This window comes from Eucyclogobius newberryi, unplaced genomic scaffold, assembly GCF_026437365.1.
Source record: "Eucyclogobius newberryi isolate DKJ021-1_F unplaced genomic scaffold, fEucNew1.0.hap1 SCAF_18, whole genome shotgun sequence".
NCBI classification, from domain to species: domain Eukaryota; kingdom Metazoa; phylum Chordata; class Actinopteri; order Gobiiformes; family Gobiidae; genus Eucyclogobius; species Eucyclogobius newberryi.
This window is the reverse complement of record NW_027315812.1, coordinates 23311104-23449705: the sequence shown is the minus strand read 5'-3', so window position 1 is coordinate 23449705 and position 138602 is coordinate 23311104. Positions and strand designations below refer to the sequence as shown.

At 44.2% G+C, this 138602-nt stretch overlaps 3 protein-coding genes across 3 annotated transcripts; all 3 read right to left on the bottom strand.

Moving 5' to 3' along the window:
* Positions 1-20970: 20970 nt before the first annotated feature.
* LOC140364342 (uncharacterized) lies at positions 20971-36191 on the bottom strand. Its single transcript, XM_072450439.1, has 11 exons — positions 36057-36191; positions 34926-34973; positions 31743-31793; positions 31124-31253; positions 30756-30907; positions 29793-29897; positions 28356-28406; positions 25302-25505; positions 23784-23837; positions 22037-22100; positions 20971-21047 (listed from the first exon to the last, which is right to left on the bottom strand). Exons 1-11 carry the CDS (start codon positions 36189-36191, stop codon positions 20971-20973), a joined length of 1071 nt encoding a protein of 356 aa, XP_072306540.1.
* Positions 36192-58434: 22243 nt separating this feature from the next.
* Positions 58435-68129, bottom strand: LOC140364341 (uncharacterized). The gene is made up of 9 exons (XM_072450438.1): positions 68061-68129; positions 66921-67071; positions 65358-65551; positions 63845-64061; positions 61463-61558; positions 60830-61366; positions 60326-60535; positions 59640-60166; positions 58435-58596 (listed from the first exon to the last, which is right to left on the bottom strand). Exons 1-9 carry the CDS (start codon positions 68127-68129, stop codon positions 58435-58437), a joined length of 2163 nt encoding a protein of 720 aa, XP_072306539.1.
* Positions 68130-75141: 7012 nt separating this feature from the next.
* Positions 75142-100572, bottom strand: LOC140364340 (uncharacterized). Its single transcript, XM_072450437.1, has 15 exons — positions 100548-100572; positions 95749-96613; positions 95673-95704; positions 94898-95080; positions 91956-92206; positions 87087-87243; positions 86510-86611; positions 79791-79900; positions 79443-79490; positions 79347-79363; positions 77813-77871; positions 76671-76795; positions 76171-76234; positions 75726-75997; positions 75142-75297 (listed from the first exon to the last, which is right to left on the bottom strand). Exons 1-15 carry the CDS (start codon positions 100570-100572, stop codon positions 75142-75144), a joined length of 2466 nt encoding a protein of 821 aa, XP_072306538.1.
* Between the last annotated feature and the right edge of the window lie 38030 nt (positions 100573-138602).

The following is a 138602-nucleotide window of genomic DNA, read 5'->3' as shown; positions in this document are numbered from 1 at the left end:
TAGTGAGGTGAGGAGCGTCCAGGGTGATGAGCAGCGTCCAGTGAGGTGAGGAGCGTCCAGTGAGGAGCGTCCAGTGAGGTGAGGAGCGTCCAGTGAGGTGAGGAGCGTCTAGTGAGGTGAGGAGCGTCCAGGGTGATGAGCAGCGTCCAGTGAGGTGAGGAGCGTCCAATGAGGAGCGTCTAGTGAGGTGAGGAGCGTCCAGGGTGATAAGCAGCGTCCAGTGAGGTGAGGCGCGTCCAGTGAGGTGAGGAGCGTCCAGTGAGGTGAGGAGCGTCTAGTGAGGTGAGGAGCGTCCAGTGAGGTGAGGAGGGTCCAGTGAGGAGCGTCTAGTGAGGTGAGGAGCGTCCAGTGAGGTGAGGAGCGTCCAGTGAGGTGAGGAGCGTCTAGTGAGGTGAGGAGCGTCCAGTGAGGTGAGGAGCGTCCAGTGAGGTGAGGAGCGTCTAGTGAGGGGTGGAGCGTCCAGGGTGATGAGCAGCGTCCAGTGAGGTGAGGAGCGTCCAGTGAGGTGAGGAGCGTCCAGTGAGGTGAGGAGCGTCCAGTGAGGTGAGGAGCGTCTAGTGAGGTGAGGAGCGTCCAGGGTGATGAGCAGCGTCCAGTGAGGTGAGGAGCGTCCAGTGAGGAGCGTCCAGTGAGGTGAGGAGCGTCCAGTGAGGTGAGGAGCGTCTAGTGAGGTGAGGAGCGTCCAGGGTGATGAGCAGCGTCCAGTGAGGTGAGGAGCGTCCAATGAGGAGCGTCTAGTGAGGTGAGGAGCGTCCAGGGTGATAAGCAGCGTCCAGTGAGGTGAGGCGCGTCCAGTGAGGTGAGGAGCGTCCAGGGTGATGAGCAGCGTCCAGTGAGGTGAGGAGCGTCCAGTGAGGTGAGGAGCGTCCAGTGAGGTGAGGAGCGTCTAGTGAGGTGAGGAGCGTCCAGTGAGGTGAGGAGGGTCCAGTGAGGAGCGTCTAGTGAGGTGAGGAGCGTCCAGTGAGGTGAGGAGCGTCTAGTGAGGGGTGGAGCGTCCAGGGTGATGAGCAGCGTCCAGTGAGGTGAGGAGCGTCCAGTGAGGTGAGGAGCGTCCAGTGAGGTGAGGAGCGTCTAGTGAGGTTAGGAGCGTCCAGGGTGATGAGGAGCGTCCAGGGTGATGAGCAGCGTCCAGTGAGGTGAGGAGCGTCCAGTGAGGAGCGTCCAGTGAGGTGAGGAGCGTCCAGTGAGGTGAGGAGCGTCTAGTGAGGTGAGGAGCGTCCAGGGTGATGAGCAGCGTCCAGTGAGGTGAGGAGCGTCCAGTGAGGAGCGTCTAGTCAGGTGAGGAGCGTCCAGGGTGATAAGCAGCGTCCAGTGAGGTGAGGCGCGTCCAGTGAGGTGAGGAGCGTCCAGGGTGATGAGCAGCGTCCAGTGAGGTGAGGAGCGTCTAGTGAGGAGAAGAGCGTCCAGGCAGATAAGGAGCATCCAAAAAACCTGATGGCTGGCTGTTTGATCCCAGCTTTTACCAGTGTATACCATCACTGTGTCCGTGAAGACTTCCACTAAGTCTATCCATCTATATTATTTATTTTATAGTAATAATATCATTTAAATGTTTCCGGGGGGAAAAAAAAACATCACATAAAATACAGCACAAGGACAACATGAAAAGTGTAGAAGCAGTAGTACCTCTAATTAAAAACATTAAGTGTTTCAACTCCCGTTCTGCGTTCAAGATGTCCACAGCAAAGGGGGAAACCTATATTCTTTTCAAACAGACATTGTTGCCTTGGGACTCTATTGCACCGGAGTGCAGAAGCTTAAACTGACTGTCAAAATGTTCAGAGTAAGCATGTAACTGCTCTAAAGAACTGAAGTGCAATACTTTTTATGCCTGCACATTCAGCATTTACAACACACCCACAGAAATGTAAGGAATCACTGTCCAGATCTTTTGTAAAGCCAGCAGCAGCCATTAAACCCACAGCTCCCAGCAGAGACCTTAACTTGAGAAAAGGACCAATGTGCAGTGCTCCTATAGAGAGAATATCCCCTATTCCACATTCACAACACAGATTCAAGCTCCTCCTTTATTAGTAACATACTGAGCCGCTTTTATCTTTTCATGTATTTGTACTATCTTTATTTTGCCCGTGGGACCATTTGAAAAATCACTTCTATTTGTGCTCGGCGGGAACGCTGGGGGAAAGCAGAAGATCTGCAGATCACACAAGATTATCTGTGGGGTAAACATAGAAGTAGGTAAGATATTTTGCATGGTATACAATTGGAGAAGCGCTCAGGAGGGATCAGAATATGCCCATGCTGTGTTCAGTGGCTTTCAAATAAAGCCCATTTGAAAGTCTAATTCAGTTTATTTTAAAAACACAAAGTAGCTGAACAAAACAAAAAAAATCTAAATATATTCGATTTTACATGTCATTGAAGGTAAATCATCTCTCTTCAACAGACTTCATGTCCTCTGTCACCCCACATTCAGAAATATCTCTCTAAACTGCTGTTTTTTTTTTTTATTTACTCCAAAGGAAAAACATATGAACAATCAAAGCAAAAACATGTTTCGGTAAATGTTATATTTCATTTTTGAACCATAGGGCAATAATATAAAATTATCGTTAGTTTGTTTGAGTGACCATGTAATTCTGCTGTTTGAATGTTTATGATTGTTACAGTCCAGTGGATTAAATTCATTTAAATTAAGACCTATTCTATAGACCAAGGTTCTCCAAACTTTAGCCCAGGTGTCAAATGTGGCCCTGAGAGCATTTGTCGTTCACTGTAACAAATTGATGTAAATTTACACCTACATTTCAGCATTAATAAACTGTTATTTTGAAATACGGTTATAAATAGTTTTTTTTTACTATGTGTTTTGTTTAAAATACAAGCTTTGGTTTGTTTTTTACCAGCACTGTAATGTAATTCAAACAAACTATTTCATACTGTTAATTCATTGTCAGAATTTGCCCTAAACGGGGTAATACTGTATTTTTGGAATTCTGGGAAATTTGGCTGCTATCTAGCATGCGAAGACACCAACTCCATGTGCCAGATCGCCAGCGTTCATCTGAGTAATTGGTAAGTAAAATTTCAATATGAAACATTATGTGAGTTTTTGTAGCACAAAGCACTACGTCGTTATGTTTTAAACTACTAGAAGCCAGATGCAAAAGGATTTATTCCTTTCTATAATCTGGCTGCATTTGGCTCGGCCGTGGGAAGGTAAGGAGAGAAACTTTCTCCCACAGAATTTGCTTATTTTCTCGTTTTCAATCGTGAATCGCCCATGGATCCATTGGTTTAACCGGGGTTACGTTCACTGTGGCGCGCGCACACACGAGCAAGACCTAATGCACCCGTCTCCGTCTGCAGCGCGCAGTACTGTCCCAGTTGCTTTGCTCCGCAGCCATTTGTTCATTATATGTGACTGACCGTGGCCAATCCAGTTACATGTCGACCCGGAGACATTTTGAGTTATTCACAGATTCTGAAAGTGTGAATTCAAAGCTTTCCAATGATGTCTCACTCATGTAGATCTGATAATATTTGAGTAAGTTGTGGTCATTTGAATGTATACAACTCTCAAACCCATTCACTGAGAAAACGGCTTCCAAAGTTTCTCACCCGAGTGAGCCCAGAGTCACAGGGGGCGGGGCTCATTTGCATCTCATTGAGATAAGCCCTCCCCCCTGTCACACTGACACCACCTCCCCCTACAGCTGTCACTGAAGACTCAAGGAGTGTTGTTATTGATGGTAACTGGACTTGAATCCGAATTAGAAGTTGCTACATTAAAATGGAAATACTTGGATTACAAAAGGCCCTGAATAGAATCAATCAGAATGAGAATAGGGTTCATTGCATTTGTCGATAAACATAATTCACAGGTGATTCAGTGCACCAACAATGGTGCACTGAATGATTCAACACAAACAACAAAAGATAAGATAAGATAGCCTTTAATGTTACAACGCAGTAGATACAGGGGGAAAGGACAGTAACTTATAGGAAGTTTAAAAAACACTCTTAATAGAAGAACTCTTATAAACAGATGCCAGGGCCAGGTATACGAACTGCAACGGGTCCATGGCTTTGAATATATGAGATATGAGATAATAGATATGATATGTACACCACCAGAGTCCAATTACATCAGAGATCACATCCTCATCCTCTTCTTCGTCTGTGCACTCTTCTGTGCTGTGACTCTCGGCTCTTGGCATCAAAGCTGTAAACAAATAACAGGACATTTAAGAAATGGCTAACTATTTCACATAAAACACTCATTAACTATTTATTTTTTTAACACAATGTGAGAGTTTCAATATAAATACCTGAAGTGCTGATAACTCTTAATCTTTAGAAGCCGTCTGAAGAAGGGACTCAGATGCTTCTGCCAGTTGAAGTTCTTGACAAACACTTTGCTATCCGCCGTTCCAACAAGCTGTGGGATATTGAGGTGAGACTCAGGAGAGCTGTTTTCCACTACCTGATGACAAGGGCGACACTGTAAAAAAATGAGAACAGAAGAAACATATCTTAAGCAGAGAGCAGCACTGAAGTTTTGCCAGGCTAATGTTTACACATTACAGTAGTCAAATAATATAAACTAACCTCAGCGATGTCTTCCAAAGTGGCAACCCTGGTCTTCATGTATGCTCGCTTGATAATCTGATGATCTGTGCGTGGCCTGCAGCTTCTGATGTGTGGGAGAAGCTGTTTCCACAGTGATCTGAAGCTTGATTTACAAACTGCAGGCTCACCTGAAAAACAGATGTTGCTTATGGTTAATTATACTCTAATCATTAAAACACGAAAATCACCAAAATAATGTTTTACACTTACCACGCCCCTTAGCAGACTTCACGTAGACAGGTCATGTCAGTCAGGGTGTCTTTGCCAATTCTGAAAAGGGGGATAAAAGGATTAGGGTTAACAGTAATATGGGAATAACACGCTTCACAGATAACAGTTCACATTGTGACGTTAACGGTGTATTTAAGATGCAAAACGCGGAGATATTGGGACATCTGCCATCGGCTAGCGATGCTAGCTAGCTCACTTGAGATAACACGGCTCGTAAAAGCAAAACACTTGCAGAACAGCACACCAAAACATAAACATACACTCGAGTTTAAAACCGGCGCACATTAAAGTGATTAAAAGCGGGTGTTTTAGTCGCAAAGCTTCCCTGGTTCAGCCGTCCTGTTGTCTCTTCCAACACCGTGCACAGAGAGACACACAGGAAGCTGATAATGGCCAGGCAAGCGCGTGATTGGTTAGAGTGACGCAGTGCGTGCGTGACGTGCGACGTACGTAAGCCACGTGACCAGAAGTGGTATCGGGAGTTCTAGTTTTTTTCTCTTCCCTCGCCGAAAAATAACCCGATAACATAGCAAAGTTTAGCTTACAACTTAGCTCCGAATAGCTGCTTTTAGCTCCAGGCTGTGGCGCTAACAGCCGGTTTAGCACCATAAAACACACACAAAGCACGACCCACACAACCCACGGGCCAACCCACGCCGAAAAATAACCCGATAACATAGCAAAGTTTAGCTTACAACTTAGCTCCGAATAGCTGCGTTTAGCTCCGGGCTGTGGGGCTAACAGCCGGTTTAGCACCATAAAACAGACACAAAGCACGACCCACGGGTCAAGAAATACTACATAAGTATATAATTTGTACAGACAAAACGCCGAAAAATAACCCGATAACATAGCAAAGTTTAGCTTACAACTTAGCTCCGAATAGATAAGATAAGATAAGATAGTCTTTTATTGTCCCACATGGGGAAATTTCATTGGTGCAACGCAGGTAGATACAGAGGTAATAGCTGCGTTTAGCTCCGGGCTGTGGGGGTAACAGCCGGTTTAGCACCATAAAATAGACACAAAGCACGACCCACACAACCCACGGGCCAACCCAGGCCGAAAAATAACCCGATAACATGGTGATAACAGCAAGTAGTCACATTAAGCCCGTATTGCAGAGTGCACTGAAGCAACATGTTAGCTTAGCATTAGCTCCACCGGAGCAGACAAGTAAGATTCTAAAGTGCTCACGAGACTGCCTTAAAACACAGCGTTAAAGCAATAATTTAGTAGTAAAGTAAAAGTGTACCTGAGTAAACAGTTCCGTTGCAATGTAGTCCAGGAAATGTAAGCTCTGAAGACTGTGCTCTGCAGACGGTCTGGAGTAATGAGAGGAAAACACGGAGCACGCAGACTACGCAGCTGGCCATGCGGATCACAGCTGATTGGTGGAAAATGTAAACAATACGTTGGCTAGAAAAAGGTGACGCCCCCCAGGAGAGCAGGAAAAAGACCCGAAAACTCCACATTTTTAACAGCTTAATGTATACGTTTAAGACAACCAATAGTGTTATCTGAAGCACACAGGGGCTTATTCATAACTTCAACTAGCACATTCTGCAAAAAAATGAAAATCACAAATTTTGGGAAAAAAAAGTAAAATGCTGTTTTTCTCAGTTTCACCGAGGCCGACATGGTCCGACAATTGCCGTGGCGAGTCACATATAGTCTACTGTATAAGCTACAGTGGCAAGAAAATGTTTGCCATTAACACCCCAACAGCGTCAATTACTCCGGAACGCGTGTGCGCCGCCTCACGTACCGGGGGGCCCCTGCTCAGCAGCCCACGCTCGTGCCCGCGCCAACAGTGCTACTTGTTGAATTTGGACCATGGATCTATTATAATATCTGGATAGGGTATGGCTAGCCGCAGCATGTCGCAGACTACACCAGTGGCCACTCCATTGGTACTGCATCGTGTGTCCAGAAAGCTTTTTTTCCTTAGAGCGCAATTTAACTAAAAACTGCTCGTGTTCGGCTGACAGGGCACGTAGAGCTTTAAAAAAAAGTCGAATATGGCGGCAATTCTTACTTATTTATGGGTCATTGACTTTTTCCAGTTTTAAGATTCTTCAGTTGTCTTTAAAACGCATTTTAAGCTGTTAGCTTTGGCTACGCTCTAGCGCGCCGCTCTAGCGCGGCTCGTGACCGTCTAGACCAATCAGAGCGCGAGTAGGTGAAGTGAACGGGCTGAGATGCCGTGGAAGAGCCCAAATGCCACGACTGAGCTACAGGCGTAAAACTATGAATCTATGAGTTTAATAACTGAACAAATCATGGAACTAATGACCACCACGGATCTGAGGGCCCCTGAGGGCCGTGGATCTACTACTCAGAAGTGATATCTTGAAATGTTTCTGCCCGAAAAACTAAATCACGTAATAAATGCTATGGAAATGTATGAATATTTTGCCAGGTATAAACTAATTGATGTTACGTTTCGTGTCCATCAGTGTTGTTATCTGTATTAAGATAAGATAAGATAAGATATTCCTTTATTGTCCCACATGGGGAAATTTCATTGGTGCAACGCAGGTAGATACAGAGGTAGATACAGAAGAACAGATCACTTATAGGAAGTCTGAAAAACACTTTCAGTAGAAGATCTCCTATAAACAAAAACTCCCATAGACAAATAAATAAATAAATACATAAATACCATTGCATGTGATCACGACAGTAATTGCACATGAATGTGTCACGACAGCACATAGATTGCACATGAATTTCACAGCAATTGCACATGAATCCCAACAGTAATTGCACATTACACAGACAAGAAACCTAAATACGGACTTAATCATGACTTAAGCACGTTTTGCATGTAGATAAACATGTCATCTGAATACATTTGACATCTTGTAGAATGATAAGATTAAAAATCCGTAATTTAAGAAATCAATTTTAGATCATACATTCCATGTACTTAATAAGGACCAGAATTATTTGCATTGACAATGAAAAAGTTTACTAACTAGACATTTTTTATGGTTTTATATTTTTTTTGCGATAAACCACAAAACACTGAATAATAACTCTAAACTATTGAGCCATGACAATAAACAGATTTACTTTTTTCCGGTTCAAAATCCTTCAGTTTTCCTAAAACCAGTTGTTTAATATTTCGCTTTATCTCACACTGTGCTCTGCGCTGCTCTAGTAACTCTCTCTGATTGGTCAGTACCGGACGCAGACCTACGTCACTTCTGGGCTGTAGTGTCCAAAGAGTTAGCTAAAGGCTAACTGGCAACATGCGCTACTGAGCAGCTCCCATTGACTTGAACGGGCGGCCATCTTGGCTGCTGGGGGCTTGATTTGGACCCATGCGTTGTGGCTGAAATCACATGAGGCTTTTTGGACTTCTCCGGTAGCAACAGATGCGCCACTTTTAACTTTGAAGTGAGGATGAGATGCGGGAGACCGAGGAACCAACGCCTCTTTTTTCAATGTGCCCGGGAAACTCACGATAAACATGTCTGCTCGAACTACTGCGTTACCTCTCCTCACACAACCTCGCACTACTTGCTTTTATCTATAATGGGCAGGCAAAACTAGTTTTAAGTTCGGTTTAAAACGCCAAAAATGTATGTTTCATGTATGTTTCATGCGGTTCAATGTGTTCAGCGTTGGCTTTCAAATTGACAAGCACAAGTCGTTTTTCAATTTAGTATTTTTTTAGATACATTGATATACTGTTCATTTATCCACTGTTTGTTAAGGTCGAATTAATTGTTTTCTTCCTTCACTTTACAGACCCAGATCCTGTTTTGCAAAAAATAGTAAGTGTACTATTATTTGATTCACCTGTGAAAGACCACCAACAATAATGGTATCTCCATGCAATATTTGTGGCTTAGTCCTGCTAGCACAAGTAAGTAGCCTACAGCACAGCCATGGGGTTGCAGGGTAAAGTAGGACATCAGTCATTAAATTTTTGGAGCCCAGGTCTGAGTCCAGGTCTGAGCCCAGGTCCGAGCCCAGGTCTGAGCCCAGGTCACTGCATTTCCCAGTTTGCCTTTAAAACACATAGAATACAAATGTAAGATGAACAATATAACCAAATAAGTTACGTTTGTTGTTTTTGTGTGAAAGGAACACATGACGTCTGCTGACATAGAGGGAACCCTTTCCCTTCCTGTACTCTGTGGTATGTCACCTGAAGTTTTATTCACTTTATCATAGTTCTCTATCTTCTTGAACTGTATTTTGAAGGATTTATATATTGTCATTTGACAGCAGAATAAATACTGACTATATTATATTTACACTTTATATATATTTTACTCTAAAACCATTGTAGTTTCAGGTGACACTGGTGGCAACTGCATCAGGCACTGGAAAGTGAGCCTTGAGGGCAGCATCGTCTCTGATGGGATCCAGCCAACCTTCGGGACAGGACTTGCAGCTGTATTTTCCACCTATTATAATTTTAACCTGGAGTACCCGGACAAGGCAGCCTGCACTTTGGAGTTCATTCAAAGGTTAGAACAGTAATTATCATAGAAATGAATAGAAGTTATGTTCTCTAAGTAATAGATTTCCTGACTTTATGCCTCTTCTATTTTCCAGGCGTTGCATAGGGATATCCATAGGGGTCCAAACATTCAGCCAAAGCCTACAAGATATTTTCGCAGAGCCAGCCCGGCCCTGCAAGGGTTCAGGGTGCCGCTGCATCATCAACGACAAGATGGAGCCCCTGGTGGGGTAGGCAGCCTAACTATCGAGAAGCTCCAACAATGGACAGAATAAATGTATATCTTTGGCGCATACTCCGAGCGGCAGCGAAAAAGTCCTTTACAAAAAAAATTATGACACAATCCGTACCTACAATGAAGGACTGGACTGACATGGATAATGGATGATTGGGGAAAAAAATCACATTTGGACTTAATTGTCAGAGAGAGAGAGAGAGAGAGAGAGAGAGAGAGAGAGAGAGAGAGAGAGAGAGAGAGAGAGAGAGAGAGAGAGAGAGAGAGAGAGAGAGAGAGAGAGAGAGAGAGAGAGAGAGAGAGAGAGAGAGAGAGAGAGAGAGAGCTTTTGATACCACCCATCAACTTTATTAGATTTAACATAAATGTATATTCTTTTTATAGAGATAATTTTGTTCTTGAACAAATAAATAGCTTCACATCAATTACATTTGTACATTGCATATATTCTGAAATAGATAAACATTTGTATCTATTTCATCCAATAATGAAATGATTAAACAGACAGTACAAATTATAAAGAGCATAAACATAACTTACTTAGAAGCTGTGCAAGATTTTCATTTTTATAAATGTACTTTCTCAATAGCCATTGTCTTGAATATGTTGAAGTTATAAAGGAAAAGTTTTCTCATAAACCGATGAATTATGTCAGACTCAGCAAACAATTCATATAATCTGTGTTTAACTTTTATTGTTGACCCAAAAGGACCCAAGACGACATCATCAGGAAAGCTGCAGTAACCATACTGATCTTCTTAGGTGCCTCACTTGATGCTGTAATTTAAAATAAATACACACATAAATGCAGACATTTCAAAATACTGGAGCGGAATGTTTGAATGGATTATGCAGAGTGACAGATGTACTTACAGGTTGTTGCAGCTGTGGTTGCAGTAGTTGGTAGGGAGGGTGTTTTTGTTGTTGTTGTTGTCGTCGTCGTCGTTATTGTTGTAGCTGTGGTTGCGTTGGTTGGTAGAGAGGTTGTTGTCGTTGTTGTGGCAGCTGTGGTCGCAGTGGTTGGTAGGGAGGTGGTTGTTGTTGTCGTTATTGTTGTTGCTGCAGCTGTAGTCGCAGTGGTTGGTAGGGAGGTTGTTGTCGTTATTGTTGTTGTTGCAGCTGTGGTCGTTGTTGTTGTCTTCGTTGTCGTCGTCATCGTTGAAGAAGTGGTTGTTGTGACTGGAGCTGGAGCTGGAGTGGTGACTAAAGTTGGGTGTGGGCTTTCTGTGGAGAGTAAAAAAAATGCACTGTACATTCGCATTTGTATCTTTGTAATTTTCAATTTACACAGAAGTATAAACATTGAACATCCACAGCATACATACAATTGTTACAAATTCAGATAATGGGTGTCCACGTACCCACAACTATAGCTGAGCTTAAAGCCACACTGGTTGCTGTGCTGTTGGAAGCATCTGTAAAAGCCTTGGAAATAAACTCATCTGGAGGTAGTTTTGATGCTGGAATATTTGGTTTGGCCTCAACCACTATTCCAGCTTCAACTTTATTGTCTCTCTTTATTGGCTTCTTTATCCTGTAAAAGGACAAAGTAGAAAAAGAAAGAAATACAACCCAACTACACAACTAGAATAAAGGTTTGACAGAACTATGATTCCATTTGTAAGACTCACTTGAATTGTTTAACCCGACAACCGCCATACCAAAAATATTTTCTGAAAATAAAACGACACTAAAGAAAGAAATGTTTATGTTACTTTAATAAATTAAACTGAATGTACTTATAAACACACAAAAAACAAAGACACTTACAGTTTGTATACATCTGCGCTCAAGATCTTTGTATTTCTCACTGTTATTGTCCATAAGTTCAGGCACAAAAGGTTCATCTATTCCAACATCAACAGTGTATGCAAGGCCAGATGCTGTTGTTGATGCAGCAGTTGTAGTTGAAGTGGGAGCAACTTTGGTTGTAGTTAAGGCATCTGTGCCTGTAGTTATGGGGATTTGTGTTATTGTGGTTGGTGCTGATGTAGTGGTAGTTTGTGTGAGAGTTGAAGTAGTTGGGGCAGATGTAGAAGTAGCAATTTGTGCTTCTGTCGTTGTGGCTACAGTTGCTGTAGTTGTAGTAAGTGCAGCTGTGCTTTTAGTTGAGGGGTTTTCTGTTGTGGTTTGCCCAGCTGTAGTCAGAGAAGTTGTTGTCATTGGAGTTGTTGTTGGTGAATCTATAGTTGTACCTGATAGAGTTGTAGTTGGGGTGAGTGTAGTTGGGGCAGGTGTAGTTAAAGTTGGGGCCGCTGAGATTTTAGATGGAGCAGCCGCTGTTGTAGTTGGAGCAGCTGCAGTTGTAGTTGGTGTTGCTGTTGTAGTTTGTGCAAGTGTAATTGTAGTAGATGCAGCAGGTTTGGTCATTGGTACTATTGTAGTTTGAGCTGCTGTTATTGTATTTTGGCTGATTGTAGATATTGTTGTCTCTGTTGTAGCAGGTAAAGTTGTAGTTGAGGAAGCTGTACCTTTAGTGGTTTGTATTTCAGTTGCTGTGGTTGATGCTGATGTAGTTGTACTAGGTACAGTTGTTGTTGGTGCAGCTATAGTTGTAGCAGGCACAGTAGTTTGTGCCATAGTAGATGTAGTTGTGGTATAAGTAGTACTTGGTGCTTCTGTTGTATTGGATAGAGTTGCTGGAGTTGTGATTGGTGCTGCTGTAGTTGTAGTGGGTACAGTCGTCGTTGGTGCAGCTGAAGTTGTGTCAGGCAGAGTTGTAGTTTGTGCCAGAGAAGATGTAGTTGGTGCTTCTGTTGTAGTGGCTAGAGTCGCTGTAGTTGTGATTGGTGAAACTGTAATTGTAGTAGGTGCGGCTGTGCTTGTCGTTTGGGAAAATTCCGTTGTGGTTTTTGCAGCTGTTGTTGACGTGGCGGCAGCAGTATTTGGGGCACTTGTTGTAGGGCCACCAGTAGTTGTAATAGATAGAGCAGTTGTTGTAATTGGAGCTGTTGTTGTTGGTAAAGCTATAGTTGTACCTGATAGAGTTGTAGTTGGGTAGAGTGTAGCTGGGGCAGATGTAGTTGAACTTGGGGCTGCTAAGGTTGTATTACGAGCAGCTACAGTTGTATTTGGTGTTACTGTTTTTATACTTTGTGCGAATGTAGATGTAGTAGATGCAGCAGTTTTGGTCGTTGGTGCTGTTGTAGTTTGAGCTGCTGTTATTGTATTTTGGCTGATTATAGATATTGTTGTCCCTGTTGTTGTGGCAGGGGAAGTTGTAGTTGAAGCAGCTGTACCTGTAGTTCTGGGTATTTCAGTTGCTGTGGTTGGTGCCGATGTAGTTGTACTAGGTACAGTTGTTGTTGGTGCAGCTGTAGTTTTAGCAGGCACAGTAGTTTGTGCCAGAGTAGATGTACTTGGTGCTTCTGTTGTAGTGGATAGAGTTACTGTAGTTTTGATTGGTGCAGTTGTAGTTGTAGTGGGTGTGTCTGTGCTTTTAATTGGGGAAAATTCAGTTGTGGTTTGTGCAGTTGTAGTTGGGCCACCAGTAGTTGTAATAGGCAACGAAGTCTTTGTCGTTGGTGCTGTAATAGTAAGTGAAGCTGTAGCTGTACCTGGCACAGTTGTAGTTTGGGCTAGTGTAGCTGGAGCAGATGTAGTTGAAGTTTGGGCAGCTGAGGTTTTAGTTGAAGCAGGTGAACCTGTAGTTGGTCCTTGTTTGGTTGTAGTTAGTGCAAGTGTATTTGTAGTTAAAACAGTGGTTGTTGGGAATGTAGTTTGTGCTGCTGTTATTGTATTTCTACTGATTGGAGATATTGTTGTCACTGATGTTTTAGATAGATGATTTTCAGTTGTTGTAGTTGGTGCTGATGTAGTTGTAGTGGGTACTGTTGCTGTTGGTAAAGCTGTAGTTGTAGCAGGAACAGTAGTAGTTTGTGCCAGAGTAGATGTAGTTGGTGCTTCTGTAGTAGTGGCTAGAGTTGCTGTAGTTGTGAATGGCGCAATTGTAGTTGAATTGGGTGCGGCTGTGCTTGTTGTTTGGGAAAATTCAGCTGTGGGTTGTGCAGCTGTAGTCGAAGTGGGGGCAGTTGCAGTTGGGGCACTAGTTATAGTTGGGGTTGCTGTTGTAGTAGTTTGTGCGAGTGTTGTTGTTGTAGATGCTGCAGTTTTGGTCGTTGGTGCTGTTGTAGTTTGAGCTGTTATTGTATTTTGGCTGATTGTAGATATTGTTGTCCCTGTTGTTGTAGAGGGGGGAGTTGTAGTTGAAGCAGCTGTACTTTCAGTTGTGGGTATTTCAGTTTCTGTTGCCGGAGCCAATGTAGTTCTAGTGGGTACTATTGCTGTTGGTGCTGTCGTTGTTGGTGCAGCTGTAGTTGTAGCAGGCACAATAGTAGTTTGTGCCTGAGTGAACGTAGTTGGTGCATCTGTTGTAGTGGCTAGAGTTTCTGTAGTTGTGATTGGTGCAGTTGTAGTTGTAGAGGGTGTGGTTGTGCTTGTCGTTTGGGAGAATTCAGTTGTGGGTTGTGCAGCTGTAGTTGTCATGGAGGCATTTGCAGTTGGGGCACTGATTGTAGTTCGGCCACTAGTAGTAGATATTATTGTAGATATTGTTGTCCCTGTTGTTGTAGAGGGGGAAGTTGTAGTTGAAGCAGCTGTACTTTTAGTTGTGGGTATTTCAGTTTCTGTGGTTGGTGCTGATGTAGTTGTAATGGATACTGTTGCTGTTGGTGGAGCTGTAGTTGTAGCAGGAACAGTGGTAGTTTTTGCCACAGTAGATGTAGTTGGTGCTTCTGTCGTGGTGGCTAGAGTTGCTGTAGTTGTGATTGGTGCAGTTTTAGTTGTAGTGGGTGTGGCTGTGCTTGTCATTTGAGAGAATTCAGCTGTGGGTTGTGCAGCTGTAGTTGCCATGGAGGCAGTTGCAGTTGGGGCACTGGTTGCAGTTGGGGTTGCTGTTGTAGTAGTTTGTGCGAGTGTTGTTGTAGATGCTGCAGTTTTGGTCGTTGGTGCTGTTGTAGTTTGAGCTGTTATTGTATTTTGGCTGATTGTAGATATTGTTGTCCCTGTTGTTGTCGAGGGGGGAGTTGTAGTTGAAGCAGCTGTACTTTCAGTTGTGGGTATTTCAGTTTCTGTTGTCGGAGCTGATGTAGTTCTAGTGGGTACAGTTGTTGTTGGTGCAGCTGTAGTCGTAGCAGGCACAATAGTAGTTTGTGCCAGAGTAAATGTAGTTGGTGCATCTCTTGTAGTGGCTAGAGTTGCTGTAGTTGTGATTTGTGCTGATGATGTTGTAGTGGGTATAGTTGTTTTTGTTGTTGTTGTTGGTGGTGGTGGTGCTGTCATTGTTTGTGCAAGTGTAGTTGTAGCAGGAACAGAAGCAGTTTGTGCCAGAGTAGATGTAGTTGGTGCTTCTGTAGTAGTGGCTAGAGTTGCTGTAGTTGTGAATGGCGCAATTGTAGTTGAATTGGGTGCGGCTGTGCTTGTTGTTTGGGAAAATTCAGCTGTGGGTTGTGCAGCTGTAGTCAAAGTGGGGTTAGTTGCAGTTGGGGCACTGGTTGTAGTCTGGGTTGCTGTTGTAATAGTTTGTGCGAGTGTTGTTGTAGATGCTGCAGTTTTGGTCGTTGGTGCTGTTGTAGTTTGAGCTGTTATTGTATTTTGGCTGATTGTAGATATTGTTGTCCCTGTTCTTGTAGAGGGGGGAGTTGTAGTTGAAGCAGCTGTACTTTCAGTTGTGGGTATTTCAGTTTCTGTTGTCGGAGCTGATGTAGTTCTAGTGGGTACAGTTGTTGTTGGTGCTGTCGTTGTTGGTGCAGCTGTAGTTGTAGCAGGCACAATAGTAGTTTGTGCCAGAGTAGACGTAGTTGGTGCATCTGTTGTAGTGGCTAGAGTTGCTGTAGTTGTGATTGGTGCAGTTGTAGTTGTAGAGGGTGTGGTTGTGCTTGTCGTTTGGGAAAATTCAGTTGTGGGTTGTGCAGCTGTAGTTGCCGTTGGGGCACTGATTGTAGTTCGGCCACTAGTAGTAGATATTATTGTAGATATTGTCTCTGATGTTGTGGGGATTTCAGTTATTGTAGTTGGTCCTGATGTAGTTGTAGTGGGTACAGTTGTTGTTGACGCTGTCATTGTTGGTGCAAGTGTAGTTGTAGCAGGAACAGTAGTAGTTTGTGTCAGAGTAGATGTAGTTGGTGCTTCTGTCGTGGTGGCTAGAGTTGCTGTAGTTGTGAATGGCGCAATTGTAGTTGAATTGGGTGCGGCTGTGCTTGTCGTTTGGGAGAATTCAGTTGTGGGTTGTGCAGCTGTAGTTGCCGTGGAGGCAGTTGCAGTTGGGGCACTGATTGTAGTTGGGCCACCAGTAGTAGATATTGTTGTCTCTGATATTGTAGGCATTTCAGTTGTTGCAGTTGGTGCTGATGTAGTTTTAGTGGGTACTGTTGCTGTTGATGCAGTTGTAGTTGTAGCAGGACCAGTAGTAGTTTGTGCCACAGTAGATGTAGTTGGTGCTCCTGTCGTGTTGGCTAGAGTTGCTTTAGTTGTGATTGGAACAGTATTGGGTGTGGCTGTGCTTGTCGTTTGGGAGGATTCAGTTGTGGGTTGTGCAGCTGTAGTTGACGTGGAGGCAGTTGCAGTTGGGGGACTGATTGTAGTTGCGCCACCAGTAGTAGATATTGTTGTAGATATTGTTGTCTCTGATGTTGTGGGGTTTTCACTTGTTGTAGATGATGCTGATGTAGTTGTAGTGGGTACAGTTGTTGTTGTTGTTGGTGCTATCATTGTTTGTGCAAGTGTAGTTGTAGCAGGAACAGTAGCAGTTTGTGCCAGAGTAGATGTAGTTGGTGCTTCTGTAGTAGTGGCTAGAGTTGCTGTAGTTGTGAATGGCGCAATTGTAGTTGAATTGGGTGCGGCTGTGCTTGTTGTTTGGGAAAATTCAGCTGTGGGTTGTGCAGCTGTAGTCGAAGTGGGGGCAGTTGCAGTTGGGGCACTAGTTATAGTTGGGGTTGCTGTTGTAGTAGTTTGTGCGAGTGTTGTTGTTGTAGATGCTGCAGTTTTGGTCGTTGGTGCTGTTGTAGTTTGAGCTGTTATTGTATTTTGGCTGATTGTAGATATTGTTGTCCCTGTTGTTGTAGAGGGGGGAGTTGTAGTTGAAGCAGCTGTACTTTCAGTTGTGGGTATTTCAGTTTCTGTTGCCTGAGCCAATGTAGTTTTAGTGGGTACTGTTGCTGTTGGTGCTGTCGTTGTTGGTGCAGCTGTAGTTATAGCAGGCACAATAGTAGTTTGTGCCTGAGTAAACGTAGTTGGTGCATCTGTTGTAGTGGCTAGAGTTGCTGTAGTTGTGAATGGCGCAATTGTAGTTGAATTGGGTGCGGCTGTGCTTGTTGTTTGGGAAAATTCAGCTGTGGGTTGTGCAGCTGTAGTCGAAGTGGGGGCAGTTGCAGTTGGGGCACTGGTTGAAGTTGGGGTTGCTGTTGTAGTAGTTTGTGCGAGTTTTGTTGTAGATGCTGCAGTTTTGGTCGTTGGTGCTGTTGTAGTTTGAGCTGTTATTGTATTTTGGCTGATTGTAGATATTGTTGTCCCTGTTGTTGTAGAGGGGGGAGTTGTAGTTGAAGCAGCTGTACTTTCAGTTGTGGTTATTTCAGTTTCTGTTGTCGGAGCTGATGTAGTTCTAGTGGGTACAGTTGTTGTTGGTGCTGTCGTTGTTGGTGCAGCTGTAGTTGTAGCAGGCACAATAGTAGTTTGTGCCAGAGTAGACGTAGTTGGTGCATCTGTTGTAGTGGCTAGAGTTGCTGTAGTTGTGATTGGTGCAGTTGTAGTTGAAGAGGGTGTGGTTGTGCTTGTCGTTTGGGAGAATTCAGTTGTGGGTTGTGCAGCTGTAGTTGCCGTGGAGGCAGTTGCAGTTGGGGCACTGATTGTAGTTGGGCCACCTGTAGTAGATATTGTTGTCTCTGATATTGTAGGGATTTCAGTTGTTGCAGTTGGTGCTGATGTAGTTTTAGTGGGTACTGTTGCTGTTGATGCAGTTGTAGCAGGACCAGTAGTAGTTTGTGCCACAGTAGATGTAGTTGGTGCTCCTGTCGTGTTGGCTAGAGTTGCTTTAGTTGTGATTGGAACAGTATTGGGTGTGGCTGTGCTTGTCGTTTGGGAGGATTCAGTTGTGGGTTGTGCAGCTGTAGTTGACGTGGAGGCAGTTGCAGTTGGGGCACTGATTGTAGTTGCGCCACCAGTAGTAGATATTGTTGTAGATATTGTTGTCTCTGATGTTGTGGGGTTTTCACTTGTTGTAGTTGGTGCTGATGTAGTTGTAGTGGGTACAGTTGTTGTTGTTGTTGTTGGTGCTGTCATTGTTTGTGCAAATGTAGTTGTAGCAGGAACAGTAGCAGTTTGTGCCAGAGTAGATGTAGTTGGTGCTTCTGTAGTAGTGGCTAGAGTTGCTGTAGTTGTGAATGGCGCAATTGTAGTTGAATTAGGTGCGGCTGTGCTTGTTGTTTGGGGAAATTCAGCTGTGGGTTGTGCAGCTGTAGTCGAAGTGGGGGCAGTTGCAGTTGGGGCACTAGTTATAGTTGGGGTTGCTGTTGTAGTAGTTTGTGCGAGTGTTGTTGTTGTAGATGCTGCAGTTTTGGTCGTTGGTGCTGTTGTAGTTTGAGCTGTTATTGTATTTTGGCTGATTGTAGATATTGTTGTCCCAGTTGTTGTAGAGGGGGGAGTTGTAGTTGAAGCAGCTGTACTTTCAGTTGTGGGTATTTCAGTTTCTGTTGCCGGAGCCAATGTAGTTCTAGTGGGTACTGTTGCTGTTGGTGCTGTCGTTGTTGGTGCAGCTGTAGTTGTAGCAGGCACAATAGTAGTTTGTGCCTGAGTAAACGTAGTTGGTGCATCTGTTGTAGTGGCTAGAGTTGCTGTAGTTGTGATTGGTGTAGTTGTAGAGGGTGTGGTTGTGCTTGTCGTTTTGGAGAATTCAGTTGTGGGTTGTGCAGCTGTAGTTGTCATGGAGGCAGTTGCAGTTGGGGCACTGATTGTAGTTCGGCCACTAGTAGTAGATATTATTTTAGATATTGTTGTCCCTGTTGTTGTAGAGGGGGAAGTTGTAGTTGAAGCAGCTGTACTTTTAGTTGTGGGTATTTCAGTTTCTGTGGTTGGTGCTGATGTAGTTGTAATGGATACTGTTGCTGTTGGTGGAGCTGTAGTTGTAGCAGGAACAGTAGTAGTTTGTGCCACAGTAGATGTAGTTGGTGCTTCTGTCGTGGTGGCTAGAGTTGCTGTAGTTGTGATTGGTGCAGTTTTAGTTGTAGTGGCTGTGGCTGTGCTTGTCGTTTGGGAGAATTCAGTTGTGGGTTGTGCAGCTGTAGTTGCCATGGAGGCAGTTGCAGTTGGGGCACTGGTTGTAGTCTGGGTTGCTGTTGTAATAGTTTGTGCAAGTGTTGTTGTAGATGCTGCAGTTTTGGTCGTTGGTGCTGTTGTAGTTTGAGCTGTTATTGTATTTTGGCTGATTGTAGATATTGTTGTCCCTGTTGTTGTAGAGGGGGGAGTTGTAGTTGAAGCTGCTGTACTTTCAGTTGTGGGTATTTCAGTTTCTGTTGCCGGAGCCAATGTAGTTCTAGTGGGTACTGTTGCTGTTGGTGCTGTCGTTGTTGGTGCAGCTGTAGTTGTAGCAGGCACAATAGTAGTTTGTGCCTGAGTAAACGTAGTTGGTGCATCTGTTGTAGTGGCTAGAGTTGCTGTAGTTGTGATTGGTGTAGTTGTAGAGGGTGTGGTTGTGCTTGTCGTTTTGGAGAATTCAGTTGTGGGTTGTGCAGCTGTAGTTGACGTGGGGGCAGTTGCAGTTGGGGCACTGGTTGTCGTTGGGGTTGCTGTTGTAGTAGTTTGTGCGAGTTTTGTTGTAGTAGTTTGTGCGAGTTTTGTTGTAGATGCTGCAGTTTTGGTCGTTGGTGCTTTTGTAGTTTGAGCTGTTATTGTATTTTGGCTGATTGTAGATATTGTTGTCCCTGTTGTTGTAGAGGGGGGAGTTGTAGTTGAAGCAGCTGTACTTTCAGTTGTGGGTATTTCAGTTTCTGTTGTCGGAGCTGATGTAGTTCTAGTGGGTACAGTTGTTGTTGGTGCTGTCGTTGTTGGTGCAGCTGTAGTTGTAGCAGGCACAATAGTAGTTTGTGCCAGAGTAGACGTAGTTGGTGCATCTGTTGTAGTGGCTAGAGTTGCTGTAGTTGTGATTGGTGCAGTTGTAGTTGTAGAGGGTGTGGTTGTGCTTGTCGTTTGGGAAAATTCAGTTGTGGGTTGTGCAGCTGTAGTTGCCGTTGGGGCACTGATTGTAGTTCGCCCACTAGTAGTAGATATTATTGTAGATATTGTCTCTGATGTTGTGGGGATTTCAGTTATTGTAGTTGGTCCTGATGTAGTTGTAGTGGGTACAGTTGTTGTTGACGCTGTCATTGTTGGTGCAAGTGTAGTTGTAGCAGGAACAGTAGTAGTTTGTGTCAGAGTAGATGTAGTTGGTGCTTCTGTCGTGGTGGCTAGAGTTGCTGTAGTTGTGAATGGCGCAATTGTAGTTGAATTGGGTGCGGCTGTGCTTGTCGTTTGGGAGAATTCAGTTGTGGGTTGTGCAGCTGTAGTTGCCGTGGAGGCAGTTGCAGTTGGGGCACTGATTGTAGTTGGGCCACCAGTAGTAGATATTGTTGTCTCTGATATTGTAGGGATTTCAGTTGTTGCAGTTGGTGCTGATGTAGTTTTAGTGGGTACTGTTGCTGTTGATGCAGTTGTAGTTGTAGCAGGACCAGTAGTAGTTTGTGCCACAGTAGATGTAGTTGGTGCTCCTGTCGTGTTGGCTAGAGTTGCTTTAGTTGTGATTGGAACAGTATTGGGTGTGGCTGTGCTTGTCGTTTGGGAGGATTCAGTTGTGGGTTGTGCAGCTGTAGTTGACGTGGAGGCAGTTGCAGTTGGGGCACTGATTGTAGTTGCGCCACCAGTAGTAGATATTGTTGTAGATATTGTTGTCTCTGATGTTGTGGGGTTTTCACTTGTTGTAGATGGTGCTGATGTAGTTGTAGTGGGTACAGTTGTTGTTGTTGTTGGTGCTATCATTGTTTGTGCAAGTGTAGTTGTAGCAGGAACAGTAGCAGTTTGTGCCAGAGTAGATGTAGTTGGTGCTTCTGTAGTAGTGGCTAGAGTTGCTGTAGTTGTGAATGGCGCAATTGTAGTTGAATTGGGTGCGGCTGTGCTTGTTGTTTGGGAAAATTCAGCTGTGGGTTGTGCAGCTGTAGTCGAAGTGGGGGCAGTTGCAGTTGGGGCACTAGTTATAGTTGGGGTTGCTGTTGTAGTAGTTTGTGCGAGTGTTGTTGTTGTAGATGCTGCAGTTTTGGTCGTTGGTGCTGTTGTAGTTTGAGCTGTTATTGTATTTTGGCTGATTGTAGATATTGTTGTCCCTGTTGTTGTAGAGGGGGGAGTTGTAGTTGAAGCAGCTGTACTTTCAGTTGTGGGTATTTCAGTTTCTGTTGCCTGAGCCAATGTAGTTTTAGTGGGTACTGTTGCTGTTGGTGCTGTCGTTGTTGGTGCAGCTGTAGTTATAGCAGGCACAATAGTAGTTTGTGCCTGAGTAAACGTAGTTGGTGCATCTGTTGTAGTGGCTAGAGTTGCTGTAGTTGTGAATGGCGCAATTGTAGTTGAATTGGGTGCGGCTGTGCTTGTTGTTTGGGAAAATTCAGCTGTGGGTTGTGCAGCTGTAGTCGAAGTGGGGGCAGTTGCAGTTGGGGCACTGGTTGAAGTTGGGGTTGCTGTTGTAGTAGTTTGTGCGAGTTTTGTTGTAGATGCTGCAGTTTTGGTCGTTGGTGCTGTTGTAGTTTGAGCTGTTATTGTATTTTGGCTGATTGTAGATATTGTTGTCCCTGTTGTTGTAGAGGGGGGAGTTGTAGTTGAAGCAGCTGTACTTTCAGTTGTGGGTATTTCAGTTTCTGTTGTCGGAGCTGATGTAGTTCTAGTGGGTACAGTTGTTGTTGGTGCTGTCGTTGTTGGTGCAGCTGTAGTTGTAGCAGGCACAATAGTAGTTTGTGCCAGAGTAGACGTAGTTGGTGCATCTGTTGTAGTGGCTAGAGTTGCTGTAGTTGTGATTGGTGCAGTTGTAGTTGTAGAGGGTGTGGTTGTGCTTGTCGTTTGGGAGAATTCAGTTTTGGGTTGTGCAGCTGTAGTTGCCGTGGAGGCAGTTGCAGTTGGGGCACTGATTGTAGTTGGGCCACCTGTAGTAGATATTGTTGTCTCTGATATTGTAGGGATTTCAGTTGTTGCAGTTGGTGCTGATGTAGTTTTAGTGGGTACTGTTGCTGTTGATGCAGTTGTAGCAGGACCAGTAGTAGTTTGTGCCACAGTAGATGTAGTTGATGCTCCTGTCGTGTTGGCTAGAGTTGCTTTAGTTGTGATTGGAACAGTATTGGGTGTGGCTGTGCTTGTCGTTTGGGAGGATTCAGTTGTGGGTTGTGCAGCTGTAGTTGACGTGGAGGCAGTTGCAGTTGGGGCACTGATTGTAGTTCGGCCACTAGTAGTAGATATTATTGTAGATATTGTCTCTGATGTTGTTGGGTTTTCACTTGTTGTAGTTGGTGCTGATGTAGTTGTAGTGGGTACAGTTGTTGTTGTTGTTGTTGGTGCTGTCATTGTTTGTGCAAGTGTAGTTGTAGCAGGAACAGTAGCAGTTTGTGCCAGAGTAGATGATGTTGGTGCTTCTGTAGTAGTGGCTAGAGTTGCTGTAGTTGTGAATGGCGCAATTGTAGTTGAATTGGGTGCGGCTGTGCTTGTTGTTTGGGAAAATTCAGCTGTGGGTTGTGCAGCTGTAGTCGAAGTGGGGGCAGTTGCAGTTGGGGCACTAGTTATAGTTGGGGTTGCTGTTGTAGTAGTTTGTGCGAGTGTTGTTGTAGATGCTGCAGTTTTGGTCGTTGGTGCTGTTGTAGTTTGAGCTGTTATTGCATTTTGGCTGATTGTAGATATTGTTGTCCCAGTTGTTGTAGAGGGGGGAGTTGTAGTTGAAGCAGCTGTACTTTCAGTTGTGGGTATTTCAGTTTCTGTTGCCGGAGCCAATGTAGTTCTAGTGGGTACTGTTGCTGTTGGTGCTGTCGTTGTTGGTGCAGCTGTAGTTGTAGCAGGCACAATAGTAGTTTGTGCCTGAGTAAACGTAGTTGGTGCATCTGTTGTAGTGGCTAGAGTTGCTGTAGTTGTGATTGGTGTAGTTGTAGAGGGTGTGGTTGTGCTTGTCGTTTTGGAGAATTCAGTTGTGGGTTGTGCAGCTGTAGTTGTCATGGAGGCAGTTGCAGTTGGGGCACTGATTGTAGTTCGGCCACTAGTAGTAGATATTATTGTAGATATTGTTGTCCCTGTTGTTGTAGAGGGGGAAGTTGTAGTTGAAGCAGCTGTACTTTTAGTTGTGGGTATTTCAGTTTCTGTGGTTGGTGCTGATGTAGTTGTAATGGATACTGTTGCTGTTGGTGGAGCTGTAGTTGTAGCAGGAACAGTAGTAGTTTGCGCCACAGTAGATGTAGTTGGTGCTTCTGTCGTGGTGGCTAGAGTTGCTGTAGTTGTGATTGGTGCAGTTTTAGTTGTAGTGGGTGTGGCTATGCTTGTCGTTTGGGAGAATTCAGTTGTGGGTTGTGCAGCTGTAGTTGCCATGGAGGCAGTTGCAGTTGGGGCACTGGTTGTAGTCTGGGTTGCTGTTGTAATAGTTTGTGCAAGTGTTGTTGTTGATGCTGCAGTTTTGGTCGTTGGTGCTGTTGTAGTTAGAGCTGTTATTGTATTTTGGCTGATTGTAGATATTGTTGTCCCTGTTGTTGTAGAGGGGGGAGTTGTAGTTGAAGCAGCTGTACTTTCAGTTGTGGGTATTTCAATTTCTGTTGTCTGAGCTGAAGTAGTTCTAGTGGGTACAGTTGTTGTTGCTGCTGTCGTTTTAGGTGCAGCTGTAGTTGTAGCAGGAACAGTAGTAGTTTGTGCCACAGTAGATGTAGTTGGTGCTTCTGTTGTAGTGGTTAGAGTTGCTGTAGTTGTGATTGGTGCAGTTGTAGTTGTATTGGGTGCGGCTGTGCTTGTCGTTTGGGAGGATTCAGTTGTGGGTTGTGCAGCAGTAGTTGACTTCGAGGCAGTTGCAGTTGGGGCACTGATTGTAGTTTGGCCACCAGTCGTAGATATTGTTGTAGATATTGTTGTCTCTGATGTTGTGGGGATTTCAGTTGTTGGTGCTGATGTAGTTGTAGTGGGTACAGTTGTTGTTGGTGCTGTCGTTGTTGGTGCAAGTGTAGCAGGCACAATAGTAGTTTGTGCCAGAGTAGATGTAGTTGGTGCATCTGTTGTAGTGGCTAGAGTTGCTGTAGTTGGGATTGGTGCAGTTTTAGTTGTAGTGGGTGTGGCTGTGCTTGTCGTTTGGGAGAATTCAGTTGTGGGTTGTACAGCTGTAGTTGCCGTGGAGGCAGTTGCAGTTGGGGCACTGATTGTAGTTGGGCCACCAGTAGTAGATATTGTTGTCTCTGATGTTGTAGGGATTTCAGTTGTTGCAGTTGGTGCTGATGTAGTTTTAGTGGGTACTGTTGCTGTTGATGCAGCTGTAGTTGTAGCAGGAACAGTAGTAGTTTGTGCCACAGTAGATGTAGTTGGTGCTTCTGTCATGTTGGCTAGAGTTGCTTTAGTTGTGATTGGAACAGTTGTAGTTATATTGGGTGTGGCTGTGCTTGTCGTTTGGGAGAATTCAGTTGTGGGTTGTGCAGCTGTAGTTGACGTGGAGGCAGTTGCAGTTGGGGCACTGGTTGTAGTTGGGGTTGCTGTTGTAGTAGTTTGTGTGAGTTTTGTTGTAGTAGTTTGTGCGAGTTTTGTTGTAGATGCTGCAGTTTTGGTCGTTGGTGCTGTTGTAGTTTGAGCTGTTATTGTATTTTGGCTGATTGTAGATATTGTTGTCCCTGTTGTTGTAGAGGGGGGAGTTGTAGTTGAAGCAGCTGTACTTTCAGTTGTGGTTATTTCAGTTTCTGTTGTCGGAGCTGATGTAGTTCTAGTGGGTACAGTTGTTGTTGGTGCTGTCGTTGTTGGTGCAGCTGTAGTTGTAGCAGGCACAATAGTAGTTTGTGCCAGAGTAGACGTAGTTGGTGCATCTGTTGTAGTGGCTAGAGTTGCTGTAGTTGTGATTGGTGCAGTTGTAGTTGTAGAGGGTGTGGTTGTGCTTGTCGTTTGGGAGAATTCAGTTGTGGGTTGTGCAGCTGTAGTTGTCATGGAGGCAGTTGCAGTTGGGGCACTGATTGTAGTTCGGCCACTAGTAGTAGATATTGTTGTAGATATTGTTGTCCCTGTTGTTGTAGAGGGGGAAGTTGTAGTTGAAGCAGCTGTACTTTTAGTTGTGGGTATTTCAGTTTCTGTGGTTGGTGCTGATGTAGTTGTAATGGATACTGTTGCTGTTGGTGGAGCTGTAGTTGTAGCAGGAACAGTAGTAGTTTGTGCCACAGTAGATGTAGTTGGTGCTTCTGTCGTGGTGGCTAGAGTTGCTGTAGTTGTGATTGGTGCAGTTTTAGTTGTAGTGGGTGTGGCTGTGCTTGTCGTTTGGGGGAATGCAGTTGTGGGTTGTGCAGCTGTAGTTGCCATGGAGGCAGTTGCGGCACTGGTTGTAGTCTGGGTTGCTGTTGTAATAGTTTGTGCAAGTGTTGTTGTAGATGCTGCAGTTTTGGTCGTTAGTGCTGTTTTAGTTTGAGCTGTTATTGTATTTTGGCTGATTGTAGATATTGTTGTCCCTGTTGTTGTAGAGGGGGGAGTTGTAGTTGAAGCAGCTGTACTTTCAGTTGTGGGTATTTCAGTTTCTGTTGTCTGAGCTGATGTAGTTCTAGTGGGTACAGTTGTTGTTGCTGCTGTCGTTTTAGGTGCAGCTGTAGTTGTAGCAGGAACAGAAGTAGTTTGTGCCACAGTAGATGTAGTTGGTGCTTCTGTTGTAGTGGTTAGAGTTGCTGTAGTTGTGATTGGTGCAGTTGTAGTTGTATTGGGTGCGGCTGTGCTTATCGTTTGGGAGGATTCAGTTGTGGGTTGTGCAGCAGTAGTTGACTTCGAGGCAGTTGCAGTTGGGGCACTGATTGTAGTTTGGCCACCAGTCGTAGATATTGTTGTAGATATTGTTGTCTCTGATGTTGTGGGGATTTCAGTTGTTGGTGCTGATGTAGTTGTAGTGGGTACAGTTGTTGTTGGTGCTGTCGTTGTTGGTGCAAGTGTAGCAGGCACAATAGTAGTTTGTGCCAGAGTGGATGTAGTTGGTGCATCTGTTGTAGTGGCTAGAGTTGCTGTAGTTGGGATTGGTGCAGTTTTAGTTGTAGTGGTTGTGGCTGTGCTTGTCGTTTGGGAGAATTCAGTTGTGGGTTGTACAGCTGTAGTTGCCGTGGAGGCAGTTGCAGTTGGGGCACTGATTGTAGTTGGGCCACCAGTAGTAGATATTGTTGTCTCTGATGTTGTAGGGATTTCAGTTGTTGCAGTTGGTGCTGATGTAGTTTTAGTGGGTACTGTTGCTGTTGATGCAGCTGTAGTTGTAGCAGGAACAGTAGTAGTTTGTGCCACAGTAGATGTAGTTGGTGCTTCTGTCATGTTGGCTAGAGTTGCTTTAGTTGTGGTTGGAACAGTTGTAGTTGTATTGGGTGTGGCTGTGCTTGTCGTTTGGGAGAATTCAGTTGTGGGTTGTGCAGCTGTAGTTGACGTGGGGGCAGTTGCAGTTGGGGCACTGGTTGTCGTTGGGGTTGCTGTTGTAGTAGTTTGTGCGAGTTTTGTTGTAGTAGTTTGTGCGAGTTTTGTTGTAGATGCTGCAGTTTTGGTCGTTGGTGCTTTTGTAGTTTGAGCTGTTATTGTATTTTGGCTGATTGTAGATATTGTTGTCCCTGTTGTTGTAGAGGGGGGAGTTGTAGTTGAAGCAACTGTACTTTCAGTTGTGGGTATTTCAGTTTCTGTTGTCGGAGCTGATGTAGTTCTAGTGGGTACAGTTGTTGTTGGTGCTGTCGTTGTTGGTGCAGCTGTAGTTGTAGCAGGCACAATAGTAGTTTGTGCCAGAGTAGACGTAGTTGGTGCATCTGTTGTAGTGGCTAGAGTTGCTGTAGTTGTGATTGGTGCAGTTGTAGTTGTAGAGGGTGTGGTTGTGCTTGTCGTTTGGGAAAATTCAGTTGTGGGTTGTGCAGCTGTAGTTGCCGTTGGGGCACTGATTGTAGTTCGGCCACTAGTAGTAGATATTATTCTAGATATTGTCTCTGATGTTGTGGGGATTTCAGTTATTGTAGTTTGTCCTGATGTAGTTGTAGTGGGTACAGTTGTTGTTGACGCTGTCATTGTTGGTGCAAGTGTAGTTGTAGCAGGAACAGTAGTAGTTTGTGTCAGAGTAGATGTAGTTGGTGCTTCTGTCGTGGTGGCTAGAGTTGCTGTAGTTGTGAATGGCGCAATTGTAGTTGAATTGGGTGCGGCTGTGCTTGTCGTTTGGGAGAATTCAGTTGTGGGTTGTGCAGCTGTAGTTGCCGTGGAGGCAGTTGCAGTTGGGGCACTGATTGTAGTTGGGCCACCAGTAGTAGATATTGTTGTCTCTGATATTGTAGGGATTTCAGTTGTTGCAGTTGGTGCTGATGTAGTTTTAGTGGGTACTGTTGCTGTTGATGCAGTTGTAGTTGTAGCAGGACCAGTAGTAGTTTGTGCCACAGTAGATGTAGTTGGTGCTCCTGTCGTGTTGGCTAGAGTTGCTTTAGTTGTGATTGGAACAGTATTGGGTGTGGCTGTGCTTGTCGTTTGGGAGGATTCAGTTGTGGGTTGTGCAGCTGTAGTTGACGTGGAGGCAGTTGCAGTTGGGGCACTGATTGTAGTTGCGCCACCAGTAGTAGATATTGTTGTAGATATTGTTGTCTCTGATGTTGTGGGGTTTTCACTTGTTGTAGATGGTGCTGATGTAGTTGTAGTGGGTACAGTTGTTGTTGTTGTTGGTGCTATCATTGTTTGTGCAAGTGTAGTTGTAGCAGGAACAGTAGCAGTTTGTGCCAGAGTAGATGTAGTTGGTGCTTCTGTAGTAGTGGCTAGAGTTGCTGTAGTTGTGAATGGCGCAATTGTAGTTGAATTGGGTGCGGCTGTGCTTGTTGTTTGGGAAAATTCAGCTGTGGGTTGTGCAGCTGTAGTCGAAGTGGGGGCAGTTGCAGTTGGGGCACTAGTTATAGTTGGGGTTGCTGTTGTAGTAGTTTGTGCGAGTGTTGTTGTTGTAGATGCTGCAGTTTTGGTCGTTGGTGCTGTTGTAGTTTGAGCTGTTATTGTATTTTGGCTGATTGTAGATATTGTTGTCCCTGTTGTTGTAGAGGGGGGAGTTGTAGTTGAAGCAGCTGTACTTTCAGTTGTGGGTATTTCAGTTTCTGTTGCCTGAGCCAATGTAGTTTTAGTGGGTACTGTTGCTGTTGGTGCTGTCGTTGTTGGTGCAGCTGTAGTTATAGCAGGCACAATAGTAGTTTGTGCCTGAGTAAACGTAGTTGGTGCATCTGTTGTAGTGGCTAGAGTTGCTGTAGTTGTGAATGGCGCAATTGTAGTTGAATTGGGTGCGGCTGTGCTTGTTGTTTGGGAAAATTCAGCTGTGGGTTGTGCAGCTGTAGTCGAAGTGGGGGCAGTTGCAGTTGGGGCACTGGTTGAAGTTGGGGTTGCTGTTGTAGTAGTTTGTGCGAGTTTTGTTGTAGATGCTGCAGTTTTGGTCGTTGGTGCTGTTGTAGTTTGAGCTGTTATTGTATTTTGGCTGATTGTAGATATTGTTGTCCCTGTTGTTGTAGAGGGGGGAGTTGTAGTTGAAGCAGCTGTACTTTCAGTTGTGGGTATTTCAGTTTCTGTTGTCGGAGCTGATGTAGTTCTAGTGGGTACAGTTGTTGTTGGTGCTGTCGTTGTTGGTGCAGCTGTAGTTGTAGCAGGCACAATAGTAGTTTGTGCCAGAGTAGACGTAGTTGGTGCATCTGTTGTAGTGGCTAGAGTTGCTGTAGTTGTGATTGGTGCAGTTGTAGTTGTAGAGGGTGTGGTTGTGCTTGTCGTTTGGGAGAATTCAGTTGTGGGTTGTGCAGCTGTAGTTGCCGTGGAGGCAGTTGCAGTTGGGGCACTGATTGTAGTTCGGCCACCTGTAGTAGATATTGTTGTCTCTGATATTGTAGGGATTTCAGTTGTTGCAGTTGGTGCTGATGTAGTTTTAGTGGGTACTGTTGCTGTTGATGCAGTTGTAGCAGGACCAGTAGTAGTTTGTGCCACAGTAGATGTAGTTGATGCTCCTGTCGTGTTGGCTAGAGTTGCTTTAGTTGTGATTGGAACAGTATTGGGTGTGGCTGTGCTTGTCGTTTGGGAGGATTCAGTTGTGGGTTGTGCAGCTGTAGTTGACGTGGAGGCAGTTGCAGTTGGGGCACTGATTGTAGTTCGGCCACTAGTAGTAGATATTATTGTAGATATTGTCTCTGATGTTGTTGGGTTTTCACTTGTTGTAGTTGGTGCTGATGTAGTTGTAGTGGGTACAGTTGTTGTTGTTGTTGTTGGTGCTGTCATTGTTTGTGCAAGTGTAGTTGTAGCAGGAACAGTAGCAGTTTGTGCCAGAGTAGATGATGTTGGTGCTTCTGTAGTAGTGGCTAGAGTTGCTGTAGTTGTGAATGGCGCAATTGTAGTTGAATTGGGTGCGGCTGTGCTTGTTGTTTGGGAAAATTCAGCTGTGGGTTGTGCAGCTGTAGTCGAAGTGGGGGCAGTTGCAGTTGGGGCACTAGTTATAGTTGGGGTTGCTGTTGTAGTAGTTTGTGCGAGTGTTGTTGTTGTAGATGCTGCAGTTTTGGTCGTTGGTGCTGTTGTAGTTTGAGCTGTTATTGCATTTTGGCTGATTGTAGATATTGTTGTCCCAGTTGTTGTAGAGGGGGGAGTTGTAGTTGAAGCAGCTGTACTTTCAGTTGTGGGTATTTCAGTTTCTGTTGCCGGAGCCAATGTAGTTCTAGTGGGTACTGTTGCTGTTGGTGCTGTCGTTGTTGGTGCAGCTGTAGTTGTAGCAGGCACAATAGTAGTTTGTGCCTGAGTAAACGTAGTTGGTGCATCTGTTGTAGTGGCTAGAGTTGCTGTAGTTGTGATTGGTGTAGTTGTAGAGGGTGTGGTTGTGCTTGTCGTTTTGGAGAATTCAGTTGTGGGTTGTGTAGCTGTAGTTGTCATGGAGGCAGTTGCAGTTGGGGCACTGATTGTAGTTCGGCCACTAGTAGTAGATATTATTGTAGATATTGTTGTCCCTGTTGTTGTAGAGGGGGAAGTTGTAGTTGAAGCAGCTGTACTTTTAGTTGTGGGTATTTCAGTTTCTGTGGTTGGTGCTGATGTAGTTGTAATGGATACTGTTGCTGTTGGTGGAGCTGTAGTTGTAGCAGGAACAGTAGTAGTTTGTGCCACAGTAGATGTAGTTGGTGCTTCTGTCGTGGTGGCTAGAGTTGCTGTAGTTGTGATTGGTGCAGTTTTAGTTGTAGTGGGTGTGGCTGTGCTTGTCGTTTGGGAGAATTCAGTTGTGGGTTGTGCAGCTGTAGTTGCCATGGAAGCAGTTGCAGTTGGGGCACTGGTTGTAGTCTGGGTTGCTGTTGTAATAGTTTGTGCAAGTGTTGTTGTAGATGCTGCAGTTTTGGTCGTTGGTGCTGTTGTAGTTAGAGCTGTTATTGTATTTTGGCTGATTGTAGATATTGTTGTCCCTGTTGTTGTAGAGGGGGGAGTTGTAGTTGAAGCAGCTGTACTTTCAGTTGTGGGTATTTCAATTTCTGTTGTCTGAGCTGAAGTAGTTCTAGTGGGTACAGTTGTTGTTGCTGCTGTCGTTTTAGGTGCAGCTGTAGTTGTAGCAGGAACAGTAGTAGTTTGTGCCACAGTAGATGTAGTTGGTGCTTCTGTTATAGTGGTTAGAGTTTCTGTAGTTGTGATTGGTGCAGTTGTAGTTGTATTGGGTGCGGCTGTGCTTGTCGTTTGGGAGGATTCAGTTGTGGGTTGTGCAGCAGTAGTTGACTTCGAGGCAGTTGCAGTTGGGGCACTGATTGTAGTTTGGCCACCAGTCGTAGATATTGTTGTAGATATTGTTGTCTCTGATGTTGTGGGGATTTCAGTTGTTGGTGCTGATGTAGTTGTAGTGGGTACAGTTGTTGTTGGTGCTGTCGTTGTTGGTGCAAGTGTAGCAGGCACAATAGTAGTTTGTGCCAGAGTAGATGTAGTTGGTGCATCTGTTGTAGTGGCTAGAGTTGCTGTAGTTGGGATTGGTGCAGTTTTAGTTGTAGTGGGTGTGGCTGTGCTTGTCGTTTGGGAGAATTCAGTTGTGGGTTGTACAGCTGTAGTTGCCGTGGAGGCAGTTGCAGTTGGGGCACTGATTGTAGTTGGGCCACCAGTAGTAGATATTGTTGTCTCTGATGTTGTAGGGATTTCAGTTGTTGCAGTTGGTGCTGATGTAGTTTTAGTGGGTACTGTTGCTGTTGATGCAGCTGTAGTTGTAGCAGGAACAGTAGTAGTTTGTGCCACAGTAGATGTAGTTGGTGCTTCTGTCATGTTGGCTAGAGTTGCTTTAGTTGTGATTGGAACAGTTGTAGTTGTATTGGGTGTGGCTGTGCTTGTCGTTTGGGAGAATTCAGTTGTGGGTTGTGCAGCTGTAGTTGACGTGGAGGCAGTTGCAGTTGGGGCACTGATTGTAGTTGCGCCACCAGTAGTAGATATTGTTGTAGATATTGTTGTCTCTGATGTTGTGGGGTTTTCACTTGTTGTAGTTGGTGCTGATGTAGTTGTAGTGGGTACAGTTGTTGTTGTTGTTGGTGCTGTCATTGTTTGTGCAAGTGTAGTTGTAGCAGGAACAGTAGCAGTTTGTGCCAGAGTAGATGTAGTTGGTGCTTCTGTAGTAGTGGCTAGAGTTGCTGTAGTTGTGAATGGCGCAATTGTAGTTGAATTGGGTGCGGCTGTGCTTGTTTGGGTAAATTCAGCTGTGGGTTGTGCAGCTGTAGTCGAAGTGGGGGCAGTTGCAGTTGGGGCACTGGTTGTAGTTGGGGTTGCTGTTGTAGTAGTTTGTGCGAGTTTTGTTGTAGTAGTTTGTGCGAGTTTTGTTGTAGATGCTGCAGTTTTGGTCGTTGGTGCTGTTGTAGTTTGAGCTGTTATTGTATTTTGGCTGATTGTAGATATTGTTGTCTCTGTTGTTGTAGAGGGGGGAGTTGTAGTTGAAGCAGCTGTACTTTCAGTTGTGGTTATTTCAGTTTCTGTTGTCGGAGCTGATGTAGTTCTAGTGGGTACAGTTGTTGTTGGTGCTGTCGTTGTTGGTGCAGCTGTAGTTGTAGCAGGCACAATAGTAGTTTGTGCCAGAGTAGACGTAGTTGGTGCATCTGTTGTAGTGGCTAGAGTTGCTGTAGTTGTGATTGGTGCAGTTGTAGTTGTAGAGGGTGTGGTTGTGCTTGTCGTTTGGGAGAATTCAGTTGTGGGTTGTGCAGCTGTAGTTGTCACGGAGGCAGTTGCAGTTGGGGCACTGATTGTAGTTCGGCCACTAGTAGTAGATATTGTTGTAGATATTGTTGTCCCTGTTGTTTTAGAGGGGGAAGTTGTAGTTGAAGCAGCTGTACTTTTAGTTGTGGGTATTTCAGTTTCTGTGGTTGGTGCTGATGTAGTTGTAATGGATACTGTTGCTGTTGGTGGAGCTGTAGTTGTAGCAGGAACAGTAGTAGTTTGTGCCACAGTAGATGTAGTTGGTGCTTCTGTCGTGGTGGCTAGAGTTGCTGTAGTTGTGATTGGTGCAGTTTTAGTTGTAGTGGGTGTGGCTGTGCTTGTCGTTTGGGGGAATGCAGTTGTGGGTTGTGCAGCTGTAGTTGCCATGGAGGCAGTTGCGGCACTGGTTGTAGTCTGGGTTGCTGTTGTAATAGTTTGTGCAAGTGTTGTTGTAGATGCTGCAGTTTTGGTCGTTAGTGCTGTTTTAGTTTGAGCTGTTATTGTATTTTGGCTGATTGTAGATATTGTTGTCCCTGTTGTTGTAGAGGGGGGAGTTGTAGTTGAAGCAGCTGTACTTTCAGTTGTGGGTATTTCAGTTTCTGTTGTCTGAGCTGATGTAGTTCTAGTGGGTACAGTTGTTGTTGCTGCTGTCGTTTTAGGTGCAGCTGTAGTTGTAGCAGGAACAGAAGTAGTTTGTGCCACAGTAGATGTAGTTGGTGCTTCTGTTGTAGTGGTTAGAGTTGCTGTAGTTGTGATTGGTGCAGTTGTAGTTGTATTGGGTGCGGCTGTGCTTATCGTTTGGGAGGATTCAGTTGTGGGTTGTGCAGCAGTAGTTGACTTCGAGGCAGTTGCAGTTGGGGCACTGATTGTAGTTTGGCCACCAGTCGTAGATATTGTTGTAGATATTGTTGTCTCTGATGTTGTGGGGATTTCAGTTGTTGGTGCTGATGTAGTTGTAGTGGGTACAGTTGTTGTTGGTGCTGTCGTTGTTGGTGCAAGTGTAGCAGGCACAATAGTAGTTTGTGCCAGAGTGGATGTAGTTGGTGCATCTGTTGTAGTGGCTAGAGTTGCTGTAGTTGGGATTGGTGCAGTTTTAGTTGTAGTGGTTGTGGCTGTGCTTGTCGTTTGGGAGAATTCAGTTGTGGGTTGTACAGCTGTAGTTGCCGTGGAGGCAGTTGCAGTTGGGGCACTGATTGTAGTTGGGCCACCAGTAGTAGATATTGTTGTCTCTGATGTTGTAGGGATTTCAGTTGTTGCAGTTGGTGCTGATGTAGTTTTAGTGGGTACTGTTGCTGTTGATGCAGCTGTAGTTGTAGCAGGAACAGTAGTAGTTTGTGCCACAGTAGATGTAGTTGGTGCTTCTGTCATGTTGGCTAGAGTTGCTTTAGTTGTGGTTGGAACAGTTGTAGTTGTATTGGGTGTGGCTGTGCTTGTCGTTTGGGAGAATTCAGTTGTGGGTTGTGCAGCTGTAGTTGACGTGGGGGCAGTTGCAGTTGGGGCACTGGTTGTCGTTGGGGTTGCTGTTGTAGTAGTTTGTGCGAGTTTTGTTGTAGTAGTTTGTGCGAGTTTTGTTGTAGATGCTGCAGTTTTGGTCGTTGGTGCTTTTGTAGTTTGAGCTGTTATTGTATTTTGGCTGATTGTAGATATTGTTGTCCCTGTTGTTGTAGAGGGGGGAGTTGTAGTTGAAGCAACTGTACTTTCAGTTGTGGGTATTTCAGTTTCTGTTGTCGGAGCTGATGTAGTTCTAGTGGGTACAGTTGTTGTTGGTGCTGTCGTTGTTGGTGCAGCTGTAGTTGTAGCAGGCACAATAGTAGTTTGTGCCAGAGTAGACGTAGTTGGTGCATCTGTTGTAGTGGCTAGAGTTGCTGTAGTTGTGATTGGTGCAGTTGTAGTTGTAGAGGGTGTGGTTGTGCTTGTCGTTTGGGAAAATTCAGTTGTGGGTTGTGCAGCTGTATTTGCCGTTGGGGCACTGATTGTAGTTCGGCCACTAGTAGTAGATATTATTGTAGATATTGTCTCTGATGTTGTGGGGATTTCAGTTATTGTAGTTGGTCCTGATGTAGTTGTAGTGGGTACAGTTGTTGTTGACGCTGTCATTGTTGGTGCAAGTGTAGTTGTAGCAGGAACAGTAGCAGTTTGTACCAGAGTAGATGTAGTTGGTGCTTCTGTAGTAGTGGCTAGAGTTGCCGTAGTTGTGAATGGCGCAATTGTAGTTGAATTGGGTGCGGCTGTGCTTGTTGTTTGGGAAAATTCAGCTGTGGGTTGTGCAGCTGTAGTCGAAGTGGGGGCAGTTGCAGTTGGGGCACTAGTTATAGTTGGGGTTGCTGTTGTAGTAGTTTGTGCGAGTGTTGTTGTTGTAGATGCTGCAGTTTTGGTCGTTGGTGCTGTTGTAGTTTGAGCTGTTATTGTATTTTGGCTGATTGTAGATATTGTTGTCCCTGTTGTTGTAGAGGGGGGAGTTGTAGTTGAAGCAGCTGTACTTTCAGTTGTGGGTATTTCAGTTTCTGTTGCCTGAGCCAATGTAGTTTTAGTGGGTACTGTTGCTGTTGGTGCTGTCGTTGTTGGTGCAGCTGTAGTTATAGCAGGCACAATAGTAGTTTGTGCCTGAGTAAACGTAGTTGGTGCATCTGTTGTAGTGGCTAGAGTTGCTGTAGTTGTGAATGGCGCAATTGTAGTTGAATTGGGTGCGGCTGTGCTTGTTGTTTGGGAAAATTCAGCTGTGGGTTGTGCAGCTGTAGTCGAAGTGGGGGCAGTTGCAGTTGGGGCACTGGTTGAAGTTGGGGTTGCTGTTGTAGTAGTTTGTGCGAGTTTTGTTGTAGATGCTGCAGTTTTGGTCGTTGGTGCTGTTGTAGTTTGAGCTGTTATTGTATTTTGGCTGATTGTAGATATTGTTGTCCCTGTTGTTGTAGAGGGGGGAGTTGTAGTTGAAGCAGCTGTACTTTCAGTTGTGGGTATTTCAGTTTCTGTTGTCAGAGCTGATGTAGTTCTAGTGGGTACAGTTGTTGTTGGTGCTGTCGTTGTTGGTGCAGCTGTAGTTGTAGCAGGCACAATAGTAGTTTGTGCCAGAGTAGACGTAGTTGGTGCATCTGTTGTAGTGGCTAGAGTTGCTGTAGTTGTGATTGGTGCAGTTGTAGTTGTAGAGGGTGTGGTTGTGCTTGTCGTTTGGGAGAATTCAGTTGTGGGTTGTGCAGCTGTAGTTGCCGTGGAGGCGGTTGCAGTTGGGGCACTGATTGTAGTTGGGCCACCTGTAGTAGATATTGTTGTCTCTGATATTGTAGGGATTTCAGTTGTTGCAGTTGGTGCTGATGTAATTTTAGTGGGTACTGTTGCTGTTGATGCAGTTGTAGCAGGACCAGTAGTAGTTTGTGCCACAGTAGATGTAGTTGGTGCTCCTGTCGTGTTGGCTAGAGTTGCTTTAGTTGTGATTGGAACAGTATTGGGTGTGGCTGTGCTTGTCGTTTGGGAGGATTCAGTTGTGGGTTGTGCAGCTGTAGTTGACGTGGAGGCAGTTGCAGTTGGGGCACTGATTGTAGTTCGGCCACTAGTAGTAGATATTATTGTAGATATTGTTGTCTCTGATGTTGTTGGGTTTTCACTTGTTGTAGTTGGTGCTGATGTAGTTGTAGTGGGTACAGTTGTTGTTGTTGTTGTTGGTGCTGTCATTGTTTGTGCAAGTGTAGTTGTAGCAGGAACAGTAGCAGTTTGTGCCAGAGTAGATGTAGTTGGTGCTTCTGTAGTAGTGGCTAGAGTTGCTGTAGTTGTGAATGGCGCAATTGTAGTTGAATTGGGTGCGGCTGTGCTTGTTGTTTGGGAAAATTCAGCTGTGGGTTGTGCAGCTGTAGTCGAAGTGGGGGCAGTTGCAGTTGGGGCACTAGTTATAGTTGGGGTTGCTGTTGTAGTAGTTTGTGCGAGTGTTGTTGTTGTAGATGCTGCAGTTTTGGTCGTTGGTGCTGTTGTAGTTTGAGCTGTTATTGTATTTTGGCTGATTGTAGATATTGTTGTCCCTGTTGTTGTAGAGGGGGGAGTTGTAGTTGAAGCAGCTGTACTTTCAGTTGTGGGTATTTCAGTTTCTGTTGCCGGAGCCAATGTAGTTCTAGTGGGTACTGTTGCTGTTGGTGCTGTCGTTGTTGGTGCAGCTGTACTTGTAGCAGGCACAATAGTAGTTTGTGCCTGAGTAAACGTAGTTGGTGCATCTGTTGTAGTGGCTAGAGTTGCTGTAGTTGTGATTGGTGTAGTTGTAGAGGGTGTGGTTGTGCTTGTCGTTTTGGAGAATTCAGTTGTGGGTTGTGCAGCTGTAGTTGTCATGGAGGCAGTTGCAGTTGGGGCACTGATTGTAGTTCGGCCACTAGTAGTAGATATTATTGTAGATATTGTTGTCCCCTTTGTTGTAGAGGGGGAAGTTGTAGTTGAAGCAGCTGTACTTTTAGTTGTGGGTATTTCAGTTTCTGTGGTTGGTGCTGATGTAGTTCTAGTGGGTACAGTTGTTGTTGCTGCTGTCGTTTTAGGTGCAGCTGTAGTTGTAGCAGGAACAGTAGTAGTTTGTGCCACAGTAGATGTAGTTGGTGCTTCTGTTGTAGTGGTTAGAGTTGCTGTAGTAGTGATTGGTGCAGTTGTAGTTGTATTGGGTGCGGCTGTGCTTGTCGTTTGGGAGGATTCAGTTGTGGGTTGTGCAGCAGTAGTTGACTTCGAGGCAGTTGCAGTTGGGGCACTGATTGTAGTTTGGCCACCAGTCGTAGATATTGTTGTAGATATTGTTGTCTCTGATGTTGTGGGGATTTCAGTTGTTGGTGCTGATGTAGTTGTAGTGGGTACAGTTGTTGTTGGTGCTGTCGTTGTTGGTGCAAGTGTAGCAGGCACAATAGTAGTTTGTGCCAGAGTAGATGTAGTTGGTGCATCTGTTGTAGTGGCTAGAGTTGCTGTAGTTGGGATTGGTGCAGTTTTAGTTGTAGTGGGTGTGGCTGTGCTTGTCGTTTGGGAGAATTCAGTTGTGGGTTGTACAGCTGTAGTTGCCGTGGAGGCAGTTGCAGTTGGGGCACTGATTGTAGTTGGGCCACCAGTAGTAGATATTGTTGTCTCTGATGTTGTAGGGATTTCAGTTGTTGCAGTTGGTGCTGATGTAGTTTTAGTGGGTACTGTTGCTGTTGATGCAGCTGTAGTTGTAGAAGAAACAGTAGTAGTTTGTGCCACAGTAGATGTAGTTGGTGCTTCTGTCATGTTGGCTAGAGTTGCTTTAGTTGTGATTGGAACAGTTGTAGTTGTATTGGGTGTGGCTGTGCTTGTCGTTTGGGAGAATTCAGTTGTGGGTTGTGCAGCTGTAGTTGACGTGGAGGCAGTTGCAGTTGGGGCACTGATTGTAGTTGCGCCACCAGTAGTAGATATTGGTGTAGATATTGTTGTCTCTGATGTTGTGGGGTTTTCACTTGTTGTAGTTGGTGCTGATGTAGTTGTAGTGGGTACAGTTGTTGTTGTTGTTGGTGCTGTCATTGTTTGTGCAAGTGTAGTTGTAGCAGGAACAGTAGCAGTTTGTGCCAGAGTAGATGTAGTTGGTGCTTCTGTAGTAGTGGCTAGAGTTGCTGTAGTTGTGAATGGCGCAATTGTAGTTGAATTGGGTGCGGCTGTGCTTGTTTGGGAAAATTCAGCTGTGGGTTGTGCAGCTGTAGTCGAAGTGGGGGCAGTTGCAGTTGGGGCACTGGTTGTAGTTGGGGCACTGGTTGTAATTGGGGTTGCTGTTGTAGTAGTTTGTGCGAGTTTTGTTGTAGTAGTTTGTGCGAGTTTTGTTGTAGATGCTGCAGTTTTGGTCGTTGGTGCTGTTGTAGTTTGAGCTGTTATTGTATTTTGGCTGATTGTAGATATTGTTGTGCCTGTTGTTGTAGAGGGGGGAGTTGTAGTTGAAGCAGCTCTACTTTCAGTTGTGGGTATTTCAGTTTCTGTTGTCGGAGCTGATGTAGTTCTAGTGGGTACAGTTGTTGTTGGTGCTGTCTTTGTTGGTGCAGCTGTAGTTGTAGCAGGCACAATAGTAGTTTGTGCCAGAGTAGACGTAGTTGGTGCATCTGTTGTAGTGGCTAGAGTTGCTGTAGTTGTGATTGGTGCAGTTGTAGTTGTAGAGGGTGTGGTTGTGCTTGTCGTTTGGGAGAATTCAGTTGTGGGTTGTGCAGCTGTAGTTGCCGTGGAGGCGGTTGCAGTTGGGGCACTGATTGTAGTTGGGCCACCTGTAGTAGATATTGTTGTCTCTGATATTGTAGGGATTTCAGTTGTTGCAGTTGGTGCTGATGTAGTTTTAGTGGGTACTGTTGCTGTTGATGCAGTTGTAGCAGGACCAGTAGTAGTTTGTGCCACAGTAGATGTAGTTGGTGCTCCTGTCGTGTTGGCTAGAGTTGCTTTAGTTGTGATTGGAACAGTATTGGGTGTGCCTGTGCTTGTCGTTTGGGAGGATTCAGTTGTGGGTTGTGCAGCTGTAGTTGACGTGGATGCAGTTGCAGTTGGGGCACTGATTGTAGTTCGGCCACTAGTAGTAGATATTATTGTAGATATTGTCTCTGATGTTGTGGGGATTTCAGTTGTTGTAGTTGGTCCTGATGTAGTTGTAGTGGGTACAGTTGTTGTTGACGCTGTCATTGTTGGTGCAAGTGTAGTTGTAGCAGGAACAGTAGTAGTTTGTGTCAGAGTAGATGTAGTTGGTGCTTCTGTCGTGGTGGCTAGAGTTGCTGTAGTTGTGAATGGCGCAATTGTAGTTGAATTGGGTGCGGCTGTGCTTGTCGTTTGGGAGAATTCAGTTGTGGGCTGTGCAGCTGTAGTTGCCGTGGAGGCAGTTGCAGTTGGGGCACTGATTGTAGTTGGGCCACCAGTAGTAGATATTGTTGTCTCTGATGTTTTAGGGATTTTAGTTGTTGCAGTTGGTGCTGATGTAGTTTTAGTGGGTGCTGTTGATGCAGTTGTAGCAGGACCAGTAGTAGTTTGTGCCACAGTAGATGTAGTTGGTGCTCCTGTCGTGTTGGCTAGAGTTGCTTTAGTTGTGATTGGAACAGTATTGGGTGTGGCTGTGCTTGTCGTTTGGGAGGATTCAGTTGTGGGTTGTGCAGCTGTAGTTGACGTGGAGGCAGTGGCAGTTGGGGCACTGATTGTAGTTGCGCCACCAGTAGTAGATATTGTTGTAGTTATTGTTGTCTCTGATGTTGTGGTGTTTTCACTTGTTGTAGTTGGTGCTGATGTAGTTGTAGTGGGTACAGTTGTTGTTGTTGGTGCTGTCATTGTTTGTGCAAGTGTAGTTGTAGCAGGAACAGTAGCAGTTTGTGTAAGAGTAGATGTAGTTGGTGCTTCTGTAGTAGTGGCTAGAGTTGCTGTAGTTGTGAATGGCGCAATTGTAGTTGAATTGGGTGCGGCTGTGCTTGTTGTTTGGGAAAATTCAGATGTGGGTTGTGCAGCTGTAGTCGAAGTGGGGGCAGTTGCAGTTGGGGCACTAGTTATAGTTGTGGTTGCTGTTGTAGTAGTTTGTGCGAGTGTTGTTGTTGTAGATGCTGCAGTTTTGGTCGTTGGTGCTGTTGTAGTTTGAGCTGTTATTGTATTTTGGCTGATTGTAGATATTGTTGTCCCTGTTGTTGTAGAGGGGGGAGTTGTAGTTGAAGCAGCTGTACTTTCAGTTGTGGGTATTTCAGTTTCTGTTGTCAGAGCTGATGTAGTTCTAGTGGGTACAGTTGTTGTTGGTGCTGTCGTTGTTGGTGCAGCTGTAGTTGTAGCAGGAACAATAGTAGTTTGTGCCAGAGTAGACGTAGTTGGTGCATCTGTTGTAGTGGCTAGAGTTGCTGTAGTTGTGATTGGTGCAGTTGTAGTTGTAGAGGGTGTGGTTGTGCTTGTCGTTTGGGAGAATTCAGTTGTGGGTTGTGCAGCTGTAGTTGCCGTGGAGGCGGTTGCAGTTGGGGCACTGATTGTAGTTGGGCCACCTGTAGTAGATATTGTTGTCTCTGATATTGTAGGGATTTCAGTTGTTGCAGTTGGTGCTGATGTAATTTTAGTGGGTACTGTTGCTGTTGATGCAGTTGTAGCAGGACCAGTAGTAGTTTGTGCCACAGTAGATGTAGTTGGTGCTCCTGTCGTGTTGGCTAGAGTTGCTTTAGTTGTGATTGGAACAGTATTGGGTGTGGCTGTGCTTGTCGTTTGGGAGGATTCAGTTGTGGGTTGTGCAGCTGTAGTTGACGTGGAGGCAGTTGCAGTTGGGGCACTGATTGTAGTTCGGCCACTAGTAGTAGATATTATTGTAGATATTGTCTCTGATGTTGTTGGGTTTTCACTTGTTGTAGTTGGTGCTGATGTAGTTGTAGTGGGTACAGTTGTTGTTGTTGTTGTTGGTGCTGTCATTGTTTGTGCAAGTGTAGTTGTAGCAGGAACAGTAGCAGTTTGTGCCAGAGTAGATGTAGTTGGTGCTTCTGTAGTAGTGGCTAGAGTTGCTGTAGTTGTGAATGGCGCAATTGTAGTTGAATTGGGTGCGGCTGTGCTTGTTGTTTGGGAAAATTCAGCTGTGGGTTGTGCAGCTGTAGTCGAAGTGGGGGCAGTTGCAGTTGGGGCACTAGTTATAGTTGGGGTTGCTGTTGTAGTAGTTTGTGCGAGTGTTGTTGTTGTAGATGCTGCAGTTTTGGTCGTTGGTGCTGTTGTAGTTTGAGCTGTTATTGTATTTTGGCTGATTGTAGATATTGTTGTCCCTGTTGTTGTAGAGGGGGGAGTTGTAGTTGAAGCAGCTGTACTTTCAGTTGTGGGTATTTCAGTTTCTGTTGCCGGAGCCAATGTAGTTCTAGTGGGTACTGTTGCTGTTGGTGCTGTCGTTGTTGGTGCAGCTGTACTTGTAGCAGGCACAATAGTAGTTTGTGCCTGAGTAAACGTAGTTGGTGCATCTGTTGTAGTGGCTAGAGTTGCTGTAGTTGTGATTGGTGTAGTTGTAGAGGGTGTGGTTGTGCTTGTCGTTTTGGAGAATTCAGTTGTGGGTTGTGCAGCTGTAGTTGTCATGGAGGCAGTTGCAGTTGGGGCACTGATTGTAGTTCGGCCACTAGTAGTAGATATTATTGTAGATATTGTTGTCCCCTTTGTTGTAGAGGGGGAAGTTGTAGTTGAAGCAGCTGTACTTTTAGTTGTGGGTATTTCAGTTTCTGTGGTTGGTGCTGATGTAGTTGTAATGGATACTGTTGCTGTTGGTGGAGCTGTAGTTGTAGCAGGAACAGTAGTAGTTTGTGCCACAGTAGATGTAGTTGGTGCTTCTGTCGTGGTGGCTAGAGTTGCTGTAGTTGTGATTGGTGCAGTTTTAGTTGTAGTGGGTGTGGCTGTGCTTGTCGTTTGGGAGAATTCAGTTGTGGGTTGTGCAGCTGTAGTTGCCATGGATGCAGTTGCAGTTGGGGCACTGGTTGTAGTCTGGGTTGCTGTTGTAATAGTTTGTGCAAGTGTTGTTGTAGATGCTGCAGTTTTGGTCGTTGGTGCTGTTGTAGTTTGAGCTGTTATTGTATTTTGGCTGATTGTAGATATTGTTGACCCTGTTGTTGTAGAGGGGGGAGTTGTAGTTGAAGCAGCTGTACTTTCAGTTGTGGGTATTTCAATTTCTGTTGTCTGAGCTGATGTAGTTCTAGTGGGTACAGTTGTTGTTGCTGCTGTCGTTTTAGGTGCAGCTGTAGTTGTAGCAGGAACAGTAGTAGTTTGTGCCACAGTAGATGTAGTTGGTGCTTCTGTTGTAGTGGTTAGAGTTGCTGTAGTTGTGATTGGTGCAGTTGTAGTTGTATTGGGTGCGGCTGTGCTTGTCGTTTGGGAGGATTCAGTTGTGGGTTGTGCAGCAGTAGTTGACTTCGAGGCAGTTGCAGTTGGGGCACTGATTGTAGTTTGGCCACCAGTCGTAGATATTGTTGTAGATATTGTTGTCTCTGATGTTGTGGGGATTTCAGTTGTTGGTGCTGATGTAGTTGTAGTGGGTACAGTTGTTGTTGGTGCTGTCGTTGTTGGTGCAAGTGTAGCAGGCACAATAGTAGTTTGTGCCAGAGTAGATGTAGTTGGTGCATCTGTTGTAGTGGCTAGAGTTGCTGTAGTTGGGATTGGTGCAGTTTTAGTTGTAGTGGGTGTGGCTGTGCTTGTCGTTTGGGAGAATTCAGTTGTGGGTTGTACAGCTGTAGTTGCCGTGGAGGCAGTTGCAGTTGGGGCACTGATTGTAGTTGGGCCACCAGTAGTAGATATTGTTGTCTCTGATGTTGTAGGGATTTCAGTTGTTGCAGTTGGTGCTGATGTAGTTTTAGTGGGTACTGTTGCTGTTGATGCAGCTGTAGTTGTAGAAGAAACAGTAGTAGTTTGTGCCACAGTAGATGTAGTTGGTGCTTCTGTCATGTTGGCTAGAGTTGCTTTAGTTGTGATTGGAACAGTTGTAGTTGTATTGGGTGTGGCTGTGCTTGTCGTTTGGGAGAATTCAGTTGTGGGTTGTGCAGCTGTAGTTGACGTGGAGGCAGTTGCAGTTGGGGCACTGATTGTAGTTGCGCCACCAGTAGTAGATATTGGTGTAGATATTGTTGTCTCTGATGTTGTGGGGTTTTCACTTGTTGTAGTTGGTGCTGATGTAGTTGTAGTGGGTACAGTTGTTGTTGTTGTTGGTGCTGTCATTGTTTGTGCAAGTGTAGTTGTAGCAGGAACAGTAGCAGTTTGTGCCAGAGTAGATGTAGTTGGTGCTTCTGTAGTAGTGGCTAGAGTTGCTGTAGTTGTGAATGGCGCAATTGTAGTTGAATTGGGTGCGGCTGTGCTTGTTTGGGAAAATTCAGCTGTGGGTTGTGCAGCTGTAGTCGAAGTGGGGGCAGTTGCAGTTGGGGCACTGGTTGTAGTTGGGGCACTGGTTGTAATTGGGGTTGCTGTTGTAGTAGTTTGTGCGAGTTTTGTTGTAGTAGTTTGTGCGAGTTTTGTTGTAGATGCTGCAGTTTTGGTCGTTGGTGCTGTTGTAGTTTGAGCTGTTATTGTATTTTGGCTGATTGTAGATATTGTTGTGCCTGTTGTTGTAGAGGGGGGAGTTGTAGTTGAAGCAGCTGTACTTTCAGTTGTGGGTATTTCAGTTTCTGTTGTCGGAGCTGATGTAGTTCTAGTGGGTACAGTTGTTGTTGGTGCTGTCTTTGTTGGTGCAGCTGTAGTTGTAGCAGGCACAATAGTAGTTTGTGCCAGAGTAGACGTAGTTGGTGCATCTGTTGTAGTGGCTAGAGTTGCTGTAGTTGTGATTGGTGCAGTTGTAGTTGTAGAGGGTGTGGTTGTGCTTGTCGTTTGGGAGAATTCAGTTGTGGGTTGTGCAGCTGTAGTTGCCGTGGAGGCAGTTGCAGTTGGGGCACTGATTGTAGTTGGGCCACCTGTAGTAGATATTGTTGTCTCTGATATTGTAGGGATTTCAGTTGTTGCAGTTGGTGCTGATGTAGTTTTAGTGGGTACTGTTGCTGTTGATGCAGTTGTAGCAGGACCAGTAGTAGTTTGTGCCACAGTAGATGTAGTTGGTGCTCCTGTCGTGTTGGCTAGAGTTGCTTTAGTTGTGATTGGAACAGTATTGGGTGTGCCTGTGCTTGTCGTTTGGGAGGATTCAGTTGTGGGTTGTGCAGCTGTAGTTGACGTGGATGCAGTTGCAGTTGGGGCACTGATTGTAGTTCGGCCACTAGTAGTAGATATTATTGTAGATATTGTCTCTGATGTTGTGGGGATTTCAGTTGTTGTAGTTGGTCCTGATGTAGTTGTAGTGGGTACAGTTGTTGTTGACGCTGTCATTGTTGGTGCAAGTGTAGTTGTAGCAGGAACAGTAGTAGTTTGTGTCAGAGTAGATGTAGTTGGTGCTTCTGTCGTGGTGGCTAGAGTTGCTGTAGTTGTGAATGGCGCAATTGTAGTTGAATTGGGTGCGGCTGTGCTTGTCGTTTGGGAGAATTCAGTTGTGGGCTGTGCAGCTGTAGTTGCCGTGGAGGCAGTTGCAGTTGGGGCACTGATTGTAGTTGGGCCACCAGTAGTAGATATTGTTGTCTCTGATGTTTTAGGGATTTTAGTTGTTGCAGTTGGTGCTGATGTAGTTTTAGTGGGTGCTGTTGATGCAGTTGTAGCAGGACCAGTAGTAGTTTGTGCCACAGTAGATGTAGTTGGTGCTCCTGTCGTGTTGGCTAGAGTTGCTTTAGTTGTGATTGGAACAGTATTGGGTGTGGCTGTGCTTGTCGTTTGGGAGGATTCAGTTGTGGGTTGTGCAGCTGTAGTTGACGTGGAGGCAGTGGCAGTTGGGGCACTGATTGTAGTTGCGCCACCAGTAGTAGATATTGTTGTAGTTATTGTTGTCTCTGATGTTGTGGTGTTTTCACTTGTTGTAGTTGGTGCTGATGTAGTTGTAGTGGGTACAGTTGTTGTTGTTGGTGCTGTCATTGTTTGTGCAAGTGTAGTTGTAGCAGGAACAGTAGCAGTTTGTGCCAGAGTAGATGTAGTTGGTGCTTCTGTAGTAGTGGCTAGAGTTGCTGTAGTTGTGAATGGCGCAATTGTAGTTGAATTGGGTGCGGCTGTGCTTGTTGTTTGGGAAAATTCAGATGTGGGTTGTGCAGCTGTAGTCGAAGTGGGGGCAGTTGCAGTTGGGGCACTAGTTATAGTTGTGGTTGCTGTTGTAGTAGTTTGTGCGAGTGTTGTTGTTGTAGATGCTGCAGTTTTGGTCGTTGGTGCTGTTGTAGTTTGAGCTGTTATTGTATTTTGGCTGATTGTAGATATTGTTGTCCCTGTTGGTGTAGAGGGGGGAGTTGTAGTTGAAGCAGCTGTACTTTCAGTTGTGGGTATTTCAGTTTCTGTTGTCGGAGCTGATGTAGTTCTAGTGGGTACAGTTGTTGTTGGTGCTGTCGTTGTTGGTGCAGCTGTAGTTGTAGCAGGCACAATAGTAGTTTGTGCCAGAGTAGACGTAGTTGGTGCATCTGTAGTAGTGGCTAGAGTTGCTGTAGTTGTGATTGGTGCAGTTGTAGTTGTAGAGGGTGTGGTTGTGCTTGTCGTTTGGGAGAATTCAGTTGTGGGTTGTGCAGCTGTAGTTGCCGTGGAGGCAGTTGCAGTTGGGGCACTGATTGTAGTTGGGCCACCTGTAGTAGATATTGTTGTCTCTGATATTGTAGGGATTTCAGTTGTTGCAGTTGGTGCTGATGTAGTTTTAGTGGGTGCTGTTGCTGTTGATGCAGTTGTAGCAGGACCAGTAGTAGTTTGTGCCACAGTAGATGTAGTTGGTGCTCCTGTCGTGTTGGCTAGAGTTGCTTTAGTTGTGATTGGAACAGTATTGGGTGTGGCTGTGCTTGTCGTTTGGGAGGATTCAGTTGTGGGTTGTGCAGCTGTAGTTGACGTGGAGGCAGTTGCAGTTGGGGCACTGATTGTAGTTCGGCCACTAGTAGTAGATATTATTGTAGATATTGTCTCTGATGTTGTGGGGTTTTCACTTGTTGTAGTTGGTGCTGATGTAGTTGTAGTGGGTACAGTTGTTGTTGTTGTTGTTGGTGCTGTCATTGTTTGTGCAAGTGTAGTTGTAGCAGGAACAGTAGCAGTTTGTGCCAGAGTAGATGTAGTTGGTGCTTCTGTAGTAGTGGCTAGAGTTGCTGTAGTTGTGAATGGCGCAATTGTAGTTGAATTGGGTGCGGCTGTGCTTGTTGTTTGGAAAAATTCAGCTGTGGGTTGTGCAGCTGTAGTCGAAGTGGGGGCAGTTGCAGTTGGGGCACTAGTTATAGTTGGGGTTGCTGTTGTAGTAGTTTGTGCGAGTGTTGTTGTTGTAGATGCTGCAGTTTTGGTCGTTGGTGCTGTTGTAGTTTGAGCTGTTATTGTATTTTGGCTGATTGTAGATATTGTTGTCCCTGTTGTTGTAGAGGGGGAAGTTGTAGTTGAAGCAACTGTACTTTCAGTTGTGGGTATTTCAGTTTCTGTTGCCGGAGCCAATGTAGTTCTAGTGGGTACTGTTGCTGTTGGTGCTGTCGTTGTTGGTGCAGCTGTACTTGTAGCAGGCACAATAGTAGTTTGTGCCTGAGTAAACGTAGTTGGTGCATCTGTTGTAGTGGCTAGAGTTGCTGTAGTTGTGATTGGTGTAGTTGTAGAGGGTGTGGTTGTGCTTGTCGTTTTGGAGAATTCAGTTGTGGGTTGTGCAGCTGTAGTTGTCATGGAGGCAGTTGCAGTTGGGGCACTGATTGTAGTTCGGCCACTAGTAGTAGATATTATTGTAGATATTGTTGTCCCTGTTGTTGTAGAGGGGGAAGTTGTAGTTGAAGCAGCTGTACTTTTAGTTGTGGGTATTTCAGTTTCTGTGGTTGGTGCTGATGTAGTTGTAATGGATACTGTTGCTGTTGGTGGAGCTGTAGTTGTAGCAGGAACAGTAGTAGTTTGTGCCACAGTAGATGTAGTTGGTGCTTCTGTCGTGGTGGCTAGAGTTGCTGTAGTTGTGATTGGTGCAGTTTTAGTTGTAGTGGGTGTGGCTGTGCTTGTCGTTTGGGGGAATGCAGTTGTGGGTTGTGCAGCTGTAGTTGCCATGGAGGCAGTTGCGGCACTGGTTGTAGTCTGGGTTGCTGTTGTAATAGTTTGTGCAAGTGTTGTTGTAGATGCTGCAGTTTTGGTCGTTGGTGCTGTTTTAGTTTGAGCTGTTATTGTATTTTGGCTGATTGTAGATATTGTTGTCCCTGTTGTTGTAGAGGGGGGAGTTGTAGTTGAAGCAGCTGTACTTTCAGTTGTGGGTATTTCAGTTTCTGTTGTCTGAGCTGATGTAGTTCTAGTGGGTACAGTTGTTGTTGCTGCTGTCGTTTTAGGTGCAGTTGTAGTTGTAGCAGGAACAGAAGTAGTTTGTGCCACAGTAGATGTAGTTGGTGCTTCTGTTGTAGTGGTTAGAGTTGCTGTAGTTGTGATTGGTGCAGTTGTAGTTGTATTGGGTGCGGCTGTGCTTATCGTTTGGGAGGATTCAGTTGTGGGTTGTGCAGCAGTAGTTGACTTCGAGGCAGTTGCAGTTGGGGCACTGATTGTAGTTTGGCCACCAGTCGTAGATATTGTTGTAGATATTGTTGTCTCTGATGTTGTGGGGATTTCAGTTGTTGGTGCTGATGTAGTTGTAGTGGGTACAGTTGTTGTTGGTGCTGTCGTTGTTGGTGCAAGTGTAGCAGGCACAATAGTAGTTTGTGCCAGAGTGGATGTAGTTGGTGCATCTGTTGTAGTGGCTAGAGTTGCTGTAGTTGGGATTGGTGCAGTTTTAGTTGTAGTGGTTGTGGCTGTGCTTGTCGTTTGGGAGAATTCAGTTGTGGGTTGTACAGCTGTAGTTGCCGTGGAGGCAGTTGCAGTTGGGGCACTGATTGTAGTTGGGCCACCAGTAGTAGATATTGTTGTCTCTGATGTTGTAGGGATTTCAGTTATTGCAGTTGGTGCTGATGTAGTTTTAGTGGGTACTGTTGCTGTTGATGCAGCTGTAGTTGTAGCAGGAACAGTAGTAGTTTGTGCCACAGTAGATGTAGTTGGTGCTTCTGTCATGTTGGCTAGAGTTGCTTTAGTTGTGATTGGAACAGTTGTAGTTGTATTGGGTGTGGCTGTGCTTGTCGTTTGGGAGAATTCAGTTGTGGGTTGTGCAGCTGTAGTTGACGTGGGGGCAGTTTCAGTTGGGGCACTGGTTGTAGTTGGGGTTGCTGTTGTAGTAGTTTGTGCGAGTTTTGTTGTAGTAGTTTGTGCGAGTTTTGTTGTAGATGCTGCAGTTTTGGTCGTTGGTGCTGTTGTAGTTTGAGCTGTTATTGTATTTTGGCTGATTGTAGATATTGTTGTCCCTGTTGGTGTAGAGGGGGGAGTTGTAGTTGAAGCAGCTGTACTTTCAGTTGTGGGTATTTCAGTTTCTGTTGTCGGAGCTGATGTAGTTCTAGTGTGTACAGTTGTTGTTGGTGCTGTCGTTGTTGGTGCAGCTGTAGTTGTAGCAGGCACAATAGTAGTTTGTGCCAGAGTAGACGTAGTTGGTGCATCTGTTGTAGTGGCTAGAGTTGCTGTAGTTGTGATTGGTGCAGTTATAGTTGTAGAGGGTGTGGTTGTGCTTGTCGTTTGGGAGAATTCAGTTGTGGGTTGTGCAGCTGTAGTTGACGTGGAGGCAGTTGCAGTTGGGGCACTGATTGTAGTTGTGCCACCAGTAGTAGATATTGTTGTAGATATTGTTGTCTCTGATGTTGTGGGGTTTTCACTTGTTGTAGTTGGTGCTGATGTAGTTGTAGTGGGTACAGTTGTTGTTGTTGTTGTTGGTGCTGTCATTGTTTGTGCAAGTGTAGTTGTAGCAGGAACAGTAGCAGTTTGTGCCAGAGTAGATGTAGTTGGTGCTTCTGTAGTAGTGGCTAGAGTTGCTGTAGTTGTGAATGGCGCAATTGTAGTTGAATTAGGTGCGGCTGTGCTTGTTGTTTGGGAAAATTCAGCTGTGGGTTGTGCAGCTGTAGTCGAAGTGGGGGCAGTTGCAGTTGGGGCACTAGTTATAGTTGGGGTTGCTGTTGTAGTAGTTTGTGCGAGTGTTGTTGTTGTAGATGCTGCAGTTTTGGTCGTTGGTGCTGTTGTAGTTTGAGCTGTTATTGTATTTTGGCTGATTGTAGATATTGTTGTCCCTGTTGTTGTAGAGGGGGGAGTTGTAGTTGAAGCAGCTGTACTTTCAGTTGTGGGTATTTCAGTTTCTGTTGCCGGAGCCAATGTAGTTCTAGTGGGTACTGTTGCTGTTGGTGCTGTCGTTGTTGGTGCAGCTGTAGTTGTAGCAGGAACAGTAGTAGTTTGTGCCACAGTAGATGTAGTTGGTGCTTCTGTTGTAGTGGTTAGAGTTGCTGTAGTTGTGATTGGTGCAGTTGTAGTTGTATTGGGTGCGGCTGTGCTTGTCGTTTGGGAGGATTCAGTTGTGGGTTGTGCAGCAGTAGTTGACTTCGAGGCAGTTGCAGTTGGGGCACTGATTGTAGTTTGGCCACCAGTCGTAGATATTGTTGTAGATATTGTTGTCTCTGATGTTGTGGGGATTTCAGTTGTTGGTGCTGATGTAGTTGTAGTGGGTACAGTTGTTGTTGGTGCTGTCGTTGTTGGTGCAAGTGTAGCAGGCACAATAGTAGTTTGTGCCAGAGTAGATGTAGTTGGTGCATCTGTTGTAGTGGCTAGAGTTGCTGTAGTTGGGATTGGTGCAGTTTTAGTTGTAGTGGTTGTGGCTGTGCTTGTCGTTTGGGAGAATTCAGTTGTGGGTTGTACAGCTGTAGTTGCCGTGGAGGCAGTTGCAGTTGGGGCACTGATTGTAGTTGGGCCACCAGTAGTAGATATTGTTGTCTCTGATGTTGTAGGGATTTCAGTTGTTGCAGTTGGTGCTGATGTAGTTTTAGTGGGTACTGTTGCTGTTGATGCAGCTGTAGTTGTAGCAGGAACAGTAGTAGTTTGTGCCACAGTAGATGTAGTTGGTGCTTCTGTCATGTTGGCTAGAGTTGCTTTAGTTGTGATTGGAACAGTTGTAGTTGTATTGGGTATGGCTGTGCTTGTCGTTTGGGAGAATTCAGTTGTGGGTTGTGCAGCTGTAGTTGACGTGGGGGCAGTTGCAGTTGGGGCACTGGTTGTAGTTGGGGTTGCTGTTGTAGTAGTTTGTGCGAGTTTTGTTGTAGATGCTGCAGTTTTGGTCGTTGGTGCTGTTGTAGTTTGAGCTGTTATTGTATTTTGGCTGATTGTAGATATTGTTGTCCCTATTGTTGTAGAGGGGGGAGTTGTAGTTGAAGCAGCTGTACTTTCAGTTGTGGGTATTTCAGTTTCTGTTGTCGGAGCTGATGTAGTTCTAGTGGGTACAGTTGTTGTTGGTGCTGTCGTTGTTGGTGCAGCTGTAGTTGTAGCAGGCACAATAGTAGTTTGTGCCAGAGTAGACGTAGTTGGTGCATCTGTTGTAGTGGCTAGAGTTGCTGTAGTTGTGATTGGTGCAGTTGTAGTTGTAGAGGGTGTGGTTGTGCTTGTCGTTTGGGAGAATTCAGTTGTGGGTTGTGCAGCTGTAGTTGCCGTGGAGGCAGTTGCAGTTGGGGCACTGATTGTAGTTGGGCCACCTGTAGTAGATATTGTTGTCTCTGATATTGTAGGGATTTCAGTTGTTGCAGTTGGTGCTGATGTAGTTTTAGTGGGTACTGTTGCTGTTGATGCAGCTGTAGCAGGACCAGTAGTAGTTTGTGCCACAGTAGATGTAGTTGGTGTTCCTGTCGTGTTGGCTAGAGTTGCTTTAGTTGTGATTGGAACAGTATTGGGTGTGGCTGTGCTTGTCGTTTGGGAGGATTCAGTTGTGGGTTGTGCAGCTGTAGTTGACGTGGAGGCAGTTGCAGTTGGGGCACTGATTGTAGTTCGGCCACCAATAGTAGATATTATTGTAGATATTGTCTCTGATGTTGTTGGGTTTTCACTTGTTGTAGTTGGTGCTGATGTAGTTGTAGTGGGTACAGTTGTTGTTGTTGTTGGTGCTGTCATTGTTTGTGCAAGTGTAGTTGTAGCAGGAACAGTAGCAGTTTTTGCCAGAGTAGATGTAGTTGGTGCTTCTGTAGTAGTGGCTAGAGTTGCTGTAGTTGTGAATGGCGCAATTGTAGTTGAATTGGGTGCGGCTGTGCTTGTTGTTTGGGAAAATTCAGCTGTGGGTTGTGCAGCTGTAGTCGAAGTGGGGGCAGTTGCAGTTGGGGCACTAGTTATAGTTGGGGTTGCTGTTGTAGTAGTTTGTGCGAGTGTTGTTGTTGTAGATGCTGCAGTTTTGGTCGTTGGTGCTGTTGTAGTTTGAGCTGTTATTGTATTTTGGCTGATTGTAGATATTGTTGTCCCTGTTGTTGTAGAGGGGGGAGTTGTAGTTGAAGCAGCTGTACTTTCAGTTGTGGGTATTTCAGTTTCTGTTGCCGGAGCCAATGTAGTTCTAGTGGGTACTGTTGCTGTTGGTGCTGTCGTTGTTGGTGCAGCTGTAGTTGTAGCAGGCACAATAGTAGTTTGTGCCTGAGTAAACGTAGTTGGTGCATCTGTTGTAGTGGCTAGAGTTGCTGTAGTTGTGATTGGTGTAGTTGTAGAGGGTGTGGTTGTGCTTGTCGTTTTGGAGAATTCAGTTGTGGGTTGTGCAGCTGTAGTTGTCATGGAGGCAGTTGCAGTTGGGGCACTGATTGTAGTTCGGCCACTAGTAGTAGATATTATTGTAGATATTGTTGTCCCCTTTGTTGTAGTGGGGGAAGTTGTAGTTGAAGCAGCTGTACTTTTAGTTGTGGGTATTTCAGTTTCTGTGGTTGGTGCTGATGTAGTTGTAATGGATACTGTTGCTGTTGGTGGAGCTGTAGTTGTAGCAGGAACAGTAGTAGTTTGTGCCACAGTAGATGTAGTTGGTGCTTCTGTCGTGGTGGCTAGAGTTGCTGTAGTTGTGATTGGTGCAGTTTTAGTTGTAGTGGGTGTGGCTGTGCTTGTCGTTTGGGAGAATTCAGTTGTGGGTTGTGCAGCTGTAGTTGCCATGGATGCAGTTGCAGTTGGGGCACTGGTTGTAGTCTGGGTTGCTGTTGTAATAGTTTGTGCAAGTGTTGTTGTAGATGCTGCAGTTTTGGTCGTTGGTGCTGTTGTAGTTTGAGCTGTTGTTGTATTTTGGCTGATTGTAGATATTGTTGTCCCTGTTGTTGTAGAGGGGGGAGTTGTAGTTGAAGCAGCTGTACTTTCAGTTGTGGGTATTTCAGTTTCTGTTGCCAGAGCCGATGTAGTTCTAGTGGGTACTGTTGCTGTTGGTGCTGTCGTTGTTGGTGCAGCTGTACTTGTAGCAGGCACAATAGTAGTTTGTGCCTGAGTAAACGTAGTTGGTGCATCTGTTGTAGTGGCTAGAGTTGCTGTAGTTGTGATTGGTGTAGTTGTAGAGGGTGTGGTTGTGCTTGTCGTTTTGGAGAATTCAGTTGTGGGTTGTGCAGCTGTAGTTGTCATGGAGGCAGTTGCAGTTGGGGCACTGATTGTAGTTCGGCCACTAGTAGTAGATATTATTGTAGATATTGTTGTCCCTGTTGTTGTAGAGGGGGAAGTTGTAGTTGAAGCAGCTGTACTTTTAGTTGTGGGTATTTCAGTTTCTGTGGTTGGTGCTGATGTAGTTGTAATGGATACTGTTGCTGTTGGTGGAGCTGTAGTTGTAGCAGGAACAGTAGTAGTTTGTGCCACAGTAGATGTAGTTGGTGCTTCTGTCGTGGTGGCTAGAGTTGCTGTAGTTGTGATTGGTGCAGTTTTAGTTGTAGTGGGTGTGGCTGTGCTTGTCGTTTGGAGGAATGCAGTTGTGGGTTGTGCAGCTGTAGTTGCCATGGAGGCAGTTGCGGCACTGGTTGTTGTCTGGGTTGCTGTTGTAATAGTTTGTGCAAGTGTTGTTGTAGATGCTGCAGTTTTGGTCGTTGGTGCTGTTTTAGTTTGAGCTGTTATTGTATTTTGGCTGATTGTAGATATTGTTGTCCCTGTTGTTGTAGAGGGGGGAGTTGTAGTTGAAGCAGCTGTACTTTCAGTTGTGGGTATTTCAGTTTCTGTTGTCTGAGCTGATGTAGTTCTAGTGGGTACAGTTGTTGTTGCTGCTGTCGTTTTAGGTGCAGCTGTAGTTGTAGCAGGAACAGAAGTAGTTTGTGCCACAGTAGATGTAGTTGGTGCTTCTGTTGTAGTGGTTAGAGTTGCTGTAGTTGTGATTGGTGCAGTTGTAGTTGTATTGGGTGCGGCTGTGCTTATCGTTTGGGAGGATTCAGTTGTGGGTTGTGCAGCAGTAGTTGACTTCGAGGCAGTTGCAGTTGGGGCACTGATTGTAGTTTGGCCACCAGTCGTAGATATTGTTGTAGATATTGTTGTCTCTGATGTTGTGGGGATTTCAGTTGTTGGTGCTGATGTAGTTGTAGTGGGTACAGTTGTTGTTGGTGCTGTCGTTGTTGGTGCAAGTGTAGCAGGCACAATAGTAGTTTGTGCCAGAGTGGATGTTGTTGGTGCATCTGTTGTAGTGGCTAGAGTTGCTGTAGTTGGGATTGGTGCAGTTTTAGTTGTAGTGGTTGTGGCTGTGCTTGTCGTTTGGGAGAATTCAGTTGTGGGTTGTACAGCTGTAGTTGCCGTGGAGGCAGTTGCAGTTGGGGCACTGATTGTAGTTGGGCCACCAGTAGTAGATATTGTTGTCTCTGATGTTGTAGGGATTTCAGTTGTTGCAGTTGGTGCTGATGTAGTTTTAGTGGGTACTGTTGCTGTTGATGCAGCTGTAGTTGTAGCAGGAACAGTAGTAGTTTGTGCCACAGTAGATGTACTTGGTGCTTCTGTCATGTTGGCTAGAGTTGCTTTAGTTGTGATTGGAACAGTTGTAGTTGTATTGGGTGTGGCTGTGCTTGTCGTTTGGGAGAATTCAGTTGTGGGTTGTGCAGCTGTAGTTGACGTGGGGGCAGTTGCAGTTGGGGCACTGGTTGTAGTTGGGGTTGCTGTTGTAGTAGTTTGTGCGAGTTTTGTTGTAGATGCTGCAGTTTTGGTCGTTGGTGCTGTTGTAGTTTGAGCTGTTATTGTATTTTGGCTGATTGTAGATATTGTTGTCCCTATTGTTGTAGAGGGGGGAGTTGTAGTTGAAGCAGCTGTACTTTCAGTTGTGGGTATTTCAGTTTCTGTTGTCGGAGCTGATGTAGTTCTAGTGGGTACAGTTGTTGTTGGTGCTGTCGTTGTTGGTGCAGCTGTAGTTGTAGCAGGCACAATAGTAGTTTGTGCCAGAGTAGACGTAGTTGGTGCATCTGTTGTAGTGGCTAGAGTTGCTGTAGTTGTGATTGGTGCAGTTGTAGTTGTAGAGGGTGTGGTTGTGCTTGTCGTTTGGGAGAATTCAGTTGTGGGTTGTGCAGCTGTAGTTGCCGTGGAGGCAGTTGCAGTTGGGGCACTGATTGTAGTTGGGCCACCTGTAGTAGATATTGTTGTCTCTGATATTGTAGGGATTTCAGTTGTTGCAGTTGGTGCTGATGTAGTTTTAGTGGGTACTGTTGCTGTTGATGCAGTTGTAGCAGGACCAGTAGTAGTTTGTGCCACAGTAGATGTAGTTGGTGTTCCTGTCGTGTTGGCTAGAGTTGCTTTAGTTGTGATTGGAACAGTATTGGGTGTGGCTGTGCTTGTCGTTTGGGAGGATTCAGTTGTGGGTTGTGCAGCTGTAGTTGACGTGGAGGCAGTTGCAGTTGGGGCACTGATTGTAGTTCGGCCACCAATAGTAGATATTATTGTAGATATTGTCTCTGATGTTGTTGGGTTTTCACTTGTTGTAGTTGGTGCTGATGTAGTTGTAGTGGGTACAGTTGTTGTTGTTGTTGGTGCTGTCATTGTTTGTGCAAGTGTAGTTGTAGCAGGAACAGTAGCAGTTTTTGCCAGAGTAGATGTAGTTGGTGCTTCTGTAGTAGTGGCTAGAGTTGCTGTAGTTGTGAATGGCGCAATTGTAGTTGAATTGGGTGCGGCTGTGCTTGTTGTTTGGGAAAATTCAGCTGTGGGTTGTGCAGCTGTAGTCGAAGTGGGGGCAGTTGCAGTTGGGGCACTAGTTATAGTTGGGGTTGCTGTTGTAGTAGTTTGTGCGAGTGTTGTTGTTGTAGATGCTGCAGTTTTGGTCGTTGGTGCTGTTGTAGTTTGAGCTGTTATTGTATTTTGGCTGATTGTAGATATTGTTGTCCCTGTTGTTGTAGAGGGGGGAGTTGTAGTTGAAGCAGCTGTACTTTCAGTTGTGGGTATTTCAGTTTCTGTTGCCGGAGCCAATGTAGTTCTAGTGGGTACTGTTGCTGTTGGTGCTGTCGTTGTTGGTGCAGCTGTAGTTGTAGCAGGCACAATAGTAGTTTGTGCCTGAGTAAACGTAGTTGGTGCATCTGTTGTAGTGGCTAGAGTTGCTGTAGTTGTGATTGGTGTAGTTGTAGAGGGTGTGGTTGTGCTTGTCGTTTTGGAGAATTCAGTTGTGGGTTGTGCAGCTGTAGTTGTCATGGAGGCAGTTGCAGTTGGGGCACTGATTGTAGTTCGGCCACTAGTAGTAGATATTATTGTAGATATTGTTGTCCCCTTTGTTGTAGTGGGGGAAGTTGTAGTTGAAGCAGCTGTACTTTTAGTTGTGGGTATTTCAGTTTCTGTGGTTGGTGCTGATGTAGTTGTAATGGATACTGTTGCTGTTGGTGGAGCTGTAGTTGTAGCAGGAACAGTAGTAGTTTGTGCCACAGTAGATGTAGTTGGTGCTTCTGTCGTGGTGGCTAGAGTTGCTGTAGTTGTGATTGGTGCAGTTTTAGTTGTAGTGGGTGTGGCTGTGCTTGTCGTTTGGGAGAATTCAGTTGTGGGTTGTGCAGCTGTAGTTGCCATGGATGCAGTTGCAGTTGGGGCACTGGTTGTAGTCTGGGTTGCTGTTGTAATAGTTTGTGCAAGTGTTGTTGTAGATGCTGCAGTTTTGGTCGTTGGTGCTGTTGTAGTTTGAGCTGTTGTTGTATTTTGGCTGATTGTAGATATTGTTGTCCCTGTTGTTGTAGAGGGGGGAGTTGTAGTTGAAGCAGCTGTACTTTCAGTTGTGGGTATTTCAGTTTCTGTTGCCGGAGCCGATGTAGTTCTAGTGGGTACTGTTGCTGTTGGTGCTGTCGTTGTTGGTGCAGCTGTACTTGTAGCAGGCACAATAGTAGTTTGTGCCTGAGTAAACGTAGTTGGTGCATCTGTTGTAGTGGCTAGAGTTGCTGTAGTTGTGATTGGTGTAGTTGTAGAGGGTGTGGTTGTGCTTGTCGTTTTGGAGAATTCAGTTGTGGGTTGTGCAGCTGTAGTTGTCATGGAGGCAGTTGCAGTTGGGGCACTGATTGTAGTTCGGCCACTAGTAGTAGATATTATTGTAGATATTGTTGTCCCTGTTGTTGTAGAGGGGGAAGTTGTAGTTGAAGCAGCTGTACTTTTAGTTGTGGGTATTTCAGTTTCTGTGGTTGGTGCTGATGTAGTTGTAATGGATACTGTTGCTGTTGGTGGAGCTGTAGTTGTAGCAGGAACAGTAGTAGTTTGTGCCACAGTAGATGTAGTTGGTGCTTCTGTCGTGGTGGCTAGAGTTGCTGTAGTTGTGATTGGTGCAGTTTTAGTTGTAGTGGGTGTGGCTGTGCTTGTCGTTTGGGGGAATGCAGTTGTGGGTTGTGCAGCTGTAGTTGCCATGGAGGCAGTTGCGGCACTGGTTGTAGTCTGGGTTGCTGTTGTAATAGTTTGTGCAAGTGTTGTTGTAGATGCTGCAGTTTTGGTCGTTGGTGCTGTTTTAGTTTGAGCTGTTATTGTATTTTGGCTGATTGTAGATATTGTTGTCCCTGTTGTTGTAGAGGGGGGAGTTGTAGTTGAAGCAGCTGTACTTTCAGTTGTGGGTATTTCAGTTTCTGTTGTCTGAGCTGATGTAGTTCTAGTGGGTACAGTTGTTGTTGCTGCTGTCGTTTTAGGTGCAGCTGTAGTTGTAGCAGGAACAGAAGTAGTTTGTGCCACAGTAGATGTAGTTGGTGCTTCTGTTGTAGTGGTTAGAGTTGCTGTAGTTGTGATTGGTGCAGTTGTAGTTGTATTGGGTGCGGCTGTGCTTATCGTTTGGGAGGATTCAGTTGTGGGTTGTGCAGCAGTAGTTGACTTCGAGGCAGTTGCAGTTGGGGCACTGATTGTAGTTTGGCCACCAGTCGTAGATATTGTTGTAGATATTGTTGTCTCTGATGTTGTGGGGATTTCAGTTGTTGGTGCTGATGTAGTTGTAGTGGGTACAGTTGTTGTTGGTGCTGTCGTTGTTGGTGCAAGTGTAGCAGGCACAATAGTAGTTTGTGCCAGAGTGGATGTTGTTGGTGCATCTGTTGTAGTGGCTAGAGTTGCTGTAGTTGGGATTGGTGCAGTTTTAGTTGTAGTGGTTGTGGCTGTGCTTGTCGTTTGGGAGAATTCAGTTGTGGGTTGTACAGCTGTAGTTGCCGTGGAGGCAGTTGCAGTTGGGGCACTGATTGTAGTTGGGCCACCAGTAGTAGATATTGTTGTCTCTGATGTTGTAGGGATTTCAGTTGTTGCAGTTGGTGCTGATGTAGTTTTAGTGGGTACTGTTGCTGTTGATGCAGCTGTAGTTGTAGCAGGAACAGTAGTAGTTTGTGCCACAGTAGATGTACTTGGTGCTTCTGTCATGTTGGCTAGAGTTGCTTTAGTTGTGATTGGAACAGTTGTAGTTGTATTGGGTGTGGCTGTGCTTGTCGTTTGGGAGAATTCAGTTGTGGGTTGTGCAGCTGTAGTTGACGTGGGGGCAGTTGCAGTTGGGGCACTGGTTGTAGTTGGGGTTGCTGTTGTAGTAGTTTGTGCGAGTTTTGTTGTAGTAGTTTGTGCGAGTTTTGTTGTAGATGCTGCAGTTTTGGTCGTTGGTGCTGTTGTAGTTTGAGCTGTTATTGTATTTTGGCTGATTGTAGATATTGTTGTCCCTGTTGGTGTAGAGGGGGGAGTTGTAGTTGAAGCAGCTGTACTTTCAGTTGTGGGTATTTCAGTTTCTGTTGTCGGAGCTGATGTAGTTCTAGTGGGTACAGTTGTTGTTGGTGCTGTCGTTGTTGGTGCAGCTGTAGTTGTAGCAGGCACAATAGTAGTTTGTGCCAGAGTAGACGTAGTTGGTGCATCTGTTGTAGTGGCTAGAGTTGCTGCAGTTGTGATTGGTGCAGTTGTAGTTGTAGAGGGTGTGGTTGTGCTTGTCGTTTGGGAGAATTCAGTTGTGGGTTGTGCAGCTGTAGTTGCCGTGGAGGCAGTTGCAGTTGGGGCACTGATTGTAGTTGGGCCACCTGTAGTAGATATTGTTGTCTCTGATATTGTAGGGATTTCAGTTGTTGCAGTTGGTGCTGATGTAGTTTTAGTGGGTACTGTTGCTGTTGATGCAGTTGTAGCAGGACCAGTAGTAGTTTGTGCCACAGTAGATGTAGTTGGTGCTCCTGTCGTGTTGGCTAGAGTTGCTTTAGTTGTGATTGGAACAGTATTGGGTGTGGCTGTGCTTGTCGTTTGGGAGGATTCAGTTGTGGGTTGTGCAGCTGTAGTTGACGTGGAGGCAGTTGCAGTTGGGGCACTGATTGTAGTTCGGCCACTAGTAGTAGATATTATTGTAGATATTGTCTCTGATGTTGTGGTGTTTTCACTTGTTGTAGTTGGTGCTGATGTAGTTGTAGTGGGTACAGTTGTTGTTGTTGTTGTTGGTGCTGTCATTGTTTGTGCAAGTGTAGTTGTAGCAGGAACAGTAGCAGTTTGTGCCAGAGTAGATGTAGTTGGTGCTTCTGTAGTAGTGGCTAGAGTTGCTGTAGTTGTGAATGGCGCAATTGTAGTTGAATTGGGTGCGGCTGTGCTTGTTGTTTGGGAAAATTCAGCTGTGGGTTGTGCAGCTGTAGTCGAAGTGGGGGCAGAGTCAGTTGGGGCACTAGTTATTGTTGGGGTTGCTGTTGTAGTAGTTTGTGCGAGTGTTGTTGTTGTAGATGCTGCAGTTTTGGTCGTTGGTGCTGTTGTAGTTTGAGCTGTTATTGTATTTTGGCTGATTGTAGATATTGTTGTCCCTGTTGTTGTAGAGGGGGGAGTTGTAGTTGAAGCAGCTGTACTTTCAGTTGTGGGTATTTCAGTTTCTGTTGCCGGAGCCAATGTAGTTCTAGTGGGTACTGTTGCTGTTGGTGCTGTCGTTGTTGGTGCAGCTGTAGTTGTAGCAGGCACAATAGTAGTTTGTGCCTGAGTAAACGTAGTTGGTGCATCTGTTGTAGTGGCTAGAGTTGCTGTAGTTGTGATTGGTGTAGTTGTAGAGGGTGTGGTTGTGCTTGTCGTTTTGGAGAATTCAGTTGTGGGTTGTGCAGCTGTAGTTGTCATGGAGGCAGTTGCAGTTGGGGCACTGATTGTAGTTCGGCCACTAGTAGTAGATATTATTGTAGATATTGTTGTCCCCTTTGTTGTAGTGGGGGAAGTTGTAGTTGAAGCAGCTGTACTTTTAGTTGTGGGTATTTCAGTTTCTGTGGTTGGTGCTGATGTAGTTGTAATGGATACTGTTGCTGTTGGTGGAGCTGTAGTTGTAGCAGGAACAGTAGTAGTTTGTGCCACAGTAGATGTAGTTGGTGCTTCTGTCGTGGTGGCTAGAGTTGCTGTAGTTGTGATTGGTGCAGTTTTAGTTGTAGTGGGTGTGGCTGTGCTTGTCGTTTGGGAGAATTCAGTTGTGGGTTGTGCAGCTGTAGTTGCCATGGATGCAGTTGCAGTTGGGGCACTGGTTGTAGTCTGGGTTGCTGTTGTAATAGTTTGTGCAAGTGTTGTTGTAGATGCTGCAGTTTTGGTCGTTGGTGCTGTTGTAGTTTGAGCTGTTGTTGTATTTTGGCTGATTGTAGATATTGTTGTCCCTGTTGTTGTAGAGGGGGGAGTTGTAGTTGAAGCAGCTGTACTTTCAGTTGTGGGTATTTCAGTTTCTGTTGCCGGAGCCGATGTAGTTCTAGTGGGTACTGTTGCTGTTGGTGCTGTCGTTGTTGGTGCAGCTGTACTTGTAGCAGGCACAATAGTAGTTTGTGCCTGAGTAAACGTAGTTGGTGCATCTGTTGTAGTGGCTAGAGTTGCTGTAGGTGTGATTGGTGTAGTTGTAGAGGGTGTGGTTGTGCTTGTCGTTTTGGAGAATTCAGTTGTGGGTTGTGCAGCTGTAGTTGTCATGGAGGCAGTTGCAGTTGGGGCACTGATTGTAGTTCGGCCACTAGTAGTAGATATTATTGTAGATATTGTTGTCCCTGTTGTTGTAGAGGGGGAAGTTGTAGTTGAAGCAGCTGTACTTTTAGTTGTGGGTATTTCAGTTTCTGTGGTTGGTGCTGATGTAGTTGTAATGGATACTGTTGCTGTTGGTGGAGCTGTAGTTGTAGCAGGAACAGTAGTAGTTTGTGCCACAGTAGATGTAGTTGGTGCTTCTGTCGTGGTGGCTAGAGTTGCTGTAGTTGTGATTGGTGCAGTTTTAGTTGTAGTGGGTGTGGCTGTGCTTGTCGTTTGGGGGAATGCAGTTGTGGGTTGTGCAGCTGTAGTTGCCATGGAGGCAGTTGCGGCACTGGTTGTAGTCTGGGTTGCTGTTGTAATAGTTTGTGCAAGTGTTGTTGTAGATGCTGCAGTTTTGGTCGTTGGTGCTGTTGTAGTTTGAGCTGTTATTGTATTTTGGCTGATTGTAGATATTGTTGTCCCTGTTGGTGTAGAGGGGGGAGTTGTAGTTGAAGCAGCTGTACTTTCAGTTGTGGGTATTTCAGTTTCTGTTGTCGGAGCTGATGTAGTTCTAGTGGGTACAGTTGTTGTTGGTGCTGTCGTTGTTGGTGCAGCTGTAGTTGTAGCAGGCACAATAGTAGTTTGTGCCAGAGTAGACGTAGTTGGTGCATCTGTTGTAGTGGCTAGAGTTGCTGTAGTTGTGATTGGTGCAGTTGTAGTTGTAGAGGGTGTGGTTGTGCTTGTCGTTTGGGAGAATTCAGTTGTGGGTTGTGCAGCTGTAGTTGACGTGGAGGCAGTTGCAGTTGGGGCACTGATTGTAGTTGTGCCACCAGTAGTAGATATTGTTGTAGATATTGTTGTCTCTGATGTTGTGGGGTTTTCACTTGTTGTAGTTGGTGCTGATGTAGTTGTAGTGGGTACAGTTGTTGTTGTTGTTGTTGGTGCTGTCATTGTTTGTGCAAGTGTAGTTGTAGCAGGAACAGTAGCAGTTTGTGCCAGAGTAGATGTAGTTGGTGCTTCTGTAGTAGTGGCTAGAGTTGCTGTAGTTGTGAATGGCGCAATTGTAGTTGAATTAGGTGCGGCTGTGCTTGTTGTTTGGGAAAATTCAGCTGTGGGTTGTGCAGCTGTAGTCGAAGTGGGGGCAGTTGCAGTTGGGGCACTAGTTATAGTTGGGGTTGCTGTTGTAGTAGTTTGTGCGAGTGTTGTTGTTGTAGATGCTGCAGTTTTGGTCGTTGGTGCTGTTGTAGTTTGAGCTGTTATTGTATTTTGGATGATTGTAGATATTGTTGTCCCTGTTGTTGTAGAGGGGGGAGTTGTAGTTGAAGCAGCTGTACTTTCAGTTGTGGGTATTTCAGTTTCTGTTGCCGGAGCCAATGTAGTTCTAGTGGGTACTGTTGCTGTTGGTGCTGTCGTTGTTGGTGCAGCTGTAGTTGTAGCAGGAACAGTAGTAGTTTGTGCCACAGTAGATGTAGTTGGTGCTTCTGTTGTAGTGGTTAGAGTTGCTGTAGTTGTGATTGGTGCAGTTGTAGTTGTATTGGGTGCGGCTGTGCTTGTCGTTTGGGAGGATTCAGTTGTGGGTTGTGCAGCAGTAGTTGACTTCGAGGCAGTTACAGTTGGGGCACTGATTGTAGTTTGGCCACCAGTCGTAGATATTGTTGTAGATATTGTTGTCTCTGATGTTGTGGGGATTTCAGTTGTTGGTGCTGATGTAGTTGTAGTGGGTACAGTTGTTGTTGGTGCTGTCGTTGTTGGTGCAAGTGTAGCAGGCACAATAGTAGTTTGTGCCAGAGTAGATGTAGTTGGTGCATCTGTTGTAGTGGCTAGAGTTGCTGTAGTTGGGATTGGTGCAGTTTTAGTTGTAGTGGTTGTGGCTGTGCTTGTCGTTTGGGAGAATTCAGTTGTGGGTTGTACAGCTGTAGTTGCCGTGGAGGCAGTTGCAGTTGGGGCACTGATTGTAGTTGGGCCACCAGTAGTAGATATTGTTGTCTCTGATGTTGTAGGGATTTCAGTTGTTGCAGTTGGTGCTGATGTAGTTTTAGTGGGTACTGTTGCTGTTGATGCAGCTGTAGTTGTAGCAGGAACAGTAGTAGTTTGTGCCACAGTAGATGTAGTTGGTGCTTCTGTCGTGGTGGCTAGAGTTGCTTTAGTTGTGATTGGAACAGTTGTAGTTGTATTGGGTATGGCTGTGCTTGTCGTTTGGGAGAATTCAGTTGTGGGTTGTGCAGCTGTAGTTGACGTGGGGGCAGTTGCAGTTGGGGCACTGGTTGTAGTTGGGGTTGCTGTTGTAGTAGTTTGTGCGAGTTTTGTTGTAGATGCTGCAGTTTTGGTCGTTGGTGCTGTTGTAGTTTGAGCTGTTATTGTATTTTGGCTGATTGTAGATATTGTTGTCCCTATTGTTGTAGAGGGGGGAGTTGTAGTTGAAGCAGCTGTACTTTCAGTTGTGGGTATTTCAGTTTCTGTTGTCGGAGCTGATGTAGTTCTAGTGGGTACAGTTGTTGTTGGTGCTGTCGTTGTTGGTGCAGCTGTAGTTGTAGCAGGCACAATAGTAGTTTGTGCCAGAGTAGACGTAGTTGGTGCATCTGTTGTAGTGGCTAGAGTTGCTGTAGTTGTGATTGGTGCAGTTGTAGTTGTAGAGGGTGTGGTTGTGCTTGTCGTTTGGGAGAATTCAGTTGTGGGTTGTGCAACTGTAGTTGCCGTGGAGGCAGTTGCAGTTGGGGCACTGATTGTAGTTGGGCCACCTGTAGTAGATATTGTTGTCTCTGATATTGTAGGGATTTCAGTTGTTGCAGTTGGTGCTGATGTAGTTTTAGTGGGTACTGTTGCTGTTGATGCAGTTGTAGCAGGACCAGTAGTAGTTTGTGCCACAGTAGATGTAGTTGGTGTTCCTGTCGTGTTGGCTAGAGTTGCTTTAGTTGTGATTGGAACAGTATTGGGTGTGGCTGTGCTTGTCGTTTGGGAGGATTCAGTTGTGGGTTGTGCAGCTGTAGTTGACGTGGAGGCAGTTGCAGTTGGGGCACTGATTGTAGTTCGGCCACCAATAGTAGATATTATTGTAGATATTGTCTCTGATGTTGTTGGGTTTTCACTTGTTGTAGTTGGTGCTGATGTAGTTGTAGTGGGTACAGTTGTTGTTGTTGTTGTTGGTGCTGTCATTGTTTGTGCAAGTGTAGTTGTAGCAGGAACAGTAGCAGTTTTTGCCAGAGTAGATGTAGTTGGTGCTTCTGTAGTAGTGGCTAGAGTTGCTGTAGTTGTGAATGGCGCAATTGTAGTTGAATTGGGTGCGGCTGTGCTTGTTGTTTGGGAAAATTCAGCTGTGGGTTGTGCAGCTGTAGTCGAAGTGGGGGCAGTTGCAGTTGGGGCACTAGTTATAGTTGGGGTTGCTGTTGTAGTAGTTTGTGCGAGTGTTGTTGTTGTAGATGCTGCAGTTTTGGTCGTTGGTGCTGTTGTAGTTTGAGCTGTTATTGTATTTTGGCTGATTGTAGATATTGTTGTCCCTGTTGTTGTAGAGGGGGGAGTTGTAGTTGAAGCAGCTGTACTTTCAGTTGTGGGTATTTCAGTTTCTGTTGCCGGAGCCAATGTAGTTCTAGTGGGTGCTGTTGGTGCTGTCGTTGTTGGTGCAGCTGTAGTTGTAGCAGGCACAATAGTAGTTTGTGCCTGAGTAAACGTAGTTGGTGCATCTTTTGTAGTGGCTAGAGTTGCTGTAGTTGTGATTGGTGTAGTTGTAGAGGGTGTGGTTGTGCTTGTCGTTTTGGAGAATTCAGTTGTGGGTTGTGCAGCTGTAGTTGTCATGGAGGCAGTTGCAGTTGGGGCACTGATTGTAGTTCGGCCACTAGTAGTAGATATTATTGTAGATATTGTTGTCCCTGTTGTTGTAGAGGGGGAAGTTGTAGTTGAAGCAGCTGTACTTTTAGTTGTGGGTATTTCAGTTTCTGTGGTTGGTGCTGATGTAGTTGTAATGGATACTGTTGCTGTTGGTGGAGCTGTAGTTGTAGCAGGAACAGTAGTAGTTTGTGCTACAGTAAATGTAGTTGGTGCTTCTGTCGTGGTGGCTAGAGTTGCTGTAGTTGTGATTGGTGCAGTTTTAGTTGTAGTGGGTGTGGCTGTGCTTGTCGTTTGGGAGAATTCAGTTGTGGGTTGTGCAGCTGTAGTTGCCATGGAGGCAGTTGCAGTTGGGGCACTGGTTGTAGTCTGGGTTGCTGTTGTAATAGTTTGTGCAAGTGTTGTTGTAGATGCTGCAGTTTTGGTCGTTGGTGCTGTTGTAGTTTGAGCTGTTATTGTATTTTGGCTGATTGTAGATATTGTTGTCCCTGTTGTTGTAGAGGGGGGAGTTGTAGTTGAAGCAGCTGTACTTTCAGTTGTGGGTATTTCAATTTCTGTTGTCTGAGCTGATGTAGTTCTAGTGGGTACAGTTGTTGTTGCTGCTGTCGTTTTAGGTGCAGCTGTAGTTGTAGCAGGAACAGTAGTAGTTTGTGCCACAGTAGATGTAGTTGGTGCTTCTGTTGTAGTGGTTAGAGTTGCTGTAGTTGTGATTGGTGCAGTTGTAGTTGTATTGGGTGCGGCTGTGCTTGTCGTTTGGGAGGATTCAGTTGTGGGTTGTGCAGCAGTAGTTGACTTCGAGGCAGTTGCAGTTGGGGCACTGATTGTAGTTTGGCCACCAGTCGTAGATATTGTTGTCTCTGATGTTGTGGGGATTTCAGTTGTTGGTGCTGATGTAGTTTTAGTGGGTACAGTTGTTGTTGGTGCTGTCGTTGTTGGTGCAAGTGTAGCAGGCACAATAGTAGTTGGTGCTTCTGTCATGTTGGCTAGAGTTGCTTTAGTTGTGATTGGAACAGTTGTAGTTGTATTGGGTGTGGCTGTGCTTGTCGTTTGGGAGAATTCAGTTGTGGGTTGTGCAGCTGTAGTTGACGTGGAGGCAGTTGCAGTTGGGGCACTGATTGTAGTTGCGCCACCAGTAGTAGATATTGTTGTAGATATTGTTGTCTCTGATGTTGTGGGGTTTTCACTTGTTGTAGTTGGTGCTGATGTAGTTGTAGTGGGTACAGTTGTTGTTGTTGTTGGTGCTGTCATTGTTTGTGCAAGTGTAGTTGTAGCAGGAACAGTAGCAGTTTGTACCAGAGTAGATGTAGTTGGTGCTTCTGTAGTAGTGGCTAGAGTTGCTGTAGTTGTGAATGGCGCAATTGTAGTTGAATTGGGTGCGGCTGTGCTTGTTTGGGAAAATTCAGCTGTGGGTTGTGCAGCTGTAGTCGAAGTGGGGGCAGTTGCAGTTGGGGCACTGGTTGTAGTTGGGGTTGCTGTTGTAGTAGTTTGTGTGAGTTTTGTTGTAGTAGTTTGTGCGAGTTTTGTTGTAGATGCTGCAGTTTTGGTCGTTGGTGCTGTTGTAGTTTGAGCTGTTATTGTATTTTGGCTGATTGTAGATATTGTTGTCCCTGTTGTTGTAGAGGGGGGAGTTGTAGTTGAAGCAGCTGTATTTTCAGTTGTGGGTATTTCAGTTTCTGTTGTCGGAGCTGATGTAGTTCTAGTGGGTACAGTTGTTGTTGGTGCTGTCGTTGTTGGTGCAGCTGTAGTTGTAGCAGGCACAATAGTAGTTTGTGCCAGAGTAGACGTAGTTGGTGCATCTGTTGTAGTGGCTAGAGTTGCTGTAGTTGTGATTGGTGCAGTTGTAGTTGTAGAGGGTGTGGTTGTGCTTGTCGTTTGGGAGCATTCAGTTGTGGGTTGTGCAGCTGTAGTTACCGTGGAGGCAGTTGCTGTTGGGGCACTGATTGTAGTTCGGCCACTAGTAGTAGATATTATTGTAGATATTGTCTCTGATGTTGTGGGGATTTCAGTTGTTGTAGTTGGTCCTGATGTAGTTGTAGTGGGTACAGTTGTTGTTGACGCTGTCATTGTTGGTGCAAGTGTAGTTTTAGCAGGAACAGTAGTAGTTTGTGTCAAAGTAGATGTAGTTGGTGCTTCTGTCGTGGTGGCTAGAGTTGCTGTAGTTGTGAATGGCGCAATTGTAGTTGAATTGGGTGCGGCTGTGCTTGTTGTTTGGGAAAATTCAGCTGTGGGTTGTGCAGCTGTAGTCGAAGTGGGGGCAGTTGCAGTTGGGGCACTAGTTATAGTTGTGGTTGCTGTTGTAGTAGTTTGTGCGAGTGTTGTTGTTGTAGATGCTGCAGTTTTGGTCGTTGGTGCTGTTGTAGTTTGAGCTGTTATTGTATTTTGGCTGATTGTAGATATTGTTGTCCCTGTTGTTGTAGAGGGGGGAGTTGTAGTTGAAGCAGCTGTACTTTCAGTTGTGGGTATTTCAGTTTCTGTTGTCAGAGCTGATGTAGTTCTAGTGGGTACAGTTGTTGTTGGTGCTGTCTTTGTTGGTGCAGCTGTAGTTGTAGCAGGCACAATAGTAGTTTGTGCCATAGTAGACGTAGTTGGTGCATCTGTTGTAGTGGCTAGAGTTGCTGTAGTTGTGATTGGTGCAGTTGTAGTTGTAGAGGGTGTGGTTGTGCTTGTCGTTTGGGAGAATTCAGTTGTGGGTTGTGCAGCTGTAGTTGCCGTGGAGGCAGTTGCAGTTGGGGCACTGATTGTAGTTGGGCCACCTGTAGTAGATATTGTTGTCTCTGATATTGTAGGGATTTCAGTTGTTGCAGTTGGTGCTGATGTAGTTTTAGTGGGTACTGTTGCTGTTGATGCAGTTGTAGCAGGACCAGTAGTAGTTTGTGCCACAGTAGATGTAGTTGGTGCTCCTGTCGTGTTGGCTAGAGTTGCTTTAGTTGTGATTGGAACAGTATTGGGTGTGGCTGTGCTTGTCGTTTGGGAGGATTCAGTTGTGGGTTGTGCAGCTGTAGTTGACGTGGAGGCAGTTGCAGTTAGGGCACTGATTGTAGTTGTGCCACCAGTAGTAGATATTATTGTAGATATTGTCTCTGATGTTGTTGGGTTTTCACTTGTTGTAGTTGGTGCTGATGTAGTTGTAGTGGGTACAGTTGTTGTTGTTGTTGGTGCTGTCATTGTTTGTGCAAGTGTAGTTGTAGCAGGAACAGTAGCAGTTTTTGCCAGAGTAGATGTATTTGGTGCTTCTGTAGTAGTGGCTAGAGTTGCTGTAGTTGTGAATGGCGCAATTGTAGTTGAATTGGGTGCGGCTGTGCTTGTTGTTTGGGAAAATTCAGCTGTGGGTTGTGCAGCTGTAGTCGAAGTGGGGGCAGTTGCAGTTGGGGCACTAGTTATAGTTGGGGTTGCTGTTGTAGTAGTTTGTGCGAGTGTTGTTGTTGTAGATGCTGCAGTTTTGGTCGTTCGTACTGTTGTAGTTTGAGCTGTTATTGTATTTTGGCTGATTGTAGATATTGTTGTCCCTGTTGTTGTAGAGGGGGGAGTTGTAGTTGAAGCAGCTGTACTTTCAGTTGTGGGTATTTCAGTTTCTGTTGCCGGAGCCAATGTAGTTCTAGTGGGTACAGTTGCTGTTGGTGCTGTCGTTGTTGGTGCAGCTGTAGTTGTAGCAGGCACAATAGTAGTTTGTGCCTGAGTAAACGTAGTTGGTGCATCTGTTGTAGTGGCTAGAGTTGCTGTAGTTGTGATTGGTGTAGTTGTAGAGGGTGTGGTTGTGCTTGTCGTTTTGGAGAATTCAGTTGTGGGTTGTGCAGCTGTAGTTGTCATGGAGGCAGTTGCAGTTGGGGCACTGATTGTAGTTCGGCCACTAGTAGTAGATATTATTGTAGATATTGTTGTCCCTGTTGTTGTAGAGGGGGAAGTTGTAGTTGAAGCAGCTGTACTTTTAGTTGTGGGTATTTCAGTTTCTGTGGTTGGTGCTGATGTAGTTGTAATGGATACTGTTGCTGTTGGTGGAGCTGTAGTTGTAGCAGGAACAGTAGTAGTTTGTGCCACAGTAGATGTAGTTGGTGCTTCTGTCGTGGTGGCTAGAGTTGCTGTAGTTGTGATTGGTGCAGTTTTAGTTGTAGTGGGTGTGGCTGTGCTTGTCGTTTGGGAGAATGCAGTTGTGGGTTGTGCAGCTGTAGTTGCCATGGAGGCAGTTGCAGTTGGGGCACTGGTTGTAGTCTGGGTTGCTGTTGTAATAGTTTGTGCAAGTGTTGTTGTAGATGCTGCAGTTTTGGTCGTTGGTGCTGTTGTAGTTTGAGCTGTTATTGTATTTTGGCTGATTGTAGATATTGTTGTCCCTGTTGTTGTAGAGGGGGGAGTTGTAGTTGAAGCAGCTGTACTTTCAGTTGTGGGTATTTCAGTTTCTGTTGTCTGAGCTGATGTAGTTCTAGTGGGTACAGTTGTTGTTGCTGCTGTCGTTTTAGGTGCAGCTGTAGTTGTAACAGGAACAGTAGTAGTTTGTGCCACAGTAGATGTAGTTGGTGCTTCTGTTGTAGTGGTTAGAGTTGCTGTAGTTGTGATTGGTGCAGTTGTAGTTGTATTGGGTGCGGCTGTGCTTGTCGTTTGGGAGGATTCAGTTGTGGGTTGTGCAGCAGTAGTTGACTTCGAGGCAGTTGCAGTTGGGGCACTGATTGTAGTTTGGCCACCAGTCGTAGATATTGTTGTCTCTGATGTTGTGGGGATTTCAGTTGTTGGTGCTGATGTAGTTTTAGTGGGTACAGTTGTTGTTGGTGCTGTCGTTGTTGGTGCAAGTGTAGCAGGCACAATAGTAGTTGGTGCTTCTGTCATGTTGGCTAGAGTTGCTTTAGTTGTGATTGGAACAGTTGTAGTTGTATTGGGTGTGGCTGTGCTTGTCGTTTGGGAGAATTCAGTTGTGGGTTGTGCAGCTGTAGTTGACGTGGAGGCAGTTGCAGTTGGGGCACTGATTGTAGTTGCGCCACCAGTAGTAGATATTGTTGTAGATATTGTTGTCTCTGATGTTGTGGGGTTTTCACTTGTTGTAGTTGGTGCTGATGTAGTTGTAGTGGGTACAGTTGTTGTTGTTGTTGGTGCTGTCATTGTTTGTGCAAGTGTAGTTGTAGCAGGAACAGTAGCAGTTTGTACCAGAGTAGATGTAGTTGGTGCTTCTGTAGTAGTGGCTAGAGTTGCTGTAGTTGTGAATGGCGCAATTGTAGTTGAATTGGGTGCGGCTGTGCTTGTTTGGGAAAATTCAGCTGTGGGTTGTGCAGCTGTAGTCGAAGTGGGGGCAGTTGCAGTTGGGGCACTGGTTGTAGTTGGGGTTGCTGTTGTAGTAGTTTGTGTGAGTTTTGTTGTAGTAGTTTGTGCGAGTTTTGTTGTAGATGCTGCAGTTTTGGTCGTTGGTGCTGTTGTAGTTTGAGCTGTTATTGTATTTTGGCTGATTGTAGATATTGTTGTCCCTGTTGTTGTAGAGGGGGGAGTTGTAGTTGAAGCAGCTGTATTTTCAGTTGTGGGTATTTCAGTTTCTGTTGTCGGAGCTGATGTAGTTCTAGTGGGTACAGTTGTTGTTGGTGCTGTCGTTGTTGGTGCAGCTGTAGTTGTAGCAGGCACAATAGTAGTTTGTGCCAGAGTAGACGTAGTTGGTGCATCTGTTGTAGTGGCTAGAGTTGCTGTAGTTGTGATTGGTGCAGTTGTAGTTGTAGAGGGTGTGGTTGTGCTTGTCGTTTGGGAGAATTCAGTTGTGGGTTGTGCAGCTGTAGTTACCGTGGAGGCAGTTGCTGTTGGGGCACTGATTGTAGTTCGGCCACTAGTAGTAGATATTATTGTAGATATTGTCTCTGATGTTGTGGGGATTTCAGTTGTTGTAGTTGGTCCTGATGTAGTTGTAGTGGGTACAGTTGTTGTTGACGCTGTCATTGTTGGTGCAAGTGTAGTTTTAGCAGGAACAGTAGTAGTTTGTGTCAAAGTAGATGTAGTTGGTGCTTCTGTCGTGGTGGCTAGAGTTGCTGTAGTTGTGAATGGCGCAATTGTAGTTGAATTGGGTGCGGCTGTGCTTGTTGTTTGGGAAAATTCAGCTGTGGGTTGTGCAGCTGTAGTCGAAGTGGGGGCAGTTGCAGTTGGGGCACTAGTTATAGTTGTGGTTGCTGTTGTAGTAGTTTGTGCGAGTGTTGTTGTTGTAGATGCTGCAGTTTTGGTCGTTGGTGCTGTTGTAGTTTGAGCTGTTATTGTATTTTGGCTGATTGTAGATATTGTTGTCCCTGTTGTTGTAGAGGGGGGAGTTGTAGTTGAAGCAGCTGTACTTTCAGTTGTGGGTATTTCAGTTTCTGTTGTCGGAGCTGATGTAGTTCTAGTGGGTACAGTTGTTGTTGGTGCTGTCTTTGTTGGTGCAGCTGTAGTTGTAGCAGGCACAATAGTAGTTTGTGCCATAGTAGACGTAGTTGGTGCATCTGTTGTAGTGGCTAGAGTTGCTGTAGTTGTGATTGGTGCAGTTGTAGTTGTAGAGGGTGTGGTTGTGCTTGTCGTTTGGGAGAATTCAGTTGTGGGTTGTGCAGCTGTAGTTGCCGTGGAGGCAGTTGCAGTTGGGGCACTGATTGTAGTTGGGCCACCTGTAGTAGATATTGTTGTCTCTGATATTGTAGGGATTTCAGTTGTTGCAGTTGGTGCTGATGTAGTTTTAGTGGGTACTGTTGCTGTTGATGCAGTTGTAGCAGGACCAGTAGTAGTTTGTGCCACAGTAGATGTAGTTGGTGCTCCTGTCGTGTTGGCTAGAGTTGCTTTAGTTGTGATTGGAACAGTATTGGGTGTGGCTGTGCTTGTCGTTTGGGAGGATTCAGTTGTGGGTTGTGCAGCTGTAGTTGACGTGGAGGCAGTTGCAGTTGGGGCACTGATTGTAGTTGCGCCACCAGTAGTAGATATTGTTGTCTCTGATGTTGTGGGGTTTTCACTTGTTGTAGTTGGTGCTGATGTAGTTGTAGTGGGTACAGTTGTTGTTGGTGCTGTCATTGTTTGTGCAAGTGTAGTTGTAGCAGGAACAGTAGCAGTTTGTGCCAGAGTAGATGTAGTTGGTGCTTCTGTAGTAGTGGCTAGAGTTGCTGTAGTTGTGAATGGCGCAATTGTAGTTGAATTGGGTGCGGCTGTGCTTGTTGTTTGGGAAAATTCAGCTGTGGGTTGTGCAGCTGTAGTCGAAGTGGGGGCAGTTGCAGTTGGGGCACTAGTTATAGTTCGGGTTGCTGTTGTAGTAGTTTGTGCGAGTTTTGTTGTAGATGCTGCAGTTTTGGTCGTTGGTACTGTTGTAGTTTGAGCTGTTATTGTATTTTGGCTGATTGTAGATATTGTTGTCCCTGTTGTCGTAGAGGGGGGAGTTGTAGTTGAAGCAGCTGTACTTTCAGTTGTGGGTATTTCAGTTTCTGTTGTCGGAGCTGATGTAGTTCTAGTGGGTACAGTTGTTGTTGGTGCTGTCGTTGTTGGTGCAGCTGTAGTTGTAGCAGGCACAATAGTAGTTTGTGCCAGAGTAGACGTAGTTGGTGCATCTGTTGTAGTGGCTAGAGTTGCTGTAGTTGTGATTGGTGCAGTTGTAGTTGTAGAGGGTGTGGTTGTGCTTGTCGTTTGGGAGAATTCAGTTGTGGGTTGTGCAGCTGTAGTTGTCATGGAGGCAGTTGCAGTTGGGGCACTGATTGTAGTTCGGCCACTAGTAGTAGATATTATTGTAGATATTGTTGTCCCTGTTGTTGTAGAGGGGGAAGTTGTAGTTGAAGCAGCTGTACTTTTAGTTGTGGGTATTTCAGTTTCTGTGGTTGGTGCTGATGTAGTTGTATTGGATACTGTTGCTGTTGGTGGAGCTGTAGTTGTAGCAGGAACAGTAGTAGTTTGTGCCACAGTAGATGTAGTTGGTGCTTCTGTCGTGGTGGCTAGAGTTGCTGTAGTTGTGATTGGTGCAGTTTTAGTTGTAGTGGGTGTGGCTGTGCTTGTCGTTTGGGAGAATTCAGTTGTGGGTTGTGCAGCTGTAGTTGCCATGGAGGCAGTTGCAGTTGGGGCACTGGTTGCAGTTGGGGTTGCTGTTGTAGTAGTTTGTGCGAGTGTTGTTGTAGATGCTGCAGTTTTGGTCGTTGGTGCTGTTGTAGTTTGAGCTGTTATTGTATTTTGGCTGATTGTAGATATTGTTGTCCCTGTTGTTGTAGAGGGGGGAGTTGTAGTTGAAGCAGCTGTACTTTCAGTTGTGGGTATTTCAGTTTCTGTTGTCGGAGCTGATGTAGTTCTAGTGGGTACAGTTGTTGTTGGTGCAGCTGTAGTCGTAGCAGGCACAATAGTAGTTTGTGCCAGAGTAAATGTAGTTGGTGCATCTTTTGTAGTGGCTAGAGTTGCTGTAGTAGTGATTGGTGCAAATGTAGTTGTAGTGGGTACAGTCGTTTTTGTTGTTGTTGTTGTTGTTGGTGCTGTCATTGTTTGTGCAAGTGTAGTTGTAGCAGGAACAGAAGCAGTTTGTGCCAGAGTAGATGTAGTTGGTGCTTCTGTAGTAGTTGCTAGAGTTGCTGTAGTTGTGAATGGCGCAATTGTAGTTGAATTGGGTGCGGCTGTGCTTGTTGTTTGGGAAAATTCAGCTGTGGGTTTTGCAGCTGTATTCAAAGTGGGGTTAGTTGCAGTTGGGGCACTGGTTGTAATTGGGGTTGCTGTTGTAATAGTTTGTGCGAGTGTTGTTGTAGATGCTGCAGTTTTGGTCGTTGGTGCTGTTGTAGTTTGAGCTGTAGAGGGGGGAGTTGTAGTTGAAGCAGCTGTACTTTCAGTTGTGGGTATTTCAGTTTCTGTTGTCGGAGCTGATGTAGTTCTAGTGGGTACAGTTGTTGTTGGTGCTGTCGTTGTTGGTGCAGCTGTAGTTGTAGCAGGCACAATAGTAGTTTGTGCCAGAGTAGACGTAGTTGGTGCATCTGTTGTAGTGGCTAGAGTTGCTGTAGTTGTGATTGGTGCAGTTGTAGTTGTAGAGGGTGTGGTTGTGCTTGTCGTTTGGGAGAATTCAGTTGTGGGTTGTGCAGCTGTAGTTGCCGTGGAGGCAGTTGCAGTTGGGGCACTGATTGTAGTTGGGCCACCTGTAGTAGATATTGTTGTCTCTGATATTGTAGGGATTTCAGTTGTTGCAGTTGGTGCTGATGTAGTTTTAGTGGGTACTGTTGCTGTTGATGCAGTTGTAGCAGGACCAGTAGTAGTTTGTGCCACAGTAGATGTAGTTGGTGTTCCTGTCGTGTTGGCTAGAGTTGCTTTAGTTATGATTGGAACAGTATTGGGTGTGGCTGTGCTTGTCGTTTGGGAGGATTCAGTTGTGGGTTGTGCAGCTGTAGTTGACGTGGAGGCAGTTGCAGTTGGGGCACTGATTGTAGTTCGGCCACTAGTAGTAGATATTATTGTAGATATTGTCTCTGATGTTGTTGGGTTTTCACTTGTTGTAGTTGGTGCTGATGTAGTTGTAGTGGGTACAGTTGTTGTTGTTGTTGTTGGTGCTGTCATTGTTTGTGCAAGTGTAGTTGTAGCAGGAACAGTAGCAGTTTTTGCCAGAGTAGATGTAGTTGGTGCTTCTGTAGTAGTGGCTAGAGTTGCTGTAGTTGTGAATGGCGCAATTGTAGTTGAATTGGGTGCGGCTGTGCTTGTTGTTTGGGAAAATTCAGCTGTGGGTTGTGCAGCTGTAGTCGAAGTGGGGGCAGTTGCAGTTGGGGCACTAGTTATAGTTGGGGTTGCTGTTGTAGTAGTTTGTGCGAGTGTTGTTGTTGTAGATGCTGCAGTTTTGGTCGTTGGTGCTGTTGTAGTTTGAGCTGTTATTGTATTTTGGCTGATTGTAGATATTGTTGTCCCTGTTGTTGTAGAGGGGGGAGTTGTAGTTGAAGCAGCTGTACTTTCAGTTGTGGGTATTTCAGTTTCTGTTGCCGGAGCCAATGTAGTTCTAGTGGGTGCTGTTGGTGCTGTCGTTGTTGGTGCAGCTGTAGTTGTAGCAGGCACAATAGTAGTTTGTGCCTGAGTAAACGTAGTTGGTGCATCTGTTGTAGTGGCTAGAGTTGCTGTAGTTGTGATTGGTGTAGTTGTAGAGGGTGTGGTTGTGCTTGTCGTTTTGGAGAATTCAGTTGTGGGTTGTGCAGCTGTAGTTGTCATGGAGGCAGTTGCAGTTGGGGCACTGATTGTAGTTCGGCCACTAGTAGTAGATATTATTGTAGATATTGTTGTCCCTGTTGTTGTAGAGGGGGAAGTTGTAGTTGAAGCAGCTGTACTTTTAGTTGTGGGTATTTCAGTTTCTGTGGTTGGTGCTGATGTAGTTGTAATGGATACTGTTGCTGTTGGTGGAGCTGTAGTTGTAGCAGGAACAGTAGTAGTTTGTGCTACAGTAAATGTAGTTGGTGCTTCTGTCGTGGTGGCTAGAGTTGCTGTAGTTGTGATTGGTGCAGTTTTAGTTGTAGTGGGTGTGGCTGTGCTTGTCGTTTGGGAGAATTCAGTTGTGGGTTGTGCAGCTGTAGTTGCCATGGAGGCAGTTGCAGTTGGGGCACTGGTTGTAGTCTGGGTTGCTGTTGTGATAGTTTGTGCAAGTGTTGTTGTAGATGCTGCAGTTTTGGTCGTTGGTGCTGTTGTAGTTTGAGCTGTTATTGTATTTTGGCTGATTGTAGATATTGTTGTCCCTGTTGTTGTAGAGGGGGGAGTTGTAGTTGAAGCAGCTGTACTTTCAGTTGTGGGTATTTCAATTTCTGTTGTCTGAGCTGATGTAGTTCTAGTGGGTACAGTTGTTGTTGTTGCTGCTGTCGTTTTAGGTGCAGCTGTAGTTGTAGCAGGAACAGTAGTAGTTTGTGCCACAGTAGATGTAGTTGGTGCTTCTGTTGTAGTGGTTAGAGTTGCTGTAGTTGTGATTGGTGCAGTTGTAGTTGTATTGGGTGCGAATGTGCTTGTCGTTTGGGAGGATTCAGTTGTGGGTTGTGCAGCAGTAGTTGACTTTGAGGCCGTTGCAGTTGGGGCACTGATTGTAGTTTGGCCACCAGTCGTAGATATTGTTGTAGATATTGTTGTCTCTGATGTTGTGGGGATTTCAGTTGTTGGTGCTGATGTAGTTGTAGTGGGTACAGTTGTTGTTGGTGCTGTCGTTGTTGGTGCAAGTGTAGCAGGCACAATAGTAGTTTGTGCCAGAGTAGATGTAGTTGGTGCATCTGTTGTAGTGGCTAGAGTTGCTGTAGTTGGGATTGGTGCAGTTTTAGTTGTAGTGGGTGTGGCTGTGCTTGTCGTTTGGGAGAATTCAGTTGTGGGTTGTGCAGCTGTAGTTGCCGTGGAGGCAGTTGCAGTTGGGGCACTGATTGTAGTTGTGCCACCAGTAGTAGATATTGTTGTCTCTGATGTTGTAGGGATTTCAGTTGTTGCAGTTGGTGCTGATGTAGTTTTAGTGGGTACTGTTGCTGTTGATGCAGCTGTAGTTGTAGCAGTAACAGTAGTAGTTTGTGCCACAGTAGATGTAGTTGGTGCTTCTGTCATGTTGGCTAGAGTTGCTTTAGTTGTGATTGGAACAGTTGTAGTTGTATTGGGTGTGGCTGTGCTTGTTGTTTGGGAGAATTCAGCTGTGGGTTGTGCAGCTGTAGTCGAAGTGGGGGCAGTTGCAGTTTGCGCACTAGTTATAGTTGGGGTTGCTGTTGTAGTAGTTTGTGCGAGTGTTGTTGTTGTAGATGCTGCAGTTTTGGTCGTTGGTGCTGTTGTAGTTTGAGCTGTTATTGTATTTTGGCTGATTGTAGATATTGTTGTCCCTGTTGTTGTAGAGGGGGGAGTTGTAGTTGAAGCAGCTGTACTTTCAGTTGTGGGTATTTCAGTTTCTGTTGCCGGAGCCAATGTAGTTCTAGTGGGTGCTGTTGGTGCTGTCGTTGTTGGTGCAGCTGTAGTTGTAGCAGGCACAATAGTAGTTTGTGCCTGAGTAAACGTAGTTGGTGCATCTGTTGTAGTGGCTAGAGTTGCTGTAGTTGTGATTGGTGTAGTTGTAGAGGGTGTGGTTGTGCTTGTCGTTTTGGAGAATTCAGTTGTGGGTTGTGCAGCTGTAGTTGTCATGGAGGCAGTTGCAGTTGGGGCACTGATTGTAGTTCGGCCACTAGTAGTAGATATTATTGTAGATATTGTTGTCCCTGTTGTTGTAGAGGGGGAAGTTGTAGTTGAAGCAGCTGTACTTTTAGTTGTGGGTATTTCAGTTTCTGTGGTTGGTGCTGATGTAGTTGTAATGGATACTGTTGCTGTTGGTGGAGCTGTAGTTGTAGCAGGAACAGTAGTAGTTTGTGCCACAGTAGATGTAGTTGGTGCTTCTGTCGTGGTGGCTAGAGTTGCTGTAGTTGTGATTGGTGCAGTTTTAGTTGTAGTGGGTGTGGCTGTGCTTGTCGTTTGGGAGAATGCAGTTGTGGGTTGTGCAGCTGTAGTTGCCATGGAGGCAGTTGCAGTTGGGGCACTGGTTGTAGTCTGGGTTGCTGTTGTAATAGTTTGTGCAAGTGTTGTTGTAGATGCTGCAGTTTTGGTCGTTGGTGCTGTTGTAGTTTGAGCTGTTATTGTATTTTGGCTGATTGTAGATATTGTTGTCCCTGTTGTTGTAGAGGGGGGAGTTGTAGTTGAAGCAGCTGTACTTTCAGTTGTGGGTATTTCAGTTTCTGTTGTCTGAGCTGATGTAGTTCTAGTGGGTACAGTTGTTGTTGCTGCTGTCGTTTTAGGTGCAGCTGTAGTTGTAACAGGAACAGTAGTAGTTTGTGCCACAGTAGATGTAGTTGGTGCTTCTGTTGTAGTGGTTAGAGTTGCTGTAGTTGTGATTGGTGCAGTTGTAGTTGTATTGGGTGCGGCTGTGCTTGTCGTTTGGGAGGATTCAGTTGTGGGTTGTGCAGCAGTAGTTGACTTCGAGGCAGTTGCAGTTGGGGCACTGATTGTAGTTTGGCCACCAGTCGTAGATATTGTTGTCTCTGATGTTGTGGGGATTTCAGTTGTTGGTGCTGATGTAGTTTTAGTGGGTACAGTTGTTGTTGGTGCTGTCGTTGTTGGTGCAAGTGTAGCAGGCACAATAGTAGTTGGTGCTTCTGTCATGTTGGCTAGAGTTGCTTTAGTTGTGATTGGAACAGTTGTAGTTGTATTGGGTGTGGCTGTGCTTGTCGTTTGGGAGAATTCAGTTGTGGGTTGTGCAGCTGTAGTTGACGTGGAGGCAGTTGCAGTTGGGGCACTGATTGTAGTTGCGCCACCAGTAGTAGATATTGTTGTAGATATTGTTGTCTCTGATGTTGTGGGGTTTTCACTTGTTGTAGTTGGTGCTGATGTAGTTGTAGTGGGTACAGTTGTTGTTGTTGTTGGTGCTGTCATTGTTTGTGCAAGTGTAGTTGTAGCAGGAACAGTAGCAGTTTGTACCAGAGTAGATGTAGTTGGTGCTTCTGTAGTAGTGGCTAGAGTTGCTGTAGTTGTGAATGGCGCAATTGTAGTTGAATTGGGTGCGGCTGTGCTTGTTTGGGAAAATTCAGCTGTGGGTTGTGCAGCTGTAGTCGAAGTGGGGGCAGTTGCAGTTGGGGCACTGGTTGTAGTTGGGGTTGCTGTTGTAGTAGTTTGTGTGAGTTTTGTTGTAGTAGTTTGTGCGAGTTTTGTTGTAGATGCTGCAGTTTTGGTCGTTGGTGCTGTTGTAGTTTGAGCTGTTATTGTATTTTGGCTGATTGTAGATATTGTTGTCCCTGTTGTTGTAGAGGGGGGAGTTGTAGTTGAAGCAGCTGTATTTTCAGTTGTGGGTATTTCAGTTTCTGTTGTCGGAGCTGATGTAGTTCTAGTGGGTACAGTTGTTGTTGGTGCTGTCGTTGTTGGTGCAGCTGTAGTTGTAGCAGGCGCAATAGTAGTTTGTGCCAGAGTAGACGTAGTTGGTGCATCTGTTGTAGTGGCTAGAGTTGCTGTAGTTGTGATTGGTGCAGTTGTAGTTGTAGAGGGTGTGGTTGTGCTTGTCGTTTGGGAGAATTCAGTTGTGGGTTGTGCAGCTGTAGTTACCGTGGAGGCAGTTGCTGTTGGGGCACTGATTGTAGTTCGGCCACTAGTAGTAGATATTATTGTAGATATTGTCTCTGATGTTGTGGGGATTTCAGTTGTTGTAGTTGGTCCTGATGTAGTTGTAGTGGGTACAGTTGTTGTTGACGCTGTCATTGTTGGTGCAAGTGTAGTTTTAGCAGGAACAGTAGTAGTTTGTGTCAAAGTAGATGTAGTTGGTGCTTCTGTCGTGGTGGCTAGAGTTGCTGTAGTTGTGAATGGCGCAATTGTAGTTGAATTGGGTGCGGCTGTGCTTGTTGTTTGGGAAAATTCAGCTGTGGGTTGTGCAGCTGTAGTCGAAGTGGGGGCAGTTGCAGTTGGGGCACTAGTTATAGTTGTGGTTGCTGTTGTAGTAGTTTGTGCGAGTGTTGTTGTTGTAGATGCTGCAGTTTTGGTCGTTGGTGCTGTTGTAGTTTGAGCTGTTATTGTATTTTGGCTGATTGTAGATATTGTTGTCCCTGTTGTTGTAGAGGGGGGAGTTGTAGTTGAAGCAGCTGTACTTTCAGTTGTGGGTATTTCAGTTTCTGTTGTCGGAGCTGATGTAGTTCTAGTGGGTACAGTTGTTGTTGGTGCTGTCTTTGTTGGTGCAGCTGTAGTTGTAGCAGGCACAATAGTAGTTTGTGCCATAGTAGACGTAGTTGGTGCATCTGTTGTAGTGGCTAGAGTTGCTGTAGTTGTGATTGGTGCAGTTGTAGTTGTAGAGGGTGTGGTTGTGCTTGTCGTTTGGGAGAATTCAGTTGTGGGTTGTGCAGCTGTAGTTGTCGTGGAGGCAGTTGCAGTTGGGGCACTGATTGTAGTTGGGCCACCTGTAGTAGATATTGTTGTCTCTGATATTGTAGGGATTTCAGTTGTTGCAGTTGGTGCTGATGTAGTTTTAGTGGGTACTGTTGCTGTTGATGCAGTTGTAGCAGGACCAGTAGTAGTTTGTGCCACAGTAGATGTAGTTGGTGCTCCTGTCGTGTTGGCTAGAGTTGCTTTAGTTGTGATTGGAACAGTATTGGGTGTGGCTGTGCTTGTCGTTTGGGAGGATTCAGTTGTGGGTTGTGCAGCTGTAGTTGACGTGGAGGCAGTTGCAGTTGGGGCACTGATTGTAGTTGCGCCACCAGTAGTAGATATTGTTGTCTCTGATGTTGTGGGGTTTTCACTTGTTGTAGTTGGTGCTGATGTAGTTGTAGTGGGTACAGTTGTTGTTGGTGCTGTCATTGTTTGTGCAAGTGTAGTTGTAGCAGGAACAGTAGCAGTTTGTGCCAGAGTAGATGTAGTTGGTGCTTCTGTAGTAGTGGCTAGAGTTGCTGTAGTTGTGAATGGCGCAATTGTAGTTGAATTGGGTGCGGCTGTGCTTGTTGTTTGGGAAAATTCAGCTGTGGGTTGTGCAGCTGTAGTCGAAGTGGGGGCAGTTGCAGTTGGGGCACTAGTTATAGTTCGGGTTGCTGTTGTAGTAGTTTGTGCGAGTTTTGTTGTAGATGCTGCAGTTTTGGTCGTTGGTACTGTTGTAGTTTGAGCTGTTATTGTATTTTGGCTGATTGTAGATATTGTTGTCCCTGTTGTCGTAGAGGGGGGAGTTGTAGTTGAAGCAGCTGTACTTTCAGTTGTGGGTATTTCAGTTTCTGTTGTCGGAGCTGATGTAGTTCTAGTGGGTACAGTTGTTGTTGGTGCTGTCGTTGTTGGTGCAGCTGTAGTTGTAGCAGGCACAATAGTAGTTTGTGCCAGAGTAGACGTAGTTGGTGCATCTGTTGTAGTGGCTAGAGTTGCTGTAGTTGTGATTGGTGCAGTTGTAGTTGTAGAGGGTGTGGTTGTGCTTGTCGTTTGGGAGAATTCAGTTGTGGGTTGTGCAGCTGTAGTTGTCATGGAGGCAGTTGCAGTTGGGGCACTGATTGTAGTTCGGCCACTAGTAGTAGATATTATTGTAGATATTGTTGTCCCTGTTGTTGTAGAGGGGGAAGTTGTAGTTGAAGCAGCTGTACTTTTAGTTGTGGGTATTTCAGTTTCTGTGGTTGGTGCTGATGTAGTTGTAATGGATACTGTTGCTGTTGGTGGAGCTGTAGTTGTAGCAGGAACAGTAGTAGTTTGTGCCACAGTAGATGTAGTTGGTGCTTCTGTCGTGGTGGCTAGAGTTGCTGTAGTTGTGATTGGTGCAGTTTTAGTTGTAGTGGGTGTGGCTGTGCTTGTCGTTTGGGAGAATGCAGTTGTGGGTTGTGCAGCTGTAGTTGCCATGGAGGCAGTTGCAGTTGGGGCACTGGTTGTAGTCTGGGTTGCTGTTGTAATAGTTTGTGCAAGTGTTGTTGTAGATGCTGCAGTTTTGGTCGTTGGTGCTGTTGTAGTTTGAGCTGTTATTGTATTTTGGCTGATTGTAGATATTGTTGTCCCTGTTGTTGTAGAGGGGGGAGTTGTAGTTGAAGCAGCTGTACTTTCAGTTGTGGGTATTTCAGTTTCTGTTGTCTGAGCTGATGTAGTTCTAGTGGGTACAGTTGTTGTTGCTGCTGTCGTTTTAGGTGCAGCTGTAGTTGTAACAGGAACAGTAGTAGTTTGTGCCACAGTAGATGTAGTTGGTGCTTCTGTTGTAGTGGTTAGAGTTGCTGTAGTTGTGATTGGTGCAGTTGTAGTTGTATTGGGTGCGGCTGTGCTTGTCGTTTGGGAGGATTCAGTTGTGGGTTGTGCAGCAGTAGTTGACTTCGAGGCAGTTGCAGTTGGGGCACTGATTGTAGTTTGGCCACCAGTCGTAGATATTGTTGTCTCTGATGTTGTGGGGATTTCAGTTGTTGGTGCTGATGTAGTTTTAGTGGGTACAGTTGTTGTTGGTGCTGTCGTTGTTGGTGCAAGTGTAGCAGGCACAATAGTAGTTGGTGCTTCTGTCATGTTGGCTAGAGTTGCTTTAGTTGTGATTGGAACAGTTGTAGTTGTATTGGGTGTGGCTGTGCTTGTCGTTTGGGAGAATTCAGTTGTGGGTTGTGCAGCTGTAGTTGACGTGGAGGCAGTTGCAGTTGGGGCACTGATTGTAGTTGCGCCACCAGTAGTAGATATTGTTGTAGATATTGTTGTCTCTGATGTTGTGGGGTTTTCACTTGTTGTAGTTGGTGCTGATGTAGTTGTAGTGGGTACAGTTGTTGTTGTTGTTGGTGCTGTCATTGTTTGTGCAAGTGTAGTTGTAGCAGGAACAGTAGCAGTTTGTACCAGAGTAGATGTAGTTGGTGCTTCTGTAGTAGTGGCTAGAGTTGCTGTAGTTGTGAATGGCGCAATTGTAGTTGAATTGGGTGCGGCTGTGCTTGTTTGGGAAAATTCAGCTGTGGGTTGTGCAGCTGTAGTCGAAGTGGGGGCAGTTGCAGTTGGGGCACTGGTTGTAGTTGGGGTTGCTGTTGTAGTAGTTTGTGTGAGTTTTGTTGTAGTAGTTTGTGCGAGTTTTGTTGTAGATGCTGCAGTTTTGGTCGTTGGTGCTGTTGTAGTTTGAGCTGTTATTGTATTTTGGCTGATTGTAGATATTGTTGTCCCTGTTGTTGTAGAGGGGGGAGTTGTAGTTGAAGCAGCTGTATTTTCAGTTGTGGGTATTTCAGTTTCTGTTGTCGGAGCTGATGTAGTTCTAGTGGGTACAGTTGTTGTTGGTGCTGTCGTTGTTGGTGCAGCTGTAGTTGTAGCAGGCACAATAGTAGTTTGTGCCAGAGTAGACGTAGTTGGTGCATCTGTTGTAGTGGCTAGAGTTGCTGTAGTTGTGATTGGTGCAGTTGTAGTTGTAGAGGGTGTGGTTGTGCTTGTCGTTTGGGAGAATTCAGTTGTGGGTTGTGCAGCTGTAGTTACCGTGGAGGCAGTTGCTGTTGGGGCACTGATTGTAGTTCGGCCACTAGTAGTAGATATTATTGTAGATATTGTCTCTGATGTTGTGGGGATTTCAGTTGTTGTAGTTGGTCCTGATGTAGTTGTAGTGGGTACAGTTGTTGTTGACGCTGTCATTGTTGGTGCAAGTGTAGTTTTAGCAGGAACAGTAGTAGTTTGTGTCAAAGTAGATGTAGTTGGTGCTTCTGTCGTGGTGGCTAGAGTTGCTGTAGTTGTGAATGGCGCAATTGTAGTTGAATTGGGTGCGGCTGTGCTTGTTGTTTGGGAAAATTCAGCTGTGGGTTGTGCAGCTGTAGTCGAAGTGGGGGCAGTTGCAGTTGGGGCACTAGTTATAGTTGTGGTTGCTGTTGTAGTAGTTTGTGCGAGTGTTGTTGTTGTAGATGCTGCAGTTTTGGTCGTTGGTGCTGTTGTAGTTTGAGCTGTTATTGTATTTTGGCTGATTGTAGATATTGTTGTCCCTGTTGTTGTAGAGGGGGGAGTTGTAGTTGAAGCAGCTGTACTTTCAGTTGTGGGTATTTCAGTTTCTGTTGTCGGAGCTGATGTAGTTCTAGTGGGTACAGTTGTTGTTGGTGCTGTCTTTGTTGGTGCAGCTGTAGTTGTAGCAGGCACAATAGTAGTTTGTGCCATAGTAGACGTAGTTGGTGCATCTGTTGTAGTGGCTAGAGTTGCTGTAGTTGTGATTGGTGCAGTTGTAGTTGTAGAGGGTGTGGTTGTGCTTGTCGTTTGGGAGAATTCAGTTGTGGGTTGTGCAGCTGTAGTTGCCGTGGAGGCAGTTGCAGTTGGGGCACTGATTGTAGTTGGGCCACCTGTAGTAGATATTGTTGTCTCTGATATTGTAGGGATTTCAGTTGTTGCAGTTGGTGCTGATGTAGTTTTAGTGGGTACTGTTGCTGTTGATGCAGTTGTAGCAGGACCAGTAGTAGTTTGTGCCACAGTAGATGTAGTTGGTGCTCCTGTCGTGTTGGCTAGAGTTGCTTTAGTTGTGATTGGAACAGTATTGGGTGTGGCTGTGCTTGTCGTTTGGGAGGATTCAGTTGTGGGTTGTGCAGCTGTAGTTGACGTGGAGGCAGTTGCAGTTGGGGCACTGATTGTAGTTGCGCCACCAGTAGTAGATATTGTTGTCTCTGATGTTGTGGGGTTTTCACTTGTTGTAGTTGGTGCTGATGTAGTTGTAGTGGGTACAGTTGTTGTTGGTGCTGTCATTGTTTGTGCAAGTGTAGTTGTAGCAGGAACAGTAGCAGTTTGTGCCAGAGTAGATGTAGTTGGTGCTTCTGTAGTAGTGGCTAGAGTTGCTGTAGTTGTGAATGGCGCAATTGTAGTTGAATTGGGTGCGGCTGTGCTTGTTGTTTGGGAAAATTCAGCTGTGGGTTGTGCAGCTGTAGTCGAAGTGGGGGCAGTTGCAGTTGGGGCACTAGTTATAGTTCGGGTTGCTGTTGTAGTAGTTTGTGCGAGTTTTGTTGTAGATGCTGCAGTTTTGGTCGTTGGTACTGTTGTAGTTTGAGCTGTTATTGTATTTTGGCTGATTGTAGATATTGTTGTCCCTGTTGTCGTAGAGGGGGGAGTTGTAGTTGAAGCAGCTGTACTTTCAGTTGTGGGTATTTCAGTTTCTGTTGTCGGAGCTGATGTAGTTCTAGTGGGTACAGTTGTTGTTGGTGCTGTCGTTGTTGGTGCAGCTGTAGTTGTAGCAGGCACAATAGTAGTTTGTGCCAGAGTAGACGTAGTTGGTGCATCTGTTGTAGTGGCTAGAGTTGCTGTAGTTGTGATTGGTGCAGTTGTAGTTGTAGAGGGTGTGGTTGTGCTTGTCGTTTGGGAGAATTCAGTTGTGGGTTGTGCAGCTGTAGTTGTCATGGAGGCAGTTGCAGTTAGGGCACTGATTGTAGTTCGGCCACTAGTAGTAGATATTATTGTAGATATTGTTGTCCCTGTTGTTGTAGAGGGGGAAGTTGTAGTTGAAGCAGCTGTACTTTTAGTTGTGGGTATTTCAGTTTCTGTGGTTGGTGCTGATGTAGTTGTATTGGATACTGTTGCTGTTGGTGGAGCTGTAGTTGTAGCAGGAACAGTAGTAGTTTGTGCCACAGTAGATGTAGTTGGTGCTTCTGTCGTGGTGGCTAGAGTTGCTGTAGTTGTGATTGGTGCAGTTTTAGTTGTAGTGGGTGTGGCTGTGCTTGTCGTTTGGGAGAATTCAGTTGTGGGTTGTGCAGCTGTAGTTGCCATGGAGGCAGTTGCAGTTGGGGCACTGGTTGCAGTTGGGGTTGCTGTTGTAGTAGTTTGTGCGAGTGTTGTTGTAGATGCTGCAGTTTTGGTCGTTGGTGCTGTTGTAGTTTGAGCTGTTATTGTATTTTGGCTGATTGTAGATATTGTTGTCCCTGTTGTTGTAGAGGGGGGAGTTGTAGTTGAAGCAGCTGTACTTTCAGTTGTGGGTATTTCAGTTTCTGTTGTCGGAGCTGATGTAGTTCTAGTGGGTACAGTTGTTGTTGGTGCAGCTGTAGTCGTAGCAGGCACAATAGTAGTTTGTGCCAGAGTAAATGTAGTTGGTGCATCTTTTGTAGTGGCTAGAGTTGCTGTAGTAGTGATTGGTGCAAATGTAGTTGTAGTGGGTACAGTCGTTTTTGTTGTTGTTGTTGTTGTTGGTGCTGTCATTGTTTGTGCAAGTGTAGTTGTAGCAGGAACAGAAGCAGTTTGTGCCAGAGTAGATGTAGTTGGTGCTTCTGTAGTAGTTGCTAGAGTTGCTGTAGTTGTGAATGGCGCAATTGTAGTTGAATTGGGTGCGGCTGTGCTTGTTGTTTGGGAAAATTCAGCTGTGGGTTTTGCAGCTGTATTCAAAGTGGGGTTAGTTGCAGTTGGGGCACTGGTTGTAATTGGGGTTGCTGTTGTAATAGTTTGTGCGAATGTTGTTGTAGATGCTGCAGTTTTGGTCGTTGGTGCTGTTGTAGTTTGAGCTGTTATTGTATTTTGGCTGATTGTAGATATTGTTGTCCCTGTTGTTGTAGAGGGGGGAGTTGTAGTTGAAGCAGCTGTACTTTCAGTTGTGGGTATTTCAGTTTCTGTTGTCTGAGCTGATTTAGTTCTAGTGGGTACAGTTGTTGTTGCTGCTGTCGTTTTAGGTGCAGCTGTAGTTGTAGCAGGAACAGTAGTAGTTTGTGCCACAGTAGATGTAGTTGGTGCTTCTGTTGTAGTGGTTAGAGTTGCTGTAGTTGTGATTGGTGCAGTTGTAGTTGTATTGGGTGCGGCTGTGCTTGTCGTTTGGGAGGATTCAGTTGTGGGTTGTGCAGCAGTAGTTGACTTCGAGGCAGTTAAAGTTGGGGCACTGATTGTAGTGGGGCCACCAGTCGTAGATATTGCTGTAGATATTGTTGTCTCCGATGTTGTGGGGATTTCAGTTGTTGGTGCTGATGTAGTTGTAGTGGGTACAGTTGTTGTTGGTGCTGTCGTTGTTGGTGCAAGTGTAGCAGGCACAATAGTAGTTTGTGCCAGAGTAGATGTAGTTGGTGAATCTGTTGTAGTGGCTAGAGTTGCTGAAGTTGGGATTGGTGCAGTTTTAGTTGTAGTGGGTGTGGCTGTGCTTGTCGTTTGGGAGAATTCAGTTGTGGGTTGTACAGCTGTAGTTGCCGTGGAGGCAGTTGCAGTTGGGGCACTGATTGTAGTTGTGCCACCAGTAGTAGATATTGTTGCCTCTGATGTTGTAGGGATTTCAGTTGTTGCAGTTGGTGCTGATGTAGTTTTAGTGGGTACTGTTGCTGTTGATGCAAGTGTAGTTGTAGCAGGAACAGTAGTAGTTTGTGCCACAGTAGATGTAGTTGGTGCATCTGTTGTAGTGGCTAGAGTTGCTGTAGTTGTGATTGGTGCAGTTTTAGTTGTAGTGGGTGTGGCTGTGCTTGTCGTTTTGGAGAATTCAGTTGTGGGTTGTGCAGCTGTAGTTGCCATGGAGGCAGTTGCAGTGTGGGCACCAGTAGTAGATATTGTTGTAGATATTATTGTCTCTGATGTTGTGGGGATTTCAGTTGTTGTAGTTGGTGTTGATGTATTTGTAGTGGGTACAGTTGTTGTTGTTGTTGGTGCTGTCATTGTTGATGCAAGTGTAGTTGTAGCAGGCACAATAGTAGTTTGTGCCAGAGTAGATGTAGTTGGTGCATCTGTTGTAGTGGCTAGAGTTGCTGTAGTTGTTATTGGTGTTGTGTGTTGTGCAGCTGAGGTTGCCGTGGAGGCAGTTGCAGTTGGGGCACTGATTGTATTTGTGCCACCAGTAGTAGATATTGTTGTCTCTGATGTTGTAGGGATTTCAGTTGTTGCAGTTGGTGCTGATGTAGTTTTAGTGGGTACTGTTGCTGTTGGTGTAGTTGTAGCAGGAACAGTAGTAGTTTGTGCCAGAGTAGATGTAGTTGGTGCGTCTTTCGTGGTGGCTAGAGTTGCTTTAGTTGTGATTGGAACAGTTGTAGTTATATTGGGTGTGGCTGTGCTTGTTGTTTGGGAGGATTCAGTTGTGGGTTGTGCAGCTGTAGTTGACGTGGAGGCAGTTGCAGTTGGGGCACTGATTGTAGTTGAGCCACCAGTAGTAGATATTGTTATAGATATTGTTGTCTCTGATGTTGTGGGGTTTTCACTTGTTGTATTTGGTGCTGATGTAGTTGTAGTGGGTACAGTTGTTGTTGTTTTTGTTGTTGTTGGTGCTGTCATTGTTTGTGCAAGTGTAGTTGTAGCAGGAACAGTAGCAGTTTGTGCCAGAGTAGATGTAGTTGGTGCTTCTGTAGTAGTGGCTAGAGTTACTGTAGTTGTGAATGGCGCAATTGTAGTTGAATTGGGTGCGGCTGTGCTTGTTGTTTGGGAAAATTCAGCTGTGGGTTGTGCAGCTGTAGTTGAAGTGGGGGCAGTTGCAGTTGGGGCACTAGTTGTAGTTGGGGTTGCTGTTGTAGTAGTTTGTGCAAGTGATATTGTAGATGCTGCAGTTTTGGTCGTTGGTGCTGTTGTAGTTTGAGCTGTTATTGTATTTTGGCTGATTGTAGATATTTTTGTCCCTGTTGTTGTAGAGGGGGGAGTTCTAGTTGAAGCAGCTGTACTTTCAGTTGTGGGTATTTCAGTTTCTGTTGTCGGAGCTGATGTAGTTCTAGTGGGTACAGTTGTTGTTGGTGCTGTCGTTGTTGGTGGAGGTGTAGTTGTAGCAGGAACAGTAGTAGTTTGTGCCAGAGTAGATGTAGTTGGTGCTTCTGTTGTGGTGGCTAGAGTTGCTGTAGTTGTGATTGGAACAGTTGTAGTTGTATTGGGTGTGGCTGTGCTTGTCGTTTGGGAGGATTCAGTTGTGGGTTGTGCAGCTGTAGTTGAAGTGAAGGCAGTTGCAGTTGGGGCACTGATTGTAGTTACGCCACCAGTAGTAGATATTGTTGTAGATATTGTTGTCTCTGATGTTGTGGGGTTTTCACTTGTTGTAGTTGGTCCTGATGTAGTTGTAGTGGGTACAATTGTTGGTGCTGTCATTGTTGGTGCAAGTGTAGTTGTAGCAGGAACAGTAGTAGTTTGTGTCAGAGTAGATGTAGTTGGTGCTTCTGTCGTGGTGGCTAGAGTTGCTGTAGTTGTGAATGGCACAATTGTAGTTGAATTGGGTGCGGCTGTGCTTGTTGTTTGGGAAAATTCAGCTGTGGGTGGTGCAGCTGTAGTCGAAGTGTCGGCAGTTGCAGTTGGGGCACTGGTTGTAGTTGGGGTTGCTGTTGTAGTGGTTTGTGCGGGTGTTGTTGTTGTTGTTGTTGTTGTTGTTGTTGTTGTTGTAGAAGCTGCAGTTTTGGTCGTTGGTGCTGTTGTAGTTTGAGCTGTTATTGTATTTTGGCTGATTGTAGATATTGTTGTCCCTGTTGTTGTAGAGGGGGGAATTGTAATTGAAGCAGCTGTACTTTCAGTTGTGGGTATTTCAGTTTCTGTTGTCGGATCTGATGTAGTTCTAGTGGGTACAGTAGTTGTTGGTGCTGTCGTTGTTGGTGCAGCTGTAGTTGTAGCAGGCACAATAGTAGTTTGTGCCAGAGTAGACGTAGTTGGTACATCTGTTGTAGTGGCTAGAGTTGCTGTAGTTGTGAATGGCGTAATTGTAGTTGAATTGGGTGCGGCTGTGCTTGTTGTTTGGGAAAATTCAGCTGTGGGTGGTGCAACTGTAGTCGAAGTGGGGGCAGTTGCAGTTGGGGCACTGGTTTTAGTTGGGGTTGCTGTTGTAGTAGTTTGTGCGAGTGTTGTAAATGTTGTCGTTTTGGTCGTTGGCGCTGTTGTAGTTTGAGCTCTTATTGTATTTTGGCTGATTGTAGATATTGTTGTCCCTGTTGTTGTAGAGGGGGGAGTTGTAGTTGAAGCAGCTGTACTTTTAGTTGTGGGTATTTCAGTTTCTGTGGTTGGTGCTGATGTAGTTGTAGTGGGTACTGTTGCTGTTGGTGGAGCTGTAGTTGTAGCAGGAACAATAGTAGTTTGTGCCACAGTAGATGTAGTTGGTGCTTCTGTCGTGGTGGCTAGAGTTGCTGTAGCTGTGATTGGAACAGTTGTAATTGTATTGGGTGTGGCTGTGCTTGTCGTTTGGGAGGATTCAGTTGTGGGTTGTGCAGCTGTAGTTTCCATGGAGGCAGTTGCAGTTGGGGCACTGATTGTAGTTGGGCCACCAGTAGTAGATATTGTTGTCTCTGATGTTGTGGGGATTTCAGTTGTTGTAGTTGGTGCTGATGTAGTTGTAGTGGGTACAGTTGTTGTTGTTGGTGCTGTCATTGTTGGTGCAAGTGTAGTTTTAGCAGGCACAATAGTAGTTTGTGCCAGAGTAGATGTAGTTGGTGCATCTGTTGTAGTGGCTAGAGTTGCTGTAGTTGTGATTGGTGCAGTTTTAGTTGTAGTGGGTGTGGCTGTGCTTGTCGTTTGGGAGATTTCAGTTGTGGGTTGTGCAGCTGTAGTTGCCGTGGAGGCAGTTGCAGTTGGGGCACTGATTGTAGTTGGGCCACCAGTAGTAGATATTGTTGTCTCTGATGTTGTAGGGATTTCAGTTGTTGCAGTTGGTGCTGATGTAGTTTTAGTGGGTACTGTTGCTGTTGGTGCAGCTGTAGTTGTAGCAGGAACAGTAGTAGTTTGTGCCAGAGTAGATGTAGTTGGTGCTTCTTTCGTGGTGGCTAGAGTTGCTTTAGTTGTGATTGGAAAAGTTGTAGTTGTATTGGGTGTGGCTGTGCTTGTTGTTTGGGAGGATTCAGTTGTGGGTTGTGCAGCTGTAGTTGACGTGGAGGCAGTTGCAGTTGGGGCACTGATTGTAGTTGCGCCACCAGTAGTAGATATTGTTGTAGATATTGTTGTCTCTGATGTTGTGGGGTTTTCACTTGTTGTAGTTGGTGCTGATGTAGTTGTAGTGGGTACAGTTGTTGTTGTTGTTTTTGTTGTTGTTGGTGCTGTCATTGTTTGTGCAAGTGTAGTTGTAGCAGGAACAGTAGCAGTTTGTGCCAGAGTAGATGTAGTTGGTGCTTCTGTAGTAGTGGCTAGAGTTACTGTAGTTGTGAATGGCGCAATTGTAGTTGAATTGGGTGCGGTTGTGCTTGTTGTTTGGGAAAATTCAGCTGTGGGTTGTGCAGCTGTAGTTGAAGTGGGGGCAGTTGCAGTTGGGGCACTAGTTGTAGTTGGGGTTGCTGTTGTAGTAGTTTGTGCGAGTGTTGTTGTTGTCGATGCTGCAGTTTTGGTCGTTGGTGCTGATGTAGTTGTAGTGGGTACAGTTGTTGTTGTTGGTGCTGTCATTGTTGGTGCAAGTGTAGTTTTAGCAGGCACAATAGTAGTTTGTGCCAGAGTAGATGTAGTTGGTGCATCTGTTGTAGTGGCTAGAGTTGCTGTAGTTGTGATTGGTGCAGTTTTAGTTGTAGTGGGTGTGGCTGTGCTTGTCGTTTGGGAGAATTCAGTTGTTGGTTGTGCAGCTGTAGTTGCCGTGGAGGCAGTTGCAGTTGGGGCACTGATTGTAGTTGGGCCACCAGTAGTAGATATTGTTGTCTCTGATGTTGTAGGGATTTCAGTTGTTGCAGTTGGTGCTGATGTAGTTTTAGTGGGTACTGTTGCTGTTGGTGCAGCTGTAGTTGTAGCAGGAACAGTAGTAGTTTGTGCCAGAGTAGATGTAGTTGGTGCTTCTTTCGTGGTGGCTAGAGTTGCTTTAGTTGTGATTGGAAAAGTTGTAGTTGTATTGGGTGTGGCTGTGCTTGTTGTTTGGGAGGATTCAGTTGTGGGTTGTGCAGCTGTAGTTGACGTGGAGGCAGTTGCAGTTGGGGCACTGATTGTAGTTGCGCCACCAGTAGTAGATATTGTTGTAGATATTGTTGTCTCTGATGTTGTGGGGTTTTCACTTGTTGTAGTTGGTGCTGATGTAGTTGTAGTGGGTACAGTTGTTGTTGTTGTTTTTGTTGTTGTTGGTGCTGTCATTGTTTGTGCAAGTGTAGTTGTAGCAGGAACAGTAGCAGTTTGTGCCAGAGTAGATGTAGTTGGTGCTTCTGTAGTAGTGGCTAGAGTTACTGTAGTTGTGAATGGCGCAATTGTAGTTGAATTGGGTGCGGTTGTGCTTGTTGTTTGGGAAAATTCAGCTGTGGGTTGTGCAGCTGTAGTTGAAGTGGGGGCAGTTGCAGTTGGGGCACTAGTTGTAGTTGGGGTTGCTGTTGTAGTAGTTTGTGCGAGTGTTGTTGTTGTCGATGCTGCAGTTTTGGTCGTTGGTGCTGTTGTAGTTTGAGCTGTTATTGTATTTTGGCTGATTGTAGATATTGTTGTCCCTGTTGTTGTAGAGGGGGGAGTTGTAATTGATGCAGCTGTACTTTCAGTTGTGGGTATTTCAGTTTCTGTTGTCGGAGCTGATGTAGTTCTAGTGGGTACAGTTGTTGTTGGTGCTGTTGTTGTTGGTGCAGCTGTAGTTGTAGCAGGCACAATAGTAGTTTGTGCCAGAGTAGACGTAGTTGGTACATCTGTTGTAGTGGCTAGAGTTGCTGTAGTTGTGATTGGAACAGTTGTAGTTGTATTGGGTGTGGCTGTGATTGTCGTTTGGGAGGATTCAGTTCTGGGTTGTGCAGCTGTAGTTGAAGTGGAGGCAGTTGCAGTTGGGGCACTGATTGTAGTTGCGCCAAAAGTAGTAGATATTGTTGTAGATATTGTTGTCTCTGATGTTGTGGGGTTTTCACTTGTTGTAGTTGGTCCTGATGTAGTTGTAGTGGGTACAGTTTTTGTTGGTTCTGTCATTGTTGGTGCAAGTGTAGTTGTAGCAGGAACAGTAGTAGTTTGTGTCAGAGTAGATGTAGTTGGTGCTTCTGTCGTGGTGGCTAGAGTTGCTGTAGTTGTGAATGGCACAATTGTAGTTGAATTGGGTGCGGCTGTGCTTGTTGTTTGGGAAAATTCAGCGTTGGGTGGTGCAGCTGTAGTCGAAGTGTCGGCAGTTGCAGTTGGGGCACTGGTTGTAGTTGGGGTTGCTGTTGTAGTGGTTTGTGCGAGTGTTGTTGTTGTTGTTGTTGTAGATGCTGCAGTTTTGGTCGTTGGTGCTGTTGTAGTTTGAGCTGTTATTGTATTTTGGCTGATTGTAGATATTTTTGTCCCTGTTGTTGTAGAGGGGGGAATTGTAATTGAAGCAGATGTACTTTCAGTTGTGGGTATTTCAGTTTCTGTTGTCGGAGCTGATGTAGTTCTAGTGGGTACAGTTGTTGTTGGTGCTGTCGTTGTTGGTGCAGCTGTAGTTGTAGCAGGCACAATAGTAGTTTGTGCCAGAGTAGACGTAGTTGGTACATCTGTTGTAGTGGCTAGAGTTGCTGTAGTTGTGAATGGCGTAATTGTAGTTGAATTGGGTGCGGCTGTGCTTGTTGTTTGGGAAAATTCAGCTGTGGGTGGTGCAACTGTAGTCGAAGTGGGGGCAGTTGCAGTTGGGGCACTGGTTTTAGTTGGGGTTGCTGTTGTAGTAGTTTGTGCGAGTGTTGTAAATGTTGCCGTTTTGGTCGTTGGCGCTGTTGTAGTTTGAGCTCTTATTGTATTTTGGCTGATTGTAGATATTGTTGTCCCTGTTGTTGTAGAGGGGGGAGTTGTAGTTGAAGCAGCTGTACTTTTAGTTGTGGGTATTTCAGTTTCTGTGGTTGGTGCTGATGTAGTTGTAGTGGGTACTGTTGCTGTTGGTGGAGCTGTAGTTGTAGCAGGAACAGTAGTAGTTTGTGCTACAGTAGATGTAGTTGGTGCTTCTGTCGTGGTGGCTAGAGTTGCTGTAGCTGTGATTGGAACAGTTGTAATTGTATTGGGTGTGGCTGTGCTTGTCGTTTGGGAGGATTCAGTTGTGGGTTGTGCAGCTGTAGTTTCCATGGAGGCAGTTGCAGTTGGGGCACTGATTGTAGTTGGGCCACCAGTAGTAGATATTGTTGTCTCTGATGTTGTGGGGATTTCAGTTGTTGTAGTTGGTGCTGATGTAGTTGTAGTGGGTACAGTTGTTGTTGTTGTTGTTGGTGCTGTCATTGTTGGTGCAAGTGTAGTTTTAGCAGGCACAATAGTAGTTTGTGCCAGAGTAGATGTAGTTGGTGCATCTGTTGTAGTGGCTAGAGTTGCTGTAGTTGTGATTGGTGCAGTTTTAGTTGTAGTGGGTGTGGCTGTGCTTGTCGTTTGGGAGAATTCAGTTGTGGGTTGTGCAGCTGTAGTTGCCGTGGAGGCAGTTGCAGTTGGGGCACTGATTGTAGTTGGGCCACCAGTAGTAGATATTGTTGTCTCTGATGTTGTAGGGATTTCAGTTGTTACAGTTGGTGCTGATGTAGTTTTAGTGGGTACTGTTGCTGTTGGTGCAGCTGTAGTTGTAGCAGGAACAGTAGTAGTTTGTGCCAGAGTAGATGTAGTTGGTGCTTCTTTCGTGGTGGCTAGAGTTGCTTTAGTTGTGATTGGAACAGTTGTAGTTGTATTGGGTGTGGCTGTGCTTGTTGTTTGGGAGGATTCAGTTGTGGGTTGTGCAGCTGTAGTTGACGTGGAGGCAGTTGCAGTTGGGGCACTGATTGTAGTTGAGCCACCAGTAGTAGATATTGTTGTAGATATTGTTGTCTCTGATGTTGTGGGGTTTTCACTTGCTGTAGTTGGTGCTGATGTAGTTGTAGTGGGTACAGTTGTTGTTGTTGTTTTTGTTGTTGTTGGTGCTGTCATTGTTTGTGCAAGTGTAGTTGTAGCAGGAACAGTAGCAGTTTGTGCCAGAGTAGATGTAGTATGTGCTTCTGTAGTAGTGGCTAGAGTTACTGTAGTTGTGAATGGCGCAATTGTAGTTGAATTGGGTGCGGTTGTGCTTGTTGTTTGGGAAAATTCAGCTGTGGGTTGTGCAGCTGTAGTTGAAGTGGGGGCAGTTGCAGTTGGGGCACTAGTTGTAGTTGGGGTTGCTGTTGTAGTAGTTTGTGCGAGTGTTGTTGTTGTCGATGCTGCAGTTTTGGTCGTTGGTGCTGTTGTAGTTTGAGCTGTTATTGTATTTTGGCTGATTGTAGATATTGTTGTCCCTGTTGTTGTAGAGGGGGGAGTTGTAATTGAAGCAGCTGTACTTTCAGTTGTGGGTATTTCAGTTTCTGTTGTCGGAGCTGATGTAGTTCTAGTGGGTACAGTTGTTGTTGGTGCTGTCGTTGTTGGTGCAGCTGTAGTTGTAGCAGGCACAATAGTAGTTTGTGCCAGAGTAGACGTAGTTGGTACATCTGTTGTAGTGGCTAGAGTTGCTGTAGTTGTGATTGGAACAGTTGTAGTTGTATTGGGTGTGGCTGTGATTGTCGTTTGGGAGGATTCAGTTCTGGGTTGTGCAGCTGTAGTTGAAGTGGAGGCAGTTGCAGTTGGGGCACTGATTGTAGTTGCGCCAAAAGTAGTGGATATTGTTGTAGATATTGTTGTCTCTGATGTTGTGGGGTTTTCACTTGTTGTAGTTGGTCCTGATGTAGTTGTAGTGGGTGCAGTTGTTGTTGTTGTTGTTGGTGCTGTCATTGTTGGTGCAAGTGTAGTTTTAGCAGGCACAATAGTAGTTTGTGCCAGAGTAGATGTAGTTGATGCATCTGTTGTAGTGGCTAGAGTTACTGTAGTTGTGATTGGTGCAGTTTTAGTTGTAGTGGGTGTGGCTGTGCTTGTCGTTTGGGAGAATTCAGTTGTGGGTTGTGCAGCTGTAGTTGCCATGGAGGCAGTTGCAGTTTGGGCACCAGTAGTAGATATTGTTGTCTCTGATTTTGTGGGGATTTCAGTTGTTGTAGTTGGTATTGATGTAGTTGTAGTGGGTACAGTTGTTGTTGTTGTTGGTGCTGTCATTGTTGATGCAAGTGTAGTTGTAGCAGGAACAATAGTAGTTTGTGCCAGAGTAGATGTAGTTGGTGCATCTGTTGTAGTGGCTAGAGTTGCTGTAGTTGTTATTGGTGTTGTGGGTTGCGCAGCTGTAGTTGCCGTGGAGGCAGTTGCAGTTGGGGCACTGATTGTAGTTGGGCCACCAGTATTAGATATTGTTGTCTCTGATGTTGTAGGGATTTCAGTTGTTGCAGTTGGTGCTGATGTAGTTATAGTGGGTACTGTTGCTGTTGGTGCAGCTCTAGTTGTAGCAGGAAAAGTAGTAGTTTGTGCCACAATAGATGTAGTTCGTGCTTCTGTCGTGGAGGCTAGAGTTGCTTTAGTTGTGATTGGTGCAGTTGTAGTTGTAGAGGTTGTGATTGTGCTTGTCGTTTGGGAGAATTCAGTTGTGGGTTGTGCAGCTGTAGTTGCCGTGGAGGCAGTTGCAGTTGGGGCACTGATTGTAGTTCGGCCACTAGTAGTAGATATTATTGTAGATATTGTTGTCTCTGATGTTGTGGGGATTTCAGTTGTTGTAGTTGGTGCTGATGGCGTTGTAGTGGGTACTGTTGCTGTTGGTGCAGCTGTAGTTGTAGCAGGAACAGTAGTAGTTTGTGCCACAGTAGATGTAGTTGGTGCTTCTGTCCTGGTGGCTAGAGTTGCTTTAGTTGTGATTGGAACAGTTGTAGTTGTATTGGGTGTGGCTGTGCTTGTCGTTTGGGAGGATTCAGTTGTGGGTTGTGCAGCTGTAGTTGAAGTGGAGGCAGTTGCAGTTGGGGCACTGATTGTAGTTGCGCCACCAGTAGTAGATATTGTTGTAGATATTTTTGTCTTTGATGTTTTGGGGTTTTCACTTGTTGTAGTTGGTCCTGATGTAGTTGTAGTGGGTACAGTTGTTGTTGTTGGTGCTGTCATTGTTGGTGCAAGTATAGTTGTAGCAGGAACAGTAGTAGTTTGTGTCAGAGTAGATGTAGTTGGTGCTTCTGTCGTTGTGGCTAGAGTTGCTGTAGTTGTGAATGGCGCAATTGTAGTTGAATTGGGTGCGGCTGTTCTTGTTGTTTGGGAAAATTCAGCTGTGGGTTGTGCAGCTGTAGTCGAAGTGGCGGCAGTTGCAGTTGGGGCACTGGTTTTAGTGAGGGTTGCTGTTGTAGTAGTTTGTGCGAGTGTTGTAGATGTTGCCGTTTTGGTCGTTGGCGCTGTTGTAGTTTGAGCTCTTATTGTATTTTGGCTGATTGTAGATATTGTTGTCCCTGTTGTTGTAGAGGGGGGAGTTGTAGTTGAAGCAGCTGTACTTTTAGTTGTGGGTATTTCAGTTTCTGTGGTTGGTGCTGATGTAGTTGTAGTGGGTACTGTTGCTGTTGGTGGAGCTGTAGTTGTAGCAGGGACAGTAGTAGTTTGTGCCACAGTAGATGTAGTTGGTGCTTCTGTCGTGGTGGCTAGAGTTGCTGTAGTTGTGATTGGAACAGTTGTAGTTGTATTGGGTGTGGCTGTGCTTGTCGTTTGGGAGGATTCAGTTGTAGGTTGTGCAGCTGTAGTTTCCATGGAGGCAGTTGCAGTTGGGGCACTGATTGTAGTTGGGCCACCAGTAGTAGATATTGTTGTCTCTGATGTTGTGGGGATTTCAGTTGTTGTAGTTGGTGCTGATGTAGTTGTAGTGGGTACAGTTGTTGTTGGTGCTGTCGTTGTTGGTGCAAGTGTAGCAGGCACAATAGTAGTTTGTGCCAGAGTAGATGTAATTGGTGCATCTGTTGTAGTGGCTAGAGTTGCTGTAGTTGTGTTTGGTGCAGTTTTAGTTGTAGTGGGTGTGGCTGTGCTTGTCGTTTGGGAGAATTCAGTTGTGGGTTGTGCAGCTGTAGTTGCCGTGGAGGCAGTTGCAGTTAGGGCACTGATTGTAGTAGTGCCACCAGTAGTAGATATTGTTGTCTCTGATGTAGGGATTTCAGTTTTTGCAGTTGGTGCTGATGTAGTTGTAGCAGGAACAGTAGTAGTTTGTGTCAGAGTAGATGTAGTTGGTGCTTCTGTAGTAGTGGCTAGAGTTGCTGTAGTTGTGAATGGCGCAATTGTAGTTGAATTGGGTGCGGCTGTGCTTGTTGTTTGGGAAAATTCAGTTGTGGGTTGTGCAGCTGTAGTTGAAGTGGAGGCAGTTGCAGTTGGGGCACTGATTGTAGTTGCGCCACCAGTAGTAGATATTGTTGTAGATATTTTTGTCTCTGATGTTGTGGGGTTTTCACTTGTTGTAGTTGGTCCTGATGTAGTTGTAGTAGGTACAGTTGTTGTTGGTGCTGTCGTTGTTGGTGCAGCTGTAGTCGTAGCAGGCACAATAGTAGTTTGTGCCAAAGTAGACGTAGTTGGTGCATCTGTTGTAGTGGCTAGAGTTGCTGTAGTTGTGATTGGTGCAGTTGTAGTTGTAGAGGTTGTGGTTGTGCTTGTCGTTTGGGAGAATTCAGTTGTGGGTTGTGCAGCTGTAGTTGTCATGGAGGCAGTTGCAGTTGGGGCACGGATTGTAGTTCGGCCACTAGTAGTAGATATTATTGTAGATATTGTTGTCTCTGATGTTGTGGGGATTTCAGTTGTTGTAGTTGGTGCTGATGTAGTTGTAGTGGGTACTGTTGCTGTTGGTGCAGCTGTAGTTGTAGCAGGAACAGTAGTAGTTTGTGCCACAGTAGATGTAGTTGGTGCTTCTGTCGTGGTGGCTAGAGTTGCTTTAGTTGTGATTGGAACAGTTGTTGTATTGGGTGTGGCTGTGCTTGTCGTTTGGGAGGATTCAGTTGTGGGTTGTGCAGCTGTAGTTGAAGTTGAGGCAGTTGCAGTTGTGGCACTGATTGTAGTTGCGCCACCAGTAGTAGATATTGTTGTAGATATTGTTGTCTCTGATGTTGTGGGGTTTTCACTTGTTGTAGTTGGTCCTGATGTAGTTGTAGTGGGTACAGTTGTTGTTGGTGCTGTCATTGTTGGTGTAGTTGTAGCAGGAACAGTAGTAGTTTGTGTCAGAGCAGATGTAGTTGGTGCTTCTGTCGTGGTGGCTAGAGTTGCTGTAGTTGTGAATGGCGCAATTGTAGTTGAATTGGGTGCGGCTGTGCTTGTTGTTTGGGAAAATTCAGCTGTGGGTTGTGCAGCTGTAGTCGAAGTGGGGTCAGTTGCAGTTGGGGTACTGGTTGTAGTTGGGCCACCAGTAGTTGTTATAGGCAGCCAAGTCTTTGTCGTTGGTGCTGTAATAGTAAGTGAAGCTGTAGCTGTACCTGGCACAGTTGTAGTTTGTGCTAGTGTAACTGGAGCAGATGTAGTTAAAGTTGGGGCTGCTGAGGTGTTAGATGGAGCAGCTGCAGTTGTAGACTGGGTTGCTGTTGTAGTAGTTTGTGCGAGTGTAGTTGTTGTAGATTCAGCAGTTTTAGTCGTTGGTGCTGTGATAGTTTGAGCTGTTATTATATTTTGGCTGATTGTAGATATTGTTGTCCCTGTTGTTGTGGAGGGGGAAGTTGTAGTTGAAACAGCTGTACTTTTAGTTAGAGCTGATGTAGTTCTAGTGGGTACAGTTGTTGGTGCAGCTCTAGTTGTAGCAGGCACAATAGTAGTTTGTGCTAGAGTAGATGCAGTTGTGGCAGATGTAGAATTAGCTGGTACTTCAGTCATTGTGGCTAGATTTTCCGTAGTTGTAATTGGCGCAGGTATAGTTGTAGTGGGAGCGGTTGTACTTGTAGTTCGGGGGACTTCAGTTGTGGTTTCTGCAGCTGTAGTTGAAAATAAGGCAGTAGTAGTTTGGGCATTCATTGTAGTTTGGCCACCAGTAGTTTTAGTAGACGCTGCAGTTGTCGTTATTGGAGCTTTTGGTGAAGCTGTAGTTTTAGCTGGCACATTTGTTGTTTTGGCAGCTGAGGTTGTAGTCAGAGTTGTAGTTTGTGCTGCTAATGTTGTAGTTAGTGCAACATTAGTTATAGTAAATACAGTGTTTTTTGATGCTGTTGTAATCCGTGTCAATGTTGTTGTAGTTTGGCCCACTGTAGATATTGTTGTAGCTGATGTTGTAGTTGGGAAATATGTAGAAGGGGGGCCAACTGTTGTTGTTTTAACTGGGGCAGATGTAGAATTTGTAGATGTAGGTTTTGTTGTTGTAGCAGCTGAAGTTGTAGTTTGCACTTTGTTCGTCAGAGCAAGTGTATTGTTGGAATGTGTGCTTGTAGCTGCAGCTTCTGGTGTAGATGCAAAGACTGTTGTGCTTTTTGGAGCAAAAAATATAGTTTGTGCAGCTGTTGCGGTTGTTATGCTAAATACTAATAGTAATCTGACCGGAATGGATGCTTTCTCCATGCTGTACACTTCGTTACCTAAAATGACAAAAAAATAACAATATATAAATAATGATATATATATGTATACATGTATATATATATATATATTATAGAGCAGGGGTTGGCCCGCGGGCCACATTTGGCCCGTTTGTCTTTATAATGCGGCCCGCCAAACTTGCCAAGTAATATTATTATTTCAAGTAATTTTTTTTTTGCCCATAGATATCTGTCTGCACTTGTATCCTTAATAAATATGATGTGAAATGAAATTATAGATTCAATAGCCTATATTGGACAGAAAAGTGATATTTTATTTGATATTTATTTCTATTTTTATTTATTTTTTCACACCAATCATCGCGGGCCGGCCCTCCGCTACTCTCCTGGATTCGAATATGGCCCTCGGAGGAAAATAATTGCCCACCCCTGTTATAGAGAGAGAGCGAGAGAGAGAGAGTGCGAGAATATAAAATAAATTCCGCTAAGTTCCCCCGGTAACCATTGGGGGCAATGTTTACCAACTACTAGTTCCGGTTGAAAAACTTGAGATGGAGAAAGTTTCCAGTTTGCATTTGCGCTGCAGACTGAAACGGGAGGCGGCCTCTCTTGCTCGTTTTTTAGCTGTGTGTGTTAATCATCTTCAAGAAACAGCACTTGTTAATCTCAAAATATCCACAGTATAGAGAAAAGTCTGACATTCAAAACAGCAAACATTTTGCTTGAGGTCTCACAATATTTTACTTTGTCTTTGTGTCTTTGATGACATGAAACACTAATCCCATTTTTATGCTTGCCAATCTTTCACATTTTTGGGGGGTCAAAGACTTGCTAAATTCTAAAACCATCCTAAAACTGAGTGATCATTTAAATGTATGTATGGTTAAGCTGTTAAACAAAAACTAATTTGACTAAAATGTTATTAAAACTACATCTAGGATTTAGACACTGCTCCATCATGTGTTGATTTGTTGTTGCTGTCCTTTCACTTGTCACACACTGTCAGTTTGATCTTCACATCCACTGCTGCTGAAGGACAACGCTGGGACAGTCCAGAGCAATGTGAGCCACAACAAGGCCATTTTAAAAACTCTTGATGGACATACAACAATACAATAATAAACCTTTCTAGGCTACATCTGTTATGGAAAACCCAGTGCCTTGGATGAATGTGGGAGTCTGCAGTACTACAAAGGGAGTAAGGCAATTGCTTGATACTGATGTTATAAATGCAGGCATGACAGTCGTGTTGATGCATATTTTACAACATATATGAATTTACAGGAACACACTGCAAAGACCGCTGAGGAGACTTCTCTTCTCTGTGAAGTAGAAGGATCTGTGCTGCTGCTGTAACCTCAACAATGTGCACCATTCAGTTCGCCACATGTTCCTCCTGAGACTAAATAACACAATACACTACAATGTTTGGAGTAAAATTGTCTCTGTGTGTTTATGCATCACAGAAGGACTGAGCCTGACAGTACTGACTTCTACATGTAGGAGATGTAAACTTTGAAAAAGGAAAATTGCTATTATTTGACTGTTTATCTGCTCTGATAATAGTGGAGTTAACTTTTCTCCTCCAGAATATGAGCTCTGACTTTTTTTGACTCTTTTGATAACATAATAACGGAATAGATGAGTAAAAAAAAAGAACTTAACACAAGCACTTGACGGCTTGACTTTCCTGAAAAATGTGATTTAGTATGTTAAATATGGATTTAACACTTTTTTCTGCTGAATGGGGGACAAAAGTTGCCCAAACTGGCAACACCTGGGTCTAGGAAAAGACAACAACATTGCCCCCGATGGTTATCAGAGGAACTTCTCTGCCTCGTGAATGAGTTGGGAGGGAGAAGAATTGCGGAATGTTTGTGTCAAAAAAGATCCTCCGCAAGATGAAAGGCTGAATCCACATTTAATTTTAAAATTGAATGTGAATTGTTCCAAATAATTTGAAAGTTTATAAATGACAATGTTTGTGAAAAAGATTGCATGCAAGTCAAGCTCTTTCAATGAATCAGGCTTTTGCGCGAACTCAAAGCTGTGGATGGATAAACACTTTGTCTCATAAATATCCACATTCACAGAGGTGAATGCACAATTTTGATGACCACAAATACGGACTCAAATTCTCGCATGCAAAAGCACAGATTCAAAAAACAAAAATATGTTTAATTCACAACTAGATATATAAAAATGTGATTTTACATAAATACATCCATAAATGCAAGTCAGGCATTGGGGCAAAAAAACTACAAGTTTGAATGAATTGTTCTTTCTGCATCAGAGAGTTATTATGACACAAATTTCACAAGACAAGATTTGAATGCCACAACAAAGTAGGGAGGCTGGGGTTCCTTCTGAAGAAAATTACCAAAACAGATATTTTGGTATATTTTAGATCATATTTTCATCAGCATTACACAGAAGTAAAAAGACATACATGCATTATGTAATATAGGCCAGAGGTGGGTAAGGTTTTAAAGTGAGCACGGCTTGAGACTCGACCAGTGGGTTTGAGGGCACAAGGGCTGGGTGTTTATCAAGGTAATACACCCAATTGTTCATCAAATGTTAAATATTTAAAATTCTAATTGAAGAAATGATTAAAAAAAACACTAAATGAAAAGTAATATCTGCCCTATGATTGTTGGCAAGGCAAAATAAAATGCCTATTTAATTTGTTTGAATTTTAAATAATTAGGCCTATTTGAAAAATACAAAACATTATTTCAGAACAGGAGGTGAAAGGCATATAATGCACAGTCTATAATTTAGTCCCAAACAAAAGACACAATCCTTTCTCGGCAGCATTTTGTCAAAGCTCTCTGCAGGTATTTTATTTTTTACTCACATTTGGTGATGGACAGGAGTTCCATGGTAACGCTGAGGTGAAGTGCTTGACATTGACAAACTCAAACTCGGCTTTAGTGTTCAGAAGTTAGGACTAACAAGAATTTGTTACTCTGTGAAGGACAAACGGAGTAAACAGGTAAGGCTCTCTTCACCTGTCTGGCTCTGCTCTCATGGTGCCACCCTCCTCCTCCTCTTCTCCCTCCTCCACTGCGCCATGAGCAGCAGAAGGTGTGCCGTCCGTGGTGCAGCGCGCAGCTTTATTCAAGACAATGCAGCTGCTAAAGACATGCTGCTGAAGTCGTGGCTGTCGCTCCCTGTCAAACTCCAGTTTCCTCTTATGATTTTTTGATTTTCTCTGTAAATATTATGTACTCTGTTTCCTGTTTTGGTGCTTGCAGACGCATCTGGACATCTGCCTATTTATTTTCGATTTTTTGTCACTGTAACACCTCTTAAACTTTACACTGAAACCAGATCTGAACTAGAGGAACCATGTGGAAATGTACTCTGACCTCTGCACTGGCGGAATTAGATTAATTTAATGAAAAACTATTTAATATGGACTTCTCAATCATGTACCAACATTGGACAAATGTTTTGCTGTCAACAAACCATTTCCATCCTCATTACATGTACAGGTCCAGAAAATCTAATTTTAAAATGTATTTTTCTTTTAGAGTAGTCTTTTAAAACCTGTTCACTGTACATCACCTCGCTGCTCCGACGTTGTAGTCTGTTCGGATGTCATATTTATCTAATTACAACTGGTCAACGCGGTGGTGCAGCGGTTAACACTTCAACCTCACAGCAGGAAAGTCGACTTCAGGCCAGCGTGGGTTTCCTCCAGCTGCTCTTGGCCTAGTTAAATAAAGAATACATAAAATAGTATGTATGTTTTCTGAAAGGACTTATTTGAATATATTGTAACATTGTACATGTAAATACTGAATTAATAAGGAGCCTGCATAAAGCCAGACTTCTACCTCCTCCTCTTTTTTATAAATCTTTTATAGATTCCTTATGTACAATGAAGAAATGTGCTTTTTTTTTTTTTTTAATGTTCAAAATAAACCAAACTGAACCATGCTCAGTGTTTTGACTTCTATCCAGTCAATTTCAGCTGTTTATCATCTTCTCCGATACTGTTCCTGGAATCTGGCTCCTAACAGTCTTTGTCCCTTCATCGCCCCTTCACAGTCACATGACTATGTTGAATATACACAAAGTTGAATTAGAACAGAGCAGATATTAAACTCCCAAGGATATTTTGAACAGAAAAGGTGTGAACGTTATCTCAATTATTTAGCTAAACAAAAAAAGTGGGAAATTCCCCATTTCAGTCAAAACGTCACTATAAACCCTTTGATTTATGCCTGTAATGTATCTTTGTATACTGTAAGTTTGGTCATGACCATAAAGCCACACAGCTCTTTTATAAACAGAGCAAAGTAATAAGTAGAAGTGAATTTACTTTATTCAAATACAATAGATTCGACCTGTTAAGCCTTCTAGATTTCTTTGTTGAACTGGTTGAGCAGGATCTGCCTCGGATTATTTGGCTCAAAACAGTGACTCAGAGAACAGGCCATTATTGAATATAGTGTAAGGACAAATCTGGACATTTCACATAATTAACGGGCAGCAAAAGTAAAAATGTATTGTCATTAGCACTAATACAAAACAAAAACAAGTCTAGTCATTACAATGATACATTTTAGTCAAGCATCTAAGCCACAGTTTCCAAGCATTTAACAAACATCAAAACTAATGTAGCTGGCTAATGTAGTGGCTAATGTAGATATTTTTGAATTATTCCAGTACAGATTCTGATACTGTGATTAATTATTGTTCTGCTGTCCATAAATACATTTAGTAAAATCTATTCTAAATGTTAAAATCAGAATTACTATGGCTTTTTGATCAAAATTGGCCGGGTCTTTGAGAGCAAATTTGAAGAATTGAGTGCTTCTTTGGCATGTTTGTCTCTTAGTAAGGTCATGGAACTGACCAATAACATAATATAATCATAACAAAACATAAAAGTGCACTATGTAACCTTTCTTGTGGAGGCTTGCCTGTTCCACAGTAGGCGTTAGGGAAGGCAAGTTTGATTGTAGAGCGCAATTTGTACAGAAAGTAAATCTAAATGCTTTACATAACAGTAATGCTTCTTTAAAATCACAATACAAACAGATGCAAACTTACAATAACCATTACAAAAGAGAAGAGTTCTTGCTTGGACCAAAATATAATGATTTATTGGCTAAAAAAAGCAATGTCAAGTTTATTACGATTCAAACAGACTCACCAATGTGAAAAAACGGTCATGGCGGATCAAAAAGTTAAAGATTTAGGGACTTGATACTACACTTATAAACAACTATAATGAAAATATTGTAGATTCAATTGAAATAAAATATTAATTTGTATGGCACTGGAATTGGATAAAATTCAGATTCCAGATATATCCGAAGTAAAGAATTAATTAGAAAAAGATTACTTAAAGTTGTTTTGTTATGCAGAATTTCGAGCTTTTAACCATGTTGTAACATTGTTCCCTCATCAAAAACTTTCCTGGTGTAGCATTTTGCTTCATTCACGCTTGTTAGATGAATCCCGGTTAGAAAGTCCTCCCCCTCTGAGTGTTAAAAACACTGTGTTCTGAATCCCCTCGATCACTGACGTTACCTAGATCGTCATTTTAAGTCCATGAATCATCGGCAGACTTGTTTTGTGCATTTCTGCCATCAAATCACAATCAGTACAACTCCGTGCTGTGACCTGGAAGTCAGCATGCACAGTATCTTTGCTGTTCCTAGCACTGCACTTTTCTGGACCGAGATCACGTCCTTCCTGGGATCTGCTCGAGCCATTCTTCCAGTTTGGGGGTCACTGCCCCAAGTGCTCCGATCACTACGGGCACCACCGATACCTTTCCCTTTCAGTTTCCCATTTAAAATGATAAATAATAAAAATTATGATAATAAAATTATAATAAAAACTAGATAATATGCAATGGCTGAAGCCATTGCGAGTGTCTGCGTTCTTGTGTAAAAGTACAACGTGTGTAAGAGTACTACATGTGTTTAAGTAGTACTGGTGGTATGTGTAAGTAGTACTGGTTGTACTACTTAAGATAAAAAGTCAGATTTAATTGACAATAAATTACATTAAAGCTGCGCTAGTGGCGAGGATGGTTCTCGTCTTCCCGCACGACCCTCTTCCCACCCGTGTATGTTTTCTGCTGCGTTTTGCGGCATACCAAACGAAGCTCAGTAATTCACCGTTGATGATTGCGTAGTTTGCGATTCAAATAGTAGTTTTTCCTGACAAATTGCAAGATTGTGCTGAACGCAGACCTGAGCAGGGAGAAAGAGAGAGCCTCTGTGACCCGCGACCTTTCATTGATGTTCAGGGGTCAAAAATACCCGAGTTGTGGCAGAAAGAATAAAGTCTAAAGAATTAAGTCTAAAGAATAAAGTCTAAAGAATAAAGACACAAGAATTATAATTCTAATGCCCCATTCATTTCAATGGGGAAAAAGTACTAATACTTTTGAAAATACTGCAAAAAGTACAAATTGTTCAAATGTTAAAAGTAATAGCACACGTAATATTGTGAAAGCGATCGTAATGAGGTATAACTTATAGCGTTAAGTAGTTGAAACGCACCGAATGGAAAAAATAATAATAATAAAAAACAGTAGAACATATAGTGTCTGCGTAATCATTACGTAGACACTCAATAAAGACTGAAGATCATTTTAGTTATTGAGTGTATCACGTTATTTTGTGATAGTATCAGGTTAAAACATGAAACTAAAATATATATATATATATATATATATATATATATGATGGTTTTTTAAGTGATACTGGCTGATTTTATTTAAGCACCATTGGCAGCTCTTGAGACAGGAGAAAATCATTCCAAATATTATAGCGATCAAACAGGCAAGAGACACTGCGAGGAGAGAGGAGCCGAGGAGCGAGGCAAGAGACACTGCGAGGAGAGAGGAGCCGAGGAGCGAGGCAAGAGACACTGCGAGGAGAGAGGAGCCGAGGAGCGAGGCAAGAGACACTGCGAGGAGAGAGGAGCCGAGGAGCGAGGCAAGAGACACTGCGAGGAGAGAGGAGCCGAGGAGCGAGGCAAGAGACACTGCGAGGAGAGAGGAGCCGAGGAGCGAGGCAAGAGACACTGCGAGGAGAGAGGAGCCGAGGAGCGAGGCAAGAGACACTGCGAGGAGAGAGGAGCCGAGGAGCGAGGCAAGAGACACTGCGAGGAGAGAGGAGCCGAGGAGCGAGGCAAGAGACACTGCGAGGAGAGAGGAGCCGAGGAGCGAGGCAAGAGACACTGCGAGGAGAGAGGAGCCGAGGAGCGAGGCAAGAGACACTGCGAGGAGAGAGGAGCCGAGGAGCGAGGCAAGAGACACTGCGAGGAGAGAGGAGCCGAGGAGCGAGGCAAGAGACACTGCGAGGAGAGAGGAGCCGAGGAGCGAGGCAAGAGACACTGCGAGGAGAGAGGAGCCGAGGAGCGAGGCAAGAGACACTGCGAGGAGAGAGGAGCCGAGGAGCGAGGCAAGAGACACTGCGAGGAGAGAGGAGCCGAGGAGCGAGGCAAGAGACACTGCGAGGAGAGAGGAGCCGAGGAGCGAGGCAAGAGACACTGCGAGGAGAGAGGAGCCGAGGAGCGAGGCAAGAGACACTGCGAGGAGAGAGGAGCCGAGGAGCGAGGCAAGAGACACTGCGAGGAGAGAGGAGCCGAGGAGCGAGGCAAGAGACACTGCGAGGAGAGAGGAGCCGAGGAGCGAGGCGAGAGACACTGCGAGGAGAGAGGAGCCGAGGAGCGAGGCGAGAGACACTGCGAGGAGAGAGGAGCCGAGGAGCGAGGCGAGAGACACTGCGAGGAGAGAGGAGCCGAGGAGCGAGGCGAGAGACACTGCGAGGAGAGAGGAGCCGAGGAGCGAGGCGAGAGACACTGCGAGGAGAGAGGAGCCGAGGAGCGAGGCGAGAGACACTGCGAGGAGAGAGGAGCCGAGGAGCGAGGCGAGAGACACTGCGAGGAGAGAGGAGCCGAGGAGCGAGGCGAGAGACACTGCGAGGAGAGAGGAGCCGAGGAGCGAGGCGAGAGACACTGCGAGGAGAGAGGAGCCGAGGAGCGAGGGGAGAGACACTGCGAGGAGAGAGGAGCCGAGTAGCGAGGCAAGAGACACTGCGAGGAGAGAGGAGCCGAGGAGCGAGGCGAGAGACACTGCGAGGAGAGAGGAGCCGAGGAGCGAGGCGAGAGACACTGCGAGGAGAGAGGAGCCGAGGAGCGAGGCAAGAGACACTGCGAGGAGAGAGGAGCCACAGCGAGGGGAGAGGATCTGCCTATTTAACCCACGCTCATGCTTCCTTCCCTTGTCTCCTCTGACCTTTGGGACACTACTTAATATGGCACATTTGATTGACAGCTGAACAGTCAATGAATTAAGATGAGAAGAGGAAAATAGTCATGGCCACACCACACCATGAGTGTCCAGTTAATGCCTCTCTTTAAGAACAGAAGGTGTGGCAAGGGGCGGGCCTGGATTGAGGAAGAGCCGTGGGCCAGCCCATCTCAGAGGGGCGCTGAGGTGGAGAGGGCTTTGTTTGGCCCTGGTTCAATATGGGTTTTCTCCATATGTGTTTGGTTGTTATAGTTTGGTTTAGTCCAATTACACATAGATATATATTTTTGACACTCCATTTTTTGTAAAGCTCTATTTGTTGAACTTGTTTATTATCTTCATCAATGAAAAAAAAAAAAACTTTTCGACAGCAGGCTGTTTAGTCCTGACTCTGGCACCAGCAGGAGGCCGGTGCATGTTTAGTCCTGACTCTGGCACCAGCAGGAGGCCGGTGCATGTTTAGTCCTGACTCTGGCACCAGCAGGAGGCCGGTCCATGTTTAGTCCTGACTCTGGCACCAGCAGGAGGCCAGTACATGTTTAGTTCTGACTCTGGCACCAGCAGGAGGCCGGTCCATGTTTAGTCCTGACTCTGGCACCAGCAGGAGGCCGGTCCATGTTTAGTCCTGACTCTGGCACCAGCAGGAGGCCGGTCCATGTTTAGTCCTGACTCTGGCACCAGCAGGAGGCCGGTCCATGTTTAGTCCTGACTCTGGCACCAGCAGGAGGCCGGTCCATGTTTAGTCCTGACTCTGGCACCAGCAGGAGGCCGGTCCATGTTTAGTCCTGACTCTGGCACCAGCAGGAGGCCGGTCCATGTTTAGTCCTGACTCTGGCACCAGCAGGAGGTCGGTCCATGTTTAGTCCTGACTCTGGCACCAGCAGGAGGCCGGTCCATGTTTAGTCCTGACTCTGGCACCAGCAGGAGGCCAGTCCATGTTTAGTCCTGACTCTGGCACCAGCAGGAGGCCGGTCCATGTTTAGTCCTGACTCTGGCACCAGCAGGAGGCCGGTCCATGTTTAGTCCTGACTCTGGCACCAGCAGGAGGCCGGTCCATGTTTAGTCCTGACTCTGGCACCAGCAGGAGGCCGGTCCATGTTCAGTCCTGACTCTGGCACCAGCAGGAGGCCGGTCCATGTTTAGTCCTGACTCTGGCACCAGCAGGAGGCCAGTCCATGTTTAGTCCTGACTCTGGCACAAGCAGGAGGCCGGTCCATGTTTAGTCCTGACTCTGGCACCAGCAGGAGGCCAGTACATGTTTAGTTCTGACTCTGGCACCAGCAGGAGGCCGGTCCATGTTTAGTCCTGACTCTGGCACCAGCAGGAGGCCGGTCCATGTTTAGTCCTGACTCTGGCACCAGCAGGAGGCCAGTCCATGTTTAGTCCTGACTCTGGCACCAGCAGGAGGCCGGTCCATGTTTAGTCCTGACTCTGGCACCAGCAGGAGGCCGGTCCATGTTTAGTCCTGACTCTGGCACCAGCAGGAGGCCGGTCCATGTTTAGTCCTGACTCTGGCACCAGCAGGAGGCCGGTCCATGTTCAGTCCTGACTCTGGCACCAGCAGGAGGCCAGTCCATGTTTAGTCCTGACTCTGGCACCAGCAGGAGGCCAGTCCATGTTTAGTCCTGACTCTGGCACCAGCAGGAGGCCAGTACATGTTTAGTTCTGACTCTGGCACCAGCAGGAGGCCGGTCCATGTTTAGTCCTGACTCTGGCACCAGCAGGAGGCCGGTCCATGTTTAGTCCTGACTCTGGCACCAGCAGGAGGCCGGTCCATGTTTATCCTGACTCTGGCACCAGCAGGAGGCCGGTCCATGTTTAGTCCTGACTCTGGCACCAGCAGGAGGCCGGTCCATGTTTAGTCCTGACTCTGGCACCAGCAGGAGGCCGGTCCATGTTTAGTCCTAACTCTGGCACCAGCAGGAGGCCGGTCCATGTTTAGTCCTGACTCTGGCACCAGCAGGAGGCCAGTCCATGTTTAGTCCTGACTCTGGCACCAGCAGGAGGCCGGTCCATGTTTAGTCCTGACTCTGGCACCAGCAGGAGGCCAGTACATGTTTAGTTCTGACTCTGGCACCAGCAGGAGGCCGGTCCATGTTTAGTCCTGACTCTGGCACCAGCAGGAGGCCGGTCCATGTTTAGTCCTGACTCTGGCACCAGCAGGAGGCCGGTCCATGTTTAGTCCTGACTCTGGCACCAGCAGGAGGCCGGTCCATGTTTAGTCCTGACTCTGGCACCAGCAGGAGGCCGGTCCATGTTTAGTCCTGACTCTGGCACCAGCAGGAGGCCGGTCCATGTTTAGTCCTGACTCTGGCACCAGCAGGAGGCCGGTCCATGTTTAGTCCTGACTCTGGCACCAGCAGGAGGCCAGTCCATGTTTAGTCCTGACTCTGGCACCAGCAGGAGGTCGGTCCATGTTTAGTCCTGACTCTGGCACCAGCAGGAGGCCAGTACATGTTTAGTTCTGACTCTGGCACCAGCAGGAGGCCGGTCCATGTTTAGTCCTGACTCTGGCACCAGCAGGAGGCCGGTCCATGTTTAGTCCTGACTCTGGCACCAGCAGGAGGCCGGTCCATGTTTAGTCCTGACTCTGGCACCAGCAGGAGGCCGGTCCATGTTTAGTCCTGACTCTGGCACCAGCAGGAGGCCGGTCCATGTTTAGTCCTGACTCTGGCACCAGCAGGAGGCCGGTCCATGTTTAGTCCTGACTCTGGCACCAGCAGGAGGCCGGTCCATGTTTAGTCCTGACTCTGGCACCAGCAGGAGGCCGGTCCCTGAGTCTGAGATGGTTCATATGGCACTAACATGTCACAGATGTACTTTGGTGCTAGGCCTTGGAGAGACTTGTACACAAGCGGAGCTGCTTTAAAGTCTATTCTCTGAGCCACAGGGAGCATGAAGCACAGCGTTAAATGTCTTTATCTCTGTAGAGAGAAGAGGACATCACCAGGGTAAGTTACAAGTTAGATCTGTGGAGAGGCAACTCTGCTCTTAGTAAGAATGCACGAGGCATTGTGCAATCACATATAATTGCCAGAGGGATAAGTTCATTGCCATACTGTGGATTTCTGGTAAAGCAATAAAATCTCCATGGAGACAGGCGGATGACAGATAACCTGGTCAGCCAGATGAATTCTTGCAATATGTGTGAGTTCACAAACCTAAACAACATTGGCCCATTTGAGCAAATTTAATACTATTATTAATTTAGTAAAAGAAAGCTTGCACATAGAAGCACTTGGAGGATTTGAGGACCGGGGAGAAGTGAGTGCTTTTCTCTGACTAGATTTAACAACAATTTCTCGGCTTGTTTCATTTTTTGATGCTTTGGCCAATCAGACTCAAATATAAAAAGTGTAGAACTCACTCCAGAGTGATACATATATCATTACGGGCCAGTCAACAATAAATACATACAATAAGATCAGGCAGTCAACAGTGTAATTGAAATGACAAACTGAAATAACCTTCACTTAAAGACAATACGAAAGTCTTTACTTTAAATTTAAATAGGTTGTTTATTTTACATTTAAAAGTTAGCTTTAGCTGTGAGAAACAGATATCTTAGCAAACTGCTTTTCCATTAGATGTGAGAAAGCCTCAACTGTTGTGAATCATGGCGCTGCTGTCATGCACAATTAACAACACTTAACAACCGCAATGTGGCAAATAAGGTTCAAATAAGTTGAGCTTTTTATAATCTTCAGCACTTTCTCCACTTCAGGGGTTGTTCCTTAATAGGTGGGACTGGCTTGACAGAACCTGAAGAGCCTGAAGAGCCAAATCATTGTGTTCAAAATCATTGTGTTCTCAGGTGAAGCTCACGGTTCTATCTTTAAACTATGACCTTTAAACTGATGACACATTTCAGAGGTTCTATTTAAATGTTTATTTATCTATGTATCAAAAGCTTGATGGATGTGTGACAGTTTGAGCTGAAACCAGCACAAACCTTGAGAGCTTTGTGTTGTCTTTTTGGGCTTATAAAACAAAATATACAAAACTTAAGATATGGTTACAATGTATTGTTCAATCACCTTTGTAAAAATAAACTGGGTCTCTCTTAACTTTTAGTAAAACGTATCTACGCCCTTGTTTCCATTTTTTTTTTCTATTCTTGAAGTACAGTTATTGAGGGTGGCGCTGTTTGCTGTTTGTACAGTTCTTATTCTATTGTTAACACATGCACCAATAATTAATTAAAATAAATGTTCAATACTGTGAGAGGTTTTAAAGTCCACCTCCCTAACCCTCCTGCCACCTGCAGGGCGGCAGTGGCTCAGGTGGTAGTGTTTGTCCTCAGAGCCCATCATACTCTTACAGCCCTTTGAACTCTTCTGAGGATCATCAGCACAAATGACACGGTTCTAAAACAATATGCATATGTGCTACATAAAGAATCAGAAAGAGCAATATTATAGCAAAACTGCTGATGGTGAGCTTTGGACCACCTCCTCCAACTGTGTCCAAGATAGTTTGCACTCACACTGGACAAATGTACAGTGTTCAGGTGCAAAATTAACTTCAAACGCAAAAGATGAACCATTTATTACTTTAGAGACTGAACTACTGCACATTGCACTTTTAATTGCGTGCACCAATACTGTATACATCATGAAAGAAGATAATGAATAAACGCTGCTCATTCTTCGCATTTCACCATTTGACTTTCAAGTCGCTCTGCTTTTACAGATTTAAGCTCAAACACTATGAAAATTGAATTATTTTACCCTCCAATATTCTGCCTTAGCCTTCTGCTGCTCCTGCTGTACCTTTTACATGAAGCGCTTCAAAGTGCTATCAGAGTCAATGCCAGCTGAGAGACAGAGAAGGATACAGAGAATAGAAGGAGAAGCCAATTTTACTATGAATTTACCCTGAAAGAACTGAGCTGTGTCAATCACCCGGCACCTCCGCGTTCTGCGAGTCTCCGCCGGCAACACTCTAAAGTCCAATGCCTACTGTCCTATTCCAGCCTTCTAATGAGATCTCTTGACAATCTGATTGAATTATTCTGATGGTTTAGCAGCAGGTTGGGGCCTCGAGGCTTGACAATCTGCGCCGTAAAAGGCAGGGGATGAAAAAGTAACGTAAAGTGACAATTACAGTTACAAATGCAATTTTTAGAAAGGGCCTCTTTTCATACGCCATTGTGGAGGTTATCACTCAGAGGAGATCCCAGTGGATGTTCTGGATTGCACTTATATCCCTGGAATAAAAGTGCATTGTGCCCTTACAGCCACTGAGCATATTATGAAGCAATATATAAAATGGTCAAATGTGTCACTGGTGAGGGGTTTACAGTGTGGAGTGCCACCAATCTTGCTTTAGGTATGAAAGAATTTACAAATACAGAGTTATTATAACCAAGACATTAAATTATATACAACCCACTGGCCAAATGTTTATCAAGTCATATAAATCCAAACTTTCAAGGGGAATAATATCTAAATGATATCAATGCGTTGCTAATCTAGACAGCCACTCAACTAAATATATTTTAAAAAAAAAGGAAAGAGAAGCTAATCTTGTTTTGACAGACAAAGAGTGGGAAATATATGTAAATCCCAGTGGAGGAACACAAAATCACATGTTTGGAGGGAATTTAGCTGTTTAGCCTTTTTTTCATAATACAATGTGAAAGTGGCCATTATTCACAAGGAGGTAAACCACTATCACGTGTTTTGGGACTCTGCGGTTGCTCAAAAACTTTGGACTGAAATTAACAAGACACTGCAGACAATTTTAGAACTATGTATCTGGGCCTCAAAACTCCTCCATACACACAATAGATGGATACATTAAATGGATTAATTTGACAGACTTTGGACCAAATGGGACTCTGGGATACCAAATCTTAAACCAAATGATCACCTAATAACCAACCTGTTTATGGCTATGTATGTGAATTTGGTGCATTTAGTCATTGCCTGGAATGTGCCTTGCCATGTCACCCTAAACCACACACTTTGACAGTACTTTACTAAGATGTTTTGTTCTGAAACCATTTTCTGTCTCCAATTTCAAAAGGGCGTAGTCGACCGGTGGATTAAGCAAACAGAGAAACGTAAGATCAGCTCGTGTCTAAACAGTCATGGCAGTTTACGGTAAAAAAGCTCAGTAACTCAGGAGGATTGAGGAAACTACGCAGATGTTTGAGCAGGAGTTGTCTTCTGCATTTGAGAGACATGTGCTATAAATCAGCAGCAGTGGGTTCGATTGGAGTTTGGCTTTTTTGTTCTGGTTCCGGATCCTTCTGCATTCAAAGGAGAGAGTGGCTGGTCAGACAGGCATGTTCCACTGTACGGCATTAAACTTGTAACTGTGTTTGGTGCATTTATTAACTTTTTTCCTTGCATTTCATTGCTTTCCTAACATTTTTCATGTACTTTTGAAAATCAGAACAAATATTCTTAAAGGTGCACTTATGTTACTATTTGCCGGTCTCTATGGAGATGTCGTTGTTGTGCGTGGACTGTTCCAGAGCATGACATTGAACTTATCTGCCTTGCATTTATTCAATAACAGGTCATTTGTCCCATAAAAATAATACATAAAACCCATTCGTATTATGACCTTCTAGTCTCCATGGAGATCGATATGTTTGTTGCCATTTTGAGGACCATCGCCATCGCTTTATAAAAAAAGCAACAAAAGTCAGTGCACCTTTTATTATGTTTGATGCTTGTTTTACGGTTTGTCCAATTTTGGAAAGAAAAAGCGGAAAAGCAAAGTCGAGTAAGAATATACAGCTGCTGTTGGTTTTCACCTCAAGAAACCGTTCACTGAGGGATTCACCTCACAGTATATTTTTATCTCTATACTTGAAAGTTGGACAGGTAAAGCCCATTTCCTTCCAGATGACAGGTGTTCCTCCGTGCTCCTCTACAGTAGTGCCGGGCGAGCGTCGGTAACGACCCTCCAGAGACTCCTCTCAAACACATAAAGTTAGCGTAGCTTGATAAGGCCTGAATAGCGACCATCTGCCGACTCGCTTCTCCACGCGTTCTGAAAGCGGGGACTTTATAAGAAGCTTGAAAAATGCAAATGAATGAAACAAACTTAATCAACAACTAATAACGCAGCTGTTTTTCTAAAGCTGCTATTGCAGGAGCCCGAAATAGTTTGTGCCTGTTTAATTGGAGCAAATTAAGGATTTAGCTGCGTATTAGCTTACTCAAGGCACTCATTGTGACTAATTTTGATCAAGCGTTGCTCTAGGGGGGATGGTACGAGCGCGTGAATAAATATGTTGGACTATGTAGATGCACATTTATAAGAGATGCCGTGCGTTTGGAGCAGGCCTGTCTGGGTTGGTAATTCAGTTTGATTTATGGTGATGGCAGTGCCGCACTCCTCAGCCCGTATATTAGGTTCTGCATGGGCTAATTGAAAGAGCTGTAAATCATTATTTGCGCACCGAGTGGAAACAGTGGGAGACATTCACTGCGGATACAAAAACAAGGCCCATCCTCAAGCCATCCGTTACTTTTATTAGGAGGATTTCACTGGCACTGAGTAAATATGATATAGTGTCAGAACAGCGTTTTAGTGCGTAGTTTTTTTTTTTTTGCCTATCCAGCGAATTCATCGTATAAGGAGCCAATATACAGTAAAATCTCGACCTGATATTGCCTGTGTAATCTCTGTCGTCCAGGCGTGTTCCATACAAAGAATTCAAAGGATGTCAACCGGACGAGGTTTTCCATTTTGAACCCACTGACGGTAGCTGCGTTAAATATTCCACATTTTTACTTGAAAAACGTTACTTCTACTAATGATCTGATATTTGTATTGATGCTTTGAGTACAACGTGTAAAATATCAAAGGCATCTGTCATAGTTTTGCCTTTATATAAGTCTGAAAAACTGTTAAACTCAATTTATTGCCTTGTTCTTTTTACTAATCACATTTTATATCATATCACGTTTTTCATAAATGATGGAAGAGTGAGCTTGAATAGTCCAAAAAGTCAAGGTCAGTTTGGTTGATTGGTATTGGACAATGTTTTGATCATCATGATGTTTCAACTTACTTCCGGAAGTCATTGAGTGTAAAGCACTTATAATTGCCTTGTGTACAAATTGTGTTCTACAAATGAACTTGCCTTGAGATGCCACACTTTATACTGCTCTGTGCTGAATCTGCCCTTATTGAAAGCATGCAATTAAAGGCTAATTAGGTGATTAACGGTGGTGACTAAATTCAGGCAGTTTACAATAGGATTAGAACGTCCAAAAACAGTTCTATCAGGTAAACAAAGGCAGGGCAGTGACAGGTGATAACTCCGCCCTGAGGGAAGGGCTACTTCAGCTCAGAGCAGCATAAAGTGTAGCTTCTCAGTGATTATACCGACCTGTGCCAGTATCTGCATGACCGAGGAGTCTGTCAAATAACAAGTAACTAGCTTATGTAGAACACTGTACTGTGAAACATATTTTTATAATAACAGTTTCTAGTACTCTAGCCTAACAACTGGTTATTTGGGCACAATTTGTACTTCATTATTACAACGATATATTCTCTTTTAGCTTTTTTCCTTTTCCAGGTTTGCCACAAGTGATCCATACAGCAACAAACAGTTTGATTTAGTTCCAGATACATTGACATACACAACGCCTTCAGAAACCTGCTGTGAACTCTGACTCACTTCGGCATTACCATGAATGTTTGGACTGATAAAATAGCAAACCTTTTCATTCATTTCAGTAAATATGGCGCAACAGGCACATTCCATCAGATTCCTTTCAACGTGTTTAACGGTAAATACAACCCTTGTGCGGAAAAGAGCGCGTCGAAGTCTGTATCTCGCCAGTGATTGCCTCGGCTCTCTCCTTTGTACTAGAATAAATACAGGTCTGATCTCATTCACCTTGAACCTTCCTCTGCCCAATCTCTACCTCTTTCCATTTCCCTTTAGTGTGGAAACTTCACAGGCCCGTGTTTGATCAGCTGCAGCCTGCGACGGTGACTTTGGTGATAATAGGATAGGATCACGGGATTGGACACTTCTCTACACAACTCCACCAGCGCCAATTGCTCGCTCTATTATTCATTGCTTACTTTTTATGTTGGAATTGATTCAATCCCGGCAAAGTCAAAGCTCCATTTCAGCACACAGATTCGTCAGAAGATTCAAACATTTTTCACGCGTTTATCAGTCACTACGGAGCGGAAATTAAGTCTCGTAATTGGTTTTCAAATTGGCTTTTTTACGGAGTGGCCGACCCAATTAGTTTGGTATTTTGCTACAGTATTACAAGCTGCCTGTTGCATCTCGTCTCCATAAATATTTCAAACTCGCAGTGGCAGTCAATAACATCTGTATTTGTAATGTGTCAGCCGCCGTGATTAGTTAATTATGTTTGCACACTCTAACGATGCGGATGCCAAGTGTCTGCGGGCTGGCCTCGTGCACGCTTCACTTCACGCACACACGCCTTCATTTGTTTGGGAACATGGAGGGAAAATCAATAGTAAAAGTGAAGGCTTATTTAAATGTCAACGCATGCAGCGCTGCTCCGGGCAACATGTCAACACTTGGGTATAAAGGAAATGAGACAACGACAGAAAAGAAGTAGGGAAAAGGTGTTCCAGTTCCAGAAGAGTTGCACATTATGTAAATAGAATACAAGTTTGTGAAATTCATTGGTAATTGGGAGGAAATGAGGAAATTAACCTCTAATTTTACCTTAAACATCTGACTAAAATGAGATGTAATGAATGATATGAACCGCATCCTGTGACTGTTAATGTGTAAGGGATTCTATGAGCCACAAGTGACAATGCAGAGAGAATAAAACTCACAAAAGTGTGTCCTTTAGCGTATTTATTTATTGCAAATTCATATTAAGTAACATTTTCACTAGAGCTAATTCAATGTAATAGTCTGATACATCACATGTCTAGACCACATTGCACAAGTGAAGTGCAATAATAACAGTACAAAACATTGTCCCTTGAGAGCAATGTGACTAATGCTGTGTTACAATTCACAAAATTAGGAAAATAAATGAAGAAAAGATACTTTATTTTGTACTAAAAATACAATTCATCATTAACATCTAAAAAAACAATAAAAAACTATGAGCATTATTAGTAAACTAAAAGAGTCGTCGTAAAAGAAACATACACTCAGCACAGACGTGTGCAGTTTGCAGAAAGCGCGCAGATATGGGAACAATCTAAAAGTGATGTGTCCATCCCGGAGGCACCTGTCATGCTGCAATGTCAAATAAATATGGGAAGGAGTGTCTGGAATACCTGCCAATGTGGTCAGATACATTTGGATTTGGCTAGATGTGTTTTATTTTTTATTGAGTTAATTTTATTGTATTTCTGTTTCTGTAATTTTTTTGTGATTTTAATGCATTTTTCCTGCTGTGTGAAGCACTTTGAATTGCCTTGTGTATGAAATGTGCTCTACAAATAAACTTGCCTTGCCTTGCCTAAAACTTTTATGAATGATGTGCGTCTTTTCCCTCCGTTTGCCTCTCAGGGCTTCTGTAAAATGTACAATAACATGACAGAAAACCAAACCAATGGGGTCATGACAGTCAAGCCCTGTGTTACTGGGGCTTTCTGTTTTTCTGGTGAATCTAAATGAGCCCCCAGTGAATTATTGAGCCAATGGTTGTCTGTCAGTGTCAGCTCTGCACTTCCCTGGCCATTATCCCAGCGAACTTTGCCTCGGGACAAAATTGGCAAAGATAGTCTCCAACACCATGCAACTTTTAACAGAAGGTAAAATGAATCTAATTTCACAGCAAACCAGTGAACTCCTTAATACATATGGTACGTTTGCAATATGCTTTCTAAATTCAGTTTGGACCAATGAGAGTGAAGCCTGTTGCTCAAACGCTCGATTCCAGTGAAATTCGTCCAGATTTTCAGATCTTTGTTGGCTGCGTTGTAATAAGAGCCTGGAGGGGATTGAGGCAGGACATTATCTGCACGGATGCATCTCTGGAGCTTCATACACCACCTGCTCGCCATGACCACGCACCTTTTTGCATTTGTTTCCCGTTACTCCATGTAGCGATACGTTCCATTCTGCCATCGTCCAGGTGCAAGTATCAACGTCTTCTTACTCTTAGAACTGGAAACTAGTGGTGTGCAAATGTGGCAGAGGTGGGACCAAGTGCTTTTTCCAATCTCAAGTCTATGGCGTCGTTGTCATTAATAAACCTTTAATATTGTAATGCTGGCTTACACTGCAAATATATACATATAATGTCCTTGCTCTGTCTGCTTCTCTCTCATGGACCCAAGGCTAACTTCTAATGTGTTATCTGTCTCGGAAGAAGTAATACTTTTCTTCTGCCCCTTCCTGTTTCTTGACCACAACATGGCCATATTAGGAACAGATAGAGAAAAAGCATTTTTGTGGAAAAGTACCGAGCCTTCGTTAATATTCATATTCTTTGTCTTAAGAGCGTGAGGGAAAGCGTCCCAAGCAGAGCGCCTGGCGGAACTTCTTGTGTGAGGGATAGTTTACGCTGAACAATTTGTATTAGCCTGAAAATTGTTGCTGTCCTGTCTTGTTTTCTCAGATGTATTGAATCCAATAGCATCAAGTCCGAGTCAAGTCCCAAGTCAAAGACAAGCAAGTCCATGTCAAGTGGCAAGTCGTTGGCCCACAAGTCCTCTACTTTGAGTGTCAAGTCATTGTACCAAATTTCATAAAACGGGCCATATTTTTGCAGTGTATAGGATTTTTGGGAATGGTTCTTCTGTTTAGAAACTTTATTTTTGAGGAGAAGCATCAAGTCGTCTTAAGTCAGAAGGCTCAAAGTCAAGACCCAAGTCCATTTTATCAAGTCAAGTCTCAACTCTGACTCAAGTCCACATCTCTGCGAATTGGAATTGAAGCAATAATTCTTTTGAACTGTATTTCTTCCAGGATAATGACATTAAAACTCCATACAGTTTAAGTGTCAAAGCAAGAGCTGCACAGACAGATAAGAGCTCTTTAAGACGCTACTGAACGCTAACCTTTATACTGTGCCTTTTTAACACAAGCATCACAAGTGGTATTATTGAAACCATCTGTGTCTCTGTTCTGTCGGCTGCAGTGGTTTTTATATGTGCCGTAGAAAGAAAGTTTGACATAAATAGCCTTGACATTTATTTGTGGAAAGATGTGTGATTTTTTCGGCCTGTACGCTTTATTGGACAGGACAGTGTCACTTGAAATGATGAGAGGACAAATTGTTGGACCTGGAATTGAACTCTTAACAAAAGGAAGCAACTACCAGGGACGAACAATTTGATCCAATTAGGGACTGGGTTTTGGGTGCAGCAGCCTCGCGGTGGGCAGAAAACACAACACCGCTACAGACCGATGCAACCAGTGGAGCTAATACAAGGTCTAATCACTAGATTCGGGGTCACAATCTAGCGTTTTCTCAATTGTGGTTGTGGGCATAGACATCGGAGGCTTGGGTAAAAGTTTTGGAAGGTTTCAGGAAAGATTTAACACTCAAATTCACCTCAGTGTCAGTGGAATAAGGACCCCCAGCCTCACATTAGCCTCTCACTGTCTCTCTATTGCCTCTAAAACCGAACTATTAAAGCATACTAAGCAATTACAAACATAAGCGTTCTATACAGGGGAAATCAGACGTAATAAAAGTCGTTTTTGCGGTCGCAGCAGGCTCCACTTCACATAAAACTAACAGGTTATGTCTGAGTACAACTGTTTTTTTGGACAGAACAGTTCCACAGTCCAGTATTAAAGCTTATTATAGGTTTGCTTATGATAATTGCCGTGGCTCAGGCGATCAATCAGGGCTACTGTGGAGCTGCGTTTAACATCGGCGTCATAAGTGGCCCGTTTATCTGCTTACTTTTAAGTTTCTTCCCATCTTTTCTTGGCAGAGACAAACTGTAGGTGACATTCTCTGTTACAGTTTAAAAAATCAACAGAAACTCGACCATAAAACGGCAAATGAATTCCAAAACAGTCCTCGCTCTCACCTGCTGCACTCTTGAAAATCTTGACATTCAGTTTATGTCATGTAAAGTGATGCTGCTCCATTGGAATGAAAAGGCAAAATGTAACTTTAAGAACTGACTCTGTAGATAATATTCACTGCAATTGATTTCATTTTCTTTCCTGCTGAGACCAAGATTAATTACAACTGTCAACAAATGAATACAGTATGACTTTTGCAACGAGGCTTCCTGGAGGAGCGCTAAAGGCTAGGCTAATTAGTATCATTGCTCATCATAATGGGGTAATCAATGGGTGTTAATCAAACCCCCTCGTAATCGATGCTAGTTCGTCTGAGGCTCATTTATGCTCGTTATAAATAAGCTGTTGATGAAATTCACTGCACCAAGTCCATAGATTGAACAAAGGTGGCAAAATGACACTTCAACAGCAAACATGTAATAGGATGTAGTTATTTTCATATTTTCAGAGTTTTACACTGACATTAGTTGAAGGACGGACATTTCTGTCGACCCAAATGAACGATTTTTTAAATATATTTTTTTGCTATCGCTTAAAAGGTTAGGATTTTATTGTGCCAAATGAAAATGAATAAATAAAGAAAATATTATTTAGCCTTGCTCGAAATGACCTGAATAAGATTGGTAAAATGGTAATTTTAATTGCTTATTTGATGTAGAATATTTCACTAGTTTCAAGACATTTCTGACCAATAACAAGATTATTCAACATGAAATAAGTAAATGTATTTTACAAATGAACATCCCATTGGAAGTAATGCATTGAAACAAGACAGAAACCTCTTGAAAGAAATCAAATAATTTAGATCAATCAAGTAAAGAGATCTTTACTCGTCCAAACCTTTCAAATTAAGATTAATATTCTGAATTCAAGTCATTTCAACTAATCTAGATATTTATGTTATGAACTGTATGAACCAGGTTAATATCATGACTTTGTGGACAACTGTGCATATGATTTCAGCAGATGTTATAGTTTCGTTAACATAAATATAAACTAAATCACAGCACATTTAAATTAAGTTGGTGTCTACCCGGGTTGTTGTTTTGATTTTTGCTCTCTAGTCGTGTTGTGTTCAGTATTGTTTTGTATTCTATACTTATTCTTTTTTTATTGTGAAGATTCATGACATTTTCTTTGCCTGATGTCTGTGGGCAATCAAATAAAACTGTCCAGAGTCATTTATAAAAAGCTTGGCTCAGATCATGTTAAGTGAAAGTGAGACATTGCAGCTAGATAAGAAAATAATCTCAAATTTAAAGCTACCAATTTGAAACTACTGTAGTTTACTTACGCAAAATAAAAATCAGTATTTAATGTGTAAAAACAGACAAAATTGCACATATTTAAGACATAAAATTAAAGATCATACAGAGCCCGACAATCAAGGTCTGGACCGACATATTTGAAATTAGGAAAATTAAAAATAAAAATCTGATTTAATTTGAAAATAGACATATTTGACAGACTATGGACCAACTGGGACATTTACTTTGGGTTTTATGTACCTTCATTTTCTTTGGATGTCTTCTGTTTTTTGTGTTTGTTGTTAAAATGTTCTAAATTTGTGAAATGAAAAGAAAGTAAATATTAATAACAATTTGATAAAGCCAGGTTTCATTTTATTGACAGATTGTCTTTTTTGTATTTTAGTAAACTTCATCCAACTGAAAATTGGTGTAAAATTAAATCTCAATTAAATATCAAAAACTTCAATCAATAAAAAAGTACAGTGTGTTAGTGTGTAGGTGCTACTTTTTCTTTTAATCATAAGCAGATTATAATTGTTTTTCTTTTTAACTTATATAGGTTAGTTTATCATTGTTCATTGTTTTATGTTGGACCAAATCACCAAAGCAAGTTCCCATGTTTGTGAATTGTGTTCATTGACAATGGCAATAAACCTTTTCTGATTCTGATTAATAAAACATCTTTAGTACAAACTAGACAATGTTCTTTTCAGGTGAAAGCTTTTACATATTTTGTGAGCCCCCCCAAAACATAAGATTTGCCTTTTGCATCTCGACTTGGGGAAATTATGTCCTGGCGTTTTGCTGTGCATTTTTTCGGTCTGTTTTTGTGCAGAAATCATGTCTCTTACGCCCTTGAAGCGCTCTTAAACATTAGAACAACTCCAGCTTCAAGCAAGTTCCCAGTTTGTGAATTGTGTTCACTGACAATGGCAACAAACCTCTTTCGAATTCTGATTCTGATCCGGAACACCCCGAGAACACCCCCGAGGACACCCACCTTACGCCGTGCACATTTATACAGCACATATCGCCTATTTACTATTTTGTTTATGTAGATCTGGCCTGCATCCATAAAGGCCTCTGTGATGGATGCACGAACAAAACCACCTGCTTATTAAAATGAGCTGTCGCCCCCGAAACCGCCGAGTCACGACGGCGCCGTCAGCCCCATCGCGGTGGCACAGGTGGCACACTTCCACTGTCACAGCCGCTGAGTCGTGTCAAAACAGCAGCTCCTCTTCAAAAACAAGTCACTCACACTTACGTGCAACTCCACCAAGAAGAATAAACAACCCTGATTGTTATTTCCTGAAATATTTATAACCGCCATCGCGCCTTCCGCAGGTGCAAAAGAGAAACGTGTCAATAACAGCATCTCCCGCGAGACTCTGCGCCAGTCTTCCGCACTAATAAAGATTTTCCGAGAGCAAGTATGACAAAAACGCAGATGTAGGTAGAGTGCGGCGGCGTACATGGAAGCGCGACAAATCACTCCGGCGAAATGACAGCCAGCCCGATCTTGCGAGAGGGATGCTGCCGTAATGCACTGTGAAATTGATTCCATGAAGAGAATCATGGTCTAAACAGGGTGGCTTGTTCCGCGGATAAAACACCCCGATGGAATCACACCACAATATGTTCCGTCCCATTTCTCCAAACTATTACGAAGTTCTGTTGGAGTGGGCAGCTTTCATATCAACAAAGTATGCCTGTTTTATTGGTTCTCCCGGAAAGCAGTGACGTGAACGGCAACTATGAGGTTTTTATGACTAAACTCGATATGATTTGAAGCAGAATTTGAGAGATGATGACTTGCACTTGTTTTCATTACTTGAACATCCCTAGCAATTATATGGCTTGGGTGGAGAACAATGGCAAATGTGGAATTACTGTATATTAAATAGAAGAAAGTTTAAAGCATGCAAATTTGACTTTTTAACCTTGTTACAGTGATGTTTCCTCGTTACTAGTTTACTCAATGTTGTATTTTGATTGATTCTTGTATGTTTCTTAATCCTGTATTGTCCTGCAACTGAGGCCCCAGTGATCAGAAAATTCCTGTTTTCACCTACCCCCTTTCCCCGCCCACATTCCTGTACTTGGTTGCGATTATTTGAAAAATTAAAGGCGTAATGGACAATTTTTCGGCGATTTGAGACCTCAGGTGGAAGTGCGCATGCGCACTCCCCCGTGCGGACTGACACAACACACACGTGCGTTTGTTTATCAGCGCGACGGATCGCATCGCATCTCTCGTCTCCCGTAGATTTCCGTCTCTTCTGAGCCAGCTTGAACAGTCTTTCACCGTCTTCATTTTGTCCCGTATGCTGAGGGAACTATATTATGATAGATCAATGCGCTTAGACACGCAGAAACTGCTCATGGGGACGAGCCAACGAGGCTGCAGGTGAGCGGTAGGGGCGTTTTATGATCGATACGTGTCAGGACTAATCGGCAGTCCACGCCACGAGGAAATAAGACTCAGATTTGGGCAAAAAAAATCGTCCATTCAACCTTTGAAACTCCGAGTGACACATGTAGAGTTCTAAAATGTCATGTAAAGCACTTTTTTTTAAAAAAAATCTTAGATTCAAATTTGGTTTATTTTACACTTATAACAATAGACACGAAGCCTCTTTTCAAAAATAAAATCATGTAAATGACAATCTGCTGCTTGTTACAGGGATGTGTCACTATGAAGGCTTAACAGTTCTGCAGTTTTGAACATGAAGTCAATACGCCTGTTTCTATTACTGAGCCGTTTAGATCGATATTGTGGTTTACATTGAACAAAATGTTAAATAATTATCTACTTATTTTATAGTTCAATATTAAGTACCTGGGCATAACATGTTTCCTTTAATAATTGATGGTCTCTAGACAGGACTGACTAATTACACTGGATTATTACATGTTCCTGGCACACCTTAAGATAAATAAAATAACCATGCAAAAACAGACATTGGAACATTGACAGACAAGCCCAGTTATGGAGCATATCTGAAGCAATCACCATCCAGTTTCTTCAGAAGCTGTGTTTACATGCACACACAACAATCTAATCATTATCTGGCTTTTGGAGTTATCATTTTATTGAAATGTCAGCTGATGTGAGTGAACTTTTATTCATAACTTCGAAATGTATTGACATTTTCGTCAGAAAAACTCAGAAAGAAAAATAAATCAGAAGAACAAAACAAAAAGCTGCAAGAACAAAAAAACTCAAGGACCGGTCTCCTGTTGGTGCTAGAGTCAGGACTAAACATGGAGCTCAGGGACCATCCATCTCTTCTCCCTGCTTGGTTTGAAAAAGGAGTTAAGGAGGCAATTTTTGTTTAAAAAAAAGAAAGAAAAGAGAGAATCGCTCTTTAAACAGAAATGGAGGTTTAAGGTTCAACCTACCGGCCGTGTACAATAGTGTGTTGAAGCCATGGAGCGGGAGACGCTCTGGCCATTCAGATGGTGTTCAGGTACTCAGTGATGAGGGAGCTCATTACAGGTTAGGATACAAAGAATAGTCTCATGTGAAACTGTAAACAGCCATTATCAGGAGGTTCCACCCAGTGGGCGGGGCTTACTCAGAGTAGGACAAATATTTGAGTTCTCAGACTTGATCTGCAGATTGAGAATGACGCTTGGATGAGATTTGAAATGTCTTATTTTTCTAAAAACAGTGTCCAGATGACTCCAACTGAATCCTGTTTTACAATAGATCACTAGATCATCATCAAAAACAAAGAAGTTGCATATTGTACAGCCACCAGTTGTAGTTCCAGAGTTATTTCTGAGACTTGCCCAGCTCTATTTTTCCGAGTGGAAACATTCATCACTATTACATAAGCTGAGGCCGTGCTGTCAGACAGTCAAGACGTTTGACTGATTCTTTAACACTTTAGGTTTGAGGGCCGCTTTAAAGAGTTTGTATGTGAGCGTTGTGTCCATGTGGGGTAACGGGGCCCGGAACATAAAGCTGTGAGTGCATCGTTTGCAATAATCATGCCCATTAACATACTCCAAATAAAGCAACATGTAAGGATGAAGTGTCCTTGAATAAACACCAGACCAAAAAGAAAAACAATGAGTGACCAGAGCTTTTGGGTCTAATACATCCCACAAACCGCAGTAGAGGAGTGTCTTTAGTGCTTTTACATCTGTCACATGTTGAGTCATAAAACGTATTAAATCTGAGTTGCGGATAGTGGTAACTGTGAATCACTTTAAACGAATCATTCACTGTGAGCTTTTCATTGAGCAGCTGTTGATACGAGAGAAGCTCCAGATGACACTATTGATTTAATATTCCCCATGTCTCTTTGCAATTGTTTGGTGAAGTGATCTCAAATGCAAAAAGCTTAACACACTTACATTTTAAAATAAATTAGAATTGCAACAAAGATGTGAAACTGTTTCTTTGTGACGAGAAAACTAATAACGCTAGTGAAAAGACTTTACACATATTATAAATTCAACAACAAACAAAAAGAAAAATATACCGTATGTAAATAATGAGGAGGGGAAAACAAAGTCTACGAGACAGTAATAGAGTGGAAAAACACTTTTCTTATGAACGCACCTCTTTGTGTCACTGTATCTCGGTGGCTCACGTCCCAACAATGGCCCATTTAAGAGAGGAAGATAGACACAGACGATAAAAGACACTGTAATTGGAGCTAAAAGGCCTCCTTTAAAGGCCTGCTTCTTCAGATATGAGTTTAATTGTCCATTTTATGATCGCCAAGCTTACTTATCAAATTAGCCGCTTAAAAAGAAGTCGGGCATTGGACGACTTAGCGCTTATTTAATCAGAAAGGGCTGTGCCAAAGGTAAGCTGTTTATCTCTGGAAGAAGAGAAATAAATGCCTCACGGATTGAAAATATTCCTGCAAAATCCAACACCTCATTAAGAAAATGGAGGGCGGCTGCCGGATTAAACCAAATGTAAAATAGGTTAACTCGAGGGCTAGTGATACACAGGTAATTGGATAGTCCCACTCATAATTCTCACTTAAGCTTGGTCTGTTTTGTGAATGTTTTATTCATAAAGGTATGTAGTGAATGGCTCACGAGAGGGCTATCATGTTTTTCAGAGCTCAGTTACGGGCCTGGTGCTGGAGTCTGGCTCGGCCCAGATAACAGTGAAACCGCCTGGGGGTCCGAGCACGGCGGACCCAACAGCGAGCGGCAGCCGGCGCAACACCTAGCCAGGGAACGTGCTAATGCAGGTAAACGCCAACTCTTATCTCAACGCCAAACACCTTTCATTGAGCGAGAGGGCGGCTGCCAATTGGACTGATAGAATGCGAGTGGCATGTTTATCAAGCTGTCCTCATGACTAACAAGGTAGTCTGTGGTTAAGGTTTGCGGTGCAGTAGATGTGTATTCTGAGGACGCTTTGAATGATTCGATAGATCTAAAGGAAGTATATTGGGTAAACATGACCTACTTTACGTGTTGGACGCAGAGGAACAAACATATTCTATAATAAAAGCAAGTTTTTCTATATTACTTATTGTATATTACACATTAATTAACCAGGAAGACACCCATTGAGATTAAGTTCTCTCTTTCAAGCGGGACCCGGCCAAGAGTTCAGCAGCACTCGTCAGGAGCATTAAACATTTACAAATACATTAAAAAAACTATTTGCAACAGTAATAATCATATATAATGCAACAATTGTAAAGTGCCAAGTGAGGGTTTAAAAACCTTCATCCTTGCTGTGAGTGGCTTGCCTCTCCACAAACCTGACTCGTACTTGGCCTGAGGAGCCTCCTTCTGCCTGTTGTGTTACAATACAGTCATTTTCCACAGTAAGGCGTACGATATATCTAAACATATCTAGGAGTATATGGTTTTAACTTTTTAGTTCTATGAAATCATGCAGGTGACTGAAATATCAAGATATCGATACTGACAGAGGAATCGAAAATGTCTCTTTTTTTTATACATTTAGTTAATTTTTTAGTAATACATTGTTCATATTTTAAGTTTTATGCACAAATATTTAATTTCCATTTGAGTTCAAGCTGAAGTTGAAATAAAATCATGATATAATTGAATGATTGTTCATAGTCAAGGAGTTTCAACACGTTTTAGTACAAAACTCATTAGTATCAGTATTGAATCAATGTAGCAATGTTTGCTATTATATTACTTGGTATCGCCCATCTCCATTTGTAACCATTGGTTGGTGTAAACACAGTTGATTGCGGACCCTTGTTTACCATGTTTGTGCCATCTCCATTGGCGCAGGGTATTTAGGACGCGTAGTCGTGCCAGTGCTGTCAAGGCCGCAGAGGAAACTTTGTGCATATTGTTTTTGGGGAGTTGTTTTTCCACACGTTTGTTGGATTTAAACCCTCCGTAGAGGCTGCTGCGAGCTGGATCTACTCCGCGTGGGCTGAGGTGGTGAATGCGCGGTGTTGAAAGTAAAAGCCATTAAATTCACCACAAACTAACTCTCTTGTTTGTTGTGCCACATTGGGAACACTCTTGGGGAAAGTTATTGGAGACAATGGAGCATCTTGGTGCACGGTTTGTTGTGTTCCACTACTACACTGAACTAATTATTCTTTTTGTTGTTTGGAGTATATAAATGGGAATCCGCTCGAGCGCGGAGTGGTTATTGTTGGCCCTTGAATACCTGGTATTCAAGGGCCAACAATAAAAAGCCGGTTATTGAGGCCAAAGGCGTTTTATTGTAGCTCATTATTTCACCTCGCTGATGTGAAAAGATCCTCCCATGACCTTAACCTAGTAGAAGTTTGATCTGATTTGGAAAAAACACAGCATCACTTTTGAATGGAGATCTGTGCACAGTATGTTTAACCAGTTGTCATGTTAAATGGTCATTTCAAACCATGATAGAGGAACTGTTGTCTCTTTCATACTCACGTGGATATCGGGCAAGGATGGAGAAACAACTCTCTCAATTAATCCAAGAAGTGTTGTTCCACAGCTCCATAGGTTCTGTTTTTATACCGTGGTGATTGGTGTTTCTGTCTGTTTGTCAGAATTACCTTTGCATTTGTGTTGTGAAGTCTGGTTCTGTTTTAAATACAGTATCTGTCACTCTGCACTTCACACGAGAAGTACTTGAATTACTAATACTCATTTTCATTGGTTTGTTATGGAGCTGATTGGTACCGTCTAAAAGTGTTTCCACTGTCTTAAAGGCGCTGCACCTGATGTTTACCTTTCTTAAAATGTGAAAAACAGAAGTAGTTCATTTTAGTTTGCAGCAGTCAACACGTATCGTTCACTTACCTAATGTGTTCTAAATATATTCACCTCGATGAGTTTATAAGTACTTTTCACAACTCTTGAAGGTCAAAGCAGAGGTTTGTCGTCGCAGTAATGCTAACAAACTTTAGCATGCTAATGGCGCACTTCTGCTTGGCGGCGAATAAAATGCTCCTGGGACATTTGAGGGGCCTAAATGCTAGGTACAGGGCCGAAAGAGGTCTAGTCCTGTAAGGAGCACATGATGCTTGGATAAAAGAGAGCAGATAAAATGATAACGCTAATATAATGATGCATAACAAAATCGACTTGCTCAACAATACACGGTACTCATTATATTTCCAGTGCATAATGCATCTAAAACCAAACCCAATGCATGTGCAGAGAGGCAGAGAAGTGATATAATTGCATGCAAAAAGCTGAAATTTAACTGAAACTAGTTTTATGTTTACTTTAGCTTAAGCCACGTCTCACAGCAAACTTGGAATCACTAAACAGCTTTTTGTTAATTGCATAGTTTTGCCTCATGATTAAAAAGTATAACTCGGGTACAATTGGATTCTTATTAAGAAAACATTTGTTGGGTGCAATGGGAGCATGAAAGCATAAAATATGAAAAGAGTCAAAGAGCTCCACGGAAAACCAATTTTACTGTCAAAATGTGCCCAGGTTTTGGACGAAAAAAAATCTTAATAGGTGTTAATGTGCCCAAAATATTACTTTAATTTATTATTTGTTTTAAACTGCACCATAAGATCTTGTTTTTAGTTTCGAAATTATTGCTTAAAATTGCATCATACACACTGTACTTGTCTTGAACTTGCGCTGACCTCACAGACAGTTGTGTTCTCGCCAAAGGACACGACTGTCCACCTGAGGGAAATGCGTCTCGTCGTACATCACACTTCTGCCACATCATCAGCCCTGACACGTCTCCAAATAGGACACGACGGGCACAATTCTGCTGGTCAGACTCTTCTCTGCTCGAAAGGTAAACACATCAAACTCCTGTCTCGAGAACACCGGCAGTTTCTACACAGTTCAACCGACACGGAAAGTCAGGACTTGACCTTGAAGAGAGACTTGCAAAACATTTAAATTTGGCTTGTGATACATTTGCATTCCGGCGCCCCTGCACGCTTCGACAATAATTCAGGCAGCCGCTGATCTCTTGCTGCTGTTCGGACGCATATGTAAAAGCAGATGAATGCGTTTGGACAGTGGAGACGTTAACAGGCTGTAATGCTCAGGACAGAGTCGAGTCTCGCTGTTAACTGTCTCACAGGTTGATTTTTTGTTATCTTTTTTCCTTTTTGGACCATGATGTTGTGAATTTAATAATGTTTGTCCACTAACGTACGTGGGGTATGTTTAATCTTGTGTTTTATGTTAATTGGTTTCTTATGAAAATTAAGAATGGACAGCCCAGCTTTAAACAAAAAATAATAATTCAATAATTGTGATTTCAATTTGTAATATTAAAACAATTATTCACATGCACATGTCTAGCACAAAAGGTTTATTTGTGCAACAAAAGACACAAGTGCTTTACATAATGGTGAAGATGCATTAAAAGCACAGTACAAACAGAAAAGAACAGGAATAATCTTTGAGCAAATACATGGAGCTGTAGAGGCGTGTCTCACATCTTGAGGAAGACTGCTTCTGTATAACTTTATAAAACTGAAAAGCTAATTCCCAATGTTTAGTCCTGACTCTGGCACCAGCAGGAGGCCGGTGCATGTTTAGTCCTGACTCTGGCACCAGCAGGAGGCCGGTCCATGTTTAGTCCTGACTCTGGCACCAGCAGGAGGCCGGTCCATGTTTAGTCCTGACTCTGGCACCAGCAGGAGGCCGGTCCATGTTTAGTCCTGACTCTGGCACCAGCAGGAGGCCGGTCCATGTTTAGTCCTGACTCTGGCACCAGCAGGAGGCAGGTCCATGTTTAGTCCTGACTCTGGCACCAGCAGGAGGCCGGTCCATGTTTAGTCCTGACTCTGGCACCAGCAGGAGGCCGGTCCATGTTTAGTCCTGACTCTGGCACCAGCAGGAGGCCGCTCCATGTTTAGTCCTGACTCTGGCACCAGCAGGAGGCCGGTCCATGTTTAGTCCTGACTCTGGCACCAGCAGGAGGCCGGTCCATGTTTAGTCCTGACTCTGGCACCAGCAGGAGGCCGGTCCATGTTTAGTACTGTCTCTGGCACCAGCAGGAGGCCGGTGCATGTTTAGTCCTGACTCTGGCACCAGCAGGAGGCCGGTCCATGTTTAGTCCTGACTCTGGCACCAGCAGGAGGCCGGTCCATGTTTAGTCCTGACTCTGGCACCAGCAGGAGGCCGGTCCATGTTTAGTCCTGACTCTGGCACCAGCAGGAGGCCGCTCCATGTTTAGTCCTGACTCTGGCACCAGCAGGAGGCCGGTCCATGTTTAGTCCTGACTCTGGCACCAGCAGGAGGCCGGTCCATGTTTAGTACTGTCTCTGGCACCAGCAGGAGGCCGGTCCATGTTTAGTACTGTCTCTGGCACCAGCAGGAGGCCGGTCCATGTTTAGTACTGTCTCTGGCACCAGCAGGAGGCCGGTCCATGTTTAGTCCTGACTCTGGGCACCAGCAGGAGGCCGGTCCATGCTGTAGCCACTCCTGCAGTTTGGGGGTCACTGCCCCGAGTGCTCTGATGACCACGGGCACCACTTTCACCTTCCAGGCCTTCTCCAGCTCCTCTCTGAGCCCTTGGTATTTCTCCAGTTTCTCATGTTCCTTTTTCCTGATGTTGCCATCATTTAGTGTTGCCACGTCAACCACAATGTCTGGTTGGTTTTCCATTCCCATTCTGTCTGAATCTGGAAGTCCCTCAGAATCTTGGCTCGGCCATATATACACACATTTATATGCATAGCCCTATTTATAAGTTGACATTTTAACATTTATAATATGAATAAGAAGATAAATATAGGCTGATGAAAGCAAAGGCTTAATCTGCCCCTTAGGTCCGCTCTGATAGTTATATTGTGCTAGTACTGCATGACTCTTTCTGTGAACATGCTCTACAATAAGAACATTTGCTTAGAGCCAACTCTTTTCTCACCCTTAGCTTGTGCATTTTTAAACATGTGCAACTTTTTAAACTCAAATTCATTATTTATGAGTGTGTTTACTTTTTAAACTTTGCCCAGAACAGATTGGTGCTTTAGAGTTTTGTAGTATTATGTACAATGAAAAACAAATCCAAACAAAACAACGTAGAATAGAATGATCAAGATGCATTGTGTGTTCGTCACTCTTTACAAATCATTGATGCCGCTCCCCTCATGGCCAGCCGTGTGAGTAACGTGAATTGTAGTACACTTGTCTGAGAAGTAGCCTAGGGCTAGTGGTTGTTTGGTGCGCACGCTGTCACTGTGTGGTGTGTGGATGATCCAGCATGCCAGAAGAAGGGAGCCAACTATGAGATGGATTAGGGCGAGTAAAGAGTGTTCATAGCCTAAGGCCCAGATGTTCGTGCTCTCGTTCTGGTCTATGTGTTCTACACTTTCAGGTGACCTAGTGCATGTGACCGAGGTGGAACTCGGAGAGAGAAAGAGATTACTGCACTTAAACCTGCCTCGCTGGTGCCATTTTTAAGCAATTTAATCTGCTTTTATCCCACAATACGCTGTGTATTTATAGCTTTTTATTCCGTGGACTTTTAGTTATATTCTGGGCATTTTATTTGTTTCAATCAATGTTATTGTTGACCCGTACCCTGCTCGTGTCCTCCTTGGCAACATTTAACTGTGCTCTCACCCAGTCACTAGTTGTTGCAATCGTTTTTCTGGTCTCTCATTCAACATTTTTTCAACTCTTCCATAACACCCTCAATCTGTATTTACCAGTGTGAGCCACTTGACGTAGTTATAAATGATGATGGAGTAGCTGCCCTTTGTGCTTGATGATTGTTTGCTGCGTTGGTTTAAGTCAATAGATCTGTGCGGGTCAGATTCATGACACAGAAACAGGAATAAGGAGCAAGAAGATGAGACGTTTTTTTTTTAAATCTATTAGCCAAGAACAGTGAAATGGAGCATTTTTGGCTGCTTCTTCGAGGCACATTCGAGGACGTTCGGTTCGTTAGTTGTCCCTCAGCACTTTATCAAAGAGACAACGCAGGGAGTCAGAGTCAATGACGAACTGAAGAGACATGATTCATTTACCTGAAGGTTATCACTGCTAAAGGAACACTATTATAATGTTATAATTGTACATTATGTTGATGCAAGTGGCTAAAATGTCGTTCCTCTGTGTAAGGTCCATGTTTAAGGGTGCCATTTTCAACATTTTCACCATTATAATATCAGTTTTTGTTTTTAATTGTTAATTGCTCTGGTGCTAATTTTTCATCATTTTGAAAGTATTTTTAGATGTTTTGATTTGTGGTGTTGTTGAGTAAAAAGATAACACTGCACACCGCTAACTAAACTAAAACTAAAACCACATCAAACCCGTGAGTAGAGACACATTTAAAACCATGTGTGAATCCATTAATACATTAGTCTTTTTTTCTCCAAGCACATCTGGCAATACATCAAGGAAATACAGCACCCAGTTATATTTATAAGGACCTGTACCTGATTTTTAGTACAGTATAGCAGTATAATGTAAGAAAAGAAGAAAATAGGGTTTTCAAGAATGAACATCTACAAATAATATTTGTAGATTTTCATTCTTGAAAACCTTATTTTCTTTTATGGAATTCATTGTGATCAAGGATGATATTTGACCTTGACTTCACAGATTATAAAGTTCTCACAGATAGAACCTGATCCGCTTCAGAAGTGTACTACATCAGTGAACGAGACAATGGGTCAAATCAAACGTATACTTTTTAAGATAAAAAAGCATAACCGTGGATTTATTATGTATTGATTCCATAGCAATACAAATAGCTGGTGAAGATTCAGAAGCAGTTGATTTCACATACCTTGAAAGCAAACCAAGGAGAGCATTCGCATGAGGAAAGCTGCGCTGCTTTTGGCAAACTGAAGAAAGTGTGGGAAATGAAATCCATAATTCTACAGACTAAGCTGAAACTGTATCCCACTCTCTATTCTCCTCTATGGAACAAAAACCTGGCAAATGAAAAAAGAAGATGAAAAGCGTTTGAATGCATTTGGGCAAAATTGCCTGAGAAGACTCTCTGGAATAACATAGAGAGCCAAGATCAGAATTAAAGATGTTTGTGCATTAACTAAGCAGAAGAAACTTAATAAAATAAAAAGTCTGCACTGATTAAATTGGCTTGGTCACACTGGCCATAATCAAAGACCACCAAGACTTGCACTAAACTACACACTGGAAGGAGGAAAGCGAGGGATGAGATGGACCACCTGAAACCTGGAAGAGAACTGAAAGCTGATGCAATAAAACCTGGGAAGAAGTTGAAAAGATGGCAGGGAACCAGATACTCATACTCATACATACCGGTACATACACGCACACATACATACCGGTACATACATATATACATACATACACACACTGTTATAAAATGTTGCCTATGCATTTGGTTGAATGAGAAACATTGAAACAATTGCTCTGACTTTCCAAGGCATGTCATGGTTCAATTGACTGTTTTAAATTAAATTTAACTTAAAATATCTAAAATAGAAATCCACCGACATTGAACCTCATCATAATTTTTGGGATTCGCTCCATAAACGTAAAAGGGCCATATTTTGCAATCGGACTTAGCATTAAGACTTTACCAGGGGGCGGGGCCAGGCGCTATTTTGCTACCTTGCTGACCTTAACGCTGGTGTAAAGAGGCTGGATTTGGCGCTGGAGGCTGGAGTGGGAGGTGCCAGTCCATATATGGTGATAGTGTTTGATCCCGTGGGAGATGTTTGTCATGGCCTCATATACAGACAATGAACGAAGTGAACAATAACATTGTTTGATTTTCCATTTTTCAATGTGTTCCCAAAATAAATAAAAAAATAGATAAAATACATAAATAAACACATGCAGATAAAAGTAGATTGATTTGTTATATCCAATGTTCATGTGACCAACAATTCAACAATACAAGGATTCCCCAGGGCGGCCTGAAAGTGGCTTTTTTTGTGTAGAACTTATTTTCTCTGGAGGTCGGCAGCCCTATATCAACTAATACAACCGGAAGAAGGATTACATCGTATGGTGGCGCCCAGACGGGCTTCTGGAATAACTTGAATAGGCCAATAATATTCAATACAGATGGGAGCAAGTAACATTTATATTTTTAATATACGGAACTCTAGGCTCTAGTCACTGATCAAAACGATCAGAATCAACATTTGGAAATTTACCTTTTGGATATTTCATGGCAAAGGACAATGTAATCAATAGGAAGAAAAACTCTTGACATCATCAAGTTATAGAATCTGAAAACCACCAATGCACTGCACAGTGTGAAAGTTAACAATAGTATACAATAATACCAGTTTGTTATTACGATTGTCATGTTGTTGCTGGTGTTATGCCAAAGTCATCAGGTTTCCTCTTCAGTTTGCTCAGGGCCAGCGTCAGAGAACCCCGAGGGCAGCCAACCAGCGGCGTATCAGGGAGTGTGTCTGCAGCTCATATTCAGCCCCACTCATTTCACAATGCAACATCCTCACCAGCCCAGACAGCCCTGTGTCCATGAGATGGCCGTGCTGTTTCTCCACATCCCACTGCTGGGGTAAATCAAAGTCAACTCCTGGTACAAACTTGTCCCTCATTAGCTTGTATAAGATAATCTGCTTATCATTGCCTCAACAGAGTATTAGTGGTGCGGACAAAATGGACACGAGAGAAAGGAGTGATTGATTCTAATGATCAAGGCTTACATCAAATCCAACTTCATTAATAAGGCACTTTTCATCAAATAATTTCCTCACAGGGAGACACACACATGCTTTCATTCACACACAAAAAAACAGACTTGCGTTGTATTTTTGCTTCTGTCTGCTTGCGCAAACTGGTTATGTGCTTGCAGTTACGGTGAGGAAAGTAAGTATTTGAACACCCTGCAAACACCTTGCAAGTTCTTCCACTGTGAAAATATGTAGATGTCTGAAATTGTCCTGTCCAGAAATCACATTGTATGATTTTTAAATCATTTATTTGTATGTTATTGCTGCAAGTATTTGAGCACCTGCCAATCAGCAAGAATTCTGGCTCTCAAAGACCTGTTAGTCTGCCATTAAAAAGTCCACCTCATCTCTTATAAGCTAAATGAGTAGTACCTGTTTGAGCTTGTTAGCTGCATAAGGACACCTGTCCACTCCACAATCAGTCAGACTCAAACTACTAAATGGGAAAGACCAATGGGCGGTTAAAAGACACCAGAGACAAAATTGTAGACCTCCACAAGACTGGAAATGGCTATTTGGCAATTGGCAAGCAGCTTGGTAAAAAAATATCAACTGTTGATGCAATTGTTAGAAAATAGAAGAGGCTAAAGATGACTGTCAATCCCTTTGGGGCTTCATGCAAGTTCTCACGTTGAGGGGTATCAGCCCAGAACTACACAGGAGGAGCTGGTCAATGACCTGAAGAGAGATGGGACCACAGTTTCAAAGGTAATACACTACACCGTCAGGGTTTAACATCATGCATCGCATAGAAGGTCCCACTGCTTAAGTCAGCACATGTCCAGGCCTATCTGAAGTTTGCCAATGACCATCTGGATGATACAGAGGAGTCATAGAAGAAAGTCATATGGCGAGATGAGACGAAATAGATCCAAAGAAGCATAGAGGTGGAAACATCATGTGTTGGGGACAGGATGACTGCACTGCATTAAGGAGAGAATGAATGGGGCCATGTATTGTCAGATTTAAGGTAACGTCCTCCTTCCCTCAGTCAGAGCATTGAAGATGGGTTCTTGGCTGGATCTTCCAACATGACAATGACCCAAAGTACACCGCCAGGATTACCAAGGAGTGGCTCCGTAAGAAGCATATCAAGGTTCTGGAGTGGCCTAGCCAGTCTCCAGACCTAAATCCAATAGAACATCTTTTGAGGGAGCTGAAACTCTGTGTTGTTCAGTGACAGCCCCGAAACCTGACTGATCTAGAAAAGTTCTGCATGGACAAGTGCGCCAAAATCTCTTCTACAGTGTGTGTGCAAACCTGGTCAAGAACTAGAGGAAAAGATGGATTGTTTTGTAAAAAATAGGCTTCTGTACCAAATATAACTCTGTATAACTTATTTTCTCAGTTGTTCAAATACTTTTTTGCAGGAATAACATACAAATAAATTATTTAAAATGAACACAATGTGAGTTCTGGATTTTTCTTTTTAGATTCTGTCTCTCACATTGGAAATGCATCTATGATGAAAATGTCAGACCCTCTATCGCAGGGTGTTCAAATACTTTGTTCACTGTACAGTATGTACTGTAGAAATCAACATTTGGCTGAGTACAGACAAAGCAATTGGGAAACAGTATCAGAGGAGCCCTCTGTATCGGGAGCTATGCTGGGGCCTGTCTCGTGGGCCCCTGCTGGAGGTCTGTGTCTTACCTCTCCTTTAGGCCCTGTATTGTTGTCCTCAGGTGTGCATCAGCTGGTGACAGATGTGATGTGTTTAAGCTTCAAAATGCTGTGTGTTTTATTACAATCCAACTCCTATTCACTCAAATGAGTCTAATTTGTAACGCAGCGCAGCGGATCGAGACCCCTGGTTCAAAAGACAAAAGACGCGTTTAATATGTGTAAATATTTATTGTCAGGTGCGGCCCGTATATGGACAGGTTGTATTTTCTTCGTGAATATTGGGTGTGCGGCTTTTATTCAGGAGCGCTGTACAGCCCGAAAACTATGGTAAACACTTCCAATGACACATACAAAATAAAGGTCTTTGTGTATTTCAGCTACAGTAGCAGCTTTATTGTGAAAAGGTCTGACAACAACAGATCATTAAATGCTGTGCAAATAGCAAATAGAAGTATTTGTATAATATAATGCTGTAAGTTTATATGCGGTTATATGTCTAGTCATCTGTATTTTTGAAGATTATTTAGTAGATGAAGCACTTTGGTATACATTCTGCTCAGTTTCTAAGAGCATGTTGTGTATGTTCTGCAGTTTTCACCATCTGGAGAAGGAAATGAAATGCAAGAAAATTTCCCCTGTGGTCCTGGTTCTCCTTCAGTGTCTTAACAATATTACAATCGTTTTAGATCAATATTGTGAGACGAGGCTCTCAAATCGATTCCATATTTTGATTGTTGTTTGTCCTGCATTTTACAATTGTTAGGAGTTAGACAAAAATGTTGATGATGAGTTGTACAAAAAGTAGGGAGTACAGGCCAGGAAAATTAAGAAACTCCACCACTATTGAGTTAAAATATCATTTGTTGGTCTATCAGATGGACCATATAGCACAGTTTGACCATCTGTGGGCTAATGCTTAAATTGAAACACATCTATAACAGTCATCCATCTCCTCTCTCTTATCTGACATTTCACTTAGGCCCTCTTTCTTCCTCCACCTCTCCCCAATAATCATCTGGCTGCCAAAAATTGCAGTCCAGTGTCTCTACTTTCATTTGGCTTCTTCTCTAAATGGAACTTTTCTCAGTTGCGTCATCACCTTGGCAGCACAACCATCACACCCTCCAGTTTCTTTCACTGCCTAATCAGCAAAATGGTTTGATTCTCCTTAACCCCATCACCAGCAGCAGAACCATTCGTTCTTCATTCCATTAAAGCACCTGAACATCAACAGTTTGTGCTCTCCAGAGTTCCACATTTGCCGTAGAATCCTCTCATATCTTCCATTACCATCTTATTTTTCGGGTCAACTAGAGAACGTTGTCGCTCTCTTCCGTCCCATCACAAGCTCAGCAGAGCTTTGAAACAGTTATTTAAATGTGAATCCCTAATCCCAATGTACCCAAAAACATGCTTAAAAAAAACTCTGGCCAGCCAAGACAGCACGCTTTATTATTATGTTTTGCCTGGAACCATATTCTGTCTAACTTGGCTCATGCCAGATTGATGTATATCACTCGGAATTGAAGTATCAATCTGAACAGGCTCTAACTGACGCAGTCACAAAAAGGCATAACATCATGAGGAATATTTGAGTATGAGCGGAACAAGCTGAGGAATCAAATTGATGTAAAATCCAGTCAAAGAAAAGCACAGACTTCTTCCCCATCCTCAAATACACAAATCACTTTGATGCAAAATATTTTTACAAATGAAATAGTCCATAAAATCTGCTAAAATAAGCCAAAGTTTAGGTCCATCGTTTTGACTTCCGCTCGAACTACAATGGTCAGCCAGAACCTAACCTAAATATTGCATATATGATATATGAATTCATCTGGCTGGCCAGAGTATATATTCTGTCTCCCCAATTTCAAATGGACGTGATTGATAGGTGGATAAACTCATCTGAGAAATGCATTGTCGGTTGATGTCTAAACAAACATGGCGGTTCACGGTTGAATAAGGAGGATGGAGAAATGATGCGGATTTCTGCAGAATCAACAAACCAAGCATTTTTCAACTCTTATGTATCCGAGGTAAATCAAGTTATATATTTTGTTCTGATAGATACTAGAATATTTGAGAGGAGAAGTCTTCTGCATTTGCGTTTGGAGGGTTTTCGATGCCCTTTATGGTCTGATTCCAGTTCCTTCTGCATTTGAACAGCATGTAGGAGGGACTTGTTGATTAGGCAAAAACATCGCCCAAACTTTCATATGTTTACTTTGAACAACACCCCAAACCACTACCTGAACATTGGAACCACAAATGTATAACCTTCTCACTCTCCTCCTTCACCACTTTATCCCTCTCACCTTCACCCCACCGATCAATGGAACCATCTCTATTCTCTTTCACCATATCAGCAATGTTTATACATATAGATACAATAAATGCATAACTAAAAGCTAAAGGGACCTTGCACTGCCAGTCCCACATTATGGACCTTCTTACTGCACCTTTGTGACCAACGACCTTCAGATTTTCTCACAATAATTCTGAATAGTTAACCAGAATATCTTCTTTACCTTTCAAATGTGAATGAATACAAAGTTTCAAAGCATTCAAGGTCTTTGCATCTGCTTTGTACACGGAGGACAAGGCATCTGTAGTTCTGAAGTCAACATAAATAGCACATGTGTCCTTCTCTGTAGAC

Coding starts and splice junctions, on each gene's coding strand:
- LOC140364342 (XM_072450439.1), bottom strand. CDS start 36,191: ATGACAACTACAGCTGCACAACCCACAACTGAATTCTCCAAAACGACA. Junction 31,794..34,925: donor AAACTACTATTGTGCCTGCT/ACAACTACAGCT, acceptor CTAGCCACTACA/ACAGATGCACCAACTACGTC. Junction 23,838..25,301: donor CGACAGCAGCAACAACAACT/GTACCCACTAGA, acceptor ACAAGCACAGCC/ACACCCACTACAACTAAAAC.
- LOC140364341 (XM_072450438.1), bottom strand. CDS start 68,129: ATGACAGAAGCACCAACTACTATTGTGCCTGCTACACTTGCACCAACA. Junction 60,167..60,325: donor TACAACAATATCTACTACTG/GTGGCACAACTA, acceptor CCACTACAACAG/ATGCACCAACTACGTCTACT. Junction 58,597..59,639: donor CAGCTCCACCAACAGCAACA/GTATCCATTACA, acceptor CAAAACGACAAG/CACAACCACACCCTCTACAA.
- LOC140364340 (XM_072450437.1), bottom strand. CDS start 100,572: ATGGAACTCCTGTCCATCACCAAAT. Junction 95,081..95,672: donor CGACAGCACCAACAACAACT/GTACCTACTACA, acceptor CAACAACGACAG/CACCAACAACAACTGTACCC. Junction 76,796..77,812: donor AACTGAAAGTACAGCTGCTT/CAACTACAACTC, acceptor CTTCGACTACAG/CTGCACAACCCACAGCTGAA.